Source organism: Equus przewalskii, chromosome 1, assembly GCF_037783145.1.
Source record: "Equus przewalskii isolate Varuska chromosome 1, EquPr2, whole genome shotgun sequence".
NCBI classification, from domain to species: domain Eukaryota; kingdom Metazoa; phylum Chordata; class Mammalia; order Perissodactyla; family Equidae; genus Equus; species Equus przewalskii.
In genome coordinates, this window is record NC_091831.1 from 17,894,516 (window position 1) to 18,026,147 (window position 131,632).

The window sequence follows — 131,632 nt, forward strand, 5'->3', positions numbered from 1 at the left end:
TCTCTACATAAAAGACATGAGTTTAAAGAAAGAAGGCTTTATTTCGTCCACCATTTTTAAACCAAAGGCTGTATCGAGACTTAGAGTTGAATGTCCAGTTCTAAGTGGCAGCCTATACGCTGGGAGAGGGCCAGGAAGGTGGTTAAAAAGAAAGCGTTGAACTTGGGGAGCTGTGACAAACCATCCACGAATCAGGGAATGCCTTCTGCCCAGGCCTGGTGCTAGTCTATGAGCACACTCCCCTCACCCCTCTCAAGGAGAGCAACTTCATGGAGCAGGTTGACTCAAGATACCAGTGCCTTTGCTGGGCTAAGACGGGGAAGGCTCTGAGACCCGCTTTTCTCTTTCTTCTTCCCTCCCTCCCTCTCTTCCTTCTTCGTCTTTTTTTCTAAACCAGAACTTCCCACCTGTATTACTTTTCTGCTGCTGCAACAAATTATCAGAAACTGAGTGGCTTAAAACAACGCAATTTTCTTCTGGAGGCCAGAAATCCACAATGTCTCACTGGGCTCAAATCGAGAAATCGGCAGGACCGTGTTCCTTCCGGAGGCTCTAGGAAAAAATCTGTTTCCTTGCCTGTTCCAGCTTCTAGAGGCTGCCCGTATTCCTTGGTGACATATTCACAGCTTCTGGGGTTTGGGATGTGGACATCTTTCCACAGTGGGCCATCATTCTGCCAACCCCACAACCAGAACCACCAGATGCTGCCGGGCCAGGGGCATGGGGGGAGGGGAAGGACACTGACTGCCCACGGCAGAGATGCTCCTGTCCCCCTTCTGTAGCTTTCTGAGTCAGCTAGGGGTCTAGCGTTCCCGGCATGGATTCACACCATACCTAGCATCCTGGGTTCTTTCTGGCAAAACCACACAGCTCACTGTGCATTCTACCAAAACGTTAACCCGACTGACATTACAGAGACAAGTGTATGTAAACAGATAACAAATTATCTATCATATTTTACGAATCTTAAGGCACCCGGGAAACAAAAGGAAAAGATTTTCTGTTGAATTTAGCTCTTCTTCCTCACAGGCAGGCAAGTCTTTAGGTAAGAGTTGAGGGAGGAGAATTGTGTCTGTAGATACGAAGGTATGAAAAACCCCGGAGTGCTTCTGAGGTGAGAGTAGAGAGAGTTATCAGCCAGTGACGGCATTTACTTGGCCCTGCCCATATTTACCATAGTCTGCACCTATTCCTTACCCCACAGTAGATAAATCACGATGCTTGCTTAAGCAGAGACCATTGCTGAGTTTCCCTCTAAAAACAAAGAGCTGCCACTACCACCAGAAACAAGAGCAACAGAGAGATTCCTGTGCCTTTGGGACAATCCACCTTTTTAAAGAAAATATTTTCCTTTGGGGCCTAAGGTTGCCTTTAAAATATTTCTTCCTTTTCCTCCCCTCTGTCTCTCACAGAATCACAATTTCCTAAGGAATATTTTAAAGGAAGGAGGTAGGTGGGATAAACGCTCATGAAACTTCTTCTAGGCCTTTCTCACTTTTTTGGGGGCCAGCAGCCTGCTGTGGGTTGGGAGATGATGTTCATTTGTGATAAAGTTTGAGACTAGGAGAAAGCAAGCCAATGGTACTTTGACAAAGACCAATTTTATGTCCTTGTTTTAATCTTTAATCTGGTTGCCATATGTTGTTTCTGCAGGATTAGTTAATTAGAAGGCGTTATTTTCAGAACAAGCTGGACTAGCACTGGCAATATGCCAGAAAATGAGAAAAAAATAAGTAAACGTCAACTGCAGAAATGTCTGGAAAAATGCTTAATAATTTTTTTATTAATAAAAATTTTAAAAAATTAATCTGGACTGGAAAGAGAACATAGATTTTACTTCAAATTCATGAGCATTTAACCCCCAAGAAACAAATATTCGCAATTCTTTCAAAGAACGTAGTTCAAGATCCACTGGGAATAATAACAACGGTGCCTATGGGATTGGGCAGCTGTAGAGCAACTGAATTTTTCACGTAAAATTTTAACAAGTAAGCAAGTAATAGCCAACTAGAATTCAACATTGCCTTGTTATTACTTTTTAAATAGTAAATATTCCCAGAGAGTTCATTTAAATAGTTACTGTATTAATTTCCCAAGGCTGCTGTCCAAAGCACCAGGAACATGGTGGCTTGAAAAACATCTTCTTCTGTCACAGTTCTGGAGGCTGTAAATCCAAACTCAAGGTGTTGACAGGGCCATGCTCCCTCGGAGGTTCCAGAGAAAGAGCTGTTCCATTCCTCTCTCCATGGCTTCTGGTGGCTTCTGGGAATCCTTGCTATTCTTTAGCTTGTAGATGCATCGTTCCAGTCTCTGCCTCTGTCTTTACATGGCCTTCTTGTCTCTTGCGTGTCTGTGTTTAAATTTCCCTTTTCCTATAAGGACACCAGTCATTGGATTAGGACTACCCTAATATATCATGGCCTCATCTTAATTAATAACATCTGCAAAGACCCTATTTCCAAATAAGATCATATTTTGAGATTCCAGGCGGACATGAATTTGGGAGGGACGCTATGCAACCTAGTACAGCTATCATTTCACTGGCTCAGTCTCTCCATCCATAAAATGGGAATCATATTGGTTGTTCATGTTTGGTTTTAGTGCAATGGATACATTATTAATCATTTTCCAACAAGACTCATTCTTTGAGTCTTACTCCCGAGATCTTGTAAGATCGGAAGCCAAACTTCTTCTGGAATTACTTTTATATAATCTGAAAATCGTTAAGCAAGGAATCTTTTTTCATGTAACCTCTTCAAACTAACGTTTCCTAGAACATACCTTGGGAGACATCAGTTTAATAATTTGGTCTGTGTATCAAGTAAAAATAATAAAACTAGAGACATAAGTCCTGTGGTCTGAATGTTCGTGTCCCCCCACCCCCTCCAAATTCATGTTTAACCTCCAAGATGATGGTATTAAGAGGTGGAGCCTTTGGGAGGTGCTTAGGTCCTGAGGGTGAAGCCGTCATAAATGGGATGAATGCCTTATAAATGAGACCCGGAGAGCTAGCTCCCCGCTTCCACCATGTGAGGGCACAGCAAGAAGTCGGCAGTCTGCAACAGAGAAGAGGCCCTTCACCAGAACCCCACCATGTTGACGCCCTGACCTCGGACTTCCAGCCTCCAGAACTGGGAGAAATAGATTTATGTTGTTTATAAGCTACCCAGTCTATGATATTTTGTTATAGCAGCCTGAGTGGACTAAGAAAGTGAAATTCTTGTCTTTAAGTCCTAATCCTTCACACACACACACACACACACACTTTGAACGACTGAATGCCGGGTGAGTTTCTGGCTTCAGTGGGGCTGTTTTGGAATTTCTACAATTGCTGGTTAACATTTTCATTAGTGATTGTATAAAAACCTTTCTTTGACAACATTAAAAGATTCACGATGACTTTGGAGATGGCTACAACTGACAATCATAAAGGAAAGAAAACTCTCATGAATACAAGGCAGGGAACGACGGTCCTTGCTTAGAGCACAACACAGGAGGATATGGGAGAGGAGGTTGACTTCTGGGACAACAGTGTGAGGAGCTCTGCTGATCTGCTGCCCAACAAAACTAGTTAGAATTATAAAAAGCAACCATTTAAAGCCTCTGGAAATAGTCCTAAGGGCAAACAATTAATGAAGAAAAATTTACAAAAAGTTGGTAAAAAGTTGAGAATCTATGGTATTTGAAACAAGCCTGTGCTCTCCTGCATCTCTCCAGCTCGACAAGGTGAAGACTCCACTCCAGACCGCTGCCAAGCACACAGGCCTGTCTCACCCCCAGCCCCCTTTCTTCCTTGGAGGAGCAGGACTTAGTGTTTCCCACTCCCAGCTACCTGTCTCTGGGACTTAGTCCTGGACAATTGTGGTCAAGAGATGGGGCCTCTCTTCTTCTGCCCAGCCCTCGCTCATGGGATGGAGGCTCTACCTTGGATAAAGTGCACTGAGAACACTGGGGCCCCAACTGCCCTTGCCCTGGTTCATAAGGCGGTGGTTCCATGCCAGAAGAGGCAAGCCAAGAGGACCTCATGCTGCTGCCCCCTGACCTTGCACTGAGCACTCAGCTTCTGGAGCAGGAATGTCACTCAGGGAGAAGCTTGCCATTATGCCATTGCAAATCCCAGGGCCCTGGTTCAGAGACTTTGCATAGGAGAGATGGGGAGGAGTGGGTCTTAAAGCAGTTAGGTCCTACTCTCTTCCCAAAGCAACTGATTTCATTTACAACAGAGTGAAAAAGTTAAAATATAGAGGCACTCTCAATAACAGTGGAGGTTGTGGTTAAAGGCAATTGAGAGGTGATTCATAGATGTAATGGACAGCCTACACTAAAAAGATATGGCCCAGACTGTAGGCTGGCCAGTTTGCAGGAGAGAACTAAGGAGTGAGACAGCTGGGGAGAAGCCCTCCTGAGGTCAGAACAAATACCAAACACTGACCTCAGAAACTATTCCTTCAAAGGAGCCACAATTAGACTGAGTTCATTCGCAGAGCAATTTATGCCTCAGTACACTGTTAAAAACAATTGAGCAATCAGCTGGAAATTAGTAGAGTTTAACAGTTGGGTGTGGTGAGGGAAAGAGAAGAGACCCCTACCAATGCCACAGTCATCCCAGGGTGAAGGTAGGCATAGCCAAAGGAAGAGCAACATCAGAGGCTTAAGGTGTGCTTTATGTTAACACAATGCTAGCACAATGTGTTATGTATGGGGAGGGGAGACTTCAATAAAATAATTGAGCCAGTCACTAGAATTAAACAAGCAATAACAATAACAAATGGAGTGTCAGTATCCAGAGTTGCGACAATATGTTGTCTAAAATGTTCAGTTTCCCAAAAAAAACTTATGAGGCATGAAATGAAACAGGCAAGTATGACCCATACACTGGGGAGAAAGCAGGCAAGAAAAAGCAGCAGAAACTGCCTGGGAGAGCGATAGAAAAAGACTTCAAAATAGCCACTAAATATATTCACAGAACTAAACGAAAACATTTTTAAAGAAGTAAAGGAAGGTATGAAGACAATGTCGAGTTAAATAGAGAACATCAATGAAGAAATAAAAATTATAAAAAAGAAGCAAATGGAAGTTCTGGCAAAAATACAATAATTGAAATTTTAAAATTTGCTAAATCAAGAGAATGAGACAACAAGCCATAGATTGGGAGAAAATATTTGCAAAAGACATATCTGATAAAGAACTATTATCTAAAAACTCAGCAATAAGCAAATGAGGAACCTGATTTTAAAAAGGGCAAAAGACCTGAATAGACACCTCACCAAAAAAGATTTACTGATGGCAAATAAGCATATGAAAAGATGCTCATCGTCACATGTCATCAGGGAAATGCAAATTAAAACAACGAGACACCACTACACACCTATTAGAATGGCCAAAATTTAAAACACTAACACCACCAAATGCTGATGAAGATGTGGACCAACAGCAATTCTCATTTATTGTTGGTGGGAATGCAAAGTGGTATACAGACACTTTGAAAGACAATTTGGCAGTTTCTCACAAAACTAAATGTACTCTTACCATACAATCTAGCAATTGTACTCCATGGTATTTGCCCAAATGAGTTGAAACCTTATGTCCACACAAAAACCTGCACAGAGATGTTTGTAGCAGCTTTATTCATAATTTCCAAAACTAAAAGCAACCAAGAGGCTCTTCAGTAGGTGAATGGATAAATAAACTGTTACATCCAGACAATGAAATATTATTTGGCGCTAAAAGAAATGAGGTATCAAACCATGAAAAGAAACAGAAAAATCTTAACTACATACTGCTAGATGAAACAAATCAATCTGAAAAGGCTACATATTGTGTGACTCTAACAATTTGACATTCTAGAAAAGTGAAAACCACGGAGACAGTGAGAAGATCAGGAATTGCCAAGGGTTGGGCAAGAGGGAAGGATGAATAGGCAGAACACACAGGATTTTTAGGTCAGTGAAACTATTCTGTATGATACTCTAATGGTGGATATATATCATTATACATTTATCAACTCATAGAATGTACAACACCAAGAGTGAACCCTAGTGTAAGCTATGGACTTTGAGTGATCATCATCACTCAATGTGTCAATGTGGGTTCACAGATTGTAACAAATGTACCACTCTGGTGCAGGATGTTGATAATAGGGGAGGCTGTGCATGTGTGGGGACAAGAGATATTTGGGAACTCTCTGTACTTCCTGCTCAGTTTTGCCATGATGCTAAAACTCTGAAAAATAAAGTCTATTAAAACATTTACTAGAGGCCTTAACAGTAGGCTTGAACTAGCAGAAGAAAGAATTAGTGAACTTGAAGATAAGTCAATAGAAATTATGCCCACTGAAGAACAGAGAACAAAAGGAAGGAAGAAAAATGAACAGAGCCTCAGAGACATGGGGGACACCAACAAGACATCAATATACACATAATAGGAGTACTGGAAGGAGAGGAGAGAGAGAAAGGAGCAGAAAAAATAATCCAATAAGTAAAAAACTTCCTAAATTTATCAAAAAACAATAACCTACACATCCAGGAAATTCAATGAACTCCAAATAGGATAAATGCAAAGAGACCCATGAATAGACACATCATGGTAAAAATGAGGGAAGTCGAAGATAAGAGAAAAATCTTGAAAGCAGCAAGAGAAAATGATTTGTCACATACGAGGAATTCCAATGTCTCAGCAGAAACAATGGAGACCAGAGGCAGTGGAATAACATATTCAAAGTGGTCAAAGACAAAAACCGTCCATCAGACAGAGTTAGTAGGTCCCACAAGTTAAAGGGCAGGGCCCATAACAAGACTGACCTCATGTCAGATCAGCTGGCTACAAGCCTGGGGAGTTCTCATGACCTCCCTCTGTGAATTCACCAGAAAAATTCACAGAACTCAGGAAAACCCTATATTTACAGCCAAATGAAGAGACTTGTCAGGTGAGGTCTGGGTGGATCCCAAAACACAGAGCTTCTGTGCCTTCTCCTCGTGGAGTCAACATGTGCCGCCCTCCTGGCACATTGATGTGTTCACCAATCAGAAAGCTCCATCAATTGTGTCCAGAGTTTTTATTAGGATTTCATTACGTAAGCATGATTTGTTGAACATTGACCACGCGATTGAACTCTGTCTCCAACCCTGCTCTTCCCGCCCCTCCCTGGAGGTCAGGAGGTCACATTGATATCATGTGGCTCAAAGCTCCAGCCCTCTAATTACCTTGGTCCTTCCAGCATGACCAACCCCCATCCTGAGCTACCTAGGGGGTCAGGGTGAGTCACCTCATTAACATAAACTTAGTTGATCCAAGGGGCTCATAAATAACAAAGACTTCATCACTCAGGAAATTCCAAGGGTTTTAGAAGCTCCATGCCAGGAACCTTGGGCAAAGACCTGACAAATTCCTTATTAGACAACAGTCATGGCATGTCATTCTTTTTACATATTGCTAGATTCAGTTTGTTGGTATTTTTTATTAGGGATTTTTGTATCTGTATTCATAAGAAACATTGGTTTGTAGTTTTCTTGTGATGTCTTCGTCTTGTTTTGGTATCAGGCTCATAGAACGGGAAGTGTTCTCCTGGTTTTTGGAAGAGTTTTGTGAAGAATTGGTATTAATTCCTCTTTCAACATTTGGTGGAATTTATCCGTGAAGCCATCTGTTCTGGGGAATTTTTTGTGGGAAGTTTTTAAATTACTAATTCAATCTATTTATTTTTATAGATCTCTTAAGATTTTCTATTTCTTCTTGAGTCAATTTCAGTCATTTTTGTCTTTATGGAAATTGGTCCATTTTATCTACGTTAAATTATTCATATTACTCATTCATAATCCTTTTTATTTCTGTAATGTCAGTAGTAATGTTCCCTCTTTCATTTCTGCTTCTCTGCATCTTGTTCTGGAGATGAGAGTGGGGATAACACCTTGCTATTTTGGAGTGACACCCATTCTTTGTGAGCAGGGCACCAGGTGGGGGCAGTGGCCTTGGTCTTGGCTAGCGTCTCCTGCTATGGGAGTCTGCCCTGTGGGTGAGCTGGGGTGAGGGCGTCCAGGGCCTCAGTATTCGCAGCTCGCCCTGCCTGGGGTGGAGCTTCCACTATATGCGTGGGGCTGGGTGAAAGAAGGGACCCTCTGACCTCTTGGCTGCACTGACCTGGGATTTAGCCTTTTAAACACAGAGGTGGGAGCAGGTGCCAGGATGCTTGCAGCCTGCCCTCCTGGGGAACCAGTGTAGCCCCGGGACTGGGGGAGAGGGAGTCCAAGCTTCCTGGCCACACTCACCTGGAGTGGAGCTTCTGTCCTACTGATCCTGGGCAGGGGGAGCAAGGGAGTGCATCATGGCTCTCGTGCCACAGATTCTCCAGGTTTTAGTAGATTTTCTTGAAAGAATGTTTGTTCATGTGCTTTATGCTTTTGGGACAATTTACAGAGATTTTAGATGGATATTTATAAATAATTTTCATCAGTTACGGTTGTTCACTGGAAGGAGTGTCCTCAGAGCTCCTCATGTGACATTCTGGAAGCATCTAATCTAACCTAAACATCTAATCCGGAAGCCGAATGTCCAGCATTGGCTATCCTTTCCACAGAAGGTGTTGTTTAATTCCTGGCTTTTTAACTTCAGGTGGCTGTGAACAGTTCAGGGAGGGCTGAGAGAAAATGGGAGACTAAGAAAGAGAACCTAGGAGGCATATAAGTGGGGAATTAATATTGAATTGAGGGGGCCGACCCGGTGGCGCAGCGCTTAAGTTCGCACATTCCGCTTCTCGGAGGCCCGGGGTTCGCTGGTTTGGATCCTGGATGTGGACATGGCACGGCTTGGCAAAAGCCATGCTGTGGTAGGCGCCCCATGTATAAAGTAGAGGAAGATGGGCACAGATGTTAACTCAGGGCCAGTCTTCCTCAGCAAAAAGAGGAAGATTGGCAGTAGTTAGCTCAGGGCTAGTCTTCCTCAAAAAAAAAAAAAAAAAAGTTGGTAATATTGAATTGAAGAAAATGTTAAAATATAAAATGATTAACTTTGAAAAGAGAAGGTTACGGTTATAAAGAGCTAGTATACAGGTGCATTGAGCAACAAACCAGTGGAATGCTTACAATGCAGAGCAAGGTACATAGATTAGACACAAGGAATAATCTCTTTGCAAGGTTTTAGCAGTAGCAGGTACTGCCCGTAAACGTTGCAGAATAACGTTTTAGAACGGGCTAGATCCTTATCTTTAGATGGTTGATCTCAAATGCAGCTCTCCGTCACCTCATTCATTATGATGGAATTTGCAGAGGCATTTCATTAACGCAAATTATCCAAATAGCTTCAGGGCTGTACCTTTCCCCTACAATACCGAACTACAGCAAAACACCCAAGAATCTTTTAAAGTTTGTAATAGCGAGGTGCAAGGAAACCAAATAAGGTTCTGGGCCACGCGGGTGCTTAGTTTGTTCCTCCTCCAGAAAGTTAAACAAATCAAAGCAGCTGTCTTTTTTCTCCTTGGCTTTCTGCAAAGCGGGTGAGGTGTGTTACAGCCCACAGACTGGGCACGGGGTAAACAGCCTCATTCGATCCCAATGCTTGAATTCTTAGGGCATGCCGGCTTCCTGAACAGGGGCAGGCTATTGTTTTTGTCCTTCCCAGGATGGGGAGATAAACTACGCTTCAAATATTTATCCTCCTTAGCTTGCTTACTCTGATAAGGGACTTGCTTGTGTGCCACTTCAAACAAAATGCCAAATATAGAACAGTTTTAATTGAAAGAGATAGATATTATTTAATGAGATGCCTCTTTTCCAATGAAAATCTTAAAAATATTAGGGGAAATGAATGCTGTCGTGTGTTGCCAAGGTTTGGCCTTTCTTAGGGCTCCTCCTCCTTTTCGAATGGCAGTTCAGTAATTTCTTCAATAACAGGAAGAAGTAACAACAGATACAGTGATATCTGTCAGCTTGTCCCAGCAACGAAACTAAAGTATGCTGGACACAGACTTAAAGCATAATTTGCAAAGTATGATTAAAGTTACTGCTCATTTAAGCTGTTTTCTACAGTTAACTAGAATTTGACTTTTGGGTCAAAAAGGGGAAGCTAGAAGCTACAACTGGTCAAATGCACACATACTACTAAATCATATATGTGTATGCCACAATTTTTATATATATATAGTGATAGAAAATGATCAATGTGTGTATATATATATGTATATATACATACAAACACACACATATACTAAGACAAGAATTTTTTTCACATTAAGGAGTATTATAAAGTCCTAAGACAAAAGGATTTATAAAATTCTAAGGAATAGCATAGTTTAAAGGTTATAGAGAGATGTTTAAGCTAAAAAGCTGAACCCTACCTGAAAAGACAGTCCACTGAAGGTGCTTTGATAAATAGCAAAATGAAGTACGATACTCATTAATGTGAAAAAAATTCTTATCTTAGTTTCACTGAAAACTGATGACTTAAAAACTGATTTGAAGCAATCCTGTTTATTTATTTTAAGAGCTTTATACCCCTCTTGGGAAATAATCGCCAGCACTGACAGCACTGGGTGCTGATGAGGCCTCACTTCACATACTGAAAGGCGATTTTTGGATCGCAGGAGTCTGAAAATACATTTGCCTGTCATTTCACTTATCCAAGTTCCTTAGTATATCTGTGCCTTAGCTGCTGACGAGATAAGAGTTGAGGACAAAATATCAACGTCTAGATGTATTCCACGTGTGATAAGAAAAATCACATAGTGAAGAGCAATATATTCTTTGGAAAGCTGTTACAGTCAAGGTTATAAATCTGAAAAATAGCACAATTACTGCATGTTGGATAGCCCATGAGTTTTTATGAACCCTCATTTTAATGGAGTTTAAAAATATCCAAAGTTTTATTTGTTTTTTATTTTTTAAAGATTGGCACCCGAACTAACAACTGTTGCCAATCTTCTTTTTTTTTCTTCTGCTTTTTCTCCCAAAGCCCCCAGTACATAGTTGTATATTCTTCGTTGTGGGTCCTTCTAGTTGTGGCGTGTGGGATGCTGCCTCAGTGTGGTTTGATGAGCAGTGCCATGTCCGCGTCCAATATTGGAACCAATGAAACACTGGGCCGCCTGCAGGGAGCGTGCAAACTTAACCACTCGGCCACGGGGCCAGCCCCTAATTTTTTTTTTTTTTAAGATTTTATTTTTTTCCTTTTTCTCCCAAAGCCCCCTGGTACTTAGTTGTGCATTTTCTAGTTGTGGGTCCTTCTAGTTGTGTCATGTGGGATGCTGCCTCAGCATGGCTTGATGAGTGGTGCCATGTTTGCACCCAGGATTCGAACTGGTGAAACCCTAGGCCACCGAAGCAGAGTGTGCGAACCAACAACTAGGCCATGGGGCCGGCCCCCTGTGTGTCTTTAAATGTAGCAATATTTCAGTTGGTTCAGTTGGTTTCACTCTAAAAAATATCATCTTAAAAAGTCCTAAGGCATAAGTAACAAATTATTATTATTTTGAAGTAAAATGAAACAAATAGATTTTTCCATATATATTCAAAATCACAGAACCTTAGAATGGCTCAGAACTGAGGTCACCTGCTTTCCCACCTACTATGATAAAGACTTAGATGAACTCTCCTATAGCCTCTGGTGAAGCCATTCACAGGCAGAGAACTCAGAGCTTTCCATGGCATGAATGACTCAACGTTTGGAGCATTTACTAGTTGTTAGTCACTGGGCTAAGTGCTTCTCTAACATTATCATAAAATAATTCTGTGAGGTATTAATATCCAGCTTTGCAGATGAGGAAATTGAATTTTTTGGAGGTGAAGTAATTCACTCAAGGCTATTCTGTTGTTAAGTGATAGTGTCAGGTCAGCTGGCACAAAGTTGGTGTTTTAGACCTGACACTGTGCTGTGTGACAAACTTACTCTCATTTTACAGGATTTTCTTCACATATTTTAAGATAACTGTCATAGGCTTTTTTCCCCAGCAACAAACATTTATTTATTCAATGTTTCTCATATTACTTCTCATTTCTCATCTGGTTACCTTGTCCAGGATGCACACAAAGCAAGCAATATGATTGCGGGAAACAGAAGCAAACTTTTTTTTGCAAAGATTCGCCATGAGTTAACATCTGTTTCCAATCTCCTTCTCTTTTTTTTTCCCCCTCCCCGAAGCCCCAGTACATAATAGTATATTCTAGTTGTAAGTCCTTCTAGTTCCTCTGTGTGAGATGCCACCACAGCATGGCTACTGATAGATGAGCGGTGTGGTTCTGTGCCCGGGAACCGAACCTGGGCCACCAAAGCAGAGCGCACTGAATTTTAACCACCGGGCCATCAGGACTGGCACCAAAAGTAATCTTTTTACTGTTTTAGTTTGCTCTAAAAAATCACAATACTAATTCGTAAAAAGTCAAACAAAACAAAAATATATAGGGTAAATAAATACTAGTCCCTCCCTATCTCCTGTATTCAACTCTATTTTTTTAAATTTTTATTTATTTATTTTTTTCCTTTTTCTCCCCAAAGCCCCCCAGTACATAGTTGTGTAGTCTTCGTTGTGGGTCCTTCTAGTTGTGGCATGTGGGACGCTGCCTCAGCGTGGTTTGATGAGCAGTGCCATGTCCGCGCCCAGGATTCGAACCAACGAAACACTGGGCCGCCTGCAGCGGAGCGCGCGAACTTAACCACTCGGCCACGGGGCCAGCCCCTATTCAACTCTATTTTATAGTTATTAGGAGTTTGCTATTAGGAGTTCTTCCATTTACTTATTTCTCTTTTTTTCTCCACCTATTCAGGCAGTCTCTGCTTTGAGCAATGCTGATGTGCCCAATTTCATTTACTATGGTTTAATTAACACCGGTGCCCCACAACAGGATTCCAATTTCAGTTACCACTGTCTATTATTAACCGTGAGAAATTACCTGAGTACGGCCTTCACTGTTAGCTCTTCAGTCCACAAATCACCACGTAATAACAGACGTGTCCCACGGGCAGTGACCAAGAAGGTCACTTCTTTCAGAGTCTGTTGGTGGCTGGTCACTGCATGTTATTCAGTTCATGCTCGGACAGCAAAGTGTGTAGTTGTTTTGCCTTCTTGTTTCCTAGTGACAAAGCCAGGTGACAGTTTACAAAAATGGATAATCGAAAGAGGGAATTGGCCTAAAAGACAAAAAGTACAGCAAAGAACTGAAAAGTAAAAAACAGTGGAAGTGAAATTTGAATCGAATGTAAGTGGAGTTCCAGAGGAAATGGCTGACGTGGGAATGCTGGTGGTCACTGTCTGCTAGACTCTTAGTTATGCAGCCAGAGAAACTTACTGAGGGTGGACTTGTCGACATAAACGAGGAAAGGGGCTGCGATGAAAAGGATGATGATGTCCTAGAGGAAAAAAACCTTCACATGAAAGGAACTCTTGGAGATATAGCACAACATTGAAAGCACAATGACTAAAATGTCGGTAGCTGATCCAAACTTAGAAAGGAGTATGACAATTTGCCGGGACAGAGAAAAGATTCTTGCTCTGTACCATAAATTTTATGATGAGAAAGTAAGCACTGTTCAAATACTGTTGGTAAGTTTTATTACAAAGAAATAAAAACTTTCTCAATGTTTATAATGTTTTAAATTACATTGTGCTAAATAAATTTTAGCTTTATTTTTTTCATTTTCCCATATATTTACATTTGACACTAAGAGTTTTTAATGTTTTAACAAACATTTTTAAAGGTCATGGAACAAGCATATTCTCCCCCATTGGTTATTAAGATTGCTTTGCAAAGTCTCAGCTTGCATGATCATTTTTATGGTCTTGACCACCCGGGATCTGAACTGGTGAACCCTAGGCCACCAAAGTGGAATGTACGAAATTAATCACTACGGCACCAGGCTGGCCCCAAGATTTCCTTCTTTTTTATGGCTGAATAATATTCCATTGTATGTATATATACCACATTTTCTTTATCCACTCATCCGTCAATGGACACTTTGGTTGTTTCCATGTCTTGGCTATTGTAAATAATGCTGCCTTGAACATGGGGTTGCATATATATATTTTCAAGTTTTTTTTTTTTTTTGAGGAAGATTAGCCCTGAGCTAACATCTGCTAATCCTCCTCTTTTTGCTGAGGAAGACTGGCCCTGAGCTAACATCCATGCCCATCTTCCTCTACTTTATATGTGGGATGCCTACCACAGCATGGCTTGCCACACGGTGCCATGTCTGCACCCAGGATCCAAACCAGCAAATTCCAGGCTGCCGAAACGGAACGTGCGAACTTAACCTCTGTGCCACCGGGTCGGCCCCTCAAGTTAGTATTTTTATTTGCTTTTGGTAAATACCCAAAAGTGGGATTGCTGAATCATACGGTAGCTCTATTTTTAATATTTTGAGGAAACTCCATACTGTTTTCCATAATGGTTGCATCAACAGTGCACAAGTGTTCCCTTTTCTCCACATTCTTGCCAACAGTTGTTATTTTTTGCCTTTTTGATAATATATATAGTTTTTAAAAAACAAAAATAGAATATTTACATTAATTCTGAAACGTTTTTTGGCTAACATGGGTACGAATAGGTGTCTAAAATTCTTTTTAATGGCTGCATAACATTCTATTGTATGGATGGATCATTAACTTAATTTTCCTCTACTGATGGACATTTAGGTTGTTTCCAGCTTTTCACTCTTATAATGCTGACATGCTTTTGTGCACATATGCAAGTATTCTAATGAATCAATTTCTGTAAGTGCAACCACTGGGTGAAAATGTTTATGCATTTAAAATTTTGATAGATATTGCCAAATAGCCCTTGAAAGAGATGTACAATTTATATTCTTTCAAATAGTTACAAAAGTGCCTATTTCCATGTGCCCTCGCCAGGACTTCTTAAATCTTGCCAATTTCATGGGCAAAAAGTCAAATCTATCAGCAAATCCTATGGGTTTTACCTCTAAAATGTGTCACTTCTATCTACTTCTCCCATATGAGCCCAATTCATAATTAGCTCTTTATTACTTGGACTAATTAAACAATAGCTTCCTAGTTGCTTCCACTCTCTGTGCCCCATTCCTCATAATCCATTTTTCACATAGTGCCATAGTGATCTTTTAAAACATAGATTACATGATTTCTTTTTTAAAACTCCTCACTGGCTTCTAGTTGAACTTTGAGAAATCAGAACCCTATCACTCAAAATTTGGCTGCCTTCTACCCTCAGAGGTTATCTCCATCCTCCTGGCACCCATTCAGTGCAGCAAGTTTGTACCTGCCTCATTGCCTTTTGTTTCTTAATGGAATGCAGGTGCACGAAATTGTATTATCTGTGATCCTTGGTTCTTAACACTTAATAAAAACTCCTGAAACCCCTGCCCAACACAAAGGCTAGGATCTCGATGAAAACTCACATCTAATGGTCACCCTCATCTCATCTCCTGCCCCCTCCCATCCAAGGTAACCACTATTCTTAATCTGGTAGTTATTTCCTTGTTTTTCTTTTTTGACATAATTTTATCTTATGTATTCCTAAAGTACATTTAGTTGTTTAAAATTCTATGGAAAGGGTATCAGCTGAGTGGAATCTTTTGGGGACACCCCCCCCCCCGCCCCCCGCCGACCCTGGTTTGATCTTCTCTTCTGACAATGGTTATTTCTAAGTTTTTGCTATTATGACATGGCTGCTGTGAACTCTCTAGAATATGAATCTTGGAATATAGCACTCTTGTATATATGCCTACGAGTGGAATCATTGGGTCCTAATACCCAAAAACAGGTCCATCCATGTATGAAGCGTTGGCATGTGGCAAAGGAAGCAGGTCATTTTAATGAGGAAATACCTTTCAATAAATGGAGGTAGAAAACATGTTTATTCATGTAAATCAACAATGCTGGATTCCTATCTCATACATATACAAAAATCAACTCAAGGTGGATTAAGGACTTAATGTCAGAAAACTCGAAACAAAACCTAAAAACTTTCAAATTCTTCGTAGAAGATGAGTTAATATCTTTTATTGCTTGGTGTAGGAAAATATTTTTTAAATGGGACACAAAAAACATTAACTTTAAAAAGAAAAAATTGACTATATTAAATTTATTAACCTTTTCTCAACAAAAGACGCCTTAACGAAAATGAAAAGGTAATTTATGTACTTGGAGAAAGTACTTGCAATCAAGAATAGAGAAAGAATGTTTACAAGTTAGTAAGCGCACAGACAACAGAAAAATGGGCAAAAGACATGAATAGGCATTTTTTTTTTCTACAGAAGAGGAAACATGTATGGCTAATAACGTTCCACTTCACTGGAGGTCATGATGTAAATCAACACCGCCATGAGATATCTGACATTTGGATGGCAAAGACTCGTCTGTCAATCCAGCATGGAGAGAATGTGCATCCAGCGGCTCTCACATACTCTGCCCTGAATGTAAATTGGTAGAACCACTTTGGGAAACAGTGGCCTAGTGGCCTATGTACTTTTTGCTGGTGGGTGTGTGATTACCTCCTTCTCATCATTCAAGTTCCATGTGAGGCCTTGACTCTCCTATTTGCCTTGTTATAGCAATGAGCCTTTTTTACTTATTCATTCTTGTTTCTCCTCTCAACTACAACGCAAGCTCTGGAGTAAGAGCTTGGATCATTTATCACCGGACCTAGAACAGAGCATAAAAGAGGTGCTCAATAAATAGCTGAATGAATGGACTTGCATTTCTTGATTTAGTGGGATGGAACATCTTTTCACTACTGTATCTCTTCTATGAATTGTATGCCTATATTCTTTGCCTATTTTCCAATTGGGATATCTTTCTCTTTTTGACCTACAGGAGCTCCTCACATATTATACGAATTCTATGTTCATTTTAAGTTTCGTAAATATTTTCTTTCAGTTTTTCGTTTCTGTTCTCATTTGTTATATAGATGCTCAAAATGTTTAAGTAGTCATTCATATCAGTCTTTCCCATTTTGCTTTTGGGTTTTAGGTCATTCTCAGAAATGCCATCCCCAAATCCAACAATGCATTCTCCTTTATTTCTTCTGGCACTTGTTATTTTTTATGTTAAGTCATTAATTCCTTTCAAATTCTGTGTATAGTGTCAAGTAGAGATCCATTTTCTTCTTTCTAAATGTTCCCAACATCATTAACCAAGTAGATCATCTTTTCCAAATGTATTAAAAAATTCTATTGTAATTATGATAGCATGATTTTATTTGAATTATTTGCTTGCAGTTTTTTTCTTTTTTAACGATTGTCACCTGAGCTAACATCTGTTGCCAATCTTTTCTCCTTCTTCTTCTCCCCACAGCCCCCCAGTACCTAGTCGAATATTCTAGTTGTAGCTCCTTCTGGTTGTGCTAAGAGGGATGCCGCCTCAGCATGGCCTGGTGAGTGATGTCATGTCCACGCCCAGCGAAACCCTGGGCTGCCGAAGCAGAGAGCGCAAACTTAACCACTCGGCCATGGGGCCAGCCCCCAGAGCTATTTTTAAAACTAAGTATTATGCTCCTTAGTTCAAATAAAAAATTGTGACTTACAAATTTCTAAGCAGTTAAAATTATCTAAAACAGAAAGCATATTAAAAACAGAAACATGGTTTTAGAGAGAAAATATTTAATCTATTTTGTGAAAAAATGTACAAAGCTTTAGGAAAGAGGCATTAGGTTTCAGTGTACAGTATAAACACATTCCTTCTATAATCACATGTATTACACTTCTTTTGAGTTGGTAACGAAGGCCATTGCACGTTCATTCCAAACGATCTGCTGTTAACACATGCACTTGAAAAAGTCACTGAAAATAGTCTTGAAATGAATGTAGAAATAGTGTTGTATAAAAATATATTAATCTGTCTACAAGAAACAATTAAAAAATGCAGACCAAGTAAATTCTTTTAGAACTACACCATGTCTGGAAATATCAATATATGAACTTGTAAACTGGATTTTCATTGCATTTTTTATCTTTGGAGAAAAAAACAAGTGTCATCAATCCTTTGCAATGACAGAGATGAAGTCAGCACAGCAGACCAACTCTGTTCTCAGAAATAAAGTCACGACTTTATCCACACAAAAGATGAGAGCCTAAAATTTGACAAATTTATGAAACGTTACAATTTGAAAGTGATTATATATATACCTCTATCTCAATCACACAGCAAACTTTTATTTGTCCACAATCTACATGTAAAGTAATGACAGCAAAGAAAACATTTCTAAACTGGCTCTCAATACATCTTAACAGTGAGAATTTCAAACTTTTTTTAATTAACCTATGTAAAATATAATAGGCATACTGCAAAGTAGAGAGAAATTAATTTTAAAGTCACATAGGGTACTGTTCTCCTTTGGAAACTGAGATATTAATAGGAATTCTAGAAAAAAAAATTTACCACAAAATTACATGTTTTTTGTATAGCCATCATTCCTCACTGAAACTTCTACAGAAACTACTGTTTCTAAAGAGAGGGAAGCCTATAGTGTGGAGAGGAACAGGAGTACGTGTTCTACAGGTAGATGTGGACGATGCCTATCACAGACATGCATGGACAGGACGTTCCAACTCTTCATGAACAAGAATGTGTGTGTTTCGAATCGTGTAATGAACACAACAGCAGCCCATCCTGTACATGCTTGCAGAACGAATATATTTATGGTGGGACTGAGAACAATGACTACAATCTCTAAAAATAGAAGACAGATACATGGCAGAGTCCTACATTTTCAGAAAGGCTCGTGTCTATTTTTATTCTTCATTACCATAATTTATCAACTGATGTTTTGCCCTATATACTTGAATATATATTTTTCATGAACCTAGCACATAAAGAATCATAAAAATACTGTTGAAACTGGGCACATTTAAATCTGAGGGCTGATTTTTTTCTTTACTTCTTAGTATTATGAGGTCTCATTTCACTTTATTTCAAATGTAAATATGTAATCAAGTGTATTAAAAGCAAAAGGTAATAAATTCTGTTTGCCCATCTAACGCAGTTTCCAATTTTCAACATTAAAAAAATCTGACTATTTTGCTTAACCCTGTATCAGCGGACAACAGCAGGTCTACAGGTTGCGGCTTAAAGGGGAAGCAATTCATAGGAGGCCCTGACAGTTAGGAAATGCTCTGGACGCTGCGGTTGCTCGGCCGGCTGTGTGCTTGTTGAGTGCTTTTTAGTACACCGTTGCTGGCACGGGCTGGGAAGGCTCTGGAAATACCTGTGATTCTTTCCTTTTGGTTGTGGGGCTTTCAACAGAACAAAACATCCTTTGGTACACTCGAGAGTGACATGCCAGGGAAGAAGAGGGACACACCAGACAATGAATAAATATAACTAGGCAAAGATTCCACAAGTCTCTAGGGTTTTCACTTGCCAACTCTAACCTCTGAAAATAATTAAACCAAATCAGCACCATAAGACACAGACTGGGTGCAGTCAGAAGAGCTGACCAGCGCCGCCTCCCGTTCCACCTCACCCAGGCTCTCCGTGCTCAGTGAAAGCTGGAGGCAGCCAGTCTAACTGGCCGGCTACCACGGGCAAGGACCATGGTTTGCTGGTCTTGGATTATACATGGGCGGATTAGTCAAGTCTCTAACTTTCAATATCATTCTTTATACTACTCTGTTGCAAGGAGACAGGAAACAAGCAAACTTTTAATTATTCAGGACAAAACAGTGATTTAGGATTAGCGTGAATTCTTCATTTAAATAAACTATGTATGTGCCACAGGAGGAGAAAAAGGGGCAAATCTTAGTGATTAACAGTGAATTCTACTTCTGAAGTACGACATTATTACCTTTTTTAAGTTGATGTACATTTCCTTATGGATTTCAGGAAGGGGATTTTATAACAAATCCTAATAATATTATTTAAGTTAGCAAACTATTTAACAACGAAAAGATGTCTAGATTCCTGTACCTGGATGATCGTGAATCATAATCAGTAGTATGTAGCATTTCACTTCACTCCTTTTAATAGCATCTAAAGCCGGAACAATAGGCTGACCCGGTGAGAACATTACAATAGATTGCATAGATTTAGGTTGCTGTGGAGGTCTACATACCTTAGTGTTATTTATGAAGCAAGTAAGCAGAGGACTTTGTGTGTTAACAGATTGGCCAAATATTATGTTTCTAGAGCTCACTTTGGTTATTAAAAGAAAATTTTCTTAACTATGAATAAGCTTTTCAGGGTCTGAGACAGTCCTGTGCTAAGAATTCAGTTACACTTTATGACAAGGTCTTATAATTACCTTTTGAAGACCAATTAAAAATAGCAGTGTTGGAACTAACACTGAAAAGCTATTTAATTCTTTATTACATCCATCTGCCAAGAAAAACTCCGGATAATATCTGAATTTAACAAAGAATGTTACATAAAATCTTTTGGGAAACAACAATTATACAGACTGTTCCAAGCCCTGAAGGATAAGTGTGTATAATGAAAAGTCAAAGGCTAATATAATTAAATGGATTTAATTTAAACTTTAAAAACAATCATCACTAGGACTTTTTTGGTTCTTTGAATAGTTACTATATATAACTATGAAAGATTTATGTTTTTAAAACTGTACTTTGAGAGGCTATGCAGCATGGCGGTTGAGTGGACTCATCCAGGCTTGGCCACTTCCTAAATGCGTGATCTTGATTATGTCGCTGTGACTGCTTATAACTTAACTTTGTGTCTCAGTTTCCTCATCAGGGAAATAAGAAAAAAATAGTAACTCCCTCATAAGGTGGTTGTGAGGATTAAATAGTTACTACATACAAAACACTCAGGAAAGTGCCAGGCACATAGGAAGCAGTCAATAAATCTGGCTATTATTCTTATCCCTTTATTTAAATACTGCAAAGGCTTAATAAGAAAGCAGTCACAAAGTGAAGAAGTCTCTTAATTCCACGGTTTGTTTTCTCTCCACATCTAGGAGTAGAGCTAGGAATTAGGAGACCTGTGTTCAAATAAAAGACCCGCCACTCACTGTTCACCCTTCAGTCATCAACAAAATGGGCTGAGTACAGCTGCTCATCCCAGGCGCCGCCCAGCATCAGGCGCTCTGGGAGCTCAGATCTTGAGATTTGCCACCAACATCCTAAAGCTGTTTTCTCATCTGTAAAATGGACAGAACATCTACTTGTCTGATTCATAAGGTTACTTCGAAGCTCATATGAGGCAAAATGCATAAAGGCACTGGGAAGATGTTGTGAAGCGCCATCAGAGTACGGGATAGGCATGTGATTCAGGGGGAGTATGTCTCGACCCTCTCAAAGGAAGTTTATTACTCACAGGTCCAGAAGGCCTTTTAAAAAAATTAATAAAACTGTAAGTATGCTTCTTTATAAATAATATCCTTTATAAAATAGTAATATGCTTTATTATAAAATTGTATTTCTTGTTTTGAATCCCAACTCTGTGGAGAGCATTAACATAGCAAATAGTTGGTAGAGAAAGAATTTACTTTAGAAATTGCAGTTGCAAGAAAAATGTCAAGACATGTGTTTATGGCCATAAGTTAATACTATCATTATTATTAACTAAACCATTAACTAGCAGTTTCATTAATTACTAAATGCTTTACAAACACGACTTCATTGAATCCTTAAAGCAACAGGGGCAGGTAGAGTAGCCCCAATTATAGGGTTAGAATCCAAGGGACTGCAAAGCCCACGCCCTTTACCACTACACCACAGGACACCAGCAAACACCAGAAGAAGGGCCATCAGCACTCCTGTCTTCACCAAATCACATACTTCAGAGAACTGCTGGATCAAAGAGCTCCAAACTATGTTCTGATCTTTGTAACAAGTGACTCTAGAAGAAAGAGGTACTCAAAATAAGTGCTTCCTAGGCAGTTCATTGTGAATCTTTAATTCTGGAAAAATAACACATGGCTCACTGAAAAAAAAAACCAAAAAAGTAGAATTAAAATAAAAATAGCCATAATTCCACCATTCAGGAGAACCACTGCAGACACAGTCCCTCTGCCTATATTTTTATGTAACTGTGAACTATGGAATTTAGTTTTTGATGATTGTTCTTAAACAGAAAGCCACATACAATGGCTAGGCTGAAGTCTTAACTGGCAGATATAAACTAGTAGTAACTTTTGTGCAAGCATAAAAGTATATTACAGAGATACATATTTTTGATTTCTTCCCCAATTTCCCAACTGTGGAAAAACAAGCAGAGAGTAACTAAACTCAGTAGCTCAACAGTACGTTGGCCATGAGAGAAAATTATGCGATAAATTCTTTTGTATCTGTCTATGTATATATATATATACACATACATTTATAGACAGAGACACATATGCTGATCCACACACATTAAACTTTTTTTTGGCTATCTTAAGATTTATAGCTTTCTGCAGGCCTGATAATACTATAACTAAATATATTATTAGCACAGTTAAGGAGAAAATTGTTTTTTAGTCATTGAACTTTGCCAAAGTGACCCTCACATGTGATGAAACTGTAGCTTTCCCTTGTGAATAGCTTACATATTTGCTTGGGACAGCATATTCAAGATAAGCACAACTCTTTTCAGGGACCATATCAATCCTGAGCATAAATTCAGAACAAACAACTCTACTTGTGAAATGATACCACAAAAAGTGACAGAAAAAATAGTGACAAAGCAGCAGAATAATCTAGGGCAAAGATTCTAGGTATTATGTCAAAGTGCGTGTAATGCCACATTACTGGCACTTCGATTAAGGTGACTTACACTACAACTTTACTCTTTTCAAACTAGCATTGGACATAAAAATTTATGCATGAATAAAAGCAAAAGTTAAAAAAAATATACAGGAGTCCTTATAGAAAACTGAAGGCCTACAAGGATTAAGAAGTTTTTCAAAATAAACGTTCTGCTGCTTCCTCTATGTAAGAGGTTTGTATTAGTCAGAAATTCTAGGAACCTATTTATATTGCTTTAGCATGATTTACAAAAAATCATACTAACCCATATAAATAATATTTTGAATGTAAACAATGCAAACTGGTGACTAAGAATAAGAATGTTCAATAAAATTGTACTTTGAAAGTTAACTTAAGTATAAGCTTAATACTAACCTAAAACTTTGTCTAGACAAAGGGAATATTAATAGATTATAAGAAATAATTTTGGATTTTTAGTGTACATGAAAATATATACTGTATGTGTGTTTGTGTATAATATTGAAAAATTAATTATCAGGTATTTCTGAATTAGCAAGTTAAAAGTAGATATACTTCCTTTAGAGAGTGAAACTGTTTATGTCTTTCAATAGGAAAAGATTAAGCCAAAATATCCTCATCTTGTCCAACTGGAAATGAGAAGTATAATAATCAAACGAGATTAAAAAATGACTACGGCCTATTCTCCATAAAAGAGAATATTAATATCATATATCCTTTTATTACAGAACAACACATTTTTTTTTTGTGGAGAGAAAAGGTTTATGAGGTAATTATATATAATTTCAAATAGGATTGCTTTTAACTTTACATTTATACTTCTCTCTAAAAATAGCTTTAGCGGGGTGCAAATTAAATGAGAGTCATGATCTATGTATTTCCCTCCTTCAGAGATTTAGGTAACCTGAATAAAAACAGCAAACAGTATGTTCAAAACTATATTTCAAAAAAACATGAAGAAACGGGCAGATGATGATGCTTAAAAGATTACACTTCAAATTCAGCATTGTTTTTGAAGGGGGGAGGAAGGCATATTATGGCATATTGTCTATAAATATTTATTGAATAAATATGGTTCACTTGACATTTTTAAAATCTTGTAAAGCTGATTAAATAACAAACACGTTGAATCAGTTTTAGTAAAAACAAGAATAGACTTTTAAATAGTCATAAAGAAAAATTATGGTAATAAAAAAACTTTCAGTACTTCTAGTAGCTATCTCTTTTGGGGTTTAAAAAAAAACCCCGAAACAGTGTCATCAAGTCACTATATGTTTCAGCCTAAATATTTTAAAGAGTAATATATTAGGATTACTATACACATTAACACCATGAAAGTGCTTCACATTGAAATTTTCACTTTGAAGGCTTAAAAATGATTTTTAAAGACATCACAATAAATGATCATAATTTAAATTCTGAATATGGGAACCAAAAAACCCAAAATTCAACAAATCTGCATTCAATTCTTACAGGTGAAATGTAAATTTCTAAGACAACATACATACCCATTTACATCAGATTCAGCTGTCACAATTAATTCTTTATCATTAAATAGTATCACAGACAGAAATGTGTCCCTCGGGCCCTCTCTTCTTGAAACTCAATATTTCTGGGGACGCATTCACTATCTGGTAAGACTGTGTTCATTCAGAAGAAAGTAAAAGGAATGAGTCTGTATGTCTTTAGAGACTCTATCTTTAACTTCTTCCATATAGAGTTATAAGGCATTAATAATGGTATGTTAAAATAGCAAATAATTTATAATAAAAATAGACTGAAATTCTCTTTTAAATATATCTCAACCAAGAAAACCATAGAAGAGAACAACAAACATATTTACCACCTAGGTACTCTTTAAACCCCTATTGTGATGAAAAGACCTTTTTTGTCTTGGCTTAAAACAGACCTTATGCCTTGAATGGCAGGTGTCCTTATACTGACATGTGGACTGGATCTTAGGTTCCCTGTAAGGTGAATGTGAAATTTACACATTCAAATGTGCTGTTCACAATTAATAAAGGTAGAAAAAGTTAGTTAAGATATTTGGTATCATTATTGTTATCAGTATCTACTGCAAATTATCTCATGATAATATCCTATACTGTAGTGTGGACTTAAGTCTTGTGCCAAATAGCAGCATCGATTACAAAATCATGGTTCAAATAATGGTCAACGACTCAGCTGGAACACACCCAGAATGAAGGAATCGGTTTATAATAAATAAATAAGGAGCATAGCTTTATTTTAAGATCAGTGGCTAGAACTCAGCAATGGGTTTCTTGGTATCCAGAGGCAGAAATAAAGTTTCTTTTCATAAGATACAGTGACGGGAAGGATGGCGAACAGGTGCCTGTGGCGAGTGAGTTGCTAGCTTGCTTGCTAAAATACATATTGGAGCTCTACTGGAGCTATGCAACCTTGTTGCGTAGCGCTTATTTGTAAAGGCTGACTGAACAAAATTCCCTTCATCATACAGGCACTGCTGTCTGCGCTACAGTAGTAAAGAAACACGCTGACAGATATAACAGCTTCAAGCGATACACAATCTCCAGGAATCTGTAGTGAGATTGTGGGTTGATTGGAAATGCTCTCTATTTCTCCAGATGGTATCTGTCCTTGAAGAAGCCATTCATTGCCTAGCAAATAAAAAGGTAAATTATTAAGACTGCATAAGAAGACAAGTAGGAGATTAGACAAACTTTACGAGGATTACATTCATTCAATCAACAAATATTTACAGAAAGCCTCAAATGCCAGGCATTATGCTCTGTGTGAAGGACATAAATATAAACAAGATACAACAACACCCGTGAGAAGTCCCCAGTCTAATGATCTTGATATCAAATTATTAAAATTCTTCCTTTGAGCACTCACTGTAAGATAAATTATAAATTTGTGTCTACTGAAATCAAGTTGAATATTGCAAATATGTTTATAGACCCTTAATTCCTGAAACTAAAAATGAAACCTATTAATTTCTAGAAATAAACATAGGATGCTTCAGAAAATAGATCATTTTTACCAGATAAAACTTTTCAGGAATATAATACTAAAACTGTAAAACAATCTAGGGAATACAAATGTATGTGCAACTCCGCAGTGACTTTCAAGTTAGGACTGACGAACTATTAAATATCCAAACGTAATAATCAAAAAATAAGACTAACTTTTTTAGAAACAACTAACACTGCATAATTCCGATGGGCTCAAATAACGTAAAAACTAAGAGATTTTGTCTACCTCATTTTAATACATAAAACTCTTCCAAGACTTAAACACAAAGATTATCTATATAACAAAAGTCTAACAAACCACTAAACATCTTGAAGATTTCTAGTATTAAAAGTTTTAAATCAGGGCCGGCCCCATGGTGGAGTGGTTAAGTTAGTGCACTCCGCTTCAGTGGCCCGGGGTTCACCAGTTGAGATCCTGGGTGCAGGCCTGCACACCACTCATCAAGCCAAGCTGTGATGGCGTCCTACATAGGAGAACCAGAACAACTTAGACTAGGATATACAGCTGTGTGCTGGGGCTTTGGGAAGGGAAAAAAAAAAAAAGTTTTTAAATGTCTTTATCCATCCAGTGCCTTCTCTCAGAAGGAACACACATATTGTATTGAGGAAGCAAATACTTACCCTGACGTAGCTTTAGAGGGAGTTACACATGGAGCCAGCATCTGGGAAATGCAGGACATGTGCTCCTGCCATCTTAAATATAATACACTGAACATAATCTAATGACTTATCAACGACTCAGGACCACATGGACAAAAAATGGACCATCTGTTGAGTAGTGATGAAATTGTGTGTCTACTTTTTAGCTTTTCTGTCTCTTTCTTTTGACCTTAGGAAGAGTCAGCAGACTCAGGCAGCTGCTTCTACTGGTCCTCTCCACCTCTCCTTTAGTTTATTGCTGCTAATATTCTGCTGGTTGAAAAATCAAATTTGAGAAAAATATGTCAAATAAGAGTAAGGAGAAAGTGAAGGTGAGAATCTAGAGTTAAGTGCAAAGTTTTTATGTAGGAGCCTTAAGCAATTCTTTACAAATTCTCTTTAAAATTCTTTGGACTTCTTTGCTTATTTCTGGACTGAGGAGGATGTTTTATTTTATTTAATGTTTGATTTACCTAGACATCATATTAGTGGGGAACTTCTTATCCTTTAAGCCAAAACAGGAAAATAATAAATTGTGCTGTTTTAATGTCCAATTCTAGAAATAAAACACAGAAAATGTTCCTTTAGATATTTTTCTGATACATCACAGGCAGGATTTGTGAAGTTATATGCTAGTGGTGCTTTTATGCTGCCTTTTTTTGGCTTAAAACCTTCACATATGCTGACAACTTTATACAGACCAAAATTTAGCTAAAAATAAGTGTTTCTGTCTCTAAATAACTGGCCAAGAAGAAAAAATGTCCTTTAATCATAGGTGTACAAATGTACCCTATAAAATAAAGAATTTTCAAAAACTTAAATTCTTAGAACTCTTGCCTGAAAGCTCATTTGCTTTCAGTAAAAATGAAGCCAATATCTTGGACAAGTGATAAAATGGCTGAGAATTTTCTCTGCAGACTACTTCACTTTTCCTTTGATACTATCTACATTTTGTATTCCAATGACTCAATGTTAATTAATTTGTGTTTGACAGAGTTAAACATGTTAATTTGTCAATAACCTATTCTAAAAATCAAAACACAGCTCTTTAATTTCACAGAGAGAAATTAACAGTCATCTCCAATTGACGCAATGCTCTCAGACAAATGGACACGAGCAGAACAGTGAAAATGGCAGTCGAGGACTGGTTATGACCTCCAGAGGACTGAGGCCTGGCTAGGGTTTGAGCACTCTCCTGTCCACAAAGCTGGCTCCAAACACCCTCCTGGTAAAGCGAGGCTCAGCCCTCTCCCTTATGGGGACTAAGGGGGTGCTTTTCCCACAGGCTCCGTCACTCAGCCAGCCTCCCAAACTCTAACCCAGCAGGCTCCTCCTGGCTAGTCTACCAAGATCTCTCTGCGCTCTGGGTGTGGACTCCGAGTGGAGAGTTGCAGGACAGTAGCTGCCGCCCCGAGAATGTACCAAGGTAAGAAGGCACAAAGCCTGGATCTGGGTAATGTACAAAAGAAAAGTGTGTGAGAGGGGACAAGAGAGGAGGAGTCGGGGAGGAAATGAAGATTGAGTGAGAACATGTGAAAGAGCGTGGGAGAGTAAGACAGAGGAAGATCACGAGAGAAGGGAAGTCAGAGTTTAGTTCTGGACCACTAACATTTTACTTTAAAATTGCTGTCCACTCTGCTAGAGATGTTGGAAAGCACTGCTATACGGCAAGTAATATTCTGATTCCTTATTATAAATTAATGAAATAAGTTCACACTGTGACTCAAACACTCATTCAAACCTACATAATTTACCGTAACTGAATACTTTTGAGAATAGACTCAAACAGGAAGTGTTCTTAGATTAAAAGATCACAAATCAGTGAGTGAGGACAAAGGCTCTGCCTGGATTCTGATCACAGTAATTCATCTGTATTCAGTTACACATCCTCCAACAATGTTTTCTTCTTCTACTTGAATGGCATACTTTTAAGATATGGCTTTGGCATCCATTTTCTTGTAGTAAGCAAGTAATGGGGCTCAAATTCTACTTCTGGCATCTCTAAAGAAGAAACCGCAGCTTCAGGCTTAAAAGTGGTAAATCAAGTCTTAATGATACTACTGAATAAAATGAGCAGCAAACAACTAAATGAAAGCTCTAAAGCATTTGATAGACAGTATCTGGAAAAGTAAACAATAAATACCACCACCAAAGAACTGAATTGGAGAGTGCCTACGTCAAGTTACCTCTGTTAAAAGAAAGCATGTATTTTTAAAAAACAGCATACTCAAGGGGAACATCAATTTAATCCTTTAGAATCTGTGAGATTTCCGTCACTGTACTGTGGGAAGGCACAGTGGTGAACACCTAACGCAGGATCGGGACTGCAGAGATCTAAGCTGAGGGACCATCGCCTGGCATTGCAGCAGACCTCCTGATCAACGCAACTCAGTCAATACTCTCCCCACACAGACTGCACCCTTGTGGCTAAACTTGGCTGAGAAAAACCGCCTCCACGTGGACTAGCCTGCCCTCCAATTGGTGACAGCGAGCCTCAAGTGCAATCACGCTGTATTTTCCTTGTGTAGTCACCTTCCTACCCGCCTGGATGACCCTCTTCTCTCTTCAGATCTCCAGAACCTTCTCCCCTCGCTCTCAGCTGATGGCTGTGTTTCCCAATGTACTAAGAAAACAGAATCATTCAGAAAGAGCTTCCACAAGCACTGACCTCCACAGCTGCTAGACTTCTAGGTCACACACTGGGCCTTCTCTCTTCACTGTGGAAATTTCCACATTCCTGGCAGAGGCCAGCCTTCCACTTGTGTGCTAGATCCCGTCCCCTCACATCCTGAAGGGTACCCACCCCACATATCATCTATTCTTTTCTCTATTGGATCTTTGTCCTCAATATATCAAACATGCTGTTCTCTCAACTTCATTTTCCTCTTCCAGCAACTGCTTTATTTTCTCTTATCTTTTTAGCTAAACTCCTGAAAGAGTTGTCTATATTTGCCGTCTCCAGTTCCTCTCCATATATTATTTATTTTGGTGAGGAAGACTGGCCCTGAGCTAACATCTATTGCCAATCTTCTTCTTTTTGCTTGAGGAAGATTGTCCCGAGCTAACATCTGTGCCAATCTTTCCCTACGTTATATATGGGATGCCACCTCAGCATGGCTTGATGAATGGTGTATAGGTCCCTGCCCAGGACCCAAACCTGTGAAAAAAGCCAAAGCATGTGAACTTAACCACTATGCCACCAGGTGGGCCCTACTTTCTATTCTTTTTCAACCTGCTCTAATCAGGCATCTCCTTCATCACTCTGAAACATCTCTGGTCAAGGACATCAATTAACTCTATGACATTAAATTTTTAGTCGTTATCTATCAATAGCACTTGACACAGCTGATCACTCTCTCCTCCTTAAAACATGTGACTCCAAAAAACCACCGTCTCTTGGTTTTGCTCCTACTTGCTTATTCACTCTTCATTCTTCTTGGCTGGTTCCTCCTCCTCTCCTTGATCTCTTTATGCTGGAGTGCTCTAGAACAGTGCGACTCAAAGTACAGTCTGTGGACTGGTGCTGGTCCTTAACCCATGACGAGTTAAGTACAGAAATTGAGAGGAAAGTTTAGAAACTTTTACAACACACAAATGTGTAATTGGTGGCTTTGAATTTTATATGTCTTTTTAAAAAAAATAATTTCATTTTTAGGGCTAATACCCTGAGAACTAGTTTAAGATGGAGCAGGACAATGGAAAAGACCCTAGACTAAGAACTAGCACAACTGGGGTCAAATTCCAAACCTTTTGACCTAATTCAATATATGCCCTTGAGCAAATCACTTTGCCTCTTTGAGCCATTACTCTCCTCACTTACAAAATAAGAGCTTGTTATAGATGGTGTCTTTCGGCTCTAACGTTCAAAGGCCTATCATTCCGAGGCCACACGGTCTGCCTCATGTGATGGACTTGCCTGGTAGCAAACAGTGCAATTATGACTGAGTAACTCTGGGTGAGTTACACCGTTCTTTGATAAAAGAGAGGAAAGAATCTCAGAGACTAAAGAAAACCGCTAAAGTGGTGTTAGATCTGGATCTATTTTTTCATAGGACCTCCCTCAAATCCTGCCTAACTGTAGAGTAAAATATTACAAAACAAATAAGAAAAATCACTAGGCTAAACATCAAGTTTATGGAATATTTGCATTTGCAAGATTATTCTCATACCTTCAGCTGTTAGAAACCAGCAACTGGGTGCTCCTTCAGTTAGTTTTGCTCCCGATGGGAGGTCTAATCTCAGCTTGAACTGAAGAGTCTGTCCTGGAGATGCAGCCACTGGGGAGAGTTTAACGGCTGGAGCAGATTTAGGTAGTCTGGGTAATGTCTTCTGTTTTTCTTCTGGGAATGGGCCATCTACCACAGTGTTTTCAGATGTGAAGAGTGGGAGCTAGGAAATAAGAACATCTGTTTATTAAAGCACAAGTACTTTATAATAAATGTGAGAAAGCTTATTTTTAGACTTCGCAAGAAAAATGAGGTTTGATGTAAACGAAACTTAATTGCCATCTAGTCTGAATTACAATATGTTTACTTACATGTACTCATGATTATTTTGTAGGTTCAGAAAAATATCTCACCCTGGCAAAGAGAGTACCAACACTTATGAATGAAAAAGAATTAAATTAACTGTCCAATACGTTTATGGATGGCAGGAAATTAAAGTAAAACTTTACCAATTTAAACGTAGTGGATATAGTATACCTCCTCTTATAATTTTCATTGCCAACTATAAGATGTCATTCATCTTATATCAGAGATCTATGTCAAGAGAAATGATACTAATGTTATGATGGCAATCTCTGTGTTTTTCTTTTAAAAAACATATCATGAAAATTCCTAGAATTTTAGAAAAACAACTCTTGCATTTTTTTTAGGCAAGTGTGACACATCAAGGGGTAGCTTGAAAATTTTATTGGAGATCATGTCCCTATCTTTAAAAACTGATTAGAACTTATTTTAGTTTCTTCCAGTCTTATTTTCAACGTCTTGAGAAATGTAGCTTCTGGAGCCCACTCTGGAAGATCATTTGGTAACAGATTCACCATAGGAAACGAAGGTTACACATTAATCTAAGGATCATTAAAAACAAAACAAGACTAAACAACGCAACCCACAGTGCGTCTGTGTAGTATGTGTCAGTAAGTCCATACACCTAAGAACACGTCTGATTCCTCTTTTTCTTTCTTTTCTGAAAGTTCATTAAATTCTGTCCAGCTTCCATTATCTTTCTCAAATGCTCTCGGCACAAATGAATTTTTATTTTAAAAACAACAGGATACCCTTGAAATAGGCATTCTCTTACTACTCCACCTCTATGTTTCACTTTCACCCATAGACAGCCTGTAACCATCTGTCAGTGCTGTGAAGATCTCAGTATCTTTCTTAAATCGACACCCTTTAACTTACACCTTGAGATTACTTACCACAGAAATCATTTTTGTTTCTAAATCCATCACTTTAATCTGATGATTATTGGTGTCTGCTACATATAATAACTGACCATTCTCTCCAATACACAAGCCTCCTGGCTCATTAAAAGTTGACTGAGTAAAACTGGAACTGATAACATTACTTGCATCTCCAGTTCCTGCTAATGTTGTACAGGTTTTCGTTTTGGGATCCACAACTTTAATCTAAAAAGAAAGAACAAAAAATTATACATTTGAAGCTCAATCTCGTGTTTATGGTATGGAAAAGTGTAGTATTAAGCAAGCCAGAGAATTTCGGATTGCTATTAGTATTCTTAATAAATCTCAGAAAAAGAAGTGGCATTTCCATATTTTCTTAAGAAGCCAAAAATTCAAATTACAGTCTAAAAGGGGATATTCCATTCTGAGAGCTAAAATCTACATAAAATCCTCAATTACATCTTGTCTTCTAGAAGCAATCTTTGATGAAATTATTTATGGAATTAAAAAAATTTTTAAGTGTTACTCTCTTTCCTCACAATGGGACACTGAACTGTGTTTCTTCTCATGAGCATCTAACACTGGCTGAGGATTTGCTACTTACGTTAAACTTAATGATTCGTGTTAAATTTATAGGCCCTCATCACAAAATATTAACATTTACTTTCCACTGATTTTCATAAAAGAGAAATGCAATAAAAATAGTTGAATAGTCAATACAAGAGAGCCAAAAAAGGAAATGCTGCTGAAAGTGGAATTTTTTCCTAACAGGCATTGCAAGAACTCAAAAATGTTCATTTGTTAGTTGATATATTAATTTCCCTGCTACCTGCCTCTTCCTTATTTACTCAATGCGTTACTAGGCAGCTTTGATGGGTTGCAATTCACAATTTTTGGCTATAGGCATTGGGAATTTGTTTAGTCTTTTCCCCAGCTCAGAGTACCACCATATCCTCTTTGCAAAGAAAGGACCAAGAACAGAAGAGGCTTATGTATAGTTGTCAAAGACTGTTCTTCCTCTCTATATTTCAGAGTGGCAGCTGGAGGAGGCTCATAGATCTTCCAGTATTTTAAATACCACAAATGACAAGCAGGGTATTATATAATTTTGTCAAGACTCACCTTGTGATTATAAGAGTCTGCCACATAAACTAAATTCCTTTTCTTGTCCCAAGTTACTCCAAGTGGGTGCTGAAGCTTTGCATTGATTCCTACTCCATCAACATCACCAAAAGCAAATAAGTCCTTTTATGTTTTTTTAAAAGAAAGAAACAGCATGAATTAAAATTTTTACAGTACTTTGTTATGGTATAAAGAGAAAATTAAGATGGCTAAAGATGCTACTTAAGGTAAAGGGGAAAAGGTCTGATTTCATATAAACAGGGCTGGGCATTTGATTCAGACTAGATAAAAATGACAGAATTTTAAACCTGTATTAGTTTGTAGTGCTTAGTAGTTTTATTCACTATAATCACACACTTGCTCAGGAACAAGTCAAGTCTACTAATCTGGTGCTCTTTCCACCCTACAGCCAACTATCTAACTTACATCTCCTCTTCTCTTGGTAATCAGTATTTTATCCTTCCTCTCTCCCTGAAGCCTTGACATTTATATATAATCAAGTAGAGTCAGTTTACTTTTCTTAGATGGTTTTGTTACTTGTGTTTCTTTATATTCACATTCCTTTGGTTTGGCTTCCATTTTAACTTATGGATAGGCCAAGAACTCACTCCCTCCTAAATTTTATTCACTTTTCACAATTCAGAAAATTGCAAGCTGGTGAGCCTGGGCATACTGTGCAGAAGTGATCTGCATTACCATGGGGTCTCTTTCTCCTCCCACAAGGTGCTTCACGGCTCCATCCTTCAGTGAGACGGTTCTCACGGTGCTGCTCTCACTATCTGCTACGAACAGGCAGCTCCAGGGATCTTCTGAGGCCACAGAAAGACCTGAAGGTTGGGCAAAACCTGCCTTGTGAGGATATGCATTATTTCGATTCTCTTCATTTCCACTTCCAGCAAACCGAAGGCAGGTTCCTTTTTTTAACTCACTAGAAAGACAAGTTCATAGGTGAAATCAACACTGTTATATTATGCCCAACTTAGTTATGAAACAAATGAATGTAAGTGATGAAATCAGTGGTGATAAGCCTTATAAACAACAAAAGATCTAGTGATCTTAGCCTAGTTAACCTGTGCAAGTCAGATTTCAGTGTAGTTTTTCTAATCATTAACTTATTTATCCACTGTGTAGAGACCTTTCTTACTGTTTTTTTTCTTGACATACACAAAACTGAAACTATTCTCAGTGGCCACACAGGTAATCCCTGACAATGTCAGAATTATAATAATGATCATATGATTGATGGGATGGTTTATTTTTCCTCCAAATGGTCAGACAGGTACAGCTGAATCCCACCTTAATTTCTTAGCTTCATGCAAAATCCAGTTCTGAAAGGGGATTAAAAAGATTACCTAGCTCTGGATGGTTTAAAGCTTAAATTTTCATTAAACATGTTTGGTTTTCTTGTATATATGTAGAGACTAGCAAAAAGAATTAAAAAGATCATTTTTGAAAGGTAGTCAGGTCAAGCATTACCCATTTTAAGAAACTGATGTAGGATGATCATGCTGCTTCAACTAATCAATTGCACAAAACCATTTCTTAAATACACCAGGGAAATCACTATTTAAAGGTCTGTTGCAGTGATTCCTTTTGTAATGCAGAGAAAGTTTTACACTTTGGTTTCTAAGTCTATGCCAGAGGGATTGGAAGGAAGACATGGTGGTGTCTTGTGTTGAGGGAAGGGAAGAAGCTGACCTAGGATGCACTATAATGAGAGACTATATGTGTATCATTTCCAAATACGGCACAACATGCAGAAGTCTAAAATGACCGTTAATCACTTATTGGTTGATATGTTCCCACTGCGAAGTTAAGTGGGGAGCAGGGGATGGAGGCAAGCGATACAGAGAGTATAAAACATGGCCACTTACTCAAGGAATTTATGTAGTCAGAGAAATACGTGTAATAACTAACATGCCAAACAAATAATTAAAAGGTAATTACTACGGGAGTCTTCACAATTTAAAAGAGTTCCCTTAACCAAATAAAAGGTAGGAAGAGTGGGGAGAAACAGGAACTTCTAAAATGTTAGGAGTCATTACCACTTGAAGATCAGCAACAAATAAAGATAAGTCATCCTTAAAATTATGACACAGGTCAACGTGATCTGATTGGACATTTTTCTACGACGAACAAGAGTGATCATTACTTATTTCGAAATTAAGTCCACTCTTGACCATCTAGGTCCAAAACAGCCATCACTTAGAACAGCATATTCTGGTCATTTCGCTCACATAAAATGTTACTGGTCACCTCACTGTCAGGCTACTGTCATCTCTTGCCTGGATAACAGCAATAGCTTCCTCAGTGGTATCTCTGTCTCTAGCATGGTCCCACTCCAAATGCTGCAAGTGTTCTTTCAAAAACACAAGTCTAACATGTCACTTCTCAGCTTAAAACTTTCCATAAAAGCAAGTAGAATAATGTTAAAATAACATTCAAATCTCTTAAAAGGACTCACAAGACACTCCGTGATCTGGCTTCTAGTGATATCACTAGTGTCATTTACTTGCCTGGAAAACCTCCACACTCCCTGTCTAACTCCTACTCTTCTATCAGCGATAGCTTAGTAGCTTCTTCCAGGAAGCCTTCCTTGATACTTCAACTCTTATTGATACTGAGTGTTCCTCTCATTTACATAAGGGACACTTTCCACTTAAAGGCTTACTGTAGTGATTCCTTCTATACACAGTACCTGCTCTTCCCAACTATTTTTGTTTGTCTGCTGATCTGATTCTTCCTCTGTAAGCTCACTGAGGGCAGCAACCATGTCTTTTCATTTTGTTCTTAACATAGCGAACATGTTTCGTCCTTAATACCTAGCATAGTGCCTAGCACATAGCATAGTTAATAAAAATTTGTTAGATGATTAAATTTTACAAAACGTCATATAAAGCAACACATACACTATTTGGAATATCTGATATTTCTGATTATCTACTACACAACTGCTCCTTTCTACTGATAAAGGTAACGGAGATGACCCGCACTTACTTTCTATGGTGATTTAACAGTCTTTATGGTCTATGACTTTCATTCATCTATTTATTCTGCAAACCCCTCCTGAGCTATTAGGTACCAGACACTGTGTTAGGCACAGGGGACACAGAAACGAATGAGAAAGGGTCCTTTCCTTTAAGAGGCAGTCTAGTAGGAGGAAATAGTTACGTAAACAAATAAGTGCAACTGAAAACAGAGAGGGGGAGAGAGGGGAGAGGGAGAGAGAAAAAGAGAGAAGGAAGGGAGGGAAGAGAGAATGGACTTAGTGCAGTGACAGAACTCAGAGGGGGCACAGTGAGGTCACAGAGAAGAGTATGGTCGATCTACCTGGGGTGTGAGGGAAAAGAGGAGAGGCTCTACAGAAAAGATGTAAGACACTCTGTAGACGCTGCCTTTTCATCTTTATATCCCCAACAGTGGCTGCAAAGCCACCTACAGTTAGTGTATATATATGCCAGGCACCAGGCTGAGCTCTTCACACATATTAATCCTCAAAATAAGTCTATCAGGTAGATAGAAATAGGGAAACTGAGGCTTAGAAAGTTAAAGCGGTTCTCCTAAGCTCACACTGATAAGTAGCAAAACCAGGATTCAATCTCAGGCTTGACTACAGACCTGAGCTACTAACCACCCTGCTACGCAGTACTCAAATATCTGAATTAGTGATCGGGGATATGTGAACTACGCATTAAAGAGACGAGCACCCACCAAACACTTCCCGTCCTCTTTCTGGATGCTTGGGAGACAGCTCTTCCCAGGTTCCTTGAAGTTAGGTGCGCCCATGAGACTTAATCTGGCTGATGATATGTAAGCAGAAGTGAGGCATTACTTCTGAGGAGAAGCTTTAAGAGCCAGTGAGCAAATCATCACCTTTCTCTCTCTGCCAGGCTGCCTGGCAAAGCTCCTGATGGTGCCTGCTTCAGCAGCCTGGGGGGCAGGAGTGCTCCCCAGTGAAGCCACGTGAGTCAGCAAGAAACAAACCCTGTCTTAAGCCACCAAGCATCTGGGTTGTTTGTTACCGTAGTACAGCCCAGCGTGTATCCTGACTAGTACAATGGGTGTTGTGAGGATGGAGACTTTGAGAAAGGGAAGTCCGTGAACTTCAAGTTGTGCAGTTACCCAAAAGGAGATGTTGCCACTTACTTTTTCTTTGGTAGTCTGCCAGAGTCCAACAGGAGTGCCCATATCTGATGAGTCCCTGCCATGGCTATCCACAGAATGTCATCTCGTTGGACCTCTGAACCTTTATAAAAAAATAAATAGTCATTATTATATACACATGTCTGATTCATACAAACACTCCAATTGTTTCAGAAATTTAAATTAAGGGAGGACAGCAATATGTTTGTAAATCATCTGATATAAATATTTGTAATGTTTTAAGTTGTTTTTGAAAATTTTCCATTTTCCTTGTGAAAGTTCTTTAGACTTATAAACTTACCTGTAATGATTTCACAGAAATCCAAAGTGTTTTTAATAACAATATGTCCCACTGCATCTCTGGACACAATGTTTTAAAATATTTGATTTCTTATTTTACGTGATAGAAGAAATGTGTTGATACATACTCTCCAAAGGAACTGCGCTAGTCAAATACCTAGCACTAATCACCTAGATTATATGCTTTAATAATAGGTTCTTTGAACAATTTCTCATGAAAAAACTATATCTTTTAATAATTTAATAAATGTGTATTTCCACCAGTGTTAGCCTTTAGACTCAGACATACATCATAACCATTATTGGGGCCGGCTCTGTGGCTGAATGGTTAGGTTCGTGCGCTCCACTTCGGCAACCCAGGGTTTCACTGGTTTGGATCCCGGGCGTGGACATGGCACCACTCATCAGGCCATGCTGGGTGGCGTCCCACATAGCACAACCAGAGGCACTCACAGCTAGAATGTACAACTATGTACTGGGGGCCTTTGGGGAGAAGGAAAAGGAAAGGAAGATTGGCAACAATTGTTAGCTCAGGTGCCAATCTTTAAAAAAAAAAACTCTCTCAGGAGCAAAATAAAAAAAATACACTAATTGGTTGTGAAACTTTTTCAAAGATACAGCTGACATGCAAAAAAGCTAGGAGTACAATATATTACAATTACAAGCTCTGTTTACTAAAACTAATGACAATTTTTTTAGACTGACGTTACAACTTACTACAACGTGACAAAGCTGTTTTACTAATTCTATTGTTAAAATATTTAATTTTAATTTAAGCTGTATTCTGAGGGTACTTTTACATGTAATCGAGACAATTTAAAATAATTTGGTCTGACATATCTTATGCTAAAAGAAGTATCTCGGCAAGGCTATTTTATTTGTATTTTATTTAACGTCAAATAGTTTATGTCTAGAAGGAATTTTTCATCTTTATTTCTTTCAAGTGTATTTTGATTTAAAAATAACAAAAATAATGATGACAGTTCTCAATAAATTGTGGTTGCTATGTGCCAACTACTTTACAGAGATTATCACTTAAATTTTCTCAAAAGCTCCAGGAGATCAGTGGTATCAGGCCCTTTTTACAGATGAAGAAACTGAGGAGTAGAGGTTAGGTAACTTGGCAGGATCATAGAGCTAGGAAATGAAGGAACTAGAATCAGAACCCAGCAGTCCAACACAAATACCTAGTTCATATGCTATCTCTTTCTCGGTGTTCTTAATTGCTATCCTATGAAATCTAAAGGAAAGCAGTTTATTTCAATTTAATTTTTCATAGCGAAATATTTTTATCAAGTTAAACCGTATTAAAAGTGACACTGCCATCTATATATTACGGGGACTCCGTCTGTACTTAATCACCTTAAAAGCAGATCAAAAGCTTTTCATAATTTTTAAATTTTATTTTGCCACCACCATGTGAGGACAAAGTGTGACGGTGACTGTCTATAAACCAGAAGAGAGCTCTCACCAGAAACCAACCATGCTGGCACCTTGACCTTGGACTTCTAGCCTCCAGAACTGTGGTATTTTGTTACGGCAGCCTGAGCTGACTAAGACATTTCCCCTGAGACTAGAAATGAGACAAGAATATCTGCTATCAACATCTTTATTTAGCACCATATGAAGGTCCTAATTTGTGCAACAAGTAAGAAAAAGAAGCAAAGGCATAAAGGTTAGAAGTAAAACTGTAACTATTAGAAGGTGCCATGCGCTTAAAGCCTCTATTCTGCTGAAAGAGAGCTGTGTTGGGGTATATCTGAGTGAAAGACCACATCAGGTCTGTGTTACCTAGTCCTCCAAAGAGGCCAGACCAGCTCAGCAGGGTCTGCTACACGAAGGCACAAGCTGCCAACTATAAAGTGTGAGCATTTGTCTGGGCTTGGTCTCTGTGTACTTACTTCCTGTAGAAGCCCAAGGAATGAGAAAAAGTATAGAAGTGGGTGCTATATCAGGTCAGGACTCACGTGTTTGCGATTCTCAGATCAACTGATGATGACGATGACGGTGGGGGACTGGGGGGGTGGTGAAAAGGATAACCATCCAGAACATTTCCTATGTTTAAGGCACTGAGCTAATAAGCACCTTACCTGGATTATTTCCTTTAACTTAACAACCTTAGGAAGTCTTATTATCTCTATTTTACAAAGAAACTGAAATTCAAAGGGGTTAAATAATTTGTTGAAATTCACACAGGTAAACCTGGAATCTGAATCCAATAATTAGTGAGTCTGACTCCAGATTATTAGTGTTCTGATCAGAATGAAGGAACTAGAAGTGAGCTGTGCTCTTCTGGCCCATTCTCTTACCCTTCCCTTCTGCCTCTGCCCCACGGACTTAGCTCAGGCTTCAAGTACCCAAGCATTCTGAGATGTGATGAAAAACAGGGATCTGATCAAATGTAGCATGGCTTTCTGCTCCATGATGTGTGGCTAGGTTCACTCCTTCAGCCCTTCCTTCCCTGTGGCCCCTGGAATAGCCTATGGCTGAATAATGTCTTACTAGTTTTTTTCCCAGTCCCCTGCCTTTTCCATTTTTGGTTTGGTTCAGCCTATCAACATCTTTTTGTGACTTTTACGAGGTGACCCTATCTTACAGCAAACGATGACAATAACACGTAGTACTTTCTATATACCAAGAACTGTTCTAAGTGCTTTCCATATATTAATTCTCATAAGCCTGAGGTAGGTACTATTAGTATCTTCACTTTAGATGAGGAAATTGAGGCATAAAGAGGCTGAGTAACTTGTCCCAAGTCACACACTATAAGATGTGAAACTAATTAGGGACCCAAGTAGTCCACGCTACACAGTTTCTCAAGAAGTTTTTACCCTGCCAGATCATTTCACTGAGGGCTGAAGAGTTTGTTTTTGCAAATAAACTGAGAGTTAAAAAAAAAAGTAGTCTGCAATTATAATGTCTATTAAACTAACAAGAGTCAGATTAATAATTTATGCTGTTTACCTTGGATTTTAAAATCTAAAGCACACAGTTATATCACTGAGTATGGGTATCAGTTTTGTTCCTTCTAACAAGAATGTTGCAATCATGAACATTTCAATTTTAAATTAAAAGTGAACTTAAGTATCACTGACTTTCAACAGTCACAAATTAAAAATAAAAAAGGACAATGCCACAAGCTAAAAAGGCTTTGGGAATGAGTATTTTTAAAGGCAAAACCCCTCATAATTGTCAACAAGGACTAGTGAAATACTTTCAAAAAGGAGGAAAAAAATCAGCAAATGAAATATGAAATGAAAATGACCTGCAATCCAGTTTTTAAATATTCTCTGTTATTTTAAACAACTAAGATCAAAATAGATCCCACTGAATAAGAATCCTTTTAATAGCATCTGTGAAATTGTCCATTAGTGTAAATAGCTTTTTCTGCACTCTCCAAAAACCTCCTATGTAGCAAAGCCTAAGCCACTAGGAATAAGCACAAAGCCCGTCACCCCTAGGGCACAGGAAAAGAAACCTCTCTACGTCTGGGGGAGGAGCAGAGAAGAGTCTTTGGCCATACTGTCACCAAGTAGAGGCTGCCCACTGCTGGGGGAGACGCAGCACACTCTTTAAAACCACTCACAGATGCAAGGCAGAGCTCAGCTGCTAGAGAGAGAAGGAACAGGAATGATGAAAAAGGCACACAGGGCCTCCCTAAGACAGGCTTACCAGAACAATAGAGAACACTGCCTTAAGCCACAACAGAATGATAAACGGCAGCAGTCTACCCCTTGGGGAGCTGCAAGAGTGTAGAGAGAGAACCACTCTGTGGCTTAGCTGTGCAAGGTGACTGAAAGCTGAGGGTGGAATACTAACATTGAGAAAAACCCTCCGGCATCTAGGCCCCCAAGCCTAGGCAACACCAGCCCACTGCTGGAGGAATTTGAAAGCTATGGTGAACTGACAGAACTTACAGCAATAATAAAAGCCAGACCCAGCCCAGCTTCTGACTAAACTGACACAACCTCCCATAACAATGGCAGAAATGCTACTGATCTCAGTGCCCCAGTTCCACAGAAGATGACTGGAATTTAATTAAGAAAATGAGGAGGCACACATAAAAATAAGCAAAAAATAAGCAAAAAACAAACAAACAAAAAACCAACAAAAAAACAAAAGACCATTTTCAAGAGACAAAGCAATCAACAGAAACAGACTCAGAGATGATCTGAAATTTGGAACTATATGACACGGACTTTGAAATTATTATGCTTACTATGTTAAAGAATCTAGAGAAAAAAGCGGCCAACATATTCAAACAGATGACAAATTTCAGCAGATAGATGGAATCTATAGGAAATAGTAAAATGGAAATGCTATAAAAAAAGAATATCAGAGATGAAAAATTCCATCAATGGGCTCATTAGTTGACTAGACACAGCTGAGGAAATAATCAATAACCCTAAAGACAAATCAACAGAAACTATCCACACTGAAACAAAGTTAAAAAAGGGTGAAATAAAAGGAACACAATATGTAAGAGTTGCTGGATATAATGTAAGTTTAACATATCGGTAACTAAAATCCAAGAAAGGAGAGAAAGGGAGCAGAAAAAATATTTGAAGAGATAATGAATGAGAATTTTTCACAAATAATGAAGGACATCAAACCACACACTCAAGAATCCTAACAGAATAAGTCCTAGACATATCAGTTAAATTGCTCAAAACCAAAGAAAATCCTGAAGGCAGCCAGAGGAGAAACACACTTTATATACAAAGGAACTAGGAAGAGAATTAAATCACTCCTTTTGTTTAAAACTATGTAAGCTATAAGACAATGGAAGGACATCTTTCAAGTATCAAAGAAAAATAAAACGAATCCAGACTTCATATAAGGAGTAAAAATATCTTTAAAAAATGAAGGCTAAATACTTTTTCAGACCACCCCCTACACACACACCAAAAAAAGGTCAAGAGAAATAACTGTCAACAGGCAGTGCTACAAGAAATGTTAAAGGAAATTCTTCATGTAGAAGCAATATTATTCCAGAAGGACACATAGGACTCTTCAGAAAACAGCCATTTTGGAAAACAGTTCGTCAGTTTCTTAGAAAATTATACATACACTTAGCATATAAACCAGCAATTTCATTCCTAAGCATTTGCTCAACAGGAATACATATGTCCACATAAAAACCTGCACACAAATGTTTTATAGAGTCTTTAATCATAATTGCCAGCTGAAATGTCTATCAACTTGTGAATGAATAAACTCTGATACAGCTGTACAATGGAAATAGTACTCAACAACAAAAAAGAACAAACTACTGATACATACAACAGGGATGAATCTCCAAAGCATTATGCTATATGAAAGAAGGCATACATAAAAGACTATACCGAGGAGCAAGAAACAGATCATTGTTGGGGCCGGCCCCATGGCCGAGTGGTTAAGTTCTCGTGCTCTGCTTTGGCGGCCCAGCCAATCAGGCCATGCTGAGGCGGCATCCCACGTGCCACAACTAGAAGGACCAACATAGAAGTTGGAAATACACAACTACGTACCAGGGAGCTTTGGGAGAAAAAGGAAAAAATAAAATCTTAAAAAAAAAAAAAAAGAAACCGATCATTGTTGCCAGTGGCTAGAGTGAATGGTGAAGGTGCTGGGAGAGAGACTGAACAAAGGGTCACAAGAGAACTTTTTGGAAATTTTCTATATCTTGATTGTAATAATGGTTGTAAGCTATATGTCTGTCAAAATTCACAGAACCTATACCTAATAAGGGTGTATGTTACTTTCTGTAAATTATACCTCATCAACCTGACTAAAAAAAAAAAATCTTATAAATACCAAGTCAATGTAGTAAGATAATATAAGAATCTTCTCTTCAATTTTAGATATAAGAATACTATAATTGTTTTTATTTTAAAAAGCAAAAACACACTAGTCACACTGCATAAAATTTATTCCTCAAAAAAATTCTTTATCATCTGATTATCATTAGAGGACAAATGCTTTTATGGTATTTTATAGCATATTAACAGAAGTTCAGAGAAGCACATTACTGAAGCACATAAGTACCAACACTGTAGATTATCAGAATAGCATACTAAATAATTGGATTTCAATCATTAAAGGTTAGATAAGAACAGCCAAACTTCTATCTAAGGAAAATGCTGATTGAAGGGCTAAGGAAGGTTAATGGGATTTGGGCACATTATCCTTTTTTATAAATGATTCTAAATCAGCAAAGGCTAAAGCATTTAGAGACTAGCAGGGGTTTTGACCTTTATGATAAAAAATCTCTCAGGTTATTGCCTGGCATGAGTGGAGTCAGCACAGACCTGATATGCATTTTTGAAACATAGTAAAATTTCTGCTGAAAAAACAAATATATTGTAGTTAGTAATTGCTTTTAGTGCATTATGAAGTTCTAATCATATTTATAGTGATAATCAAAAAGAATGAACAAAGACGAAACAATCACTTTTGTAAAAAATCACTTTATGTTAATTATTTTATGCTTTTATCACTATAATGGCATAATTAGGTTAAATATTTAGGCACTATTTAAAATACATACATATTTATATACTATATGTATATTTAAAATAATCAGAGGTATGTCAAATCCCTTTCTTTAATCTCTTCTTGAAGTATGTTGTTTATTAACTGCACCTCTTGGTAGGGTATATATTTAACTGTGTATTTATTCTTGGTAGTTTTCATTCTCTTTACCTATTTTGTTTAAGGTTTAATTTTTAATTAAATATGGACACAAATGGATGTATGTTATATATAAAGTTTAAATAATAACTGAACATCCATGTGCATACCACCTAGCTCAACGAAGAGAATATTTGAAAACCCTGTGCATCTCTCAATGACCATATGCCCCACTTCTTCCCAGAAGGAACCACTAACCTAAAAATCTGTGTTTTTCATTTTCTTGCTTTACTTTTTAATTTTACCATGTCTGGATGGATCTCTCAACATCTATTTAGTCTTGCTTGCTAAGGAACTTCCTATAAAATAAATCATATTGTAGGTCTCTTCTGTAACTTGCTTTTGTCACTCAACAGATGCCTTCCGATAACTTGTCCACGTTGCTTGGTGTAGCTGTGGTCCATTATTGGCACTGAAGTGCAGCCTAGTATATAAAGATATCACAATACCTAATTTTTCATGCTTTCCTCCTGATAATTCCATCTTCTTTCAAATTCCTAACTATGGTAGACTATCAGAAATATTATGGAAAATTACTGAAGTATTAAAAAACTTAAGTGTTTAAAAGAACAATTTTTCTCAATACGGTCCTCTTCAAGTTGTGCTTATTCCCATGTCTGATTAAACCAGTCGTACAATTTTGTAATTTAAATATATATGAACCAATTCAATATGGATGCAAAAAAGAAGCTGTTTCTATGAAAACAAAGTTGAATACTTTGGAAAGACTCAATAAAGACAAGTAGCTAAGTCAAAGTATTGTTGAATTAGGTGGGGGAGGACAATGGGAAAAAATAGGTTAAAAAAATTTCCACCCTCAGATTTCTTTGCAGGTGTTTTAAAGTTCGCATCACGCTTTAAGAAAACCAAAAACAATACATTTAGGGGTGCGAGAATGTCAAGGTCACTTAAAGAAAACACTTTGTTCCTACATCAAAAGATTGGCTAAAAAATGTACATTCATAATTCTTAAATTAAAATAAAGCCTTTTAGTTTTCTATTCCCAGATTTAACAGATTTTTTTTCTATATGGATCAACTATCATACTTCTAATCACTTCAGTAAAGGATTCTACTGTATTTATATACTTCTACTTTTACTTCACAAGGGTTCAGGTAGTTTACAAAGAAACAAACCCTAACAAGATAAATAAATTTAATATAAGTAAAAAAACTGAAGCAATAAGTAAACAAGGTAGAAAAGGACGATGCAACCATGCTAATATTAAAATGAATGCCACGTTATCCACTATACTTTGCTAAAGATAAATCTGTCTTAGTTTCCTAGCAATCAATACAATGCAAACACAATCAGTTATGATACTCAAATTACCCAGGAGCTTAAAAACAAACCTGATACTTAGGAAAAAGTATAATTATCTATAATGCAGCAACCAGAAAAAAATTTCTCCAGTAGATAATCAGAGAGGTCATTTAGAAGTTAATAACTGAAACTACCAGGAAATCCCTATAGTAAAAACAGTAACAAGTCCCATAGGGCCGTATTTTGATGAAATACATAATATGAAACACATACAACACACATATAAATATAAATGTATATGATATGTTTGTGTCGATATATTTTTTAATGAATGATGTCATGCCAAAATGCAGTTTAGTAAAAACAACTCTAAGTAGAACAATATTCTAGGATTCTATTTCCTCATACTCTGACAAAATACATTAATCCAGGGTTAGATTCTAGAGCAATTTAAAGCAGTGGTTCTTAATATTTTTGAGTAACACACCACTGTCAAACTCTGGTGAGAATCTGACCAACTCCTCCAAATGTTAAACAGAATTTCTGGGAAGTTTAAGTACCTCATAAAGCCTAACCATGAATGCCTTAGGTCTATAAGCCAAGGTTAAGAACTCTTGGACTAGAGTAGTCATCATGATTGTAGGTCCTTCATACAGTGCTTGAAAAACATTTTCTTGCAGCCAACATTTTGAAAGGGGTTACTTATGTGCATTCAAGATTACTCCTCTTGCCAAGTAGCGAGAGTGAAGTTATCTTAAGCTGTAAGTTAAATGCAGAGCCATATGCTTCTAATGATCTGTTGAACTAAGGTAGGACTCACTTCCTTTACGGTAAACAGTTTAATCAAGAAACAAGTCTCAGACAGCACATCACTCCAGTAGGAAGCTGAGGGAGTACTTGTCAAGACAGCCAAGGTTTTCCTTGGAAAGCAATTTGGGCACATTCTCAGAGATAAACCACCAGAAATCACACACCGTAAAGTATGATTAAAAAAATATTAGCCTAGAAAAATAATGAAGTACTCCTCTACTCCTTGGCCATCCAAATCCAACTTAGTAAAGCATCTAGAAAAGTACATCCTGTTTTTAAGCAATGTAAATTCTGATATATGTGACAGATTGAACTACTGGTAATTGAATTCTTAATTCCTCTGTAGTCATATTATACATCCACACCCTCGCCATGGCCTCACTGTAGGTAAAGTGCAGATCCCATGCCTCTGCCCCATGCCTCTGAGCTTAGTTATAGCACTTGCTTTAATAACAGCAAGTAAACAGATATGACATGAGCAAAGGCTTAAAACGTGGGTAACTGAGCTCACGCTCTTGTGTTCCTGCCTCTTGCCAAAAGAATATGCCTCAGACAACTACTGGTCCAAGGAGGATGAGAAACAAATGGAGTAGATCCAACCCAAGAAACAGCTTGGAACCCAGCCCAGGCTCAGCCTTGATGAGCTGAACCCCAACCCTGTATGTGAGTGAGAAATAAAGTTTTGGGATGGTTTCTTATGAAGCATTATTATAAGTGGCAATTACTGACAGATACAGTATATACAGGCTGTAAGTTGCAAATGTAAGTATCAATAACTGAACTGCTATATCCACTATCAGCTATAAATCACTGGGGGCTTACATACTAAGGCCAGAAATTTTTGTTTTCCTTGAGGGAGGGTAACAGCATACCAAAGTAACAAATCTCAATCAGTTTGAGTATTTGAACTGATGGATGTGTTTCAGATTATTTTTCCATCTACAAGATTTATATTCAAATAGCTCAGTGGCATACCAAAGGCAGAGAGGCAAGAGTGACAAGTCCTGGTGGGGATGAGTATTTTTAACCCTGAAATTATTTACAATTGCTGGAACCTGGTGATAGAAGAAGGCTGAGTTTTAGTTGGTTTTACTACTGTTTTTAGATTCTCCACATGGAATAAATCCCCTTGCACCTGGGACGCACTGCTTCCCTACCTCCCATCCTCTTGCCCCTGTGAGCCACGACAACAAGTCATAATTACTAGCACACAGAATGCCAAAACCAGAATTCTCAAAAATAACTCACACAAAATAGCTAAGTTAAATACATTAAGTATAGGTAATACTAGTAGTTCATTTGGTTATTTTATGATATTAAAAGCTTTATAAAAAAAGTTAATGACAGCAGAAAAGATCAAGGTCACTGAATTGTAACTAAATTGGCATAATAGAAAATAATCTCAAACATAAAGCCATTCAGCTAAGTTGGTGCTTATACACTCTATAAATATATTAAGACCATACATACCATTTAGTCCCAAATTCCATTTTCAAAGTACTATACTAACTTTCTTTATTCATGAATCTGGTTTTAGACATATAGATAACCATCTCAGCATCACTGTGGGCCAACGAAAAACACGAGTACTAAAATTCCTGGATTGTCTTTTTAGTATGAAATAACTTGCAATAGAATTAATCCAATAGAATGTCCCAAGAATATTTTTAAAATCTTATTTTTATTAAGCAAAGTTCACTTATGTTTAATATTAAAACTTTACATACCTGATGTTCCAAAAACCACATCCCAAGGGGAACTAATGGGCTGCTGTTCTCCTTCAGCTCCACCTTCTTTATCTGTACCTTGAATTCCAATGCCAGCTACAGTGCTCACCATCTCAGCTTCCAGGTCAATCTACAGAAATTAATACGTTTTATGCAATGCATGTTACTTTTACTTTTTCTTTTGGCATATGAAGATTTCCAATAGAACACATAGAGAGCATTTGCAGACAAATACTCTTTTTTTCTTTTTTTTTTAAAAAAAAGGCTAATCAAGTACAGTGTCACCTTATTATTCAAATGCACAAACTCAGTGCTTTTCATTTCCCCACCTGTCCATTCCCCTACTTTCTTCCTACCCTACTCCCTCATCATGCCTTTATCAAAACTGGTGTTGATCTCACTTTAACTATAAAATAATTTAAAAGAAAGTGAAATTTGGAAAGTAAAAGTGCAATCTAGAAAAATGTATGTTTCTTAAAATTAAATGTATATATTCTAATTATGCTCAGCTAGTAACTGACACATATAGAACTTAATATGTGATTTTGATTATTTTAGAGAAAACTGAGGCCTAGATCATTAAGTAACTTTCCCAAGATTCCAGAGCTAGTAAGCTGAGGACCTGGGATTTCAACCAAGTAGTTCTAGCTCTAGACCATACTGCCTCTACTTCATACCCTGAAAAACTAATGCACTCTACTGCAAACCAGATGCTCCGGTTTCATCTCCTGAGATCCTCTCCCAACATTTTACCATGAAAACTTTCAAACATACAGAAAAGCTGAAAGAATTTTGCAGCAAACATCCATACGCCCACCACCTACTATCAACATTTCACTTACTCGCTTTATCACATATCTTCTCCAGCTACCAATCCCTCAATCCATTTATATTTTTTGACACATCTGAAAGTAAACTGTATACATCAGTACACTGTCCCTAAATATCTCAGCATGCTTATCATTAACTAGAGTTCCTTTTTTAAGGCGAAACTTATAATGAAATGCACAAACCTTAAGCATATCATGTGATGAACTGTAACAAACGCATAAACCTGTGGAGCCCCAACTTACAAAAAGATATAGAATGTCACCTTCATCTCAGCAAGTTCCCTCAAGCCTCTTTCCAGTCATTCCTGCCCCCAGAGGCAAACAGTATTAAGTTTTTTTCCATCACAGAATAGTTTTCTCTCTTCCAGGACTTCAGACAAATGGAATCAAAGACTGGATTCTTGTGTGAGGCTTCTTATCTTCATGTTTCTGAGATTTATGCATGTATTGGTAGCTTGTTCCTTTTTATTGCCGAGCAGTATCCCATCATAGGAATATAGCATGGTTTATTTATATATTTCCCTACTAATGGACACCTCGGATGTTTCTAGTTTAAGTAGAGTTGCTATGAATATTTTTGCAGCGGCCATTTGGTAGATAAGTCTGCACTTCTCTTGGGTAAATTCACAGAACTATACTGCTGTTATAGGGCAGGGATACGATTAGTCTGATAACACTGCCTGCAAGTTGTCCATAGTAGTCCATCATTTGATATCTCCACCAAAAATGTATGTGAGCTCCAACTGCTCCACATCCTTGCCAACCTATAGTGTCAGTCTTTTCACTTTTAACATTACAGTGGATGTATAGTGGAGTTTCACTGTGGTTTTAATTTACATTTCCTTTTTAACTCATGATGTTGATTACTTTTTTATGTGCTGTGGTCATTCTTTTTTTGTGTGTGTGAGGAAGACTGGCCCTGAGCTAACATCTTGTACCAATCTATATACTGTTGTGGGACATTGCCACAGCATTTCTTGATGAGCAGTATGTAGGTCTGCACCCAGGATCCAAATCTGTGACCTCTGGGCCACTGAAGCAGAGCATGCAAACTTAATCACTACACCACTGGGCTAGCCTTGCTGTGGTCATTATTATATCTGCTTTTGAAAAATGTCTGTTCAAATTGTTGGCCCATTTTTCATTGGGCTGTCTTCTCATTTTTAAGTTGTAGGAAACTTTATATTTCATGAATACTAGTCCCTCAATAGATTACATTTCGTGAATTTTTGTGACTATTTTCTGACAATCTGTGGCTTGTCTTTTCATTTTCTTAATAGCAAATTTTAACGAGAAGTTTTAAATTGTGATAAATTCAAATCTATTATTTTTTCCTTTTATGATTATCGTTTCTATGTTCTGTCTTGAGAAACCTTTGCCCACCTGCAAGTCACAAAGCTATTCTCCTGTCTCCTGCTAAAAGCTCTATGGTTTTTGTGTTTCCATGTAGGTCTCTGATGCATGTTGAATTGGTGTTTATATAAAGTGTGAGGTAGGAGTCGTGTTTCTTTTCTTTCTCATGTGGATATCTGGTTGTTTAAGCACAATTTGCTGAAATGACTTTCCTTTCTCCCTTGATTGTTTTGATGCTCTTTTGAAAATCAAATAACTGTACAGGTATGAGATTACTTCTAGGCTATTCTTTGATATCTGTCCTTATGAAAGTATCTGTCTTGATTAGCACAGCATTATAGTAAGTCTTGAAATCAGGCAGTATAAGTCTTTTAACTGTGCTTTTTCAAGATTGTTTTAGATATAATAAGACTTTGTTTTGCCTTTTCACGTAAGTTTTGGAACTGCTTGTCAATATCTACCAAAAAAGCCTGATGGAGTTTTGATTGAGATTGCATTGAATCTACAGATCAATTTGGAGATCTATGGCTTAATACTGAGCCTTCCAATCCAGTATTGGATTAATTTTTCTCAGCAATGTTTTGTAGTCTGAAGTATACAGTTCTCGTATTATTTTGTTAAATTTATTCTAAGTATTTTATGTTTTTTTTGCTATTATAAATAGAATTTTAAAATTCCAACTTCCAATTGACTGTCACTAGTATATAAAAATACAGCTGATCTTTTATATCGACTTTGTATTCTGCAACCTTCGTAAATTCAATTAGTTCCAGTAGCTTTTTCATAGACTTAGAATTTTCTACATATGTGACAAGTCACTGGCAAATAAAGACAGTTCTTCTTCCTTTTCAGCCTGTATGCCTTTCTTGCCTTATTACAATGGCTAGTACTTCCAGTACAATATTTAATAGATGGGGTGAGAGTGGGAATCCTTGCTTGGTTCCCAGTTTTGGAGGGAAAGAATTCGATATTTTGCTGCCGAAGTGAAGCACACGAACTTAACCACTACACCACTGGGCCGGCCACTGCCCCTCCTTGCATTATTTTTAATAGCTACTCTATAATCTCCTAAAACTGTAAAGAATATTCATCCACGTAACCTTATCTATATTTTTACTGAAACCAATATGCCTAAATACAATAGGCAGCTTAGGGATGGGCCCTTGAAACAGATCTTGATTTAAGAAATGTATCACAGAAACTCATAAGATAATTGAAGAATTCCTCCTGCAAAAAGCCCCAGGACCAGGTGATTAGATAGAGGAGCTTTAATAAATGTTCAAAAACCATTAATTCCTACATTAGATAAATTTTTCCAAAAAAAAGAGAAAAAGAATGAAAATTAAGTAGCTCATCTGATAAGGTTATTGTGACCTTCATCGCAAAATCAGGGGAAAACAGTATAAGAAAATATAGAGGGGCCAGCCCAGTGGCACTGCGGTTGTGTGCACACGTTTGGCTTTGGCGGCTTGGGGTTCGCCGGTTTGGATCCCAGGTGTGGACATGGCACCACTTGGCACACCATGCTGTGGTAGGTGTCCCACATATAAAGTAGAGGAAGATGGGCATAGATGTTAGGTCAGGGCTAATCTTCCTCAAAAAAAACAAAAAAGAAAGAAAATATAGAGCCATTTAATTTATAAACATGAATTTTATGAATTTTAAAATATTAAATATAATTCTGGATAATCAAATCCAACTAGACTGCTTAAAAAATTCAAGATTAGATAAGGTTTATCCAAAGGAATAAAAAGGTGGTTAAACATTAAAAAAATCTATTAAGGGGCCGGCCTGGTGGCATAGTGGTTAAGTTCACAAGCTCTGCTTCAGTGGCCCAAGGCTTGCGGGTTGAGATCCCAGGTGTGGACCTACACACTGTTTGTCAAGCCATGCCAGGGTGGCGTCCTACATACAAATTAAAGGAAGACTGGCATAGATGTTAGCTCAGGTCTTCCTCACCAAAAAAAAAAGAAAAAAATCTACTGATATAACTCATCACATCAACACACTAAGGGCAAAAAATTATATAATTATTTCCATAAATGTAGAACACGCATTTAATAAAATTATATAATAAAATAATTCTTAGCAGCTAGGAATGAAAGGAAAGTTTCTTAACTTCATAACTACTTTATTTCCCAAAGCTATAGAGAATATTAAACTTTTAGAAAAAATTTACATGCATTCCCTTTAAGATCTGAGTATGACAAGATAGCCACTATCACTGTTAAAAGCAATGGAGGTTGTGGCCAGCAATATAATAAAAGGAAAGAAAAAGGGTAAAAATAAAAAGATCAAACTGTTATTTGTTTTTGTGGACAATATAATTATTTATATGAGAAACAAACAGAAGTTTTTGTAGAAATGGATAAGGTGGTCCTAAAACTCATATGGAATTGCAAGGGACCCAGAAGAGCCAAAACAAGGCAGCTTAGGGATGGGCCCTTGCTATCCCTAAGAAAAAGAAGAGAGTGAGAGAACTCATAATTCCTGATTTCAAAACTTATTAAAAGTTTCAGCAATCAAAACGGTGTGGTAATGGCCTAAGGAAAGACACACAGATCAATGGAATAAACTTGAAAGTCCAGAAATAAACCCACGCATGTATGATCAACAGATTTTCTACAAGGTTGCCAAGATTATTCAATGGAGAAAGAGTCTTCAATAAATAGTTGTTCTGAAGTAACTGGATATCCACATGTGAAAGAATAAAGTTAGACTCCTACCTCACACCATATACAAAAATCAACTCAAAATGGATCAAAGACAACTGAGAGAGCCATAATCATAAAATGCTTAGAGGAAAACATAGGAGTAAATCTTTGTGACCTTGGATTTGCCAATGGAGTCTTACACGTAACACCAAAAGCATAAGCAATGAAAGAAAAAAATAAATTGGGAATCATCAAATTTAAAACTTTTATGAATGAAAAGACATGATTAAGAAAGTGAAAAGACAACTCACAGAATGTGAGAAAGCATTTGAAAATCATATACCTGATAAGGGACCCAGCATATATATAGAACTCTTATAGCTCAATAATAAAAAATATAAAGAACCCAATTAAAAAATTGGCAAAGAATCTGAATAGACATTTCTCAAAGGAAGATACACAAGTGGTCAATAAACATAGAAAAAGATGTTTGACATCATTACTCATTAGAGAAATGCACATCAAAACTACAGTGAGAGGCCACTTCACACATAGTAGGATGACTAGAATTAAAAAAATGGAAAATAAGTAATGGTGAAGATATGCAGAAATTGGAACGCAGAAATATGTGGGTGGAAATGTAAAATGGTACAATCACTGTTCAAAACAGTTTAGCAGTTTTTCTAAATGTTAAACATAAAATATAAAACACATGACAACAATTTCAGTACTTAGGTTATGTATGCAAGAGAAAAGAAAATGTATATACACACAAAACTTACATGTGAATTATTCACAATAGCCCAAAATTAGAAAAACCCTAATGTTCATCAACTGCTAAGTGGTTAGACAAAATGTAGTATATCCAGTGGAACACCATCCAGCAATATGAAGTAATAAACTATGATATGCTACATCATAGGTAAACCTCAAAAACACTGCGCAGAATGAAAGAACCCAGACACAAGAGACCATATACAGAATGATTCTATTTATATGAGTTCAAAAGAGGCAAATTTATGGAGACACAAAGTAGATTAGGACTGGGGGAGGAAGGGGTATTAACTGTAATTGGTCACGAGGGTTCTTACTAAGGGAATGAAAATTTTCCAAAAACAGTTTATGGTTACGGTTGCATAACAGGTTAAATTTACCAAAAATTCTTGTATACTTGAAATGGGTGAATTTTATGCCACGTAAAATATATCACAATAAAGTTGTTAAAAAACACCTACAAAAGAAGTCAAAAGGTATAAACTTCCAGTTATAAAATAAGTAAGTCATGAGGATATAATGTATAACATGGTGACTGTAGTTATTAATACTGTATTGCATATTTGAAAGCTGCTAAGAGAGTACATCTTAAAAGCCTTCATCATAAGTCAAAAAAGTTTTCTGGTAACTATGTACGGTCACAGATGTTAACGAGACATTGTGGTGAACATTTTGCAATATATACAAATATCAAATCATTATAATGTTGTACATCAATTATACCTCAATTTTAAAAAAAAGCATGCACATGAAACACTACATGTTACAAGGTCATAAACAAATAAAATAATACAAATTAAACATATCAAAATGGCTGTGTACAGGTGTGTTTATGTAAGGGGAATTGTAGGGGAATGGGGTGTGAAGAAAAATTTATAAAAAATAAATTCTAAACGAGACAGGTCTGCATGAAACAGTGATGTTTGTGAGCTATGACGTTTGTGAGAGTATGACTAACTCTCTGCAAATAAGGTTTTAAACAAAATTAAGGGGCTGGCCTGGTGGTGCAGCAGTTAAGTGCGCACGTTCCGCTACTCAGCAGCCTGGGGTTTGCCGCTTCGGGTCCCGGGTGCGGACATGACATGGATTGGCAAAAGCCATGCTGTGGTAGGCGTCCCAAGTATAAAGTAGAGGAAGATGGGCATGGATGTTAGCTCAGGGCCAGTCTTCCTGAGCAAAAAGAGGAGGATTGGCAGTAGTAAGCTCAGGGCTAATCTTCCTCAAAAAAAAAAAAAAAAGAAAAAAACAAAAAACAAAAGTAAAACAATAAATATTTTTATACTTTTAAAAGAAGAGGAAGAAATAATTTCACTTCACTTCCTATTTTTGCAGACACTAAGTCACACAATATAAAAATAACTCCAGGTAACCTAAATTTGTTGTGATTATGCTACTTAAAAAGTATCTGAAAAACAGTCAATACTCCAAAACCTGTTAAGTTCAGTTCTAAAGCAAGAGAAATAATGTACAATTAAAAAAAGACAAGTACTTCCTGAATGTTGTAGGTTAAATATCTTACTACTTTAATTCCATTAGATGTCTAGGACACTATGATGAATTATAGAGGCATACAACCCCAAAAAGATGCTGATAAACAAACAGTGACCTTTAAGGATTTAGTGACAGAAAACCACTTTTTCCCAAAGTATATACCATGAAATCATCAGTCCTATGAAAGTTCTGCCTAAAATGGTTCCCGGGTCAAGTAACTTTAGAAATACTGCACACATATCCCTCGACTGATGTAATCACAATCCATTAGTATATTAAAGTCTCCAAAAAGAAAGTCTCTAACACTTTCAAAAAATAAATCTGCTTTAATTTATAAATTCACAAAATCCTTTCTTCATGTAACACCTTTTTGTGTTAAGAAGAATATTCTCTTTAGAAAATGCTTCATTAGACAGATGTCATTTGTCCATAAATTCATTTAACAGATATCTATTGAACATCTACTGTGGGCCAGGCCCTGTTCTAGGTGCTTAGGATTTCAGCAGCAAAGAAAACACATTTCGTGCCCTAATGGAGACTTACATTACAGTGGATGTTGTCATATGTTCTATACATGTTTCTCCTATTATGTTTATATTAGGTGATGATATTGTCAGATAAATTGGCATACAGAGAGAACCAGCGAGAAAAGCAAGGAAGTATCAGAAACAGTATGTTTAAGCAGAAGGACGTTAGATGAACTTAGTTACTTATTTTCCAAATAGATGGCAACTTAAAGACCAATGGATTATAGCGAAAATATTCACCAATAAAGAATGTTTAAAACAACTAGGTACTTCTATAATGGAATACTATGCAGTCATATCATTCAAGTGACTAACAGGGAAAAAATAAGCTAAAAAAAGATCGTAGAGGCTTATGTATACACAGTATGATTCCATTTGTTTTAAAAAAGATTCTCTAGGGGCTAGCTGGGTGGCGCAGCGGTCAAGTTCACACATTTCGCTTCGGCAGCCTGGGTTTCGCCTGTTTGGGTCCCGGGAGTGGGCCTACATACTGCTTGTCAAGCTGTGCTGTGGCAGGTGTCCCACATATAGAGTAGAGGATGATGGGCACAGATGTTAACTTAGAGCCAATCTTCCTCAGCCAAAAGGGAGGATTGGCAGATGCTGGCTCAGGGCTAATCTTCCCCACCGCAAAAAAAAAAAAAAGATTCTCTAGAGGCAGTCTTTTTAATATAAATTTATTTGTATATGAGAAGAAAATTTCTGAAATGGCACAAATTTTAACAATGACTGGTTATCTGGGGAACTGGAATAGATAGATGATCAGGGGACGTTTTTACCTTTATGTATTAATCCATTTTTTAAAACAATAAGATCACACATTACTTTTATAATGAGATAAAACAAATTTTAAGACTAACTGACTGATAACTTTCAGGCAAAGCATAAGAGCTGAAGGAACGCAGGCATGATATGATTTTTTTCTAGGTCTGAGAAAACTTAACTGAAAAGGACAAAGCATCACTTTGCAAATAGCGGTTAGGAAAACAACTCAAAATGAGGAGCTTTCGGGAATTAGGACTATGACCTTGAAATAAAGGATAAAAAAAAAGGACTTGAGTGGGTTTGTCCTCTGTGACGAAAAACAAGATACCAGGGATAAAACTAAAGCGAGTACCTCTGAAAAAATCTGAGTAAGAATGCTCTGAGGTATTTAAGTATCACCCTCTCACTTCAATATTTAAGGCGGCAAGTAATTATCAGTTTTTCTGATTAGAATTGCTAAAGCCTTATTTAAAATGGAAAATTACCTTTCTGATAAGGTGATTTTCAGTATCTGCTACATAGATGATATTATTCATTATGGCCACACCCTGTGGTGAATTGAAAGTTGACTCTGAAAATGTTCCATCTTTTCTTCCAGGGTTGGGTCCTAAAAGACAAGATAATCATGACAAATTTTCCACTTAAAAAGTTATCTCAAAGTAAAACCAAAAAGATAAAACTTGTGTTTATAGCTGGGATTTTATTATAAATAGCATGATACTTCTACCTAAAAACTAAAATGTTTCCCAAGAAATCTGTTTTTCTGAAGAGTGAGTTCTGCAAATGACAGGGCTTACTGGACAATGCTCACCAGTGCACGTAAGTATAGTAGTATATATCAGAAGAACACACTTTTAAAAGCGTCTTAATTACCTATTATCTAGACTAGAAAGAATTAAAAAATAATTTTAATCTTTTAGCATACAGATGAATGATTTTTAACAATTTTGGAAGATCTACAATACAATTTGATAATACAATGAAAATTATGAACTCCTCACTAAGAAAAATACACATGCCCATAAAACATCACAAACAATTTCTAGGGGGTCTTAGATCCCAAGGACCATTCAAGCATTTCTTAATAGTCCATAAACCCCAGGTTAAGAATCATTCATATTTACCACGTCACTTGGCCACAAAGTTCTATCTCATGCACACTTTAAGAGAGACAAAGAGTGATTCTGTTCTAATGGCCTACTTCTCAGCTTCTGGACTACATGTAGAGTTTCAAGGGTGGAGAGCACACAGAATAATAAAATATAATTGTTATTTCTGTGACAAGAGGACAAGCAATTCAAGCCTCTAAGCCAGCATTCCCAAACTACGCTTCAAAGAACTCCACTGTCCCAGCTGTAAGAGAGGCGGTATGATGCAGCAGCTAAGGACATGCACTCAAGGCCCAGCAGACTTGGTTTAAACCCCAGCTGACGATGGGGGCAAGTTCTCTGTGTCTCCTTTTCTCTTCTGTAAAATGGAACTAATAACATACCTAACTCATAGCATTGTGAGACGAAATAAACTAATACAGGTAAAGTGCTTAGAATAATGCCAGGCACATGCATAAGTGCTTACTATTATTAATATTATTATTGTTGGTGAGAGTTCCCTGGGTAAAAAGAAAGGGAGGATACTGTGGTCACTTCAGATCAGAAAATACTGTGCACTATAACGCCCTCTTGGATATTCCTGAGGCACATTAGCAGAGTAAAAGATCTAAGCAGTACAGTGACACCACCACCAACAGAGATCTGTTAAACTACACCTAACCAGTATTTCCTGAGTGTATCTGACAACAGAATTGCTTTTAAAAAATTGTAAAATAACTATTATCACAAGATAACAGTATTCCTAGAAACATGTTTGGGAAAGGTAGCTTCTGTGGGTTTATTTAAAAAACATAAAATATACACATACTCTAACAAAAACAACAACATAAAAAATTCAAGAGCTAAGGGAATAATATCTTGGCATACTAAGAAGCACCAGGGCTTAGTGTATGATTAATTTATTTGCATTAGAAACGCAGATATCCCTACTTTATGTACTAACGCTGTATGTATTACTAAAGCAGAACTGCAAAGAGCTGACTGACTTCTTTCTTTGACTAATATGTTGGTAGACGTCAATTCAGCCTGGATTAATAAGAATGTACTTAACAGATTTTATTAATTATGTAGGTGTCAGTAAGAGCCCTTTTTAAATCTAAGACCAGGGAGATAGGGAACAAAATGATCTATGCTTGTATGATACTTGTATTTTTGCTATACCCAAAGGGAATGGATCCAGAGTATGCTTAAGTTCTTACAGAAGAAGAGAGACGTAAAATTCCGTACAAATCCTAGGTTATTTATTTTATAATCTAAGTCTCAAGTTCCTAGGGTACTGTCCTGATCTTCAAAAAGATATGGGTATATTCTGATGGAAAGTGAAACACTCCATTTAAGCCTGAAATCCAAAATGCATACAATAATTTCATAAGATACAATAAGTGTGGTAGTTTTTTTTAAAAAACAAGAAGGGATATACAAATATATTCAAAAATTATAACTTAAAAGATTTCCTCCTTTTGATCTGAATGGAGCTTTTTGAGTATTCTTGTTTGGTTTTTGAGAGAGTGAGAAGAGATTAATTCAGATCTCATATATGAATTAACAAAATAATTTCATGATGAAGTTAAACGTCAATGTATATTGCCCTTCTATAATTCATTCTTAATTATAAATTTCAATTTTAATATATTACCTTGAGCTACTTTTTTTTTTACTGTAAAAGACATTTTACATCATAATTAGAAGCAAACTTTACCTCCAATGCTGTACTGAATTTGTCCATTCTTCCAGACAACCAAAATTCTATGATGTCCAGTGTCTGCTATCACCAATCTATTAGTAACACGGTCTACTGTTACTTTGCCAGGAAATAGCAATGGTGAAGGCGGCAAAGAATCTTTATAGAGTTTTATTCCAATTTTATTATCTTTGATCTGTCCCCTGTCTTTGTAATACTTTAAAGCTATTGAAGTATATAAAAATAATTTATCTTTGTGTCCCTCTCCAATCAAAGAGAACAACATGTTTCCACGGGGTCCCAGTATGACGAGAGTTGGCCAGCAGGAAACTTCCAGCTCTTGCCAAAGGCTGGCATCAGCATCATTAACCACAGGGTGGGTGATGTTGTATCGAAGAACAGCACTCTTAATGCTATCCAGGACTTTTTCATTTGGAAACTTAGCTGAGTGAACACCAACAATCAGAAGGCCATCTAAATGGAAAACATTATAAGTTAAACATTATGAAGGATTAAAGTTTGAATATCACCATCCATGGATTAGGTTTTGGGTCATTAATGAATATAAACAGTCCAGAGAGAAAAAAGAAAAAAGGTGGAACTAAATTAGTATCAACTTAAAACACATGTATGAGAAATTAACATTTAAATCTCATGAAAATCTTAGTTACTACATAAAAACACAGATGATCAAAATCATGTGGCTATTCCAGAATTAAAACTCTTTACGGCCTTTATCTAGACACAGCTTTAAAACATACACTCTTGGGGCCAGCCCTGTGGCCTAGTCGTTAAGTGGAGTACACTCTGCCTCAGGGGCCAGGGTACGCTTCCTGGGTACAGACCTACACCACTCGTCAGTGGCCATGCTGTGGCGTCATCCCACGTACAAAATAAGAGAAAACTGGCACAGCTGTTAGCTCAGGGCGAATCTTCCTCAGAAAAAAACAACAACACTATTTTCTTATGAAGATGTTGAAATTTCGTAACGTTTTTCTCCACCTCGTGTAAAACCCTTTGAAATTCACTAGCCTCCTAAATTTTTATGACCTACCTACATACAGATAACAGAATGAATACAAGCAATATGTTCCATAATATAAGGTCTTTGACTTATTTAAAATTCTTATTATATAGTTCTTAGAAAAAACCTCATTGTAGACAGTAGAACTGTTGAAAACTAAAAACTAAAAACATATTTCCTTTACTTAATCAATATGGTATGTCAAGAAGAAGGTAAAAAAAAAAAAAAAGTAAGAAGTGTTTGGCTTAGATTCAGAGAGAAAACTCAATATTGACCACCACAGTAGCGGAGATAATAACAGCTCTGTAAATTAGAATCTCCCAACACACCCATCAAAAACTATATAAACCAGCATAAAGAAGAAATAAAACGACGCAAAGTGGAAGGTGTAATTCGCTGACAGCCCATCCCTCCACTACAACTATTAACTCCGAAACAAAACTCACGCATGCACACACACACACACACCTGAGGACTGAGAAAAGCAAACAAAACCAGGTAGACTGTTGGGGTGGCGGCAAAACTTGGAAAAGCAAACCACATGAGGGTGTCTCCAGTTTTACTTTCCCTTTCTCGGCTTTGCACTGAGGATTGGCCTGTTTTGGAGCAACACAGGCAGCTGAAACTCCAGTAGAAACCCCACTACCTTTCTGGCCCAAGGAACCAGGGAAAGTGGAGAGTGTGGCGGACACCCTGAGGGGACGAGAGCTGGAGGAGGCGATTCCTCATTTTGAGTAGGAACACGTGCAAGTCTTCGCTTAACTCCTAACCTGCACATGTGGGAGACAGTCCCAAAAAAGTAGAGCAAATGCTTGGAGAACTGAGAATTGAACTACTGGGTTGATGGAAGGAGAGACAGAGACACGGAAGACGAGGCAGAACTTAGGGTTTGAACTGAAAGGGTTGAATGCCTCCTAAAACGATCAATATCCTCCTATTAGTCAATATACTCTAGAGGACTATAATAAAACCCAGAGTCTACATATCATAACATCCACTGTCCAGGATACAATCCAAAATTGCCTAACACTCAAAGAACAAGGTAACGTGACCTATTACAAAGGAAAAACAACTGACAGATACGAACACCAAAACGAGGCAGATATTTGAATTACTGGACAGACTTAAAACAGCTATGATAACTATGCTCCACAGGGTAAACAAAAACACCCTTGAAATAAGTAAAAAAAGATAGGAAATATAAACAGAGAAGTAGAAACTATAAACAGAAACAGAAACAAAAATAGAACTAAATGAAAATTTTAGCACTTAAAAATACCATATTTGAAATAAATTCACTCATAAGGTCAATGGCAAAAAGGAGATGTCAGAAAAAAGTGTCAATGAACCTAAAGATAGTTCAACAGAAATTATCCAATCTGAAGAACATAAACAAAGAAGATTGGAAAAAATAAAAACGGACAGAATCACAGGGACAGTTTCAAAAGATCTAATATACGTGTAATTGGAATTCCAGAAAGAGATCAGGGCAGAAAAAAATATCTGAATAATGTCAAAACTTTCAACGTTTGGTTAAACGTATAAATTTATAGAATTCAAGAAGGTTAGTACACTCCAAATAGGATAAATTAAAAGAAAACCATGTCTAGCTAGACACATCATAAACTGCTGAAAACCAAAGATAAAACCAAAAAGCCCCACACACATCCTGAAAGCAGCTACAGAAAGACAGTGACTGGCGGCTGCTTGAGGACTGGGGGAAGGGCGGGCCGCGGAGTGGGAAGGACTATGCGCTTGAAACGTGCAGTTTACTGTATGCTGATTACGCCACAATAGAGTTCCTCAAAAAACAGCAAGGGCTCTGGACTCACACTCCCTGTATTCAAGTTCTGGCTTTACCACTTGCTGAGTTACCTTGGGCAAGTTACTTACCCTCTCTGTGCATCAGTTTTCTCATTTGTAAAATGGGGAAAATAATAATAACTGCCTCATATGTCAGTTTTAAGGATTAAAAGAGATAATGTATATAAGGCATTTAGCATAGTACCTAGTATACTGTAAAAGCTCAAAATATGTTCCCTCATTATTTTTTTGTTTATAAGTACGATAACCAATAAAAGAAAAATATAACCTTATCTAAATATGAAAAGAAATTAGTAAAATACAACAGCAAAGAAAGCACATCATGTTGAGAAACACAAATAAAACCTAATACACATAATAACACAATATTAATACATAATAACCATAAATAAATGTTAACGGGCTTAACTCATCTATTAGAAGAAAAAGATAGGGATACATTCTACATATTAGAGAAACATCTAAAACAAAGTGAATCAAAAGAGCTAAAAATAAAGGGATGGACAAAGGTGAACCACAGAAATGAAGGCAATCCTATTCAAGGGTTGTGATCCTGATGAGAAGGTAGATTTCAAGCCCTGAAGCATTAAATATGACAAAGGAAGAAACATCTTAATGCAAAAACATTCAAAACATTCACGACAAAGATACAAATATCCATGTACCAAGTAATAAAGGAAGCAGCTTAATAAAGCAGACACACACCACTCTGAGTACGAGCCAGACCCATCAGACAGATAACAAGATACAGAAGCCCTAATTAATGTAAAATGAAGTTGATCTTATCGACACATATCAAACTATACTCTGATAATAAAGAGTCTCCTTCCTCTCAAGTGTACATGGAACACTTATAAACATGGACCACAAAGAAAGCATTATAAAGATTACACTCTAACCTCAATACAATAAAACCAGAAACTGGCAACGAAAAGTACCTTTTGTTTAGGAAAAATTTACACTGTTCCTGTGTGTTTCTCCTTTACTCTCACACGACCACCACACTCACAATATTTCTGACACGAGATGTGTGGGTTTTTTCTCCACACTAAGCCACTATCTATGACACCAGCCTCGTATGGTACAATTCAACCCTGACGCTAACTGGAGTTAGCACAGACCCAGAGGTGAAGGGCTCAGTCCCACGAACCTGCCCCACCGCCTCACACACTAACCACAAGCAGCAGGTCCCCAGCTTACCCACAGCTTCTGTCCCACTTGGCTACAGATCAGAGGTTCCCATGACCCTTCCCTTGGATTCAATTATCTGCTAGAAGGGCTCACAGAACTCAGGGAAACACAGGTTCACAGTTTATTATGAACATGCAGACGGAAGAGACAAGGTGGCCAGGTAGGTGGGAAGGAGGGGCGCCGAGCTTCCGTGCCTTCTCCCAGCCCCTCCACGCATGCACCAGCTCGGAAGCTCTCTGAACGTCAGCGCTCTGGGCTTTTTATGGAGTCTTCATCACATAGGCATGACTAATTATTAACTCCATTCCCACCCCTCTCCCCTCTCTGGAGAACGGGGAATAAGGCTGAAAATTCCAAGCTTCTAATCATGGCTTGGTCTTTCTGGTGACCAGCGCCCCCATCCAGGAGCTCACCAAGGGTCATCTCAGAACAAAAGACACTGCCATCACCCAGGAAATTCCAGGAGATTTTGGAACGCTGTCAGGAATTAGGGGCAAAGACCAAATATTAGAACAAAAGACACTCCTAGTGCCCTTACCACTTAGGAAATTACAAGGGTTTTAGGAGGTCTGTGCCAGGAACCCAGGGCAGAGAATAATATATATATTTTCTATTGTCTCACAACCGTCCATTTAGAAATTTTAAAACCCTCTATCAACTTGAGTGATAAGTGAAACAAAAGTCAAAATTACAGAACTTCTAAAAAATACTACTATATATCACAATTGGATATATTTAATGTATTGACAGAAGAAAATTCATAGCCTTCAATTCATAGCCTTAAACATTTATATCAATACAAATTAAAATAGATGAATAAATTCCCACTAAAAAAATCTAGGAAAAGAACAAAATAAATCAAGAGAAAGCACAAGGAAGGAAATAAAGATAAAACCAGGAATTAATCGATACAAAATAGAAAAACAAAATTCAACATCCATTCCCAATAAAGAAAATAGGAATTGATAGATATTTTCTTTCAATAGGAGAGTAAACCTTATTCACATTTATTAATGCAACTGGTATATCTAATCTCAATTCTCTCATATTATCCTATATTGTACTTACTGGCTACATTAGACTGATTGTGTTTCTTTATTTGGTGTGTCCCTTTTCCTTTTTTAAAAATTTCTTTTGGGTTTTAGAAAGGTTTGTATTTTTGTTCCAGCGGTAATCCTTGTATTAATACGTTTTATACTATTATGAAAGTATTAATCCCCATTTTTCATAACCTTTTACTATCTAGTCTATTATTCTTAAATGGGATCCTTTAACTCCCACCTAGGTCTATACAATCATCAATAGTCTTGTACTTCTCCTTGCTCTCTCCCTTTTCTTTCCATCTTCCTTTAGTTGCATTCTTTCTACTTTTGTCAGAATATATAATTTTATACTATTCTTCTACCCATGGGTGATGGATTTGTATCTTGTCAATTTAGCTAAGTTGGAATTGTTTTCCAGTATTCTATTCCCTCCCTAGTGCTGGGGTATCCTGGACCACAAGAGATATTTTGAGAGAGAAGTGGAAGGTGTACAAGAAAGCAGCAGCCACATTCTGTTTTGCTTGGAAGACTGGTACAGGGCACCAGGCATTACTGCACAGTTCACATACTTCATAGCTTATCTGCTGGCTCATGCTGCTGGCCGTGGGATAGCCAACTGGGCCCCACAGATGCACCAGCTCCTGCCAGATCTCCTCCCTCAGCTTCTTCAACTCCTGGGCCAGGTGAGTGGTTAGCTCCAAGACAAAGGACACCAACTTCCTCCGCTGGTCCCCTCATTACTTATGTTGGAAATTTACGTGGGTTCCAGCTCATGCCCGCAGGCTGTAGTCCATCCTTGCTCTCCCCTACTTCACAGCCATCTTTCCTTTTCAGCTGCCTGACCAGCTGACTCCAAGTTGAGGTACTAGACATAGAAGCAACATTCACATGTACACTAGTTAATCAGCTCCCACAATTACATAAGGCCAAGTGCCTATCATAAACCCTTTATTATTTCTCATTACTCTTAGTGGTTCTGCTTCTCTAATCAAACCCTGACTTACAACCAAAACTCCACATCCTCGTTTTGGTCTTAGCTCTACAAAGACCTGTATGAAATCTTCATCTTTCCATTTGGCCGGTTCCTTAGTCACCCCTGGTTACAAGCAGCTCTCCCTCAAGTAGAGTCACCAGAAAGTAGATTCAGATGTGCACAGTATTCTCCGAGTTCTTGGACATTCAAAACTGTTTTTCTATAACCCTTACTGATTCTTGACAGACAGCTGGTTGGATACAATAGCCTTGATTTGTACTCTCTCCACTTCAGATTCCTGAAAATGTTGCTCTTGCTTTTTTTGGGATTTGCGAAAAGTCTGTCCAGTCTAATTTACATGCTTCTGAAAGTCATCTTTTTTCCTGGAGGCCCTGAGGATTTTTTTTCAACATCTTGAAAGTGTACTAGCTTGACTACGATACTCCTTGGGCTGTTCTGGCTGTTTTCCCTGGTATCTGGTAGGCCCTTTCAAAACAAAGATGTGAGGTTTCTTTTATTTCTAGAATATTTTCTTGGATTCTAATTTTAGATATTCTAGTCAATTGTTTTGATTTTCTTCTTCAGAGTCTCCAAGTAGTCTTATGTTGGACTTCTGCATGTCTTCCAATTCAGTCATTTTCTAACTCTTTTTACTTCTTTCTTTAGCTTATTTTCATTTTCTGTTTGTTTTTCTTCCCCTGCTTTACTTCAACGCTCCTTATTACATTTTTTTTTTTTTTTTTTAAAGATTTTATTTTTTCCTTTTTCTCCCCAAAGCCCCCCGGTACATAGTTGTATATTCTTTGTTGTGGGTCCTTCTAGTTGTGGCATGTGGGACGCTGCCTCAGCGTGGTTTGATGAGCAGTGTCATGTCCGCGCCCAGGATTCGAACCAACGAAACACTGGGCCGCCTGCAGCGGAGTGCGCGAACTTAACCGCTCAGCCACGGGGCCAGCCCCTCCTTATTACATTTTTATATGAACTTATTGTCCCTTGGGTACTTTGTAATTTAGCCTTCATTGCTAATTCTGACCTTTCTCTTCTATATCTTTTCTGAGTTCAGTCAACACTTATTTCTTCCTTTTTTGTGTCCATTTCTGTTCTTAGTTTTTGAATTTCTGATTCAAACTGATTTTCACTATTCCTAACGGCTGTCTGAGGATATGTAATTCCATATGGAGAATTGTTACTGTTTTTGTCAACATTGTGATTGAGAATTTTCATCAGCATTTCAACTGGGAATGCTTTTTACAGTTTCATACAGATATGATCTGCTTTCTAATATTCCTTTTCATTTTGTGGACAGGGCTACTAGTTTGAGCGACCTCTTCTGATAGTTCCCTCTTTCTGGGCAGTTTCATTTTGGATAGCATTGTTGGAAGGAGGGGTTGATGTGTATTTTTTCTTTTGTTTCTGCAGGATCCCTAACTTTTCCCTCTTATTTTGTTCTTTCCCTTCAGTAGACTCTCTCCAAGGGAAACCACACCTCTATATCTCCGATTCCTTCCCAGAAGCAATGCTTCTCTGAGGTTTCCGTTTCTAGTCCCGCACTCTTTCAAGAGCTGGTGCTAGGAAACCAGTGTTCAGTATTTTACACTTAGTGTTGGGCTTTCTCTTTCTGTAGGTAAGGAGGTTACTCGGTTTGTGCTCTGCAAGTCCTCTGAACCACTCTAGTTTTTTTCATGGAGTCTCTTACACCTCCCCGTTCCTCTTCTCAGCACCTGTGGGCTTGAGGCAGCAGTACCTTTAACAGCATTCAGTTTATTTCTCAACTTACAGGTAATTCGAAGGCCATGATGTTCTCTATCTCCTAGTATTGCTGAATGCAGGATCAAGTGTGGTTTTGTTTACTCTCCCTGTTGTTTTTATATTTGGCAGGAAAGAGAAGACAAGTGGGAGACTCAAAATCAGGTGGCTACCATTCTTCTCCAAACTAGGAAGTAGCAGAGATAGATTCTTGTTTTTACCATCCGGTTTACCGAGCTAAAATTTACTTAAAGTAAACTTTGTCTTTTGATACTGTTAATTAAATAAATATAACTGAGTCCTAAGACCAGCCTCTTACTTAATGGATAAAACTAGAAGAATTTCCAATAAGATAAGGAATGAGGCAAAGATGCCCACTGTCTCTACTACTATTTAACAATGGATTGGGAGGGGGGTATTTACCAACAAAATTAGACAAGAGAAATCAGTCACAGACATAAGAATTAGAAAATTTCTTTGCAGATAATGATAGTGTATTAGGGAAACCTCACAGAATCAATTATAAAACTAAACCAAATAATAAGAGATTCAAGAAGTAACAATATAAAATTAACACATGGAAATCAATAGCCTTTATACACCTATACAACAATCAGTTGGAGGAGATAATGGTAGACAAAACCTCACAGCCATAAACGTATGAAAAGACATTCAATCCCATTCTAAAATGCAATTTATTACTACACTAAGTTACCAGTGCTCACCTCATAGATCAGTAAAAATTAAGTCAACATATTTTACTGGATCAGCAGTGAAAGAGGTACACTCACATACCACTAGTAGGAACGTAAACTAGTTCAACCCTCCTGGTGCAAAATTTGGCAACATCTAACAAACAACATAGGCATTTAACTTTGACCAAGCAATCCCACTTCTGGGAATTTATCCTTAAGATATACTACCAGCAATACAAAAATAGATCCACGAGATTATTCATTGTTTGTAACTGCTAAATATTGGAAACAACCTAAAGGCCAATATATAAGATAGGAGAGTGGCTCAACAAATTATGGTACACACACACACAAGGAGTACCACGCAGCTATTAAAAATAATCAGGAAGTTCTCTATGAATTGATATGGGGTGAATGCAAGGACAAATTTTTTAGGGGAAAAAAGCAAAGTGCACAAAAATGCCTATAGTATGCCACATTTTTTGGAAAAAAGAAAACAAGAAGAGGAGGAAATAAAACAATTAAAAGAATGGAAGGTAGGAACAGGTGGAAGAGATGGGTGGATGGAACCATACTTTCTGTATAGTTCTGACTTTCAGGACCACATTAAAATTTTACATACTCAAAAACAAATAAAATCAACAAAAATGGGAGGGATAAAAATACAAACAAAAATGAACCTAGCTATACTTCAAATGAATAACATAACTTCATTGGGGGGAGGTGAGAGGGACTAGTCTAAGTAATTTTTGAATTAGTTGAGAGGGACTAGAAGCAAAGACACCCCAGAAACAATGAGCACATCTAGTGCCCAGATGTGGTTTCTCAAAACCATTCCCAACACTCAAAGGAATCAGAACTCCCTGGAGAAATGGCCAATTCAGGGATGGTGCTGGGAAAGCACAAGATGAACCTGGAACTATTTTGTTGTGACAAGTAAGGAAGTGCTCAAAGAATGAAAAGGACACGTCAAAAGGCCACAAGTGATAGCCTGAAAGGGATCCCATTAGTCAAATAGGAACGGTGCAAACATCAAAAGAAATAATGACAGTGATGATTTATAAGCCAATGAATTAAATAAGTATCCATGAACCAAGTCCATGTATATTTTATATATGTATTATACATACACACAATATATATCATATTACATCAAAAAATATTTATTTTCCTTCTGATCAATATACCCCAACACTTCCTTGAAGAAGTGATAAATGAGGTGAGATCTGAATGATGAGAAAGTATTAACTAGGTGAAGAGAGCAATGAAGGAGATTCCAGGGAGAGAAAACAATGCATGCAAAAGAGGGTGCATGAAAGAGAGAGAGACTGAAGAAGGTAAGTGACAAAGCCCAGAGAACAAAGCGGGGCAGGGGACAAAATGAGATACACAGATAGGGTCAGCTTTCTAAGTACACTAAGGATTTAGATCTTTATCCTTAAGAGCAATGGAAGTCATATGGAGAACGAAGTGTAAGTCTCAAAGATACTTCAAACTAAACTCATGACCTTCCCCTCCAACTTTGTCCTTTCTACAGTGTTTCCTGTGAGTGAATGGCACTATCACCTGTCTGATTATAAGGGCCAGAAACCTACCTAGGATATTTCTCTAACAACCAACAAGCCCTCTCTCATCACTCATATTTAATCCATGACCAACTCCTGTTGATCTTATCATCTATAACTAGTTTCAAGCTATTACTATCATGTTTCACAGGGAACACAGTAATAGCCTTGTCACAGATCTTACATCCTTCTTCTCTACTAATTAGTTGCCACCCTAGAGTTGGACTGATCTTTTAAAAAACACAAATCTGATCATGTCACCCTCTTGCAGAAATCCCCTGTTCCTTGTATAAAAGCCAAATCTCACCTCACAGCACGTTCTCCACATCCTTCTTCCCCTCGCTCAGGGTGTTGCAGCAGCCTGGCGTTCCTTCAGCTGCTCAAGAGTATCATTATTCCTCTTGCTTTAAGGCCTTGACAGTTCCCTTGACCTGGAATGTTCTCATCCTTTCTCACCTAGTAAAGCCATACTTGTCTTTCAGATCTCAAGCTCAATTTTCACTCTTAAGAAAGCTTTCTTTAATTCCTCCAGATGAGGGTAAACCCCATTATTTATTTTCACAGCACATAGCACCCTGTAATTTTCCTTCTTAGGACTAATCAGAAATTATAAAAATATTTGTGTGATTATTTGATTATAAGTTTTCCCCCATTAGACTGTAATTCCTATTAATTATTCAGGGACCATGCATGTTTTATTATTCACCAGTACAGTATCTAGTAGATAGCAGGAAATAAAAGAATGAATAGATAGGACACAAATACTGAAGAACTTACATATTTGTATGATATATAAACCATATCATACTGTCTAAAACAGAATATCTATATTGACGTCCATACAAAGACAACCGCCAAAAATGATGCCTCCTATTTTCTCAGTGTCAAGAACCTTTAAGTATACAGAGATTTTTCTTAAAATATTTTGCTTTTTCTGTTAATTGTACACAATAAAAAGCAGAGTGTTAAAGATTCTTCCCTTTATGAATCTTTTGCCTACACAAGGATCAAAACTACTCCATTTAAAATTAAAAATGGAAGGAAGAAAAGGAAGAGAGAGGGAGAAGGAAGGAGAAGAGACAGAGCAAGAAGGGAGGGACTGAAGGAAGAAGACACCATATAGAAAGAATAACTACTTCTGAAACAGTAGTAATAAAATGACTTTATGAAATCATTTTAAAAGCTTCAAAGGTCTTATTTTTCAGAGGCATAAATATGTAGATTCAACTGTACTAGATCACAATTGTGTATAGTAATATACACAACATTTTTATATATATAATATAGGATACAGCAGAAGGTATAGTTTAATCACAGGCACTATAATAACCTAGTTAAACGCAGCCTGAAAATATTTGAGGAGTTTCAGATGTCACAAAAACTGTAAACTGAGACATTTTGAGATCTAAAAGACAAGCATGACTTTACAAGCGAGAAACGATGAGAAGATCATCCCAGGCAGAAGGAACTCCGGCCTTTAAAGGGGAACAACACCACTGAGGAACTGAAGGCAGGCGAGGCGGGCTAGAGCGCCCTGAGGGAAGCAGACAAAGGTATGGAAAAGAAGGGTGTGGAGAGGCAGGATTTTAGGTTTCATACTGAGAGTAACGGAAATGTGAAATGAAAGCATCAGAATCACTGAACACTAAATTGAAGCAGAGGTCAGAAACAAATTTGAAAATTTTTTACTTTTAAAAATTGTCCACATTAAACACCCGGAAAGTTTGCCATAAATTGGTAAATATTTTCATCACATTTTAACTATTTAAGAACAGAGAATAATAAACATGTGGACTGCTGAACAAAGAAAATATAAAGCGTGTGCATAAAAGAGTTAACATAGCAGGCCTGACTGCTATGCTTTCAAAGGCCTGCTCACAAGGCTGGCGCCAGCCTGGATTTTGGGAGGTTCCCACCATTCCCAGAACTGGCAAGAGTGGCTCACGGTGCCTAAACTGTTTATACAAATTAGCTGGTTTCTGCTGAACACCTGCTTTACTTTTGGGAGTCTGAAATTTTGGTACACGACAATGGATAGAAGCTGCCTGTGTGGCAAGCCCCTAATAAAAACCTTGGGGACTGAGTCTCTAACTAGCTTCCCTGGTTGGCAACATCTCAAATGTGTTTTTTACAACTCCTTGCTGGGGGGATTCAGCCCGTCTTTTGTGACTCCACTGAGAGAGGACTCTGGAAGCTTATGCCTGGTCTCCCCTTGACTTAGCCCCATGAGTCTTTTCCCTTTGTTGATTCTGCTTTGTATCCTTTTGCTGTAAGAAACTACAGCCATAAGTACAAACAACTACATGTTGAATCCTATGAGTCCTCTGAAAGAATTACCAAAGCAAAGCTAGGGGGTTGGGGGAGTGGGGAGGGGGGTGGGAACCTGACACAGAGTGAAATTATATACTGACTCATTTAAAGGTCCCACTATGAAGTTAGAAGAATATTCTTCTAATTTTTAATAAAGTATAAAATAGAAAAAGTGCAAACAGAGAGAATACTAGAATTTATTCAGTAGCATTATGGCATTTAGGTTTTTAAAAGTCTGATTTATTTATACATTAACATACACCTTGCAATCACAGTTTAAAATATGCCAAGTTTTCCTAATAGATGTTTTCTATTAAAACAAGCGTGCTTTTCTTTAGCTAACGGCCACTGTGCTAAATTTGGGTATTATATAATAATATAACATTAATGTATCCAGCATAAACACGTAAGAATATTTAGAAACCCTCAAGTAGAAAAGGAAAAAACCCCACAAAGGTACCTGTCAGTTTACTATAAACATACGCTAAATTATTATGAATTAATAACAACCTTATGGAACAGCTACATTCTTAACAAATGTTTGAAGATCAGAAGCATTCATTCTGTGAAGTATCTTTTTACTTTTTGCTTTTGACTCTCTGGCATTTGTAATTTGTCTTAGCTATTGTGAAAGTGATACTGGTCACCAAAAGCTGATTTTAGAAGCTGTTTTCAAGAGGAACGAGACTGGGTATTAAAATGGGCCTCTTTCAGAGTGTTTCTGAAGTAAAAAGCACTTCCTCACTCAGCTGCGCATGTCTGGCTTACTGATAAAATGAACTATTACATGAAATTTAACCCATGCTGCTGAATGTCACTTCAAGAACATACATAGCATTGCTGCAAATATGTTCAGAAACATATCAGATAATGAGACAAGATGCTTAGCTGCAAGAAAGCAAATGCATTTAGTGACAGCTTATTGAACTTTCATGTGATAATCTGAGCATGCCTTTTGTGAATGTGAACTGAACTTATCTTCTAAGCAATACAAAAACCTTTTATTTCTAAGTTACTAGTATTTTCATAGAGTAGCATATTACTGAAGTAATGTTTCTTTGACATTAAAATGTTGACACCACTTACAAAGCATTTTACTTTTCAGAATTGTATTTGTATACAAAAATAATTTTTATTTTTTGTCACAATGTGCTATAAAAATGATGTTTCCAGTAAACTAATAAAGAGATTATAAGGATCCATTCTAAGAAGTCACTGAATTTGCTTCAGGTATAGGGTTAAGCAGTTAAGTTGACCAAATACAGTCTTCTAGGGGTGATCTTAAGTAAGGAAATAGTTAACTTTGGGATTCTTAACCCAGTCTGTAGTGCCTTTCTAAAACGCAAATTTTATTATGTCATCCTTCTGTTCAACAAACACATCAAAAACAACCTTAAACATCTCTGTATTGTCAATAGAAGACGCCTAAATTATTGAGACTGTTATACAAAGCCCTTTGCAACGTGCTCACAACCTAAGCTACCTTCCTCTCCTTCACCTTCCCCAGGAGCTCCCACAGTCTCACCACACCTTTCACTTCTCCCAAGAAACCCACTCTTCCATGGTTCCCTGCTTGTTTACCTGTTGCTTCCTCAGCCAGGAGTGCCACCCCCCCCCCAGCCCCATTTTCATTTTCAGCTGCATTCCTGCTCATTTTTCAAATCCAGCTTAACTGTCTCCTTCTCTGAGAAATATTTTCCAATGCTTCTGGGCAAAGAGAGTTACTCCTTTCCTCAGGTTCCAGAATGCTTTTTATTCAACTCTGTTACATGATTCCTCAGCAGAGCACCCTGCACATAACACGTGTTCCATAAATGCATTTATTTACATGGGCTTGAACAAGACCCACAGGCATCCAAAACCTAGAAGATAATGAGATACTCGCATTTCTTACATCAATACAGATGATTTAGCTACTGGGAATATTTGAGGTCTTGATAAGTCTCACTGACAATTTCAAGATACAATCTATTACAATTTAAAAGCATCTGAACTTTCACTTGCACAGAAGATTTTACCTATCACTCCTTTTTTATACTAAGCATTAAGATATCCTTCATTTTTGCACAGTCCTGCGCCATATAGCAATGTTTCAGCCCACCAGAGACTGCATACGTGAAGGTGGTCCCATAAGATTAGTACCACATAGCCTAGGTGTGTAGCAGACTGTACCATCTAGGTTTGTGTAAGTACACTCTATGATATTTGCACAACGATGAAATCGCCTAATGATGCATTTCTCAGAATATATCCCTGCTGGTAAGCAACGCATGACTGTACACATATACTCTATTCTCATCTTCACTCTCATAAGATCAGTGCCCCTCTCTCCTTTTCATTCACTCCAACAGTAGAGCTTCAAGTAATTTAAACTTAATTAAGTGGAACCTTTAATTAGCTTCATTTACCCCCATCCTCTCTTTAGAAAAAAGATCTGAAAAAAATTCAAACTTCTAAAGCAAATACTAAGTATAATCTCTCACAACTTCAGAATTTGTAATGTCATAAAGAAGGATTTCCTGGATTTTCTAAACACTAACCTTTAGAAATCTTTTGTGTGTGTGTGTGTGTGTGTGTATGAGGAAGATTGTCCCTGAGTTAACATCTGTTGCCAATCTTCCTCTTTTGGCTTGAGGAAGACTGGCCCTGAGCTAACAGCTGTGCCAATCTTCCTTTATTTTGTATGTGGGACGCCACCACAGCATAGCTTGATGAGTAGTGTGTAGGTCTGCACCCAGGATCCAAATCCCCAAACCCCTGAAGCAGAGTGCGTGAACTTAACCACTATGCCACCAGGCCCAATATAAATCATTTTTTAATAAAGCAGGGTGAAAGAAAATGTATCTGCTATAACATTTTGCATTGCATTGTAGTTCACATCATCTGAAATTAAAGGAAGCCTAATCACACTTCCTAACAAGAATTTTAAACCTTAAATCACATTGAGAAGAGTATAGAATTAGAGACACATGTTTCATTTTTTCACAGAACACATTTAGGTAAGGCTGGATACACAAAATGACCTTTTAAAAATACTTGATCATGAAAATAGTAAATTATGTCCTTATCCTAGAGGAAAAACCATATGCTAAATGCTGGTTCTTTACGAAGGCAAACCACTATCACTAAGCTTAACTCTTCACGAAAAGGCACATGGAGTCCTTAATTCATAGATTAGAAATTACTTTTAGAATCATTAAGTTGTGCCAAATGGTCATTCTCCTATGAACAAATGAGTCAGAATGAGTCAGCGACTCTTCCAGTGCCTATGCCAGGACAGTGTGTTAGCAACCAATTAAGGGGCAGATACCTCTATCAGAGTATGTGTGTTCCAATGCATGAAGATCAGGCAACAGGTGAATACAGTTTATGCAGCAGTAGGAGAAGAAATCAAAGACGACCACTTTTCCAGATAGATCCTTATAGACAGAAATAGGTTCTTCTGTGTTCAACCATTCTAATCCTGAAATTTACACAAAATTATCATGATTAAAGGAAAAGATAAAGATAATTGATCTAAAACTTTCCACTAAAATGTGAACCATTGTGATTTCTAAGGACAGGATGGGGAGGGGAGGAAGGAGTGGGGGGGAAGAGGATGGGAAAGGTGCGATTATGAGGCAGTCTGCAAATACAGCAAGGAAAAGCTACTAATTCTTTCTGAAAGAGTATAATTGTGTGTGAAAGGAAGTAGAATCAACACATTTAGGTAAAAACCAGAGGAAAGATAACATATTAAGAGGACACAATTAGGTACAAACGGGCTATTGAGAATGAAAGTCAACCTTAAGAATAGCAAGGGATGACTAAACATCAAAAAGGAGTAAAATATACAAAATGCCTAGGCTAATTTCCGAAGAGCCGAAATGCTATGGATTTGAATGAGATCTTAAACACAAAACATTTTAAATGCAAGTTAAGCAAAATATGTTATTATTATAAATTTCATGGAAGCAACATCAATACCCATGAAAAGCACGTTCCCGTCCCTCCAAAAAAAGAAAAATAGAACCTCATTCATCTGTACTTTTGAAAATCAGAGTTTATCATTACTTAACCATGATTTACAATTTTAACTATGCACTGTGAAGAAACATTTTGTTATAAACTAATCGTAAAAGTACAGCATCTCTATTTACTCAATTAAGAAAACAAAAATAATGAGTTTGTTGCTTCTAAGTAAATAAATGCAGCTACGAAAACTATTAATTATATCTTGAAGCAGGTATTTGTAAATATTTTATAGAAACTGAAAGCCAAAGTTAGCCGGAACAAGTAAATAACAGTGAAGGACTAACAATAGTAACTAGAGTTACTTGATTATAACAAAATACTAAAAAAAACCCAAAAAACAAAAAACCTCAAATTAAGCTAGTATTTCTGCCAATTAGTCCAACCTAGTGAGGTTTTAGAGTATAGTGAACTCTTAATTATCCATTTTAATAAAGTGTTAATTGTATACCAGATCACATAACTATACAAAACTTTAAACTAGTTAATGTATATTTTATATTCTAATTGCAAAATATTTATGAATCTGTCCTTTAAATTTTTTTCCGTAAATAGTCAAGAGTGACTTGGATTGCAGGGTAGGGAAACTATTATTACATGTCAGTTATTGTGCTTGGTGCTTATAGGGCTTAATAATAATAAGAAATTTTATAACAATAATTACAATGAATATAATTTTTTAAAAAGCTGTTAACATTTACTGAGCTCTCCTATGAACTAAGAACTTTAAATATATTATTTGTAATCAACATAATAAACTTGAAAGGTAAATACTGGTTCCATTTTATAAGTGAGATAAGTAAGGCCTGGAGAAGTCAAGTGACTTGCTCAAAATCACATAGTTAACAAACGGAATAAGTGGGATTTAATCCCAGGTCTGTCTGAATCCATCCATTATACCACACTGCTTCCCATAAACGTGTGTTTCTCTTAAGAAATGAACAAAGCCTACTGTTTTTGAGATAGACTTATGTTTATGACTTCTTGATTACAGTTTACTGATAGAGAATCCAAGAAAAAACTCATTTGTAGTATTCTGTCCTCGATAATCAGGTCCAGCAGAAAATCTGACTACGTCAAATCTGAAGCCTGAATATTTATTACATTATTTACAAGTCACAGAGGTCAAATCTCATGGTAATAAAATACACGCACTGTAAATATAAACAAGACTAGAAAATAAAAACACTGGCCCTAATCCTAGCTGGTGGCCTGCTCATTTAAAACAGTGGACTACATAACTAACTTATTCCCAAGTTTGTAAAAAATATGCATATATGTACATAATCTTTTCAAGTTTCTTTGATGGGATAAGCATTCATGCGTCCAATTCTTTTGTAAGAATTCCACAGGATTTCAAATCCAGTATAGGATTAGTAACAAAAAATAAACACTTTTCAAGGAGGGAGCAAAAGGCTTGAAAAGACACACAAGACTCTGTCGTCAGAGGCAAGGTTCTGATATGCCTCCCATGAAATACTGAACCCTGCCTGCCACATCCAACCAATTAACTATACATGTGGTTTCAGTGTCATGCCAGGAGACAGGCCAACACCACCAGGCAAAACAATGCCAGTCCCAACCAAGAAGGTAAAGTACCGTTTCATTTATCATAGCAAGATGTGCTTGACAAATAGCACTGCTGGGAATGTCAGTTCCCTCATGTTCCAAACACTCGCAGGGCCAGGATCCGAACCTTGGAGATGGGACATAATTGATTCTGATTTTAAAACTTAGAAGTTTCAGGACTCTGAACGGAGAAGTCTGGCTCAGCTGAAAAACCGGCCAATCTGGGGTCTGTAAAATCCGACTCTGATAGATATTAGTTGTGAGGCCCTGGGCAAGTCACTTAACCTCCCCGTGCCTCAGTTTCCTCAAATGTAAAATAGGACTAATAAGAGCACCACGATGGGTTACAGGGAGGATAAATGAGATAATACCCCCTAAGTGTTCAGAAGCGTGTGTGGCCCATAAAAAGTGATCAATAAATGTTAGCTGGGTTGATGCAGAAAGATGATGAAGACGACGATGCTGAGCATCCAGAGTGAAAGGACAGGGTGGCATGGACCTTTCAATCATCGCCAACCGGGGCCGGGTAAACAGTCACGGAATGTCTGCTTGGTTAACCGGACAGGGCTCGGGATACAGAGACGAACGTGGAGGTGCCCGCCCTGTCACTCCCGCCGTCGCAGCTGCTTCGGGACACCGGGAAGACACCTGGGAACTGCAGAGCCGCGAGCCGAGGCCCAGGCGGACCGCAGTGCCTAGCCCTGGGGCAGCGACGCCACCCCGCCTCGCCCCCCGCCCCGAGGAAGGGGAGGATCCGTGAGGGCTGCCCACCCCAAAGCCAGCCCCTCACCTTCCGGAAACTCGGGCACTAACAAGTCCTGCTCCCAGCCGTCCACCTTCTGCAGATACTGGTAGACCAGGCTGTCCTTCTCCTCCTGGGTGACGGCGTCGAGCAGGGCGTACTCCAGCGAGGTCTGAGCCGGGAGCAGGCCCGAAAGGCTGCAGCCCCGGGGGCCGGGGGCCGCCATGTTCTCTCCGGACCGTCCAGAGGCGGCCGCCGGGCCGCGGGAGAGGCTCGTTCCGGGAGAGAGGACGCGTTTACTGTCCTTTGGTTTCAAAACGGCACATTCACCGCACTCTCCACCAGCCCCACTCCACACTAACGACACTTCTTACTTTTTAAGCATGCATTCAAGTGCTAAAGTACAAGTCGTCGCAACTCCCCGGGCACGTAAACTACCGTCCCAAACCACCCCGCCCCCTCCATCCTCTCGCCACAGCTAGGTCTGGACATTCAGAGCGCCAGATTCAACATGGGGAAGGCCTCTGGGTCAGCGTTCTAGAACCTCTAAAAGAACCATTCCCCCACCCTTCACTTTGAGAATGAGCGCGTTATGGAACAAACATAAAAAAAAATCTGTAGGACTTAAAAAGGATCACATTTTTTCCGCTCTTTTTAAAGTCCCGCTCTTACAGCAGGATCAGCCGATTCGACACAGCACTGGCAGCGGGAAGCTGTTCCTGCCAAGGCAGGAAAGGTAATGGGGTAGAGATATCCTCAAGGGAGGAGGCTTTTAAAGTTGGGAGTAACTGGCCAGTGGCTTTGGTTTATACACAAATACAGTATTTTGTCGCCCCGGAGTGCTGAAAGTGCGGCTGCGAATAGATTGTCAGCCGAGCAGGGGGGAGGGGGCGCCGAGGGGAGCGGACGCAGCTGGAGCTGCTCCCGGGGGTGCGGGTGGCAGGTGGGCTGCGGCGAGGATCCCTGAGGGCCCGGCCTCTGGGTCTTCAGAAGGGGCGGGCTCCGGTGGCTTTTTGTGGAGCGGGTTGTGGTAGCAGCTTACTCGCTCCCTGGGCAAGGCGGGTAAGGCCCCACTCGCTGGCCTTGCAGCCTTCTATGTCCAAACAAGGTAGAGCGAGTGGGAGGCATCAGGCAGGTGAACTTTGGTTTTGAGGCTGGTGGACAGGGGCCTGGCCACCTCCAGGGCAGACCATCTCTGTGGTCTGGAGTTAGGAGTGTGGCCTCAGGGCAAACGTGACTTCACATGTTTGAATTTTATTTGTTCATTCTGCAGCGGTGGTTTATTGCTGCTGGAGGAAGATGCTGGACTCACCCGGGAAACTGAAGTTGTTGAATATCCACGAGTCAAGGAAAAGGGCGATTAACTTTTTTTTGCGAATCACATACCTCTGATAATGGTGTGACTAGTGTTGGAGGTAACCATTTAGCGTTTGGGACACCTGCTGAGCCACTTGCCCAGGGACTGTCGTTGCATTTGTGAACTGTTTGGACAGTGTTCCAGTTGAAAGAGAACTGACAGGCACTTTACAACAATTTTGCAAAGCTTGTTCTAAGACTAAGCTGTTGAGCCCATACTTCCCATTAGTGCCTAATTTTCGAAGTATTACTGATTCTTATTTTTATGAATCAAGTCTTGGAAGAGACCACGATACCTGAATAAAATAGTAGCCACAATGGAAAACTCAGATGCTACTCCTGTAGTAGGTTCTGTTAATTTTATTATGGTGTAAATGGAACCACAGGGGGTTCTCAGGTATAAGCTTTAGTAGTTTGCCAATATATTCGTTACCATAGCATTAGATTCCCATCAAATTAGTGGCGTTTTGTTACTTTTTTTTCTCAGCAAAATAATTCCGTTAAAAAATTTTGTAACAAGAAATAAGCTGTCAGTTTACTTAATATTAGTGCTTCTTTAATGATAAAGTCATTTTGCCATGTTAGAAGACGCTTTTTTGGAAGAAGACATCTGGGAATACAAATCCAAAAGAAAACCAAAACCAGGACATCCAAATAATTGCTCTGAGACTATTCCAGAATCTGTTGAAAAAGTAACAGATGGAAAATACCAGTCAAAACGAAACAGAAATAAAAAAAGGACTGTACAAGCTAAAGAAAAGGTGAAGGACCCCGAAATGTGCCTTGGAGAAACAGTTAGTCAGACTTCTGTAGCTTCTGGTGAGAATTCTAGTTGTAGAGTTGGTATCCAGCAGTCCCAAGACAAGGAGACCACTCCAGGAAAGCAGTGTAGGACTCACAAAAACAAACACGTGTCTCCAAAGATACGTCCAGTTTATGATGGATACTGTCCCAAATGCCAGATGCCTTTTTCTTCATTGCTAGGTCAAACTCCTCGATGGCATGTGTTTGAGTGTCTGGATTCTCTGCCAGTCTCTGAAACAGGTAAGATTACGAAAAACATAGTGGTCTCTAAATAGTCTAAAAGACCTGCATTAGGCCAGATACATCAGTTCAGTGAAACAAGCAAGGCAAGCAGTAAGCCAAAAGACAGATGAGGCATTAGAGGTATGAATGACTTATCCTCAAAGGAAACAACGTAAATGCACTTTACTCTTTTTGAGAAGGGTAAAATGATAACAGTCAATGGTACAATTGTAAAGAATGTTGCAAACTTGAAAAGAGCTTAAGTGTATTTTATTAATCTCATAAGTCGCTGAACATCTCAGTTATTTTTCGTGTTAACTAAGCACATAGACTAGATACTTTGTTTACTTATGTGACTCTTACAAGGAGCCCTTAAGGTAGGTGGTATTGACAGTTTATAGATGGGGGTTCTTAAAAGTTAAACAACTTGCCCATTTTATCTTTTATGAAACAGGCTTTTAGAGAATTGTGACTGTAGTCCAGTCTTATAAATCTGGTTGTGCTGAATTTATCACACTAATGTACAGGAAGAAGAACTGGGAGGCAGTCTTAGATTATTAAGATTCTAGTAATAAAAATGTGCCAATTTATAACTGAAGTAATGCTATGTTTTCATCTTTTAAAGTATGTAATGTGTCATGTTTAGCCTGTAGAAAATTCAGCTTGGAGTATTTGGAGAATGGGTTATTATGATGATTTGTATGTTTTAAAGTTATCATTTATACCATACATAGATTTTTAAATCTCAAGGAATTAAAATTCAGTGAAATAAAAATAATACTCAATATGACCTTCATGGTAACTATGATTCAGAAGATATTTTGATATAGATATATAGAGAGATCTATATATAGATATAGATATATATGGAGAGATATACAGATAAATATAGAGAGATATATAGATATCTGGAACCTCTAGTTATTTCGAAGTTCTCCATGAAGATGCAAAAGTACTTTTTGTTTTTTAATTTAGCATTAACCTTTCTTATAAAAGTATAGCAAGTGAAAGCCTCATCAAATGCTAGTAATTTGCTTTTAAGTGGCTTGAAAATCAGAAATGGAAGTTGCAGTGGCATGGTGAGCATCTCAGGGTGAAATGTCTTACAAGGAAGCCACCTCAAAGAGATGTTTTTTCTTTTGGTTTGTCACCGAGTAAACTCCTTTGAATAGAATCTCAGATGGCCTCTTCTGGAACTGAATTCTATTCTGTAACAAATAACTTTTGTGTGGTGGTTTTAAGTTTTAAGCAATGAAGTCTTCTAATTTAATGTAACATCTTTTTTGGAGGGAGAGGGAATCATTTTTTGATACCCTTCGAAATGAACGTACAAGGGGATATGCCAAATGGCTTACAGAATGCTTCTCAATCATAACGGTATAATAGAGAATCGTTTCCAGACTATTAAAGCCTTATTATTAACCAGTTTATCAAATTGAATTTCAAATCTTAGAACAGTATGTAAAATGTTCAGGGTATGAACACCCGTAACTAATTAAAATTTTTATTGTTATTGTATAGATGTGAATATTAAGTAATGGCATCTAATTCAATACTACAATTTTCATAAATCTGTGTTGCTTGATAAGATAAAAATTGGGTTAGAGTGTTAGTTCTGAGAGCCATATCCTAGTCTTCTTTACTCTTTATTGCCTGAGTGTTAGTGAACTAGTGAAACTGAAGGTGTCGATCTGTAACACCTGTTTAAGAAATAGCTAATGCAAGCATGACATGCATTTTGAGGGAGCTCATATTTGTAAGAGTTACGTAGGGAAAAAGAGGGTGTTAGTCATAAAAAAATTTTTTTAAGAATATTTGAAAAGAAATTTAAAAGAGTATTCGATTTAAAAATAATAACTAACCCCTTGCAAAGCCATACTGGATTACTGTTATTTTATGCTGATCTTTTGCTTGTATAAAGATAGCCAGTGTCCTAAGGCCTCAAAGTAGGCCTGACAACTTTCCACTTTCATGTTAATTTGTAGTGCTAATGTGGTCAGAGCTTAGTCTGTGCTTTGATCCTGTAATACTTTTTTCTTTATTACAATTTTCAGAGTGTCCTGAAGGTCTTCTGTGTACTTCAGCAATTCCTTCTCATTACAAGAAATACACACACCTCCTGCTAGCTCAAAGCAGGGCTGGTAATGGTCCTTTGAGCAGTCCCTCACATGGGTCAGATGGTAGTTTCAGTAAGACTAATTCGGGCTCTCTTTGTAGCCTTGAGGAAGAATGGTCTCTGTATCAGAAACAATCTGAGAACTTAAAAAACGTTTCAGCTGATCCCTTGTTGGTGACACCGTGTCTAAGAAAATCTCAGGCTCCAATTGAAACCAATAAAAAGATTTCCTCTTTGACAAATATCCAAACATCCCAGCACCCTCCACAATTCACACAATTTGTGAATAATGACAAACTGGTAGGAGTTGGTTTGCCTCTTGCTGAAGAATTAGACAGCCAAAACAACTCGGAGCACATAAGTTTGCCATTGCCAGAAAATGACGTTAGCAGCTGTGAAATTTCCTATTCTCCACTTCAAAGTGATGAAGAAACTTACGAGATAGATGAAAAGCTGGGTGATTCACAACAGGAACTATTTTTTACAGACAGCTCTAAAGATGGCAGCCAAGAAGAAGATGACAACAGCTCTCCTTTGTTTAAAAAATTCCATGGTCCCTTTCTGAAGGACCAGGAGGAGAGCCGCCCTGAAGTGTATAGCTTCTTAACTCAAGATAAATACAATGAAGAATTGTCCGAATACAATGCTGTAAATGATTCGTCTCAAATTATTTTCCAAAATGAGAATATTTTGTGTGGTGATCCAGCATTTGCTGCTGCTGATTTTAGGTTGTTCCCACCTGCATTAGCAAGGGGTCCTGCTTCTAGTTACCAAGCCACTAAAGCAAAACCTGATGAGCCAGAATTTCACTCATCTCAATCAAATAAACAAAAACAGGTAATTGAAGAATCAGCTGTTTGCAATCAAACTTCCCTTCCGTTACTTACGAGTGAAATGTCTAAACCTTTTGCAAGCCAGGGAGGAGACTGTCTTTCTTTCCACCCAACCCAAAGTAAAATTAGAGAAGTATCAAGTAAAAACCTCAGTGCTAAGAACAGTGCTAACTCAACATGTTCCTGCAGGAAAGTTGCAGCGCCAAATACAGGGAAATTTTGTAGTACACCTACTGCTGCTAAGTCTTTGAAAATATTGCCATCTAGTCCTAAGTGTAATGCAACACAGCCTTCTACCAAGGTCATGAAGCAAATGGATATAGGTGTGTACTTTGGACTACCACCCAAAAGAAAAGAAGAGAAATTGCTGGGGAAAAGTGCGCTGGAAGGGATGAACTTAAATCCAGTTGTAAGTCCTAATGAAAAGAGGTCCCGGCAGCGCAAGAGGAAAGCAGAAAAATCTTTAAGTGACTTAGAATTTGATGCAAAGAATTTAAATGAGAGTCAGCTTTCTGTGGAACTTTCTAGTGAGAAGTCACAGCGTCAAAGAAAGAGACTTAAAAAGTCACATTCACTGCAGGAAGGAGCACGTCAGAAGAAGTCAGATCGCCGGATGAACAAGACAGAATCTGGAATAGTCAACTTAAGTAAAGACAAAGTCTTCATAAAATCTGCTTGTGGCAAGCTGCAGAGAGGGAACACGAAAATCCCAGAGTCATCTAATGCAGGAGAATTAAGAAAAAAGACATGTCCATTCTATAAGAAAATACCTGGTAAGTTGAACTATCAGTGCTTGATGTATCTACAAAGAATCAACTTTTTTGAATTTCATGTTCGTTGTCTATGTTGCGGTATGTATGAAGCAATTTTTTGTATGTTTCTTTTGCTTTTTATGATAGTTCATTGACCTCTAACAGATTTTTTGCCTATTTAATCTTTTTCACTCCATTCAATTCAGGAAACTTATTAAACATATTCTGTATACAAGATAATGTACTAGTTAGGTAGATATTACAGACTTGACAAAGATTAGTAAAGATCAGCTTAATATGGAAGGAGGAAACACACTCTGTAAGTAACTGTAATAAAAGACAGCTTCTAAGCACTTAGAAGAAATGCCAAGTACTAAAAAGCTTCAAATAAGGAAAATGGCACAGGTTGTATGGGTCATGATAAATGCCAAACATTTTTAAACCGTATTATAACTTAGTTTCTCAGCCTTCTCATATTCTCGTAATTTCTCATGCCTTAATAGATGAGTTAATAGAAAAATGTGTAGCAAAGTGAATTTTAGTATTCCTTAAGAATAAAGAAACCAGTAACTCTTCTTCTGAAAAGAATATAAAGTATAACTGCCAAAATACACTTGGTTTCAGAAATATTTTTGTGTTTTATTGATATTCTAGGTCTATAATTTGTTCAAAATATTTATGTAGAGGATAGCATTTGTGTACATGATAGCACCAGTTTTGTTTTTAGTAATTATTTTGATTACTTTTCTGTATTTTAAGTGAACCTAAGACTAGTATGCCCTGTGTTGATAAGCCTCAATAGAAATGTGAAGTTATGCTTATTTATAAGGTATGATACTTGCATATCACAGTCAGCACACTGTTATTTCTTTTGCAAACACCTTTCTTAACAGCTCAACCTTTTTTTTTTCATTATTGCTCCTCTAGGGAGCCTTTATTAGACTTTTTTTTTTTCTTGTTTCCCTCCCTCCCCCCTAGCCTCCCACAATGAAATTCAAATACTACAGATATACTGTTTATCTGTTATTGTACCATGGCCTTTTGGAGGACCACAGACCACTGTAATATGTAAGATTATTTGGGCCTTCAACTATTTTTGCCCTCTTTAAAGCAGAACACTATGACCCCCATTGAGAATTCATGTTTTAGAAGAAAGTTAACATTCTCCTTTTGCTGTTTTGCAGAAGTATTTTAGGTGCCCATAGGTATCACGAAAATATTCAGTAAAATAAAGAAGTAACTGGTTTGTAGCTTAATATTTTGATTTTTTGGTACAGTTCATTAAAAAAGCCTACACAGGGTATTTAGTAGAAACTTAAAAGACTCATTTTCATCTCTCTTGGCACCTTTTGCTGAATTTATGTGGTATAAGTTTTTAAATTATAAATTTAAGTTGGAAGTGAGATGTAAAGATGTTAGAGGGTTCACTATTTATAATCAAACTGGGTTTCTTTGACTTTGCTGTCACTCAAGCAGCTGTCTTGGCATTTCATTCCAGGAACGGGCTTTACAGTCGATGCCTTTCAGTATGGTTTGGTTGAAGGTTGCACAGCCTATTTTCTCACACATTTTCATTCTGATCATTATGCTGGATTGTCTAAAAATTTCACATTTCCAGTGTATTGTAGCGAGGTAAGTTTTAGTATTCTAAATTCTGAATTTGTAGACTGCAGCAAATTTTTAAACTATTCGGTTAAAAAAAGAATAAATTGTAAGATCTATCATTCTACTAGAAAAGATATGAGAAAACAGATTCCACATTGAGATTCTAAAATTAAATGAGTTATTGTCAATAGTTACAATAGATTTTTTAAGAATACGTTTTGTTATATGGAAACGATAAACTACTTCACAATGTACTGAAACACCTAAATCTCATTCAGTAAATATTCATTAAGTGCCTACAAAGATATTCAAGGCAAAATACCTAACTTCAAGGAGCTTACAGCCTTCGAGAACACATCACAAATAATGCTGTCATGGGATCGGTATTGTAATAGAAAAGTGGGCAGAATGCCTAGAAGTAGAGGGAAGGGAGTGCTTTACTCTGTCACAGCCTAAGGTTAGAGAAAGTTTCATGGTGAAAGAGGTACTTGAACTAATTGTTAAAAGGTGAACGCTTTAATGCCTACTACTAAGAATTTTGGCTAGAATTCGATTTAATCCTCAGAGTTCTTGAGTTATCTTCTTTCTATTAATGAAGCAGTTGAGGATTGAAGTTAAGTGACCTACCCAAAGTCACAGAGCTAGTAACTGCAGAGCCAGAATTTGAATGCAAGTCTGTTGGATTCCAGAACCAGGCAGAGAAAGAGGAGAGAGCGTTCCAGGTAAAGAGAAGAGTTTGTATAAAGGCACAGACAGCTAAGAAATATACGCATTCCAGGTGCTTCAGACAGTTCGGAATGGCTAAACATGAAATAGGGAATAACAGAAGATAAACCCACAGAAATGGGCAGGGGCCAGATCACAAAGGGTTTCTGTGTTGTGCTGGGCGTGGGGGGGGGGTGGGGGGGGTGTGGTGGTGATGGACTTTTCACAGGTGAGGGAGAGTCAGTGATAGTGTTTAAGCAGACTTGTGACAATCATTTTAGGAAGTTCTTCCTGGCATTCTGAAGCCTTTACATGAATCTAAGTGGGAGAAGTGAGAGATTATTAAGATGCTTGGGTTCTAAACTAGATATGAAATAAAAGACTTATTTAGTGTTTCACCATATCAGCAGTAAGCATGTTCTGTTTTGCAGATAACTGGCAATTTGTTGAAGTGCAAACTTCATGTGCAAGAACAGTATATCCATCCGTTGCCAATGGACACTGGCTGTATAGTGAATGGTGTCAAAGTTGTTTTTCTTGATGCCAATCAGTAAGTATTAAAGTTACCTCAATAGTAGCCTATTTCATAAATATTCAAAAGGAAAACGCATTAGCATTTTTAAGAACTTTATAATAGGAACCAATATGCTTGATATTTCTTAAAACTTGAGTAAAACGTTTCTCCTTTTGGAAAAAAGTGATGTACCCAATTACAGAATCAGAGTTAAATGTACAGGGATCCCCTAAATGTTGTGTAACCCATTTTTTATGCAGTTTTAATTACTATGCTTGACATGTGAAGCTCCATCTTATTTTTTAAAAAATATTTTAACGTGTCCTGTTGTTCTTGAAGAGAGAACCTTTGCCGTTTTCTTTAATATCACTTATATAAATTATCAACTTGTCTCCTGAAACCCAGGCCAGTGCTGTTTCTTCAGGTTGCCTTTAAGTTTTTGCCTGCTAACTTAGTTGCTGTTTCTTTTTTTAATTCCCAATTACGACAACTCCTAGCTCTGACTTTTTTCTTTTACTCAACTTTTTTAAGGTATAACTTACATAAATAAAATTGACTTATTTGAAGTGTTTGCTGAGTTTTGACAAAACTGTACTCCCATGTAATTCCTGCCACAATAAAAATAGAGAAAATTCTCCCCACCCCAGAAGGTTTCCTTGTGCTCCTTCCCAGTCAGTCCCCAGCCCCCACTCTGGCCCAGGAAACCATTGATCTGTTTCCTATCACTATGGACTGGCTTTATCTTTCGTAGGGATTCATCTAAGTGGAATCAGATGGTGTCTACTCTTTCGTGTCTGGCTTCTGTCACTCATCGTGTTTTTGAGATCCATTCGTGCTGTTGTGTGTCTCAGTAGTTTGTCGCTTTTTATCACTGAGTAGCGTCTGTTGTATGGACACACTATAATTTCTTTATCCATTCACCTCTTGATGGACAACTGATTTTTGTTTATTGACCTTGTATCCTGAGACCTTGCTAACCTTGCTTATTAATTATAATAGATTTTTTTGTAGAATCTTGAAAATTTCCTACATATGTGATCATGTCATCTGCACATGCAATTTTGTTTTACTTCTTACTTTCCATTCAGAGTGCTTTTTCCTCTTGTTTACCGGCTCACACCTTTAGTACAATGTTGAATAGGAGTGGTGAGAGCAGACACACTGTCTTGTTCCTGATCTTAAGGGGAAAGCTTTCAGTCTTTCTCCATTAAGCATGATGTAGCTTTTTCGTAGATATCTTCTATCAGGTAGAGGAAGATCCTCTCTGTTCCTAATCTGCTGAGAGTTTGTAATCATGAATGAGTGTTGAGTTTTGTCAAATGCTTCTCAGGCATCTGTTGAAGTCATCATATAATTTTTCTCCTGTGTAATGTTAACATGGTAAATTACAATGATGGACTTTTTGAATGTCAAACCAGCCTTGCATCCCTGGGATAAACCCCACTTGGTCTTCACGTATTATCCTTTTTAAAAATATATTGCTGGATTTGATATGCTCATATTTTGTTAGGGAATTTTGTGTCTGTTTGCATAATGGATTAGGTCTGGAGTGTGTTTATAATGTTTTTGTCTGGTTTTGCCATCAAGGTAATGCTGGCCTCATGAAGTATTCCCTCCTCCTCTGTTTTCTGAAAGATGTTATATAGTATTGGTGTTATTTCCTCCCTAAGTGTTTGATAGAATTTCCCAGTGAGGTCACTGGGGTCTGAAGTTTTGACTTGAGGAGGTGAGGGGAAGTTTTTAATTATAAAAGTAATCGTTTCTTGTGTTTTCCTAGCATTCAAAAGTTCTATGTGTGTTAGTAGTAATCTCCAAAACCCATTGTGTCAGGGGTCCCCGAGACCACCTTCAGGCTCAATGGTTCACCAGAAGGACTCACAGGACTCAGAAAAGCTGTTATACTCATGGTTACAGCTTATCACAGGGAAAAGATACGGACTAAAGTCAGCAAAGGGAAAGGGTGAAAGTGGGCCCAGTCTAGAAGAAACCAGGCACGTGTTCCCAGGTGTCCTCTTCTAGTAGAGTCACACAGATGCACTTGTCTCCCAGCAACAAGGTGTAACAACACGTGTGAAGTGTGACCAACCAGGGAAGCTCACCTGAGCCTTGGTGTTCAGGGTTTTTATTGAAGGTCAGTCATGTACATATGCAGTACCCATGTGACTGACCTCAGCCACTCAGACTGCAGTCCCCTAGAGCAAAAACAAATATTCACCGTAGATCACAGTGTTAGCATAAACTCTGCTCAGACTGGTAACATGTGGCCCAATGCATCAGACATACAAAACATTCTTATTAGGCAGAATATTCCAAAGGCTCAGAACTCATCTCCCAAGGGCCAGCCAAGGACTAGTCCTCCAGACAGGCCTTTCTCGGGGACATGGAGTTTGAGCAACCCTGGTCTGCTAAATTAATCCTTTCCTGCACACCAGTTTTTTTAATGATGTAACTTCCTGTAGGTTAAAATGCTCCATTTCCTCTGGTGCAATGCTATGTCGTTGTGGTCTGCTAAGAAACTGTATTTACGTGTTGGCATTGAAATAAGTACTCTTCCTTTAGATGCTTTGCCTGTATTAAGAATATTCCTTTGAAATGTTTGTGTTCAGCTGTCCAGGTGCTGTCATGATCCTTTTTTATCTTCCTAATGGTAATGTCATGTTACACACTGGAGACTTCCGAGCAGATCCCAGCATGGAACGTTCTCTTCTCGCGAGCCAGAGAGTCCACACACTTTACTTAGACACCACGTAAGAGGGGCTTTCTTTGTGCGCTTCCTTTCCCACGGGCAGCATTTACCCTGAATATTATGAGTACTTTGAGCATTAGCTTAGGTAATCAAAAGCATGGCTTACTGTTCATTATCATTTTAAGGCTATTTATGAGAGGAGTGCTGTTTGAAAAAAAAAATGCACTTGCTTAAGAATTTATGGTTACATTTGAGATTTGGGATCCCAAATTTGGGATTACATGTATTAACTGACTATAACTCAATTTTTTTGTAATTTCCTTTTGAAAATATGGTCTATGTGAGAACCCTGTTACTGAAACAAGGAAGAAAATTGGGGGGCAAACTTTAGGAAAACACGCTTTTAAGTTATCCTTTCAAAGTATTTGTATAATTATTAAGTATAATTGTGGAGGAAAGAACAGAGGCCAACATGCAATTTTATTTCTGAATATTCAAAATTACTTTGTTCCTTTCTCCAAAAGGTAGTTTATAAGTGATGACTTTGAATTTCTAAATGCTGTAAACATACGGATAATAGCCATTATCTGTTTATTATATATTAAAATACCTCATCAATTTGTTAGAAATTAATTATTCGCTATTTCAACCTGTTTCAAGAAGTGAATTTGGGTGGCATATTTTAGTAAAAGTTGGTCTTTCCACATCCAGTTTTCTAACACTATGGCTAATTTTTCCATTCTTTTATATATGCTTTAAATACTAGATAAATTAAGAAAGTAATAAGTAAAAAAAACCCCGAAAAACAAAAAACTGGGCCCAGCCCGGTGGCATAGTGGTTAAGTTCATGCACTCTGTTTCAGTGGCCCGGGGTTTGCAGGTTCGGAACCCAGGCATGGACCTGCACACTGCTCATCAAGCTGTGCTGTGATGGTGTCCCACTTACAAAGTGGAAGAAGATTGGCACAGATGTTAGCTCAGTGACAATCTTCCTCAAGCGAAAAAGAGGAAGATTGGCAACATGTGTTAGCTCAGGGACAGTTTTCCTCACAAAAAAACAAAAAAAGTTTCTTTTTTGTTAGTACTTAGTTCTGTTCTACATACAATTCTGAATTTTTTTGTGGATTTTTATAGGAGAAAGGACTAAGTTTTTTCTGTATTCTTATGGCTGACAGCAAGAACAATTTTGAAAATCGGAAAAAATATGTTTCTTTGTACTTTATGACTTTTTTAGTGAAAAAGTACTTAATTTTCATCTCAAATGTATATAGCTAGTAGTCTTAGAGTTAATTTTTCATTGGGTGTTATTGTATTGAGGTCCATCCAACTGGATCTTTTGTATTCCTCTAATACTATATGTATCCCTGTGTCTCCTAACAGAAGAGAACAACTATGTGAATATTAACTGTTTCATATAAAACTGCTTCATTAAATTCGTGTTTAGTTCCATTGTTTTAATAATTTTTTTTCACTAAATCGGAATTCTTTAATCCATAAATAATCCCTATCAATAGTATTTTCGTTGATGGTAATTGGGGTTAAAAAAAAAAAGATCTTGAGGTTTATAATTCATAGCTAAAATAGCTGGCTGCCTAGAAATAGTCTTGAAGAAAAAAAGGCAATTTCTTTATTTCGGAGTGATAAAAGAAATATAATGCAAAAGGTATATTCAAAATGTATAATTCCATCATCAGTTATCAATTCCTGGTAACAAATGTTTTAACCACAGACAATGGGATAACTGCAGTGGTATTAATATCTTAGACTGCTAGTTGTATGTGATGTTGCTAAATCTTGTTTTCTAAAATAGCATCCAACTGAATGCTATGGCTTTCTTGTTGTTCTCTGAATAAGTACCATATTTCCATGTTACAGATATTGCAGCCCAGAATACTCCTTTCCGTCTCAGCAAGAGGTTATCCAGTTTGTCATCAACACTGCCTTTGAGGCTGTAACTCTAAACCCATGTACTCTTGTTGTCTGTGGCACTTATTCTATTGGAAAAGAGAAAGTCTTCCTAGGTGGGTGGTAGCTGTATCTAATTTACATTAATATATTATAAAGATCAGATTCCTTTTGCATAAACCCCTTTCAGTCTCTAGTTCTGCACTTGATATTTATTTCCTGAAATGATTCAATATTACCTTTGAAGTTGAAGGAAAATTTGATAGAGTTCGATTCATTTAAACTCGGAATGGCTCAGCTTACTGGGAACATTTGATAAGTGTGTTTATGGTGGCTTTATAGCTACAAAATGTTTATAGAGCAAATGGCCGTGCTACGTGAGTATTTCAGTAAACTTTGAAAGATGGCTCATGCATGGTTGTATTGCTGCATTCTTGGAGGGTAGCCATCAATTAATTATGTTGGGGGAACAGTTGTAATTTTTGTTCCTAAATCATGGCTGGCTATGTAATTGCAGTTTGTCTAGATAGTATTACTCTGCTTTGCCGAGTGCTTTCCATTTCTCCTAACTGTGGTCACATAATGGCAAACATTAAGATATGCAGTGGTAAAGCCAGGGTTTCAACTCCTCCAAATTTGGTTCCCTCCCTTCTACCACTTGCTATACATCTTTTACAGTTTTTAAATACTGTGTCTTTAAAAATAAATTGTTTGAATTTCTCACAATTTATTCCACACAGTTAACCAACAAAATTGTTCGTCCTTTTTAAGATATTCTGGCAAAAGTGTGAATATTTTGAATTTCCTTTCTTTTTTTAGTAAATTCTTATTTTAAATTTTGATTAAGTTGTAATTTTATGATGTTTTTCATAAGTTATAATTTTACTATTTTCAACCTTTTCCTTTGCCTGTAGCCATTGCTGATGTTTTAGGTTCGAAGGTGGGCATGTCCCAAGAAAAATATAAAACATTACAGTGCCTCAATATACCGGAAATTAATTCCCTCATCACTACAGACATGTGCAATTCACTGGTTCACCTTCTCCCGATGATGCAAATTAATTTTAAGGTAAGCATTCAGGAGATGCGTCTTTGTAGGATGACCTGAAAAAGATGACCTATGATTGTAAACTGGATTTCCATTCTACTCGCATTTAACTTAGAGGAATTAAGTTATAGTGCCATCACCTACGGTAAACTTTGTCCTAGAAAATCTTTTCGGTGGAATATAAAATGGTTTTAGTTTTTTAGCATCTGCAGCTGAGTAGAGTAATTCATATGCCCACCAGGAGTTTACGATCTAGAGAACTATCATAAAGGAAGAAACAAAAATACAAAAGTATGCAGCTGTCTGGTCATTCACAGCTGTGTGATCTGTTTTTAAGATTGTTTTCCAGTTCTTTCTGGGTGAGTGGGGAAATGAGTGGAGAATTCTGAGGAGTTCTTACTTCTCTTCAGATGTATTCTGTATTAATATTAAGCCCCTGTGACGCTGCTTCATATTGGAAATTTACTTGTGAGGATTAAATGAAATGGTGGCCGTGCATCCTCAGAGGAAGTTCTAATATTAGTTCTGAGGTATAAATTAAGATACATATGATATGACCTCACTGTGATTTGGAGGCTTATTTGTCAGATTTATTCATGTACTAACTAAGATTCATTCCATTTACTAACATTTTGACACCTAGTGATGGAATACATCAAACCTGTCTATTAAAAACAATTCAGAACATAATGTACACAAAACAATGTATTTTCACTTTTGCTATAATGTTCATGAAAGAACTTTTATGGAGCTTGTTGAAATAGCTTAGGATGTTGATTATTGTATCTGTCTTAGAAATAATAACACGTATGGTGTAAAGAAAATGAATATTTTAGGTCTATCTCTTGAGTAAGGAAATTCTAACTGGTATAACTACTCCTTTGTTCATGAGATTAAGGTAAAGTTTTTATGGGCTTTTTTCATGAGTGTGTAATTCATAAAACTAATCAAGTCAGAATTTTGTCCACTGGTATTTAAGCCAGCTTTGCAAACGTATTTTAAATTTGGGAGACATCCAAATTGTGTGAAGGTTCATGAGATGTTGATTAATTGTAAAATGAATACTGAAATCCTGAGGAGGGTATGGCGTATTTTTATTATTTTTATTTTACAGTTTTATTTCTTACTAACTTAGTGTGTTCCGTTTGAACAAATTGTCTACTTAGGAGGATGATGAAGCAGAGGAATCAGGATATTGTAGAAATGAAGGAACTAGAGCTTTTTAAGAAAAAGTGTTGAAAAGCTACATGCTGCAGAGAGGTCATATAAGGAAAAAATGGCAATTTGGCAATTAGAACATCTTTGGTGACCTGCTCAAGAACTATTTCAAGTGAGGGGATGTTGGAGGAAGCCAGATGGCAGAGGGCGAAGACAGAAGGTATAGAAATCGCCAAATAAATGGGAAAGTATACAAATGGCCAATAAGCACATGAAAAGCGCATCAATATTGTGAATGAGAAGGTATATAGATGGCCAATAAGCACATGAGAAGCGGATCTCCGTTGTTAGCCATCAGGGAACTGTAAATCAAAACCACTGTGAGGTACTGCTTTCCACTCCCTAGGAGAGCCATGATAAAAAAGACAGTGCCAGTTGTTGGTGAGGATATGGAGAAACTGGAACCCTCATTCAGTGCTAGTGAGGTTGTTAAATGGTACAACTACTTTGGAAAACAGTTTGATAATTTCCTTAAAGAATTAAACATGGAGTGACTATATGACCAACAATTCTAGTCCTAGGTATATGCCCAAGAGAATTAAAAATATGCGTTCACAAAAACTTCATAGTAGCATTATTTGTAATAGCAGAAAAGTGGAAACAACTCACATGTCCATCACATGATGAATGACTAACAAAATGTAACATCCATAAAATAGAAATATTATTCAGCTATGAAAAGGAATGAATTGCTAGTATATAGTACAATGTGAATGAGCCTTGAGAACATTATGTCAGGTGAAAGAAGCCACACACAAAAGGCTACATCCTGTGTTATTCCGTTTCTATGAAATGTACAGAACAGGTAAATCTATGGAGACAGTACATAGATTAGTGATGCCAGGACTTGAGAGAGGGAATGGGGAATGACTGCTAATGGAGACAGTGTTTCTTTTTGTGGTGATGAAAATGTTCTAGAATTAGATAGTGGTGATGGTCGCACAACTTTCTAAATGTACTGACAATCACTGACCTGTGCACTTAAAAAAAAATACAATTATCTGCCTTGAAGACAAAAAAAATGATTATCTGAAATTATTGTCTGTTATTTTCTCTGTATTTCTCATCTGCTGTTGGCATTGCCTTCAGTAGCCCTTCCCTTCTTCTGTTAAAGTGACCAGATATTGATGGCGTTTTTGACAATTTCTTATCTTCAAAACACAGAACAGAAGCAAATGGTTACCATGAAGCTATATTTTAGTTAGTACTTAAAGCCAGTTTTTTACCAGCCAAAAATAGTTTTGTTGCATCAGAGCTAATGACTTTTTGTGAAAATGTAAGCCTGATGCAATTTTCAGGGTTTCTAAGGCAGGTATAAAAGCCTGAGAAACTGTATAAATAATACCGTTCATGATGTCTCTTTCAACATCCCAAGTTCATATATGTGATATGCAGTTGACTATCATCTCTGATTTAAACCTGATTGAACGTGGTAAAATGTTATAGCAATATGTTTGTGTTATACATGATTATTTGCATACTGAAAAAATAATTCTGGTGGCATATACTGAAAGCATTGTTATGACAAACTGGTTACCAATAAACAGAGAGACAAGTCATAGATCAGGACTTTCTGTTGACTAAATCATTCTTAAAGTTCCTCATGATGGTGGTTCTCCAGTTGTAGTGAATGAAGGACTAGTGGCTGTTGGCAATCTCTTCTGTATGTTTGGCTTATATGATAATATGTTTTTGTTTGTGGCACAGGTTAATGATGTTTTTGTGGTAACTCGAATTTCCCTCATGAAAAGTAGAAATTACTTCTCATTTAATTCTCCCGAGTGTTTTTGCACAAATAGGAAAGGGGGAGCTCAGTATTACATGTATAATTGCTCTAAACTGCACTTTTCTATTATTTCCTTCTCTCTGTGAGGACAAGAGGAGGAGGATTAGCAATTCAGCAAAGAGCATTACATTAGCTAGATCCTAGACTAGCACGCCAAAAACCTGAAAATGTACAGAGCCAGAGATATTGTAATGAAAACTTAGTTATATATCCATAACTTAAACTTTTTTGTGGGGAGGTGGTAGTTGGTAAGAAATATGACTTTAATAGTAGGTATTCAAATTAATAAAAGATAAATTTTTAATTATCTTAAAATAACTTAATATAAAATTAATAAAATTTTAAGGTAAATAGTATTCATATAATAAAATAATTTTATTAATATTAATATAAAATTAATAAAATATTACTGGTACAAAAGAGAAATCAAGGGATTGTTAGCAATTCACCAGGCTATATAAATGTCTGATAAACACAATAAAATGTTCAGTCTCTAGTAATCAAGCATAAAAATAAAAAAAATATGTTTGTGTTCTATCAAATTGGCATACTTTTAAAAAAGGTAATATTCCTATGCTGAGATCAGAGAAATTGGCACTCTCATCTGCTTGGATAGTATTGGAAATTAGGGGTAAATCCTTTTACTCAGCAATTCCATTTCTAGGAATTCATACTAAAAAAATGAATCCTTTCTCAAAAGGTCAATCTGTAAGGCTCCTAAGTGCTCATGGTGTAACAGATGATGAGAGTTAGAAAAAGTCAAGAAATGGCAGAGGGTTTCCATTAAAAAAGACCCAGACGGTAGGGTTTATTGACCGTCTCCCCGCCAGGCTGTAAGCTTCCAGAAGATAAAGACGGTGTCTCTCATCCATCTCTGACCCAGGGCGTGGCATAATCCTGGAGCAGATATTTCCTGGAGGAGTGAATAGGTCGATGAATGAATGGATTTGTCTTTAAGTTTTCTTCAGAACTGTATACCAGCACCGTTTAGAATACTTTAATAGTTCAGAGTGTGTATGATTAAGGAAGAAAAAGACTTTTGGAAATCCAAGATAACACTACTTACGGTTTAGATTTTTTATTATTTTTAATAAAACTAGAATTTTATTATAGATTTCCATAAGCCTTTGACACTCTGGGTTTAGTCTTAAGACCAAAAGTATTAGACCTTTTTGAATCCCTCATGCCCTTATTGTCTTTATCTGGATTTCTCTTATCTTTCAAAGATTGAACTTTGGTCATTGATTTTCCGAGAATTGTGTCAAATGTCATCACTTATGATGACTTCGGTTTCCAAAGTTCTATTCTACTCAGGATTTATTAGGGAAGCATATTACTTCCAGTTGTCGCAGCATGAGAAGTTTTGAAGTTATTCTAGCTCATGTTTAGAGGTGAAAAGGAGTAAACACCTGAAAAGAATGCTACTGTGCGTCTTTAAAATGTATGTCTGTGTGGAGTATGATGCCATTCCATACATTTATTCCCATCTCTCTAGCCACCTGTCAGTCCTCTGTTGGTTTATCTGGGGGGATATGTCTGGAATGATGTTTGCAAGTGTTAATGTCAGTATGTCTAATAGGGATACTGTTAGATGCTAGTGTCTTCAATCTGCTAATAGCGTATCTAATACCCAAAAAGTGGTAGGATATGGAGAGGGGTTTTTTTGGTAGCTCTCTGAATTGCAATTTTTAAAGACATAATTATTTACATTTAACCTTGCCTCATCTTTTTTTCACCCTGTACTTAAGCGTGTTTAACTTTAGATAAGTAAAGGGGAAAATAGATTTTTTTTCAGTGATTTTATTTTTTTGGAATCACTGTCCCAGGTTGTTGCAAGCTAATGCTTAGCAAGTGAAAACTCCCTGTGACTATGCCGATGTAACATCTTTGATCGTTCTGTTTTATTCTACATAACTATCTTCACCGACCATTAAATAAATATCCTATTTTTATTTAACAGGGCTTACAGAGTCATTTGAAGAAGTGTGGTGGAAAATATGATCGGATTTTGGCTTTTCGACCTACAGGATGGACACATTCTAATAAGTTAACTAGTATAGCAGATGTCCTTCCCCGGACCAAAGGAAACATTTCAATATATGGTATAATTATTAAGTTTTGTCACTTTTAGTATTTGTAATTACATTTTTTAAAAGGCTGTAAAATCTTACATTTTAAGATGCAAGAAAAATAGGCACCAAAGAATCTTTAAAAATTCTGGTATCAAATCGTCTCCATACTCTAAGCCTGTATCTTTAGTACAGTGTGAACTGATAGAAAGACGTGTGACTGTGGTAGACAGACATTGACTAATGCAGCTCATTCGTTTGTGTGATCAGTGATACGGAGAGGAAATCGTAGACCTGCTCACAGCCAGGGGCAGTGCAGCTGTGTCCTGGAAGTTTAGATGACGCTGTGAAACTGGGAGCAGGAGACAATGGATTAGATGTGGTGACAGCAAGAGTTACAGACTTGACTTTAATTGTTTCATCTCTTGGAGGAGGTTTACCATTGTCCTCAGAAATTGGCTTATTGTAATAATGGCTGATGGAAACATTTGTGATATGTCACTAGACCGGTGACTTTGTCTCTAAAGACCCTAGATTACTCGATTCAGAACCCTGTCTCCCTTTCTCTGTGGTACTTGATCTTCAGTAAAGAAGATAAAGAGATTGTTAGGATTTAATTTTTCTCTCTTTGCTTACTTTTTATATGTGCCACGCTTGGGGACTGGAATCTGCTTACCTGCTCTGGAAATCAAGACTCTCTTCCTTGTTATTCTTCAAATTTTACTACATTTCTCCCAAGATTTTCCTGAAATCCATAGCTCAGCAAAGTACTTAAAGGGAAGAATTAGTTTAAAAGAAAAGCCTAATTATAAAGAAGAATCTATAGAAATGCATGTTATTGTCTACATAGAAAAGTAATAGAATTTTTTAATTCAGAGTTTTTGTATCATTTTAATGTTTTAATCTTTATCTGTAAGAGATAATAACAGATTTTCTCATCAGAAATAAAGCACCAAGAAGTTCTTGACAAAAATACTCCAAATTGCTTTCCTTTTCTCTTTTATTTTATTTTATTTTGGGCTTGTGCATTTTTTTTATTAACTTGCTTTTTAGTAGGCCGTATCTTTTCTTTTCTGTTGCAGGAGTTCCTTATAGTGAACACAGCAGCTTCTTAGAAATGAAACGTTTTGTTCAGTGGCTGAAGCCGCAGAAAATCATACCTACCGTGAATGTCGGCACCTGGAAATCGAGGAGCACAATGGAGAAATATTTTAAAGAGTGGAAATTAGAAGCTGGATATTGATGTTATCTCGAAGGACTCAAAAGTAGTTAAGTAACTTAGGTGTAGCTTGTTAGTCGTTAAATCTTTAGTGATATGAAATACACTTTATGTGAAAAACCTCATGAAGGTCACTCATATAGCTTATTTTCTCATTTACATTTGAATAACACATCATGGTGCTGAATGCCTCTCAGCGTCATCCGTGATAACTGAGACTGGTCTCCCTAGGACCGCTTGCCCCTCCCCGTGGGGGCAGTTATGTTCTGCATCCAGCCTTAGGAGTGGAAACAAAGGCAGGTTCGGGGACCAGAATGGTAATGGATAAACTAGATTGACAGCATTATGTATAAGTAATTATGTTTCCTTAAAATTATTTAATATGAAGCATATTTTTTATGAGATAAAACTTTTATATGATATGTTTACTTAAATAAAAAATTAATCTTAAATTTGCTATAGTGTCTTTCGATTTTTGGGATTTGTAACTGTGACATTCGTGCAGTCTTACAAAATTTCAATGAAAATAATTCAACGTGTGACTGAAAAAGATGATTCAGAGAGCCTAGATAATCACCCAATAAAGGATGGAGAAAAGTTTACATGAATGATGTTTATCTGAACTGTTTACCCAAGACATCAGATAACTAGAAGTTTAGATTGCAGTATTTTTTTCTAAGTGAGATTGTATAATTTATTTATGAATCTTGATCTCTCTGACACAGATTAAGTAGCTGAAAGTTTGGGGCCAATGCGTATTAAAAATATTTTTATGGGGTTTGAATAAGAAATTGCCTAGCATAATGAATGTATGCGTGTGTGTATATGTGTATTGTTGCATTACCTCTAGCAATGAAATTAACTTGGGGATTTCTTAATAATTTTCCATGAAATCATTTATTTTCAGTAAGGATTTCAGTCATCAGAATAATGGTATTCTCCATGAACTTTATTTTTATAACTTGGATCTTTTGTTATGGAGGTAAGGGTTGTAGGGATCACAGGGGAGGAAAAGCTTTAGGGGCACATGGATAATAAATCAAGTTTAACTATATTCTCAGTTGACTTCACTTACATGCTTTAATTATTTTCACTTGTTTCATTTTGGTGTTTTAAATTGTTTTATAAGTTGTTAATTAAGAGTTATAATTAGGAGCCGGCCTGGTGGTGCAGCGGTAAAGTTCACATATTCCTCTTCGGCAGCCGGGTTCACTGGTTCAGATCCCAGGTGTGGACCTATGCACCACTTGTCAAGCCATGCTGTGGCAGGCGTCCCACATATAAAGTACAGGAAAATGGGCATGGATGTTAGCTCAGGGCCAATCTTCCTCAGCAAAAAGAGGAGGATTGGCAGCAGATGTTAGCTCAGGTCTAATCTTCCTCTAAATAAATAAATAAAAGAGTTATAATTAGGGGCCAGCCCCATGGCCGAGTGGTTAAGTTCTTGTGCTCTGCTTCAACAGCCTGGGGTTTCACTGATTCAGATCCTGGGTGCAGACATGGCACCACTCATCAGGCCATGCTGAGGTGGCGTCCCACATGGCAGAGCCGGAGGCACTCACAACTAGAATATACAACTATATACTGGGGGGCTTTGGGGAGGAGAAAAAAAAAGAAGAAGATTAGCAACAGTTGTTAGCTCAGGTGCCAATCTTTGAAAAAAAAAAGAGTTATAATTAGAAAAACTTTGTATGGTATACAAATACTGGTATTTTTAACATAGGAGAGATGGGCAAGTCATTTAGGGTCATTTTTATTTATTATTTGAGTAATAGCTGTTTCCTAGAATTGTCATTTTCCATTAGTAAAAAGATTTTTTGATTTTTTGTAAGTTTGAATGTTTTGCTTTGAAAATCCAGATGTATTTAAGAGCAGCCTAAGCCTTTTTATTATCTTATGCAAAAATATCTTTCTTCACAAGCAGCACCATTTATGGAAGCTTGGGATGATTTTGTTTTGCTGCTATTATGGCAGAATATGTAAAACTTCATTTAGGGACCATCTCAAATGGTTTTATAAATGAGTCGCAATCACAACCAAACTTTTCTAGACTGTTGAGAGTTGTATATGAAATTCTTAGTTCTAGTACCTAATGCTTGGTAGGTAAAAATTTTCAATTTTAAAGTGAAATGAAAGAAGAAGAAATCTACTGTCAACCCAAAAGAAAGGGATGATAGCTCTTGAACCTTCTAAACGTGTAGAGAAGGAAATGTAGAATTCAGCCAACATAGGGGAAAATGTTTTACTAAAAGTGTATTTAGAACTTTTCAGAAAGCTTCTTTACAATCTTACCTGACATTGAACATTGAATTACCAGATGCAGTGACACTTGACAGGCTGATTTCAAGTTCTCATCACTTTCATGTAGCGGGAAAACCTTTTCCACGTGATGTCAATGCCTTTTAAATCTAAGTTGTTTATCACTTACTCTCTATTTATTCATGTACCTAAATATGAAACTGGTTTTCAGAACAACTAACTTTAATTAATGCTTTGTTCAGTTATTGAGTTATATTCCTGTGGACGAAACACATTAAGAATTTCCTTATTTGGTCCTGAATAACCATCAATAACTAGACTAAAGAACTAAGAGGGGAATCATCTTCAAGTACTATAAGTACTAAACCCCAAATGATCTGCCTTGAAAGAGTATGGATGCTGGCTTGTAACTTTTCTGGTTATTTTATTACTACTCATTCAGTTCATTTGGTATTGATCATAGAAAAATTCCAATAAAGAAGTTATTTTACGTTAGCAAAATCATAAGTTAATGGTTATAGATAAGAGTAGAACAGTTGAGGTATGAGAATTACTTCTAATCTGAGTAGTTGCAAGCTTTTAACTTGGCAATCATTTTAATACGCTAATTATGTTTCATCTTTCCCCCATGATTCCACAGTTCCATTTTTGGCAAGCCAGAAATGATTTATAAAACATTTGTTATGGAGTGGACCAAGTATACAAAACCAAATATGACACAAAATGATTATTTTCTTGAACATTCGTAGCTGGGCCAGAACTAGGGTGAGGCAGGAGAGGTGCCTAGGGTACAAAATTTAAAGAGGCAGTCCTCCTTTTTGAGGCTGACCCTGCACTTGCGTGACCCTGAGAGTGGGTACCTCCTTAAATTTTACATTAGGAGACCGCTTTTGCCTCACCCTAGTCCCAGGTCCTGATTCTTAGCATCTAATTATGTTTTTTAGCTGTTTTGGCGAATCCAAAATGGTTTTCTAAATAAAATATTGCTGTAACTTTGTTTTTAATATACATTGAAACAAATATTATAACCTGAATTTAAGAGAGTACATTTTAAAGAACTTCCAGATTCATCAATGTAGAGCTAATCAGTACCAGTTTTTCTGAAGCACCAAAATCCAGATTCCTTTGAGAGCCTTCCCACAGGGTGCTGTCAACACTTTCAGGGTGGGGTCCATATCTTACTTTATGGTCTGGTACCTTTTTCACCATCTGGTCCCAAGACAGTTCTAATAAATGGTAAATGCTTGACTGAAGCTTGAGTAAACAGTGAAAGATCCATCTACATTCTAAGAATTTGACTTCCAAAATTCTTTTATGTGTTTTCCTCAGGTGGAAATAGTTTTATTCCAGATGAACCACTGAAGATAAAAATATATTGAAACTACTCCCTTGATTGACTTGTTATATTAAAACGTGTGTAACTTAAGTCCAGCTCAGTGTAGGAACAACTTAGAGAATACACTTTTTTTGGTCAAGGTCTGTCACTTTAGTTTAGTTGTCACTAAAATCAGTCATTGACCATTTGAATCCTCCCTCCAGGAAGTTATATTCTATCAATCAACATTATTTGTTGATTAACTGCTGTGTACCCCCCACTATTCTTGATGTTGTGGGGAAATTAATCAATCTAGGAAGCATTTATTGAGTGATTATTCTGTAGAGTGAAGGTAATACAGACATGTCCTACGTTAGCCGATTCGTGTGTAAATAAAATAGTCTCAAACGTCAGAGAATTAGTATTAGGAGAGGAAGACATGTCCCTAGGCACCATGTAAGTCACTCCAGGATAAGTGCTATAATACTAAAGTGCCATAGGAGCATTTAAAAGGGAGAAATTAATTCTGAAAAGTAAGAGTGTACGGAGAAGATGACTTTTTATATGGTCCTTAAAAGATTAACAGACTTTTCATAGACTGGAGAGCAATCTAAGAGACTGCAAAGTCCTGGAGCTGTGGCAGTGTTAGGTGTGTAAGAGGGACTTTGAGGAATTGGTGTGTCGGTGTGTGAAGCTCAGGCTAGAAAGGATAGTGGGAGAGGATGGCAAAGAGCTTTGATACCCATTACTGAGGAGTTTAGAGGATATTCTCAAGAAAATGAGGATTTAGGGGCAGTCAACATATATTTATGTCTTGGAAATGAAGTAAAAGTGAGGTAGATAGATAGATATTGATACACACACATACATACACGTATATATGAACACTATATACAGTATATGTATTCTAGCTTGACGGGAGAACTGGGCCAAGCCTTGAACCTTGAGAAACATATTATAATGATCGGGTATCTGTGAACTGTTGAAGTTTAAGACAAGGTCCTTGCCTTAGAGGAGCTTAGAATTTCCTTAAAGGGCTGGATGAAAGCCAACACATGTAAATACTTAAGAAAGAAAGTTGCGTGGTTTTATGTCTTGAGAAAGGAGAGACTGGGGTAGGTTAGAGTTGTATCATCTAGTTGGTGAAATAGGATACACGTGGAACTAATTTAGAAACAAAACAGTGTTTAAGTGATTCATGAATCATCTGTTGAACTGGTCTGTAAAAAGCACATTTAATATAAATCGAACTTGGATTATGTATAGTGCTGCTGTTATGTTTGGGACTGCTTTTGTGTTTTTAATCCCTGTAGAGCTATTATAGATTACATAGGGATTTAAAAACACCTAAGACTACTTTGTGCTTTGCCTAAATATGGTACTTTTTTCAGTGAAAAAAGACATTTCATGAAGTCAAATTACATTATCTGTATAAGCCCTTTGCTTACTTCAAAATGGAAAGCAAGAGTCTAAGATCATAAAACGGCATCAAAGCGGTGCTTTAATACACTATTAGATAATGTTATTAAACTTTTTTTAAGTTTGTTTGAAAGAACTGTTTTGGACTTCCTGTTGAGGCTCTGAGCTCAGATTATGTATCACATGGGATAAGCAGATAAAATTGTAGAGGAACTAAAAGGAACAGTGTCTGGAAGGGGAATAAAGGCCAAATAGCCTTGTTTTGCTAAATCAGCCAGTTTTTTTTATTAGTGTCTTTTATCCGTGGAAAGAGTGCTGAACTCTGTTGTGTTATGCTTTGTTTTCATAAAATAGCTTTATTGAGATATAATTCACATACCATATAATGCACCCATTTAAAGTGTACAATTGAATGTTTTTTAGTCTATTTACAGAGTTGTGCAACCATCACCACAGTCGATTTTAGATTGTTTTTATCACCCAAAAAGAAACGCTATACCTGTTAGCAGTTACTCCCCAGTCTTCTCCCCGCAAGGCGCAGACTCTCATCCTAGGCAACAATTAATCTTTCTGGCTGTATACATTTACCTATTCTGGACATTTCATATAAATAAAGTATAATATGGTCTTTCGTGATTGGCTTTTTTGACTTATCACAATGTTTTCAAGGTTGATCCATGTTGTAGCATATATCAGTACTTCATTCTTTTTATGGCCAAAAAGTATTCCATTGTTTGAAAATACCGCATTTCGTTCAGCCATTCATCTGTTGGTGGATATGTGAGTTGTTTCCACTTTTTGGCTATTGTGAATAACACTGCTATTAACTTTTTTTTTAAAGATTGGTGCCTGAGTTCACATCTGTTGCCAATCTTCTTTTCTTCTTCTTCTTCTTCTCCCCAAAGCCCCCCAGTGCATAGCTGTATATTCTAGTTGTGAGTCCTTCTGGCTCTGCTCTGTGGGACGCCGCCTCAGCATGGCCTAATGAGCGGTGCCTTGTCCGCACCCAGGATCCGAACTGGCGAAACCCTGGGCCACCAAAGTGGAGCGTGCGAACTTAACCACTTGGCCACAGGGGCCAGTCCCCGCTGCTATGAAGATTTTATATGAGTTTTTGTGTGGTCGTATATTCTCATTTCTCTTGGGTATGTACCTAGAAATGGAACTGCTGGGTCATATGGTAACTGTTTCAACTTTTTGAGGACCTGCCTAATTGTTTTCCAAAGTGCTGCACCGTTTTACATTTCCACCAGCAATGCGTGAGGATTCCAACCACTCCACGTCCTCACCAACACTTGTTACTGTCTACCTTTCTGATTTCAGTCATCGTGGAGGGGCTGGAGTAGATTCTCACTGCGGTTTTTACTTGAATTTCCCTAATGACTAATGATGTTGAGCATCTTTTCACTAACTCTGTTTTGGAAAGACACTGTACAGAAAGCTCAATTAAATGGGTGTTACTTAAACCTAAGCAAAATAGTCAGTTTTATAGACTTTGGCCTTGATTTGCTAGAAAATGATGATGTTTAATAATGACATGCCTACAATTTTGGTCCAGCGAGACTTCTTTGAATTCATAACAGGATACATTTAAAAATGTGTAACAGCATTCCAGGTCTCATGGACTGGTTGTATGCAGTGCAGCTAAGACAGACTTACTGCCTCAGCTTGCAGAGGAAGCAAAATGATCTTCATAATTATAAGTTGAAAAGGAGGACTTGAGATATGAGGGTTTTAGGTATCGGAGTAGGTAACACCAGCTGACCTTGAATAAGCAATGTCGTTTATAAAAATGGCCCACAATGTTGATGTGAATATATAAATGTAAATCTTTATCCAGTTTTTAAATTTTAAAATTGGAGCATGCTATTTGAGATCTCTGAAAGCTGGATAGTGGAATAACTTACTTGGGTCTCGTTTAGCCCTGACTCCTATAATTATGCAATTCCTGGTTAACATCAAGTTTTTTTTCAAGTACATAATAAAAGCATAGTTTTTTAAACAACTCAGCTATTCACATGTCATGAGAACAGATAATCAGCCAAGAAGCTTATCTTTTTGTTTCAAAGCTGTTGACTTTTATATAAAATCTCTATACTTATTCCAGGTTGTGTCCTAGTAATTTATTCATCTGTATTAAAATTTTTAACGAGTTTCTGACAAAGAACAGGTGAGATAAGTCGGGAGTCATTAGAAGTTCAGCATAACATTTTTTTTGTCACCCTTTGAAATCCCTGGTCAGAGGAAACAGATGGATTTGGTTACATTATCCTTGCTGTGCCAAATAAACAGTTGAGGAAACGTTAAATATCCTTTGCTGCGTGTCTGCTTCTAGGCTAGGAATGATGCTTGATGCTAACCACGCTAGCCTTTTCAGCTGCTCCATATTTAATGACAGCAGCTTGAAATTTTTTAAATACATAGTATAAGAAAGTTTACTTGAATCCTCATTGGATGACTTAGTTTATTCATTCAGGAAACATTTACTGGGTGCTAATTACGACTACAACCCTGACGGTCCTCAGCAGAGGAAGGCGACTAGGTTCCTTAGGGAAGTCTTCAGGCACCAGGTAGCATTTGAAGTGGGTTTCTCATGAGTACAGTTGTAATACCCATAGGGAAGATAAAAGCTAAGAGTGGCAATTATATCCAAAGAAAATCAAAGATGGCTGTGAGTAAAAGCTTCCTCTCGAGGAGGTGATAGCAGCCATACATTCAAGAAATATTTAAGTGTCCAGAAAAGTAGGTCAAGCAATAAGCAGAGCAGTTCAAAAACAACCAAAAAGACAGAAATGCCTGCCTTTATGGGGCTGGTGGGATATACAGAGTAAATGTGAAATCATAGTACATTAGAGGGGAAATAGGATGGTGTGGGCAGAGGCAGTGTCTAAACTGGGAGTTGAAAGATGGGGAGTATAACTAAGCCAGCTCATCATCCCCTCCTGGCATCCAGTCACATTGAAAGGAGCAACTTGACTAAGACGTGCTGGAAGCCATTTTAATCTTTTCTGCAGTCTCACAAAAATGTAAAAAGGGGAGTCTAATTTTCAAAGTATATTCCCAAGTTGAAAGTTATTTTAAAAGGAGAGAATTCTTAAGCTAAAATGTTAATGGAATTCAATTAAATTCGTGGATACATCATGCTTATTTTTCTCCTTTCTATCCCAAGATTCATTAACATGATAGTAAAGATACTAAAAAGGAATAGATTCACAAGCATAATCTCATCAGTGGATGAGAGATTTCAATAAGAAATTTCTGGAAGACAGAAAAAAGTAAACAGGACAGAATAGAAGATAGATGATATGAAGAATCTGGAATGAGTTGAAGCTGTGTATTTGTGTGCATATGTGTGTATTATTATGTACGTGAAAAACAAATATTATTAACTTGAGGCAAACTAAAAACTATACAAGAAAGGAAATATAACCTTAGTACACTAATTGGTTCTGCAATGAACGATATTTGCATACTCCTGATGATGAAAATAGTGATTAACGTTTTAATCAAAACCAGTAATATAATACTATTAAGGAACGGAGAAAGAGGAAGAGGTGAGAGAGAATGGTTAAATCAGTTCCCTGCTGAAAACTCTCATGGGTTCCAACTGCAATTAGAATAAAAGTGAAATTCCTTACCATGGTTTAAAAAGCCCTGCCTTGTCTGGTCCCTGTCTGCATCCCCGGTCTCACATCCTCCCTCTCTCCACTTTAACCACCCGTCAGTGACGGTAGCTTGCTTTCTCTTCTCTAAACCAGTCCAGGTCTTCCCCTCCTCAGAGCCTCTGCCCTTGATCTTTCCTCTGCGTAAAATGTTCTTTTGGCAGAGACTAAGTTGGTTCCCAAGACCCATTCTCCTCTTCTTCCACAGTTAATAGAATTTTAGCTCAGTGCATGGCTGCTCAGAATAGAAACAACATTTAAGTTTCTCTTGCTGCTGGGTGTGTCTGTGTGACTAAGTTCTGGCCAAAAGCACATGAGCAGAGGAGATGAGCATTGCTGAGTCGTACCCTTATAGAGAAGGGATGTGCCCTTCTCCCCGTTCCTCCATCTTGCTGTTTGGAACTGAGCTATGGTGGAGCCATCTTGGACCTTACAGGTGAGGGGTGAGAAAGTAGAAGGAGCCCAGACTCCTGGATGCCCTGGCCTCAGACTGTTATAAAAGGGGAAAAATAAATTTCGCTTATTATAGACTCTGTTACATGTACCCAACCTGTATCCCATTAACACGGCTCTCTCCCTAGATCTTCACAATGCAGGCTCAATTCAGATGTCATCTCAGAGAATCAGAGAAACATTTCTTGATCACCCTACCTGAAGTCAGTCTTTTCTTTCTTTTTTTTTTCTTGGTGAGGAAGATTGGCCCTGAGCTAACATCTGTTGCCCATCTTCCTCTTTTCTTTTTCCTTCTCCCCAAAGCCCAGTACATAGTTGTATATCCTAGGTATAAGTCCTTCTAGTTCTTCTATGTGGGATGCAGCCACAGCATGGCTTGACAAGCACTGCTAAGTCTGCACCTAGAATCTGAACCCGCAAGCCCCGGACCACCAAAGCAGAGGACGCAAACTTAACCACTTGGCCACAAGGCCAGCCCCCCTGAAGTCAGTCTTTTTCATCTCTATTACTTTGTTTTATTTACTTTATAGTATGTAGCAACATATTAAATTGTTTTATTTAGTTATTCGCTTTTTAATTGTCCTTTTCCTAGAATTTAAGTTTCATGAATGCAGTGATCTGATCTGTTTTGCTCTTGCCTGGAACAGTGCCTGGCACATAGTAGGTGAGCAATATATATTTGTTGAATGATTGACTACGTCACACTACAAGTCGGTAGATAAAATAGATGAATCAGTGAAAAAGGGGCATACTCATATTATTTGGAATTATTTGGAAATATAGAGATAAATTAAGAGAAACAATAGCTAAAACATTCTTAAATGTGTGCTTCTGGGGACCAGGGTTGAAGTGGGACAGGTGGCACGGGGTGCTGTTGTTTTTTTTATTAGAAATCATTTCATACTATTTGCTTTTTAAAAAAAACTTGTGCATATATCTCTTTGGAAAAGGTCAAATTTAAAAATAAATCCATAAAACACTGTGCAGTCATCAAAATGATGTGGTAGCGGAAGGTGTAATGACGTGGAAAGACAGTCCCAATATGAAAACAAAAAGGGTAGGTTACGTAACATATCAGCAGTGCGTAGAGCAGGATCCATTTTTGCATATCTATGAAGCACATATCCATAAAAAGGATGCTATAGTCAAGGCATATGGCAAATTCCTAACTTTAGATATAAGTGGATATTCCATTTTTATTAATAGAATCAGTTTTTCCTGATTAACAATGTTGAAAGAATATTTAAAGACTTTAGGTTTGAAGGGACATGTGTTGTCTTCCTTCCCTGGGTTCCTGCAGGCTTGGTCCAGCCCTTCCTTTTAGCCCTTTGATGAGGCGTTTTGCCCCATCCAATTTAGGAGCAGTGAGGGTTGCTGAAGTACATGAGGTGGAGATGGTGGGATAAGATTGGTTCAGGCTGATTTCTCGCCCTGTATTGTGGAAATGGTTTGGAAAGGCAAGCCTAGGATCAGAGAAACGAGTTAGGCAGCTATTGAGGCAATGAAGGCAAGAGATGATGGATGCCTAAAGTAGAAAGGTGGCATCGGGTTAGAGAAAAGAGGCTGTCTCAAGAACAATAGGACAGTGTTAGCAGGATTGGCGAGAGTGAGGCAGTGTCCATAATTATAAGCTCCATGAGGGCAAGGACCATTTTGATCTTGTTTACTGCTCCATTCCAGGCCTACCTAGCACAGTTTCTGGTTTGTGTTGACACTCAGTAAATATCTGTGATCCAAAGAAGAGGAAAGAATCAAGGACAAGGCTCAGAATTCTGACCAGGTAACCTGGGTGAACGATGGGGTGTTGGCTGAGCAGTACCACGAGGGCAGCGTGGGTATAGGGAAACCAGTGAGTAGTTTGACTCGTAGGGTTATAGATTCCTGGTGTCCTTCACCTGAGGGCAGTCAGTGGACAGTTGGATCTCCAGGGCTACAAGATCCTGGTTGAGATCGGTTTGACAGTCGATAGCATGAAGATGGTACTTTTGAGTCAGAGAGGGAATAATATTTCATTAGACGGCTATATAGGGTGAAAGGAGAAGATAGGACAGACCCTCCAAGCAACTCCCATTTTAAAGGACAAGGGCCATGGAGAAGAGTAAAAAGGAACACTGGACAGGCAGGAGGGGAAATCTGGTATCACAGAAGAAGGGACAGTCAGTGGTTTGGGATGCTGCCAATAGGGCATTAAGATCAGTTCTGGAAAACGCCTGTGTCAGAACAAAGAGGTTGTTGGTAAGGATCACGGGCGAGTTTTTGAATAAACAGGAAAGTCGGAGATCGGGGACCATTTTACTGTGTCAAGGACACTGATGGAGTGATCTTCCTCCTTTTCCTCCTTTGCTGTTTTCTTTCCTCCTTTACTTTTAATGCCTCTCTGAACTTGGATCCCCTGCTAAATTGTCACCTTCTTATCAGAGTTCCAGTGACTACTTTGGCAACAGGGAGGTTTTTCCACTTGGTCCCATTTGTGATCAGTGCGCTATCAGTCAGCTGACAAGGACTTGTTTGTGGTGGTTGAGAACGTGGCTCCCACAAAACCAGTCCTCCAAACACTGGCTTTTCCTGCTTTGCGATCACATCCACAGTGCCTGTGTGTCTTTTTCATCTTTCCCAGAATAAAGATACACAGACACACTAGAAATCCAGAAAAGGATAACAGATTTTATAACGTTAAAAATTATGGGGGCTGGGCCCGGTGGCACAGCGGTTAAGTTGACACACTCCACTTCGGCGGCCTGGGGTTCATCAGTTCAGATCTTGGGCACAGACCTATGCGCCACTTGTCAAGCCATGCTGTGCAGGCACCCCACATATAAAGTAGAGGAAGATGGGCACAGATGTTAGCTCAGAGCTAATCTTCCTCAAAAACAAATAAATAAATAAATAAAATTATGCTGCCATCATATTCTTGATTATTGATTGACATTTGAATTGTGTATTTTTCCAAATTTTCTTGGCTAAGAATATTCTCAGGACATGATTATTTTCTGAATATAGCTTTTTTCCCTCCCTCTCTTGTCTTCCCTCAAGCCATTATTTCTTTTTATCACAGCTCCATAATATTATTACTTTTCCTGTATAATTAACCAGACTTATTTCTTGCTTCTTCTAGAACAACACGAAATCTCTCTGTGTTGTCTTTCCCATCTTGTATTTCATGATTTTCTCCTTGCAATAAATTGGTGATTTGGCAAATTACATAGGAACATTCAGGGCACAATTGTTTTGTAGAGTGTCCCATGTTCAAACAAAATGTTTCTAATTGTATACCACCTGTTTTGTCATCAAAACGTTCATTCAAAAAGCACTTTACTGAGCACCTTCTGGGTGGGGGGTACCACATATGTGCTGCAGATATCAATAGCAAATACAGGCCTTGGCAGCTATTTACTCAGTCAGCAAATGAATGAGAAAGCCCAGGCAGCCCCTGATACTGACTGGAGTCACAGGTAGAGTAGGAGGTGGGATTAGACCTCACACTTGGCAAACCCTGGAGATAAAGCCGTGACAGCCTTCCACGGGAGAGTGGTGGTCTCTGGCATAGCAACCCAGACAGGCGCAGATAAAGTGATGGATGGCAGGTCTCGAGTATCTTTTCGAGATGAACACGAGTGGGTGAAGCACCCTCACTCCTTGGCGTGGCTCCTTGACAAGGAAAACCTTTGGATTGGAAGGGCTACCAACCAAAGGAAGAGGGGAATTTTTAGAGCTCCAGTTAAACATGGGTGAAATTAGCCAAGTGGGCTGGAAACACTACCGTCATATCATGAAGATCAGAGGGGTCAGGGGTGAGCTCTGCAGAAAGGCCATCAGGAGTGTCTTATGCAACCTGTAATTAACTTAGGATGCTTTGAGAAGAGATGCTACTGACGCAGCAGGCGTAGTAATGAAACTTGGGCTTAGTGTCCAGAGAGTGTAATTTAGGCCTGGTTCTGCCCCTAATTTTGTGACCCAGGCAAATTAACTCCATTCCTTGAATCACTGAAAATAGGTCTCAGTTTGTTCCACTAGAACGAGAGAGCAGATTGATCCCTAGGTGTTGCCTCTGTAATTCCGTGAGTCTGTTAGCTCAGCTGCTGTTTTGTTTCAGAGCGTTCCATGCTTTTCCACGGCTTGGACATGACGGTATCAGTCAAGCCAGTTATCACATTGAATATGTTCTATCATAGTAAAATACATCAGATGAGAAAATGTTTTGAGCCAATCTATTTTGTTTATTTATTACTTAATATTTATTTATTTAATTTTCCTCGTCTATAAACGGCAGAACTTCCCTACCTTAGGTTTGGAGCCTTGGAAGTAGAGCAATGCATGAATCAGTCCCTCTTGAGAGTGTTAAGTAAAATGGTTGTATTAACTGTAAAATGAGATCAGGAGCCCATACAACAGAAAAGCCCTCAGTAAGTGAACAAAAGAGCGAGCGAGCAGAGGATGTTCATTCTTTAGCATTCTCGGGGTATAGTGAACACACAGGAGCGGAACAAATCCACCAAGCCTGATGATTCATTTTGATAAACAACATGTCGATACAAATAATTGTAAGACGTCTATCTTACATCAATTGCCAAATAATGACATCGTTCAGAACTGCAGTTTCCAAATTCAACTTAGTGATGAAACACGTTCACAGGCTTAGGCAGATCTCTGGAACCTCTCTTGTGATTCCGTGGGTTGATAATACCCTGCAGTATCTGCTCCTTCCTTGCACATAGAATAAATTGATGGTCCAAGAGGCATCAACAAACAGGATATATTTCAGGGGCCGGCCCAGTGACCGAGTAGTTAAGTCCATGTTCTCCGCTTCGGTGGCCCAGGGTTTCACTGGTTCGGATCCTGGGCGTGGACATGGCACCGCTCATCAGGCCACGCTGAGGCAGCATCCCACATGCCCCAACCAGAAGGACCTACAACTAGAATATACAACTATGTGCTGGGGGCTTTGGGGAGAAGGAGAAGAAGAAGGGGAAGGGGGAGGAGAAGAAAAAAAGATTGGCAACAGATGTTAGCTCAGGTGCCAATCTTTAAAAAAAAAGGATATATTTAAAGGTTTGAGGTGGCTTTGGGGAGAATTGGAAGTTGAAACATGTAGAAGTTGAGGGACCCTGAGAAAGATCTGCTCATTCCTTGCTCGTAGCAGAGAGTTTCTGCATCCCATTTCTTTCTAGGCACTCAGGATTCCCTCTATGGGCTTACGATAGCTGGGTTTCCAGATGGAAAATGGGTTAATTCCCTATCAGGCAAGGCAAGACGGAGGTCTGGAGCGCGAGAGGACAGAGCTGTTCTCCTTTTGGAAAAAAAAAAGTCGTTTTTAAGGTTCCGTTCTCTTTTCTCTCTCTGGATCATTCTCTAGAGACAGCTCTTCAACCTCAAGGAGGATGGATACAAACACTGCCAGGATTCAAACCCCATTTTGATCATTCACCCATTTTTGCAGCTCCTTTCTTCCCATCCCAACAGCTAAATGTTCAAAAGATAATAAGCATTTCCCTCTGTTTATCCCTAAAGCGGCCCATGGAGACATTTTTTCATCGTTTCCTGGCTTGCTGAGGGAGGATGTCGTTAACCGAGTGCAGTTTTACTGGTCAGATTACAGTGTCAAGACTAACAGGGCAGCTGGTTTGCTTCACTGATAAAAGAATGAAAGACCTTGCTTGTAAATAGCTTTGTCTCTGTTAGCAACCTCTTAAATGAGTCTTGCTACCCTCCCGCACCCCAACTGCTCCTTCAAACTCTCTGCTCCATTCCTAGGCTGCGAGTTACCCTGGAGACTAATCTGCATAATTAGTTCCTGGAGCTTTCCACTGTGTCACGTCTTAGTTAGCACCCGTGTTTGATGGCTTTGAACTTGGTGGGACACGGTGATTCTGTGGACTGTGGTACGTTTGCCTGTTCCTGGTAATGGGCGGGGAGGGGTGTTTGTGAGGAGTGGGTGTGGGAGGAATGCTCCCTTCTAGCATCTGAGCAACGGCGTGCTACTGAATTTCTCCACCACTTCCCATCACACCTATCACAGTCATCCTAAAAGTAAGAAAGGTAATTTATTCCCCACCAACTCCAAGATTCCGGAGGTAGTGGCCTCTTGGCTTTTCTGAAGTTCTGAATCTCACCTCTCAGTTCTGCTAGCAGTTGATACTTCCCCACTCCAGCTTCTAAAAATAGTTACCTGGCAGACTTTGCATCAGCCTCTGGAAAAGGAGGTTGGATACTGAGAGGGCAAAGTAATATAGTGCCTAAATGAATTGAAAAAGAAGGAGGAAGAGGAGCAGGAGGGAGAGAGAGAAGAGGAAAGGGAAGAGGAGGAAGAAGGAAGAGAAGGAGCGGGAGGGGGAGAACAGAAACGAGAAGACAGAAACCAGATGATGAAATGAAGCCATTTTTCGAAACAAAGCATTTGCCTTTATCTCTTCCCAAGGCATCCAGAAACTTCTCATTGCAGATTATTCAGTTCACTCACAGAAGGACTTTTTTTATTCCTCATGGGTTTCTTTCTGAGCTTAAACAGAAATCGCTCCAGATGACAGCTCAACACGTGACTGAGAATAGCTTAAACAGCTCATCTTCATTCTAGGGTTTCTCAGAGCATGATCTGCAGGCCTTTCTCAGAATCACCTGGGTCCTAATTTAAAAAAGAAAAAAAGACAAATTCCTGGATCTACATCAGTATCTCCAGGGAAGGGGTCTGGGAATTTGCAGTCTGCAGGGTTTTCTTGCTTTTGTATTTAAGGAGGAAGGACCTAGATGATTCTTCATGCCCATGTAAATTCGTGAATCACTGCTTTCATCCATAGGACTCAGGGCTGTTTTTCTCTCTGCAGAAGACAAAATTTAACAGTTTTTTAGCACTTGAATCTCAGCCAAGAAATGTAGGTGTTGCTTAGCTCTAAGCATCCTGTAACATTAAAAAACTATGTGTGTACAAATATCGGAAGAGAAAACAGTTGCTGCATTGCTATGACACACAGTCAGATATGCAAGATACCAGCGTAACACGTCACTGAAGGAATAAGAATTTAGAACCGCATCTCTGGCAGTTTATGAATATAAGTGTGTGTAAGGAAAACGACGACACACCTGAAAGCCAAGTTTGCGTAAGGAAGTGGCTTTGTTGGGCATCTCTAGCAGACTGTTCTGCAGTGCATTTCTAGCACGAGCTGCCTTCGCTCCCCACTGGAAGCGCTCTTTCTGCCTCTTGGAGGGCACAGGCTCCTTACTCACAGCTTGCATATTGTGGGGCCAGGAAACGCAGCTGGTACTATATTAATTGTGCTATAATCTGAGGCAGAAAAACACTGGCATCTAGTGCCCAACCAGGTGACTGGCTTATCTGGGTAGCGCAAACCCACACTGCTGGGATTTTTCTGCTGTGGGCCTGATCATAAACGACCCACAGAGGGGAGGGAAGTAAGGATCCTGAGGAGAGGACCATCTAGCTAACTGGGTGGTGAAAGATAACACATCGGGCACACCTGAAAATCTTGGATCTGAGAATAGCCCAAGGCAACAAAACAGATGGACAACAACCCCAACAACCCCTATGCTTTTCCTTTTGTATTCTGTAATGACCCCTCTGTGAAATTTTGTTTTTCATAGATAGGAGTAGAATGAAGAAATTCCCATATGTACAGTCGTCCTTCGGTATCCGCGGGGGACTTGTTCCAGGACTCCCGGAAGATACCGAAATCCGCGGGTGCTCTGTGCCTTAGTCGGCCCTCCGTATCCGCGGGTTCGGCGCTCGCCCGCGGGCTCCACATCCGCATCTGCGGAGGAGGGCAGACTGTCTTTCAACTGAAACAAAACTAAATATATCAAAAATAGGATCGTTTTAAATAAGCAGTGAAATTGAAGAACTGAACATTCCAAGAAGAAAAGTCAATAATAGCTTATTTTTGGTATCCAGAATTAGAGTTTTTAGTGGTCAATAATCCACTTTGGATTAAATGAACATTTTGTGGAGCAATGAATTGGGTAGAAAACAATTCTGTCTTGTATTTATAAAGGTTTATGTTGATAAATCAAAGAGTTTTCCATTTTTACTCAATCTCAATAGGTTTTGACAAATACTGCTTACCTCTTACCTCACATACTTATTTTTGGTTTTCCTAAAGAGGTGACAGATGCGAAAGATCCAGGCAGCAAAGGTAGAGGAAGAAAACGCTAGTTGGGAAAAGGGAACAGCATGTGCAAACATCTTGCTGTGGGAAAGGACTTAGAGCATTTGAGATTGGAGTGTGGGGTCCTTGGGGGACAGTGACCATGCTGACAGGAGTGCTGTCATAAAGGGCCTGGCTGACTATGGTAAGGAAATTGAGTTTTATGCTAACAGTGATGGAACGCTATCAGAGGCCTCTAGGAGTGACCTGATCCACCTATTCAAGATATGAATTTGCTTCTCAAAATTTGCAATAAATAAAGGTAGGAAAAGAAGAAAATATACTGGTCTATATATATATATATTTTTTTTTAGGAAGATTAGCCCTGAGCTAACATCAACCACCAATTCTCCTCCTCTCATTGTTCTTTTTGCTGAGGAAGATTGGCCCCAAGCTAGCATCAGTGCTCATCTTTCTCCATTTTATATATGGGACGCCTGCCACAGCATGGCTTGATAAGCGGTGTATAGGTCTGCGCCGGGGATCCAAACCAGCAAACCCCGGGCTGCCAAAACAGAGCACATGAACTTAACTGCTGTGCCACTGGGCCAGCCCCAATATTTTGTTGTTATGTTGATTTTTCGGTTAGTCAACAATGTGTTGCTGATAATTAATTGATTCAACTTTGCATTATTTTAAAATAAAATACTCAAAACAATTACCACACTTTGGGGATAAATGTAGCCAGCAACCAGCACGGGACCCCAAGTTATAATAGATGCCATAATCGATTGCTAAAGCTGCTCACTCCTACTTCAGTCTGGGAGGGAAATATATAGATAAGAATATTAATCAATGATGTCTGTAAAACGTCAGTGAAAAGGATACAAAGGAGAATAAGACTGCAACGAATGGAAACAACAGAAGACTTTTGAGCTGTTAACTACATTCACGCTGTCCCGGTTTATGGTTTGTAATATTCTCTACTACAAAGCTTTTTATCCAAGTATTTTTTATTTTCCTATGTTGCTAGGCTTTACTAAGATTATGATCATTTATAACTTTTGTATTTTGAGAAAAGATCCTTTGTATTTCCAAATATCATCATTTCCCTCCCCCACTTCTTGCCATTGCTAGGTTTATCTGTGCTTTGGAAATCAGACAGTTCATCAATTTTTCAGAAGCCCACCTTTGTTTCCCCCATACTCTCCCAAATACAATTGTTGGCATTCGGGAACCTAAAGAAAGTTAAGTAAAAATTTTCCAAGTAGGTTTGACCCTAATTCATCCAGTGTGAAAATGACCTTTTTGAGAGTAACACTGAAGGATGTGATGTCAATGCTGTACCGTTTCCAGAGGATTAGCGAGGTCCCTCAGGCATTCCCAGTGTCCTTTAATAATCCATTTGGGCTTGTCATCCAAGAACTTATTTAAACCTTTTTTGAGCTCATTTATGTTTTCAGTGTGTACTTCCTGGTGTGGTGAGGAATTCCTTAATTTTATAGGCATTTGGAAATTTGTTTATTTTAAATTCGCTTCTTTAAAATTACACTTTCAAAATGTCACAAGCGCTGTACTCTCAGTCTCTACCCAAGCTTGGTGGTTAGCGCCCCCTCTGTCTGGGGGACACTGCAAGGAGAGGGAAAACAACGCTCCTCTATACTCCTAGAAGAGGGGTGATGAGGAGGGGACACAGGGAAAGGGATATTACCCAGACACAATCAAAGAGGATCCCCTGCTTCTTGGCTGCAGTCTGCCCTTCTTTAGAGAAGGGAAGGCAAAGATTTACGAGAAGCCTAAGGAGGTTGGCACAGCCAGGGGCTCTGGACCCAGAGCAGCCTGGGTTGAACTTCTCGCCCCTTACCAGCACATTTTTCCCCCTACGTGCTCCCGAATAAACACATTTAACCTAGCACATTTAACCTCTCTAAGCCTCAGTTCCTTCTTCTGCAAAGTAGGCTAGTAATTAGTCCTCACTTCTGGGGTGACTATGAATAATAAATGAGAAGACATCCGCATGTGGGGTGCTCAGCCCAGAGCTGGAGCCCTCAGCGCTCGAGAAGGTGTGCTCTGACCCTTCCCAGCTCTTACTTTACAGAACATCACTGTCAAACTTTCCTCTGGAGGGATCCTGCTATGGCAGCCCCCCAGGCCCTTCTGATGCAGCTCTGACCCTCCCCCAATGGGTCTTGGAAGGTGGCAATTGAAATTGCCTGAACGGTTGAGTGTATTACAGTTTATATAGAGTGTAGTTTGCACATCCCTTCCTGAGGACCCTTTACATCTTGTTGGCATAGTTTTTAGTTCCAGTACTTTGAGCTCATGCTTTCAGAAAACTCCAATCACAACTTTCGCATCGCCTAAATGGTAGTTGGATCCCTTAAGTATTTAAACATGCTTTCCTCCTTCTCTCACTGCATTGAAACCTTTCTATTTCCATCTGGCCGCTCTCAGAACTCAGCAAGCTCTCTGCCATTTATCCTTATTAGCTTGGCATTCCGCTTCTGGAAAAACTTAGCATGATGTACGAACCTGGGGATTTCAATTCTGGATCATCTATAAAAATTTAGGGCTGATGCTAGCACAGATGCCTGGGAGGTCATGAATACTTGCAGCTTTCCATTCAGAGAAGAATCATCCATCTACCCCTAGTCTTTGATTGAGTTCCCAGTTCTTCTGGTCTGGATTTATTTTATTTAAGGACTAAATCCATCAGCCTGAGCTAATTAGCCTTAGGTTGGCATTCCGTCTGAGATTTGGCTTTTTGCACCATTAGCTTTTGGCTCCTGAGACCCACTATTGGGGATAAGCATAGTCCCTAGATTGGAGAAACCAAGTCTTCTCTGACCCCAAGAACGCGGCCATGTTAGCTGTTCTGCCCACGCTCCCTGTGCCAATACACACATGCTGGGTCTTCACCAGGGGCACGTGGATTACGATTTTAATTGTCTTACTCTCTTTACTACCCGCAGAGATTTCTTGTCATGAATCAAGGAACATAGCTGAAATTGATATTTAACCTTGTAAACTTCATCTGCTGGGATGCCTGAAATCACTACATAACTCGAGGATTACTCAAAAGCTGTCCTTCTGTTCTTGTGTTTTGTTGCCTTTGAAATATTAACTATATGCGAATTTCTCTCCAATAAAAGATATGTGCTTCCTATGTACCTTAGAATGAGGAAACAGCGAGGGAATTTCACTTGCAGCATCTCAATCTTTTCTGTGATAACGGGAACAAGTGTGGCCAGCCTGTCTTTTAAAAGCCAAGATTGAATTTTGTACCATTCTTGGTACTGTTTTGTTCTCGCTCCAAATTCCAACAGTACAAAAGAAAGCCAAGTCTTGCTTGGAGTAAAATAAACGATGGACAGTAATCTCCCTCTTGCTTGTCTAATGCTTCATTATTTACAAATCACTGTCCCACTCATCTCACTTACCCAAATCCAGACCAACATGTACAGAAGTCCTGAGAGCCCTTACTCAGAACTTGGCAATTCAGTTAGTTCTCTTTCAAGAACCAGGTCTAGACGAGCCGGGCAAGTTCTTGGAGGCAGGTCGAGATAGAAGAACCCTCCTACTTTTTCCATAATCTAACATGCCCCCAAATGCTACTACTTCTGCTTTCGTGTGTTCTACTCATACTTGTAACCTGGGATCTTTCCATCACAGGGGACCTGCAGGGAGCTGGGGGACATAGAATGACTTCACACCTTTTACTCCTTCTCAAGGGCAGCCTTTCAAGTCATCTGGTCTTCCACAGGCTTTTAAATGCTTCTTATTAATTCTAATTAATAACATTAATTCTAATTAATTTTCCATCTCATGAATCTGGGAATTAGGAGTCTGAGGTTCAAGTTCTTGTTTTGCTACTCACTGAGTTAGTATGGGCACATCTTAAGACTTTCTGAGGTCTGTCAACCTCACTTTGTAGATGAGAATGTTAGATCAGATGGTCTCCAACACTCCATCCAACTCCAGCCCTCCGTGACTTACGGAGAATCTGAGTGTCTGCTATCAGTGAGACATATAGGAGACTGTGAGGAGGGACACAAAACAGAAGTCCTGGTGCCTGCCCTTCAGTGTCTACAGTGCAGTGGGGGAGTTCAGGCACACAAACGAGAGTCAGGTTTATCAGTCTCAGGCTCTGTGTTATGAAATGCCCAAGCAGCCGACTGCTGAGGCCCACAATTTTGATTTCAAACTTGAAAGCAATACTGAGTATAGTTTGTAAACAAATCTGTGTGCTCTTGAGGGGCCAAACATCATCCACAATCTTTTGCAATGTGTTGGAGTAGGGACAGACATCTGCAAATTGGAGATAGTTACATAGATGAAATACAATACTCTCAGGGGATTAGACTGCAGCTCAGTTAAAATGAAATGTCCAGTCACCCTTTTGTAAATTTAATTCCAATCAGAATCTTTATTAAGCCTTTTAGGGCAGGAGGACATGGGGATATAAACATTTTAAAACTCGGCTGCTCTCCAGAAGCCGGCGCTCTAAAATACGACAGTTCCCTTTCCAGTTGCTGAGAAGAGAATGTCCTATTTTAGTCACATTTCGGTAACTTTAATCGAACTATTAACTCCTTATTAGCTAGTTCTTGACACATCAAGAAAAAGTCAAGGCATGTACGGATATTTAGAACAAGGAGTACATTTTCTTAACCATGCTTGATAACGAGTCAGGGTTCTCAGTAGACCACAGCCCTTGGTGTAGGGCTCTGTACATGGGAGGGAGGCCCTCAGAAAATGATTGCTGAGGGATTGACCTTGAAATCCAATATACCCCAAAGGAAACTTTAATTAAAGAAAATAATAAACATTTGCACACTTGAAAATTTTATAAGTGGTTTGTATTTCCATTATTTTTCCATCTAAACCCCATTTTATAAACGAGGAAACAGAAGTTCATAGAGATTAACTTGCCCAAGGTCACACTGTCAGGGCAGCAAGATTCCTCCACCTTTAATTTGAAATTCCATGGCTCCTTCCACAGTCCGAACAGTTTAGAAGATACATAAATATAGATATAAGTATAGATAGCCATAGGTATCTCTCCTAATAACTTTGCATTCTTTGGAAGCAAAAAGTCCTTCAGAAAGAAAACTCTTTCATTCTGTGATTTTTTTTTCCCCTCCCCATCCCCTCTCCCATTTTCCAGGCTTTCCTATACCTTGTCTTGGTTGCATGTGTTGAGTTTTGCAAATATTAGACCCAAGTATAAGTTTCAGAAAAAGCCAAAAAACACAACCTTGAGAATAATTTTTAAGAAGTTTTCCAATCTTTAAAGATTCCTTTTGGAGCCCAGTGTGCATTGGCCAGGCGTCTTCACCAGGGCCGGCATCTGGCCCGGCTTTTTATTTCCCTCTACTGCTACCTGCTGGCAGTAGATCTGCAGTGGCGTCTTCCAGAACCTAGACCATGTGACCATTCATGTTTCTAGGGTCAGATTGTAAATCAGTGATTCTCACCTCCAGCTGCATATTAGCATCATGCAGGACATTTTCAAAAGTATTGATGCTCAAGCCTCACCCTTAGAGTCTCGGATTCAATTAGGTTTGGGGAGGTGGGGCCCCTGCACTGATATTTTTTGCAAAGCTCACTAGAGAATCCTAAATTGCCACTAGTACAGATAATAGGAAGGTTAATGTAACCGTGAAAAATATGCATTTAATTTTGTCACATCCAGACCAGTATTCTATTTTATTTCTTACCCGTAATACAACTCATTTCAGCTTTATTTGACTTTCATGGTTAAGAAATTGAAAACAATTATTTTCTCTGCAAACTTTTAGGATTTTCCTCGTGACTAAACAGGAATCCAGCCTAAAATGTCAGCTTTATTATTTTATCACATTTCATATTATAAGCTATGATTTAAATGAATACTGAAAATAAAATGAGTTATGAAAAATGTTTAATTCAGAATAAGGTAGTCTTGCATTTCATGTTAATATTCCTAGAAACTTAACATTCCTTTACGGCATGAGTCCACGTTAGACTAAGAAATCAGAGGCTTTCTTACTATTATAAGCAGGCAGATTGAAAATGCAATGTATTTGAGATTGAATTTCTGTCCAGTCTTGAGGAAAACTGAAAATTTGCAGAAGGAGAAAATAATACAAGCTGTAAACACACGCACGCGCACATATGCCACTCACATCACGTATTAATTCTATTTATTTTAATAAATTACAAATGAGTGGAAATAAGGATTTGGTTTTCTTGGAAGTGAATTTAACAAATAATCCAAGAACATCTATTGCAATAAATAAATGTTTATTGTATGTTCCCAGGAAATACTCCACAGGCATGCAGGTCAGGAAGCGTCCTCACACCCTAACCAACCCCAATCTCAAATAACCCAAAGGAAAAAGTGGTGTGCTTATTCCATAGATCCTTGTTACTGTCAGGAGGCTTTCTACTGTGTCTTGTTGGGACAGAATGTCAGCATCTTTTATCATCATCTGTACGTGCAACACCTTGACCCTTTGACCTGCTGGACTCCTTGGTGTCAGAGATGCTGCAGCTGTGCCATTTTCTCCTTTCCTGTGTGGACTTTCTGGAAAAAGTAAAAAACCAAACACGAACCAACAAACAAGAACCCAACCTGGTACCTACAGCTTTTAGGCCTTTTCTTAGCTTTTAAAATTTTAAGAACACAAAAAATTCCCAATCTTGTTAAGCAGTGTTTTCCCAGTTTGACGGGGAGAATTATCAATGTTAGTCTCACTGGCAATTTCTCTTGGAAAAAAAATTGTATAATGGAATATAACCCATTCCTTAACAAGATGAATCTGAAAATTTCACTGAACTTAAAAGGTTTCCAGTAAATATTGCCTTCCAAAAAAATAAGGAAATGTGAAAGAGAGGCAGAATAAATTCAATTGTTTTTAGTCTGATTTAAGTTCTGAAAATATTGTGCAATTATTTATTTTCATGGCTGAAGAAATGAGTTACAAAACTAGGGAAATGTGATCTTGAAATAATTTGAAAACAACCCGCCGGCCCAATCTCCTACTCTTGTTTTATCTAGAGGATTCCATTATAGCCTGTGAATTTCTCAATATCATCATTTTGGATTCAGCCAAGATTCCAATTCTGATTGTGCAGAACTGATCTAGTACTGTGTTTTTCAAATTTCTGTTAAAATCATTTTGTAGATGGAAGGAAATCATTTCAGTGCCATTCGGTACCGGAAAGTAGACAGCCAGTTCTAAACTCCTGGGGTTAGTGTCAATATCAACTGAAATGCTACCCCAAAGAAGAATTGTCCCACCTGGTTCTATTTAAAACTAAATGGGATTACTCACAGAGATCCAATCCGCTTGATTTAAACATCATCAAATTGTTTGGGAGGGAAGGCTCATTATTTGGAGGCCGGATGTAGGTTTAGAAAGGAGAGGGGAGTGGGGACCAGAGGACTTGTCACAGATCTAAGGCTGCACAGTGACTCAGTGGTGAAGGTCAGACAGAATCCAGATGTTCACCAACACTCCGCTGACTTGGGAACCCAGCTGTTGAATTCATTGGCAACCTTACCCTCTTGTTAGCTCTTTTGATAAACACAAACCTCTGCTAGTTTCTAACCAATTTCTTGCTTTTTCCAAATGGTGTATTTTGTCATCTGAATGTTAAATTCCTGAGCTCTTTATATCCCAAAAAATGTTGCTAGGAAATGTCTGATCTATTCCAAATATCTTGCAGAAACGCAGCAAAATTATGAAGTGAAAAATATTTGAGACTTTACACAAGGGTACACATGTGGGGTTGCTATTTCTCAGGACAAAAACAAGTTATTCAAGAGATTACGTTTGTCAGAAGGAGAAAGCCAAGACTATGCTGGCAGCAGAAACCACAATCACGCAAGATCCAAGATTTTAGGAATAACAGCAAATTCGCAAAAGTGTTTTGACGTTGTCAGCATGTTCAGTATATTTAAAAGTTTGAAATGACTGATTTAAAACGTATGTATTTAATCGATAGCATTATTATACTTAATTTTAGGGGAAGTACACTATTAATTTTTTTCATGAATATAATTAAATAGTAACCAGCATGCATACTATGTAGAAGAGTTTATTTTCAATTCAGATGTCGGTCAATGAAAATTCTCCCCCCCCAAAATTGGCAGAAAATATATGGCTTCTATCAACTTAGTATGGAAAACACATCTTTTATTATAATTTCTCTGCTGGAAGTGATGATTTTGCCAAATGTAAGCTCCCTGAGAGCAGCAACTTTTGCTTCTTTTGTCTATTGCTGTATCTTGGGTGCCTTGAATAGTACTCAGTACATAATAGGTGCTAGAAATATTTGTTAAACCCATAACTCTTCTTAAACAGACACAAATTGGCTAGCAAGTAGCTGGGACTAGAAATTTGGAGAATTTGCCAAAGTTAAAGAACATTTAATACTTGGATCTCATTCCCATTTTCAAGTTGAGGTTGATCATCAATTTGGGGATAAAGAAGGGATTCTGGCTTTGACACTGATTTGTATTTTCCAAATCTTCAGCGCAAGGGTTTGCAGCCACGTGCTCACCTTGACAGTTCACAATACCAGAGACGGCAATAGAAAGAAGGGCTATATTTCATCCATCTTTGTATCTCTAGAGTGTCTTGCACACAGTAGGTATTCGGTCCACTTTTATAGAGTTGCACTGGACTGTGCAACTTAAGTTTTAAGTGTGGCTTTCTATTTTTCTTGGTAAAATGTTAATCTGGGGATGAATTGACATAAGGACTGAACACGTAGACATATTGTTATTCGGTCCTGCTGTGATGATTAAGTTTGGTTTTATTTCAGGCCTGAAATAAAGAGCAGTTAACATATGGGAAAAAAACTGCACAATTCCTCTCCACCTACCAGTCATTTTCAAAGAAAGTGCTATCCGCATAATTTTCCATGTGGTTTTACAATGAATTTTGTTGTATTAGGATAGTTTGGTTAAGTATCTCAACGTGAGGCCCCCTCAAGGGCCAGGTAGATTGACGCCAGTTGGCTAAGCTTGCTCTGTGCTGCCACCGTCTAACGAGGACTCACATTGCACAGCTAGGGAGACTGTGTGGCTGAATTTTCACAGGAGGGCACCAGGGGGAGTTGGGCGCTCAGGGAGAGGGTCCTGTGAGCATACTTCCCTACCTCCACCCTTCCTCTGTTGGCACATACTGCTCAGAGTGAGCGTCATGGTTATTATTAAATGCTGACTTTCAACACTCTTTATTTCTTTTCCAAGTGGCAGTCTTCACATCTAGACTAGCCATGAAATCCAGAATTTTCCCATCTGAAAAGACTTATGCTTTTGTTGGGTATTCATTTTGGTGTTTAATAGTTGGCTCCAGAGAAAGTCAACACAGTGTATAACGGTAGCAGCTTCACCTGCTGGTGCCTGGGTCGTCAAGGGATTGCCTCCCACCACACACTCTGGGCACAAACTCCCACCAAGTGCTGGGGACCCCAATCTTGAAGGCACAACATTTATGCCGTGAGGTTGAGTGGCAGGTTGACGGAGTCTTCGCCATTGGGGATGAAAAAAAGCGGGTGCAGATGCTTCAGGCTCGGGTGGGTGTCTAAGCAGTAGTTCTTTCTGAACATAAAAGGGCCAGTGACCAAAAGTGGCTTAATTTGAAGCCGGATCACTTCTAGACTCCTGAAGTCACAGTCACAGCTTTTGATTGTTCCATTTTGTGCAGGGCACAAAAAAGTGACTTCTTATATCATGTCATTTCGATATTTGAGGTCTAGCTTCAAATTCTTGAATTGCTTGGAGAAGGACTAAATATATCATAGAACCAAACCCTCTAGCCCAGAAATTCTCAGATACAATAAAATATAGAAAAAGTTGTATTAGTTACAGAGCTCAAAGAGATGAGCAGAGAGTTAAAATCCTGGGGAAAGAGATAGAGGGAAAAAATATCAAAACGCTCATGAGAAATGAGTCCAGAAATTACAACAATGATAACAAAACTTGAGACTCTTTGTTAAATATAATTTAATTAAAGGAAATTTAGACTGCAAAACAAAGACCTCAAAGAACTATCTTCCTCTAGAGAATCTTTGGGAAACGTGTTTCTGTAAAGCACTTCATGTGGCTGCCATCTATCAGACGCAATTAAGGAAATAAATCGGCTTATTCATTGCCAACCTCTCGCTATTGTTCTTTCAACATGGAATAATGGACAAATTATTAAGTAGAGAATGTTATTAGACATTAACTTTAAAAAGGAGAAGAAAGGATAATTTTTAAAAGGGAAGAAAAGTACATACTGGAAACCACCTTGATTTTCTGTTAACGTCAGGATATAAGAAACAAAAAATGAAATCTATTGACATTGGCAAACATGAAATGATGTGGCAAATATCCAGAAAAGGTCGAATCAAATGAGGTCGATTTGTTGTTCCATCAAAGGGTAGGACAGGTTTTAGGAATTTGGGGGGATATCTTTAAGGTATTGTATTTCTTAACACTTTGTGTGGAAAATTACTTCACATGGACAGATAATCCCAGTGACTTAAAGGCCACCTGGCTTTCCATATTTCTCTCCATAACCCCTCTCCAACATGTACCATCTTTCCTGGTTAGTCAGGAGCATGGATTCAGACTCCTGGTTCTACAACTTAATAACTGTGTGACCCTGGGAAAACCACTTCACCTCTCTGATCCTGAGTTTTCCCATCAGTAAAATGAGGATAATCAAACAGCTGACCTCACAAGATTGGTGCGAGAATTAAATGGAATCCTGGTTACGAAGTGCTTGGGACACTTCCTGCTGTAGAGTAAACACACAAGAAATGGTAGCTGTTGTTATCATTATTTGCAGTGGTCTTTTCCCCATCATGCTCATGTCAAACTCCTTTTTCTCCCTTTGCTGACTCTGCTCTCCCCCTTGTCTTTCCAAATTTTCCAAATGTTCAGCCCCCCTGTTCCCAGAGGCCTTCTCTGAGAACTTCAGCTTGCATGCACATTCTCCTCTTCTGAATTCCTGCATCACTTATTGTTTATATGGTAGATTTTTGCACTTAAGGACATTCTTATGTTGCACAATATTTGTTCCCTGATGATTAGTCATATTTCCCTGAATGGATTTAGAATGATAGGCCTGAGGGTGACAAGAGTTTCTTAAAAGATTAATGATCATCTGTCAAAAATGGTAGTATTATTGCTATTTTACAGATGCAGTAATTGAAGCCTGGAGGGGTGAAGTGGATGTTCCAGGTCTAAGATCAAACATCAATTAAGTGGAGTCAGTGGGACTCCCAAAACCTAGCCTGGTATGGTGGTACATGGGCTTCGGAGCCAGGCCAGCCTGGGATTTACTCTGTGACCTTGGGACAATTACTTAACCTCTCTGAGCTTCGTTTTCCACATCTGTAAAACAAGGTTGATAGTACTTACCTTGGAGAGCTGTTGAGAAGATTAAATGGAATAATGTCCATAATGTCCTTAATGTGGTGCCTAGCACTGTTGAATAGATGCTAAAAAAAACCAAACCCCTTTCCATGCCTTTCTACATCTTTAAGAATAAAGAAAATATCTTCTATGGCTTCTAAGCTCCAAGCCTGGATTAAACAGCACTGAATAAATACTTGTTTATGACTCCAAAGCAAAGTGGAGGATTTTTCTGATGACAAATGTTAGAACTCTGTTATCCCTAGGGCCTCTGAGCCCTCCAGACCTAAGAACTCATCTTCCTGATCAAAACGAAGTGGACTTTTGGTGGAACGTGGGCATTGCTGTCGCCCTTTGGGGAAGGCTCCGCACTGTGAGATTGTAACTCATGTTTCACTTTAATTCAACAGGCATTTATTATGATTCTGAGCACTCTTAAAGACTCTAACAATATAACAGTGATCAAGATGTGGCTTTGCTTGCAAAGAATCCACAGACTTGTGTGGAATAACGCATATTGACAAATAACCTTAACAGCTTTACATGCTACAGAAGAGATGGATACAAAGTGATGTGGAGACACGGATGGGGCAATCCCACCCGAGAAGGGGAAGCAAAGACCTACAGAAGGATGACACTTGAACTGGACCTTGTGGGCTAAGTGTTTGCCGAGTAAGTAAATACTCTATTAAGAGGGCTCACTGTGATTTGCTTTACTTTCATTTTTTCCTTTAATTCCTATATTATAGAAGGTTCATCAGGCAATTCTGACATGGTTTTAATGGTCTAGACTGTATCAACACTCAAATTCAGCAAATTGGGAGAGAAGGATTGCCTGGGGGTGGAGGGGTGTAGGTAGCAAAATGCTTTGAAGATAATGAATAATATGCAAATGCCTAACAGCCAACATAAGACCATATGAAGAGAAGCGTCTCTCCTAAACTGATGGTGACACTAGTATCACATCTATTTACATAGCTCAGAAAATAAATGCTGCGTTACAAATGTTCACAGCATTGCCTAATAAATCCTCAAGCCAGCTCAACTTGGGCTTACGTAAGCTAAGAGGAATCCTGGCAGAATCTTCTGCAATTTCACCCACTTTTTTTGGAAGCATGAGATATCAATTAAAGAAAAGCTGGCTTACAGCATCCGGGCTGATCTGAGCTGGCAGCTACTTGCTAGCCATCTGTGATTGGTTGAAATCAGTTTCTTCCTAAATCTCCGTCTTCTTGAGTAATTCCTCTGTTTAGCTCGTTTGCTGGAGCTTCTGATCTTCTAACTGGCCCCTTATGATTCGGTCATTAGTTCGGCTCTCCGAAGACCTTTTTCCTACAGTGTTAAATTTTGTGTGTTTTTTTTGTGGCCAGATAATGGGATTCAAGACAGTTTATGAGAAATAGGGATTGGATTAGCATATAAGGCAAAAAAACATTTGATGAGGGATTTACCTTTCTTTGGAGCGCAAGGAAATCCTGCCAGTCCTAAATATGACTCTGAGCAAAAATAGCAATTATGTTTTCTCAGCAATTTTTAAAAGAAGGCTTTAGAGGAGGCAATATAATTTCTGGTTACTTTAGCTAGTATCAATAGCTACATAGCTATTGATAAATATGTTGTCTTTGATGATTTATTGATATCTTTCTTTTTTTCCTGTAGTCTAGCTCTGCACATCCTGCCCTTCTAAGCACTACCCTTTTAGTTTCTCTTGTCATTCTTCTGCTCTAAGTTAAGACTTGTGTAGTCATTTACACCTTAGTATAAATGAGTCACTAAGTGGGATCCAAAGTCTTTGAGGTACTTTTATCTTAAGATTTAATAGTGGTGGATGGTAATTAGTCTTTGGGTGGTAAACATGATGTCATCTACACAGAAATCAAAATATAATGATACACACCTGAAATTTGTATAATGTTATAAACCAAGACTTCCTCAATTTAAAAAAAAAGATTTAATGGTAATAAGAATTATCACCTCTAAAAGAGTCAAGGATTTTTGTTAATCAGGTAACCAACTGTGTTTTACACAGGGATACTCTTACCATCTTCATATGGAGTAATGTTTTAGAAAAGGCTGCTTCGTCAGTCCATGGAGAAGACTGCTCCTGCCTTTATTAATCAGCTACAAATGAAGCCTATCTCCAAGGCTGGGGGGATGCTTGATATCCAGTTTCTCCACCCCAGTCTAGAGTCTATGAGGGAAATCATTCTTTCCTCTTTTTTATTGAGGTATAATTTACCTCCCATGAAATTCACCTTTTTAAGGTGTACAGTTTAGTGGTTTTTAGTATGCCCCACAGAGTTGTACAACCATTGCCACTATCTAATTTCAAAACATTTACATCACCCCAAAAAGAAGCCCCCTATCCATGAGCAGTCACTCCTCATTCTCCCCTTCCCCCATCCCTTGTCAACCATTAACTTGCTTTCTGTCTGTATGGACTTGTCTATTCTGGACATTTCCTATAGACAGAATCATACCGTATGTGGCCTTTTGTGTGTGTCTTCTTTCCCTTAGCCTAATGTTTCCAAGGCTCATTCATGCTGTAGCATGCGTCAGTACTTCATTCTTTTCTATGGCTGAATAATATTCCATTGTATGGATATACATTTTATTTACCCATACATCAATTGACGTATGTCCACTTTTTGGCAAATATGAATAAGGCTGCTATGAATACTCAGGTACAAGTTTTTGTGTGAACGTGTATTTCAATTCTACAAGAGAAATGTTTACCCCTAAGCAGCTTTTACATCCATATCATTTATTAGGCTACCACCTCCCTGAGGGAGTGTATTTTTTTCTGTTAATATCACCAGTGCTTGGCACAGTGCCCTGAACTGAGCAGTGCTCAAAAACTGCTGACGGTGACAATTCAGGGGCTTGAATGGCACAAGGATTGAGGAGTGCTATGGGACCCTTGAGAACTTCTTTGGTCCTGCCAATTACATTCTGATGGCTGTGCACTGGGGGTTTGGCCAGTTCTAGAAGATCAAGAGAATTCTGTTCATTCTCTCAGATATAAAAATTCCATTCCACATACTCTGCCAAAAAAAACCCCAAAAAACTTACTCTTCCTGTAAAGCTTTTCCCAAACTAACTAGGTAGGATTAGTCTTTAAGTCTTTTACTCATTTAACACTGAATTTGTACTTTCACAAAGGATTTGGGATGAGTGGATTTGCCTCAGAGTTACCCATGTATGTGTTTGCATCACCCCGCTTGATGATAGGGTGTGCAAAGTCAAGCATTCTTTATTACTCATCTCTATCCAGAGGCCCAGCCTGATGCCTTTGTCATTGGGACTATGCATGGATCGCTTGTTAACTTGAATGTTATATGGAGCCAGAAGGCCATCTAAAAAGTGGGATGTAAAACGTGCTAACCAGTCATAACAGGAGACTCCACAGAATGCCCTTGGTTCCTGAAACATAAAATGCGGACTTTTATGGCTCTCCTGGGCAAGAGGCCCAGAGGATGAATGGATATTATTGAAATCAGAGATGTCTGAAAAAGCTAAGCCATTTCACACCTTCCTTATTTTCACTTGAAAAGTACGTCCCATGCTTGCTCTTGTCTGCATCCCTGCCCCTCTTGGATCATCCTCTTCTGGAGCTCAAGTGACCTCCTCTTCCAGGAAGCTCTCAGCATGGGGGAGAGTTAGGCTGTGGCCTCCAAAGCCAGCCTGGCTGGTTTAAATTCTAGCTCTGTCATGTACTAGCCGTAGCCTTGTGCAAGTTATTGAACTTCTCTGTGCCTTAGTTTCCCCATCCGAACAATGGGTCTAGCGGTGGTCCTGGTTTTACAAGGCTGTAGTGGGCCTCTGGTGTGTGCTCACCGAATGTCAGTCATGATTAGCACTCCATTCCTCCACGATCTCTTTCTTCTCCTCTCTCATCACACAGTTTGGTAGTTAATTGTTCTCTGATTTTTCTCATAGAGTAATTTTACTCTGCCCCCAGTCATTTTTCTGGCAGTCTCACCCACCCAGAACACACTTGAGAACCAAGAAGCAAGCAATGACAATACCACCAAAACTACCATCAAGATAACTGAGCTCCCCAAATCAGTGTCACAGAACTCCCTACGACAAACTAATGAGCTTTACTTGTAAAACTTCTTACACCTACACTCTTAGCCCATTATTGTTTTTTTTTAGGAAAGGTTTTTTTTTTGCTGGGAAAAATTTGCCCTGACCTAACTTCTGTTGCCAATCTTCCTCTCCATTTTTTCCCCTCTCCCAAAGCCCCAGTACATAGCTGTATATTCTAGTGCAGGTCCTTCTAGTTCTTCTGTGTGAGCCACCACCACAACATGGCCACTGACAGGTGAGTGGTGTGGTTCTGCACCCAGGAACTGGGCTGGGGCTGCCGAAGTGGAGCACACCCAACTTTAACTACTAGGCCATCAGGGCTGGCTCGACAGCCCATTAACTTTTAGTGTATGTATAGTAATAACAAGCTGCATGCTTGGCTTTCCCAGCCCACAGCATAAACAAAGGCAGTCCAGGATCATTTGGTTGAGGAGGAAATGTTCTTCCATATCTCAGCACTCCTTAGGAGATACTTAGAGTGCAGTGAAATGATGTCCACTGCCACG

General features: G+C 38.2%; 2 protein-coding genes across 4 annotated transcripts; one reads left to right on the forward strand and one right to left on the reverse strand.

The window, feature by feature from the left end:
• Positions 1–17,536: 17,536 nt before the first annotated feature.
• On the reverse strand, positions 17,537–78,073 carry NHLRC2 (NHL repeat containing 2). The gene is made up of 11 exons (XM_008506805.2): positions 77,646–78,073; positions 74,586–74,738; positions 58,923–59,378; positions 56,600–56,721; positions 47,721–47,850; positions 36,952–37,051; positions 33,502–33,733; positions 32,806–32,928; positions 31,699–31,908; positions 30,443–30,662; positions 17,537–25,256 (listed from the first exon to the last, which is right to left on the reverse strand). The coding sequence occupies exons 1-11, from the start codon at positions 77,821–77,823 to the stop codon at positions 25,000–25,002; spliced, it is 2,181 nt and encodes a 726-aa protein (XP_008505027.2). The 5' UTR covers positions 77,824–78,073; the 3' UTR covers positions 17,537–24,999.
• On the forward strand, positions 78,069–98,887 carry DCLRE1A (DNA cross-link repair 1A). 3 transcript variants are annotated; one of them, XM_008506815.2, is made up of 10 exons: positions 78,069–78,333; positions 78,871–79,997; positions 82,034–83,701; positions 85,179–85,312; positions 86,422–86,540; positions 89,111–89,251; positions 91,066–91,211; positions 92,010–92,164; positions 97,108–97,249; positions 98,299–98,887. In XM_008506815.2, the coding sequence occupies exons 2-10, from the start codon at positions 79,532–79,534 to the stop codon at positions 98,457–98,459; spliced, it is 3,132 nt and encodes a 1,043-aa protein (XP_008505037.1). In that variant the 5' UTR covers positions 78,069–78,333; positions 78,871–79,531; the 3' UTR covers positions 98,460–98,887. The 3 variants fall into 3 exon arrangements, with proteins under 3 accessions (XP_008505037.1, XP_008505052.1, XP_008505045.1); XM_008506823.2 differs by lacking the exon at positions 78,069–78,333 and adding an exon at positions 78,456–78,540; XM_008506830.2 differs by lacking the exon at positions 89,111–89,251.
• The last annotated feature ends 32,745 nt before the right edge of the window (positions 98,888–131,632 follow it).

Excerpts from the sequence above, each read along its gene's own strand:
- DCLRE1A (XM_008506815.2), top strand. The coding sequence starts at position 79,532 with ATGTTAGAAGACGCTTTTTTGGAAGAAGACATCTGGGAATACAAATCC. Across the intron at positions 85,313-86,421 it reads TTCCAGTGTATTGTAGCGAG|ATAACTGGCAATTTGTTGAA; the intron begins GTAAGTTTTAGT and ends TCTGTTTTGCAG. Across the intron at positions 89,252-91,065 it reads ACACTTTACTTAGACACCAC|ATATTGCAGCCCAGAATACT; the intron begins GTAAGAGGGGCT and ends TCCATGTTACAG.
- NHLRC2 (XM_008506805.2), bottom strand. The coding sequence starts at position 77,823 with ATGGCGGCCCCCGGCCCCCGGGGCTGCAGCCTTTCGGGCCTGCTCCCG. Across the intron at positions 74,739-77,645 it reads AGTGCCCGAGTTTCCGGAAG|GATTAGAATGGTTGAACACA; the intron begins GTGAGGGGCTGG and ends TGTAAATTTCAG. Across the intron at positions 30,663-31,698 it reads AAACAAAAATGATTTCTGTG|CTCCCACTCTTCACATCTGA; the intron begins GTAAGTAATCTC and ends CTTATTTCCTAG.